Source organism: Heterocephalus glaber, unplaced genomic scaffold (genome assembly GCF_053883595.1).
Source record: "Heterocephalus glaber isolate CG9 unplaced genomic scaffold, H.glaber_assembly_v1.0 deba00001452, whole genome shotgun sequence".
NCBI classification, from domain to species: Eukaryota; Metazoa; Chordata; class Mammalia; order Rodentia; family Bathyergidae; genus Heterocephalus; species Heterocephalus glaber.
This window is the reverse complement of record NW_028258302.1, coordinates 23,387,294-23,511,380: the sequence shown is the minus strand read 5'-3', so window position 1 is coordinate 23,511,380 and position 124,087 is coordinate 23,387,294. Positions and strand designations below refer to the sequence as shown.

General features: G+C 51.6%; 2 protein-coding genes across 4 annotated transcripts; both read left to right on the top strand.

The window, feature by feature from the left end:
* The first annotated feature begins 49,428 nt into the window (after window positions 1-49,428).
* Padi1 (peptidyl arginine deiminase 1) lies at window positions 49,429-79,755 on the top strand. 2 transcript variants are annotated; one of them, XM_004850388.3, is made up of 16 exons: window positions 49,429-49,612; window positions 61,372-61,552; window positions 62,119-62,191; window positions 62,654-62,715; window positions 63,365-63,482; window positions 63,565-63,696; window positions 65,193-65,365; window positions 65,491-65,594; window positions 66,345-66,468; window positions 66,684-66,791; window positions 67,908-68,059; window positions 73,356-73,500; window positions 74,251-74,344; window positions 74,990-75,069; window positions 75,718-75,843; window positions 77,895-79,755. In XM_004850388.3, exons 1-16 carry the CDS (start codon window positions 49,521-49,523, stop codon window positions 78,126-78,128), a joined length of 1,998 nt encoding a protein of 665 aa, XP_004850445.2. In that variant the 5' UTR covers window positions 49,429-49,520; the 3' UTR covers window positions 78,129-79,755. The 2 variants fall into 2 exon arrangements, with proteins under 2 accessions (XP_004850445.2, XP_021118566.2); XM_021262907.2 differs by having other exon boundaries at window positions 65,193-65,386.
* Window positions 79,756-81,881: 2,126 nt separating this feature from the next.
* Window positions 81,882-107,513, top strand: Padi3 (peptidyl arginine deiminase 3). Of its 2 annotated transcripts, XM_004850389.3 has the most exons (16): window positions 81,882-82,011; window positions 90,035-90,218; window positions 91,891-91,963; window positions 95,038-95,099; window positions 96,055-96,172; window positions 96,994-97,119; window positions 97,456-97,634; window positions 97,810-97,913; window positions 98,006-98,117; window positions 99,202-99,309; window positions 100,647-100,798; window positions 102,111-102,255; window positions 102,343-102,445; window positions 103,635-103,714; window positions 104,666-104,791; window positions 106,358-107,513. In XM_004850389.3, the coding sequence occupies exons 1-16, from the start codon at window positions 81,920-81,922 to the stop codon at window positions 106,589-106,591; spliced, it is 1,998 nt and encodes a 665-aa protein (XP_004850446.1). In that variant the 5' UTR covers window positions 81,882-81,919; the 3' UTR covers window positions 106,592-107,513. The 2 variants fall into 2 exon arrangements, with proteins under 2 accessions (XP_004850446.1, XP_087071830.1); XM_087215704.1 differs by lacking the exon at window positions 81,882-82,011 and having other exon boundaries at window positions 89,667-90,218; window positions 106,358-107,501.
* The last annotated feature ends 16,574 nt before the right edge of the window (window positions 107,514-124,087 follow it).

Genomic DNA, 124,087 nt, shown 5'->3' with positions numbered 1-124,087 from the left:
TCGTGTGACCCTCTTCCTGGAGCCCCATCACAGGGGAACCTGACAGGACAGGAGATCGAAGTGGCCCTGGCCTCACCCTCACTCTGAGACTGATCCAGCCCACCACCTTTTCTTTGGAGAACTGAGAGACTTTATCTGCAAAACAAAACAACCTTTCTTTGCCAGCATTTCTTTCCTCACCTCCAGTATAATGTGTCTCCACCTCCCCTGGATGCTCCCATTCCTTTTGGTGGCTCAGGACGATTTGTGCTGCCTGGTGAGTGCAGAGGTCACGTGACAAATGTGTGGTGCGTTCCTCTTGGAAATCCGCCTATGGCCAGCTTGTTTCCTAGATCCACACATCAAGCCTCCACCCTGTGAGGGTCCACCTTCTTTGGGGAGTGCTTGGTGATCTCTGCAGGAATCAGAGTGAGTCTCCCCTCCGAGTTTTCTTGGTGCCACCTGGGCCCAGGCTGGGTTTTGCCCCATCAGGTACAAGCTGGACAGATTTCAGGGTCTTGTGATACCTGGCCGGGGCAGTGGGGAACCCTGGCTCAGAAGGCTCTGAGGACCTTGGAGCCCTGATGGCCATTCTGTCTCACCATCCTGAGGTCAGGAGGTGGCTGCTGGAGCAAAGCAAAGTGAGTCCCCAAACCCGGTGGAGGTCCCACTGGTTCCTCCCCAGTGCTCTCTGTGGGTGTGACCCTGGGGCCCCAGAGAGAGCACGGGTGATGTCCATGTGTTCTCAGGGGTGTGTGCTGTTCTGGGGCCAGGAGGGTGACTTCCTGTCCTCATAGGCGGTTGTGGGCTCTGAAGAGGGTCCTGGAGTCCCTGAGGGGGCTGTGCTGCATGGAGCCACCCAAGTTCTCCAGCAGGGTGTGGGGTGGACACCTGGTCTGGGCTGAGACGTGGCACCGGGGTGTGGGCTCTTGGGGACCCTGTGTGGGGTCAAAGCCTCAGTTTTTGCCCTGTTGAGCAGACTGTGCACTCAGATGTGCTAACCTTCACATCCCAGACACACACACGTACACGCACACACATGCATGCACACACATACACACACACTCACCCCTACCCACCCAGCAACCACATGAGGGTGTGACTCAGCCTTGAGTGCCCTCCCTGTGTGTACAAGTCCACCCCCTACTGCCTCTCAGCCCCAGCTGTGGGACTCCTGGAGCCCACCTGCCTCCCAACAACCCTGTCTGCAGGACCAGGTCCCTTCAGGATGACACCCCCCGCTGAGTGACAGTGTGCTGGGGGCGGGTATGGACTTCTTCCTCGGCAGTCTCAGGCTTCCTGGCTGGGCCCTGTGAATGAGGCCAGCCACAGGCAGAGTCAGGAGAGAACAAACAGGTGTGAGGGGGACCTCGGGGCTCCAGGGAGGGGCAGCTCCGAGGGGCTGTGAGGCCTGGGGTTTAGGTGTCTGCAGAGGTAAGGGTTTGGCCTCTCTGCAGGGGCAGGGTTTGGGCGAGGGGAGGAGCCGTCTGTTAGACAGTGCTGTTAGGGGTGAGGTGGAGCAGCGCTCTTCCAGGGCGAGGCCTCTGTACAAAAGGACATGACCTTTCTCAATGTAAGCTTCCCTTATAGGAGGGGATGTTTATACTCTGTTTTCAGACATTTAGAGGGTGGTAAGGAATTTTTCCTGCCTTTTTTTTTTTAAAGGGCTTTTCTGCTGGTTCTCAGTGACTTTTACCTCAAAATAATCCATGTGCCAAACAAGCATATTTTGGGATAGCATCTTCTGGTACCCTTCACTGGTAAGTGAGGCAGACAGCGGCCCTCATGAGGACACAAGACAGAGGAATCTCAAGTCTCAGTTCTCTAGTAAAGGGGAAGATCTGATTCCCCTCTTCCTTTGCTAACAATGTGTGGGACGGCCCCTCCCCTAAGCCCCCACTCTTTGGCCAGGACCAGAGCTCCGTGACACCAGGTGGGTGCTAGAGGTCTCCAAGGAGGAGTGTAGCAGCTGATCCAGGTCTCATACAAAGAAGAAGCCTTAGGACAGGAGGAAGAGGTTTCCCCCGTGGAAACTGAGCAGACCCTGCCCACCTGAGGGCCCTCCCACAGCTGGCCCTAGTCCTTTGTCACTGGGCCACACGGGTCTTCTGCACCAGAGCTGAGCCCCCTTCAAGCCGATAGCCTTTCCTCATTTTCCTTTCCTTCCCAGTGAAAGCTTTTGCCTGTAAGTTCCTGCTTTCTCCTCTGTTTTAATTTCGATGTCCCAAGCAGCACTCCGAGCTGGAGTTCAGACCCAGGCCTTGGGTTGCAGACCTTGTGCCGAAGGTGTGCACTGAACTGCGGGTTGTCATCCCACACTGTGCCCCGCAGCTACCCAAAAAACCACATGGGAGTGCGAGGAAGGCACAGGCGCACATGTGCTCATGGCCTCACCCCCTGAAGCAACACCCCACACCCACGCATGTCCATGCACACACCTGGACAGGAGGCTGAGTCTGTGGAGAGCTCACGGCTGGCTCTGAGTGGGACTCCTGGTCCACTCTGTCTGCCTCTGCAGCGGGGATCTCCTGACCCTCTGCCAGGTTTTCCCAGGCACCCCTGCTGGGCTGCCATTGTCATGTGCCTCAGCGAACTGGGAACCCTGACGGTGGCTTTGTCCTGTCCCCTCTGCCTGGTGGCATTGGGCAAATTACCTAACCTATCTGAGCCTCAGTTTTCCTTTTTAAAATCTGTAACATGGGAATAAGGACTACAAATAAAATAGCCATTGTCTATGGAACACCTACTCTGCCAGGCACAGGAATTAAGACAGATTCATTGATTTCAACCTTGCAGAAACCTGTCAGGGTAGACTTTTCAGCTGAAACTTATGAAATTGCCAATTTTATAGGTCGAAAGTCAAATGATGACATCTTTATTTGGTTTAGCCTAATATTACTGTTGATGGGGTTCAGAACACAAGGCTAGCAGTGTATGGTGGTACATGCCTGCAATCCCAGCACTCGGGAGGCTGAGGCAGGAGGATCCTTGAGAGTTAGAGGCTGGCCTGCGCTACATAGTGAGACCCTATTCAAAAAACCAAACAAAACCCAAATAAACAAACAGAATATGAGGCTACCCAGAAACATTGACTATTTTAAGTTGAAGGGATCTGGGAAGTGCCAGGTGCCAGAAGCATTCTCTGACCTTCCTCTGAAGCAGGTCATAAAGAGCCTCATGCAGAGGTACTCCCACACCTGGCAGACTGGAGAGTCCTCACCTCTGAGGCTCAGAGAGGGGAAGTCACCTACTGAAGGGCACACAGCTAGTGAGTAGCAGAGCTGGGATTCAGACCCAGGTCCACCTGGCTCTTCTGTGACACTTTCATCCTCAATGCCAGGCCCAGATGTGGACTAAGCCAGCCTGTGTCAAATGCTTGGCACAGTACCAGGAAAACAGGAAGTGCTCAATAAATGCTTTTCCTTGCATGCTTTCCCTCCAGGCAAAGATCTTTATCTGGGCAGCCTGATGATTGACAGCCCCATTCCTTCCCTGACTCCTCCCCTCTGCATCACCCCAGTGCTGGGGCAGGAATCAGGCCAACCTCACCTATACCTGACCCTCATCCTCCACCCCAGTCTGAGTGGCTCCTGGCAGAACAGCTTCCTCTTTCTGGGAGTCACCCTGCATGGCCCCTGCCTGCCAGCTGCACCTCCCCTCCCTTCCTCCTGGGTACAGGTTTGGTATCTGCTTTGCCTGGTTCTGCATTTCCCCATGGAGGTTGAGTGCCTGTGATGGCAGCCGGTTTGCACTGAGCCCCCTTCTTTGCCAGGCTCTGGGTAAAGGGTCTCTGTGTTACTTCTCCTTTCATTCCCATGGTGACCCTTAGAGGGGGACTTTTGTTCTCTCTACTTGGCAGGTGTTGGGACTGCAACAGTAGAGATTTGTGGCCTTGAGATGGAGCTGTGGAGAGACAGGGTGTGGGCACTGCACAGAGGAAAGGAAGGGGCACCCTGGGGGAGGTGACAAGTGGCTACCAAGTCAATAGGTCAGGGAGGGAGCTGCAGATAGGGGAGGGGCCAAGGAGACTGAACAGGCGTGGGAGTGCAGAGGCTCTGAGAGGGACCCTGAGTGCAGGAATGGGAGGCCGGCCAGGCTGTGGGCAACTCGGGCATCCACCAGGGACCAAGAGCAAAGTCTCGGGCTCCAGGAAGCTTGAGGGGCCTGGGACCCTCCAATAGGATTCAGGCAGGAGAGAGGAGTGGGAGATGGGTGGGGGATCCATGTGCCAGGTCAGAAGTTTGGTGGTCCCTTCCCCGGAACCCTCTGATTCCCAAGGTCTGAGACGCTACTGTGCCCGGGTGAAACAGTTCTACCACTGTAATGTTTGGATGATTTTATTTTTAACCATTTAGCACCCTAAAATTCCCTCATCCTAATGTTATAAGGGTCCAAGGTCCTGCATTTCTTTCATTCTAAGCTTCTCCTAAAAAGCTGAGTGTATACACTCACAGATTCTATAGTCCACACAAGCTGAGGAGCCTTTGGTCTCAGATCCCATAACTGGAAGATTCTATGATTAATTTCAGGAAGGTGTGGGTGGGGAGGGCAGGGGCAGGTCTGGGTGCATAATCATGAACCCCTACCCCCACCCGAGTCAGCCTCCTGGGGCTGGGTACACAGAGCTATCAGGAAATAGTTGCGGAATGACTGATTCCACGGGCAAGAAAGGACAGGACCGGGTGTTCTGAGCCTAGAGCAGGGCCAGAACTGGCCTAGAGTTAAGAGGAAGTGGTCAAGTGCATTTGTAGGGCAGGGCACAGGGGCTTGCAGATGAAAGGCCAAGCATTTGCATTTGTATTTGAAATGAGATCCCCATGGCCTGTATAAGTCAGGATAGAGCAAAAGCAGGGCCAGCCAACTTTTTCTATAAACAGACAGAGATGAAGTGTTTTAAAATGTGTTGCTGTCTTTGAGTGAAGGTACAAAGTCATTGCATAATAAGCACAATTCTTCACTAGATTCAATGACAAAGTGTCACACACTCTACTACGTATTAAGATAGTGACGTTCAACCACCAATGGGTGGAAGGCTAAACCTGTGGTCTGTGTACATGAAAAGTGCACACCTGTAATCCCAGCCGCACAGGTGAGACTAAAGCAGGAGGAACACCATGAGTTCAAAGTCAGCCTGAACTACATAATAAGACCCCGTCTCAAAATAAAAAACAACAGCTAAATGGGCATAGTGGCACACACTTGAAATTCTAGCAGGCCTGAGAGAAGAAGATTGCCAGTCTGGGCCTAGGCAGAGCAACTTAGTGACTTAGTGAGACCCTGGGTCAAAATAAAAAACAAAAAAGATCTGGGTATGTAGCTCAATCATCAGCCTTTCCAAGAGGAGCATTCTGTTTTGTTTTGTTTTGGTACCAGGGATGGAACTTGGGTCTTTGCGCTTGCGCAGCAGGCAGCGAAACCACTGAGCTAAATCCCTGGCCCCAGCGGAGCATTCTGACTCATGCTGGCATGGGGTGAACCCGGAGGACATTAGGCTAAGAGAAATCAGCCAGTTACAGCAGGGCAAATACTGTGTGATTCTGCTCATATTGTCACTGGCTTGCACCAGTCTTTGCTTCAGTGATCAAGCACCTGGCTGTTTGGCCAGGTGGCCTTGGCCCCTTTACCCTGAGTAAGATGTTCTGCTCCTGTGCCTGGGGAAGACTTCTGGCCGCCTGGCAGCCCACTGTGCCTGACATCCTCCTATAGGGGCAGGAGCTCCTGGTGGTTGAGCTCTGGGGCTGAGTCAGCCCTCTCCCCCAGAGAGGAACTTGGGTGTTCAGGGGTGGGACAGGGCTCTGGGTGCATCCCCAGGAGCAGCCCAAACCCCAGCTGCACTAGGATACTGGGGACAAAAGCCCACAGCCCAACAGTGGCTGTCACTGGGGTAGTAGCTTTGGGTTCTCAGTTCCTGTCCTGATGCCCCAGCTGCAAAATGGGTCAGAGGATTTGTGCACCATGGGTGGCCCTGTGCTGGGAGGTCAGGAGGGGCACACAGCAGTACCAGGAGGGCACACAGCAGTACCAGGAGTATAGGTACCAGACCAGCAGTACCAGGTGGAAGTTCAAGGCAGCTCTCTCTGGGCACCTTCCACTGCTCCTCCTTGTCCTCATCTCTCTGGGGATGTGGCTGGTGACTCGGTTCCAAACGCACTTGTGCTTTCCTAACACTTGCTGAGTGTCTTCTGTCTGCTGGGCTGAACCCTGCCTTGCTGCATTGGGAGGACCCTGTGAAGGCCGGGCATCCCCCATCTGACAGCCAGATGTGTCTTCTCTTATGCCCCCCCCAGCACAGGGATGGCACCACGGCACCCAGGCAAGGAGGGCAGGAGCACGGGAAAGAGCTGAATAACAAATTATAAATGAAATTATGAGGAGTGCTTAGGAGGAAATAAGCAGGACGCTGTCAGAGGGAAAAAGAGATCTACTTTACACAGGTGGCCAGTGAAGGCTCTCTGGGAAGTGACATTCCAAGGGAGAGGAGGGAACAGCCCGAGAAGCTGTAGGCAGGGGGGAGAGAGATGAAAGTATGTCCCCTAATGAATCTCACCTGTGTCGAGTCACAAAGCCAAATTCTGGGACAGCCCATGAAATCATGGGGTGGGACTCTGGGAAAACTGTTAGGGTCATACAATATGAGATGAAGGAATTGTTCCAGATCAAAAGAAACTAAAGCAATGCCATGACGCCACACAGGGTCTGAGATTTTTCTTTTGCTAAAACTGATGCTATGTTGACAGTTGGTAAAATCCCTAAAAGATATGTGGGTTAGAAAATAGTATTGTATCATTGTTAATTTCCTGATTTTGATAGTTGCGCTGTGGTTGTGTATGGGAATCCCGTAAATTTTAGCATATGCATACTCAATACTTAAGGTAGAAAATGTCATGACTGCAACTGACTAGTCAGTGGTTTGGATGTATGTAAAATATATAAAATATAGTTAATATATACAGAAAATATAGACTAAAAGTACATAAAATATATAGAGAGAGGAAGAGAAGAAGAGGGAAAGAGGGGGAGAAGGAGAGAAAGGGAAGAGAGGGAGAAAAGGAAAAAGAGAGAAAGAAAAGAGGCAGGGAGAGAGAAAAGGAAGGGGAGAGAGGAGGAATGCAGATGTAGCAAGATGTTCCTCTTTAGGGGATCTAGGTGAGGTGGATGAGGGTAACTGGAAATTCCTTGTACTGTTCTTACGATTTTTCTGTACATCTGAAGTTATCTCAATAAAAAGCATCTGACAAAGTGTAGGATTGCTCCTCCTGGCTGCCTGTCAGTTGTGAGTGAGAAGCTGCCTTCCATGAATTTGCCCCCACTTGCCCTCCTGCCCAGGGGAGAGGAGAGCCTAGCCCCTCATTTGCAGGGACACAGAGCAGCATGATTGCTGCCTCTGTGACAGATTAAAAATAGGTCTTCATCTGCCGCCTGGCTTGCAAGTGCAAGGTCCTGAGTTCAATCCCTGGTACCAAAAAAAAAAAAACAGGTCTTCATCAGGCAATCCTTTTACTACTGCTGAGGCCCCGTGTGTGTTTGTCTGAGTGCTGCCATCTGGACTTTTGCTTTGGTATCAACAGGGAAGTGGAGGGCATGGGAGGGTGGGGGTGGGGGTGGGTTGGGGAGTGGTGGTGGTGTTGAGGACAAGGTGCCTAAGGGGGAGGGGGCTGCCAAATTGCTGAGCAGGCCAAGATGAGGACAGAGCAAGAACCGCTGGGTTTGGTGGCATGGCGGTCACAGCCTTAATAGGGTGTTGGAATGGAAGCCTAATTGAAGGGGTGGAGGGGACAATGGGAGGTGACATTTTGAGGACACAGATCATACTAAATCCTCTGGGAAGTCTGCTATGAAGGCAGCAGAAAAATGGGGCAGGAGCAGGCAGGGGTGGCGCTCCTGGTGTTTGCGTATGGGGAGGAGTCAGATGAGGCCTCGGAGCAGGGACAGCAGGGGGGATGAGTCCTTTGAAGGGCGTGGGCCCAGCTTGTGTGCTTGGTACTGGCGTCTGGTAAGTCGAGGGTGACCATGCTGCCATACCCAGCATGGCCTCATGTGAGGGCTCAGTTGATCACCGCACGGCCGGCCCCTTGCTGGCATTCAGACATCTGCACCTCTGGGAGAGTCCTTTCCTGGTAGCCGTGCCACCTCCCTCAGCTTGCCTGATTTTATTTTGTGAAAACACCTGCCATTCACTTGTTGGTTACTGCCTGTCCCCTCAACAGGTCACCCCACAACAGTGGGGACCCTGCCTGTTCACCAGGTCCCTCCAGTGTCTAGAACAGTGCCTGGTTGTTGGCTTGGTTGGTTTTCAACTATGTAGCTTGCCTTATATTTCTCCTGAGTCATTACTCTTATTCATCTGTGAAGACTCCATGTTTATTAAAGATATTTGGATGTCTTTGGGGGAAATGTGTGAACTTTCACTATGACAGCACAAGTGCCGGGCCCCAGTCACCTGGACATGCTGCTCCAGTGTAGGAATATAAACAGCAAAGGTCCATTAATGGACACCGAGGGCCAGCCAGGGCCAGACACGGCCTTAGAGGGAGGGGCTCTTTCCCCTCCTGGGGCTGCCAAGGAGCTCGGATGCCCAGGTCCTTGCCCTGACTTAGCCATGGCATGAGCAGGTGGCTTCTCGGAATGTCTTTGCCTGGGCTGAGTCACTTGTAAATTGGGGATAATGGTGCTTGTCTTTGGATCATCAGCTTAGGGTGGTTTTAAGCTTTTCAGCTGGTGGAGTTTGGGGTGGGATCAGTAGGTACATAAATATTTAGTAAGTTCTGTTTCTGCACCAGGGCTGCGAGGATCCTGGGGGAATAACACGTGAGTCTGTCCTTGGGAAGCTGAGTCCAGAGAGGGAGAGACAAGTCCACAAGTTGCCACTGTGGCCAGGAAAGGATAAAGAGGTACACAGATGTTGTGCCAGAGTTGAATGCCTGCCTTGAAGGAGGGCAAAGTCGACTTCCCAGAGGAGATGCCATCTAAATAGGGTTTGAAGACATGAATAGGAGTTTGTCAGACAGACAGGGGCACAGGCAAGTCGCAGATGAGGGAACTGCCTATGCAGAGGCTTGGGGACCATTACTTCTTCCTTTCTCAACTTTGGCCTGAGCCAATGAGGTCTTGTTGGGGAGGTGGCTGATGTGTGAGTGACTGTGGGAATGCCGAGCCACTTTGGGGAGGCAGCAAGGAGGGCAACACATTTCCTCTTCCCAGCTACTTGGTGGCTGCTGGGAGTTAAGCAGCTGAAGCCCAAAGAGTGCTGTGATCAATTAGCAATGTCTGCCGTGAGTGCTGGAAAGGAGAGAAGGGGCCTGTGTGCACTCTGCCAGATGGGAAGCTGGAGGGGCGGAGAAGTGTCTTATTCATCATTCTGTCCCCAGTCTTGGCACAATACCTGTCAGAGTGTCACAGTGTCACAGTGTCAGGGAAGTCTATGAAACCCATTTTTGTGTAAGACAACGGTGATTGCTGGGTTTCTCTATTAAAATCAGACAACTGGCTGCTTGGTGCACTCTTGTCTGTTGCCTCAGAGGTTTTCTGCAAAGCCAAAGCACCAGAGGAGGCTGGGAAATCAGGTTGGCAGTGTTGGGATGACCTGGGCCACAGAGGCTAGGAACAGATAGAGGCATCAAAAGGGTCAATTCAAAACCACTGAACACTAAATGTAAGAGCAGAGCCACAGAACCTCCTGTGTTAAGGCCCTTGACTGACATTTAGCTCAATTCAGCCGGAACCAAGCACTGATCAGGGTTCGAATCTTAGTTAGGTCTTTCTGGCCCCTACGCTGGGCAAATGAAGGAGTGTCTCTCGCTCTATGTTGTTTTCTTGTTTATAAAATAAGGATAATGTAATCTCTAGTTCATAGGATTAAATGAAATATGTAAGCAAAATACCAGCCCCATGTTTGACATGGAAAATGAGTTTTATTTCACAAAGGGAAAGCAAGGAATAAAGAAAAACGGTTTTAAGGACATAAAGATAGCAAGGGTTGCAAATCTAGGAGGTGTCTGTGTGACTCGGGTACACTCTTCTGTCTATCCTACACCTCTAGAAGATCTCACCCTTCACTTCTCCTTAAGTCTTCAGGCCACAGTGTTATCTTTTCCACCGGTTCAAGGTGGGGCTCTGCGCTGCCCCAAAGCCATGCATTCCCCTGCCACTCAGCACCCACTATACGCCAGGCCCAAGGGGTAGGACAGGGGTCTGGATAGCACAACCCTCCTTAGGTCGAGACCAGAGAGCGAGGACAGTCGATTGGTCCTCAGGGCCTCACAAAAGTCCAGCTCTGCTTGCCCTGCGCAAGCTCCTTCCTGCGGGGCCTCAGTTTCTCATCTGTGACATGGGAATGTCAGCCTGGATCTCCCCGCGTGGGGTGGCGCAGCCGCGTGGCCTGAGCGGGCCGAGAGAGGCTCACCTGGCCGGGCCAGGACCCGGGACCGAGGGGAGCCAGCGGGCGGCGTGGGTTTAGCGCGCGACTGGGCGGGATTAGCGCGGGGGTGGAGAGCTCAGCCCGGACTCAGGCTCGGGTTCCGGTCCCAGGCCCCCCCCCCCCGCCCCAGGCTCTGAGGACGGCGGCCTCCGCCAATCACAGGCCAGCTCCCATCCCGCCGCGCGGCGCTGAAGCCTATTGGCTGGTGGACAGCGCTAGGTGAGCAATTCGGGGACCCCCACCCCCACCCCACCCCGTCTCCTCCGCACCCGCTGGAGGACGGGCAGGTGCGCGGCCTAAGTCCTCGCAGGATCTAGGCTCAAAGCGACTCTGAGGTCTCAGGAGCCCCTCTTGGTGCCAGGTGGTGCTAGGCATCCTTCACGTTGCTCTGGAGCCCAGCGTAAAGGTGCGATTGTAGGTCCTGGATTCAAATCCCACGGTGTCCCTTGCATGTTGCATGACCTCTGCATATTGAGCTAAATTCCCAGTTTCCGTGCAGGACCGTGGTGAAACTTATCACTACCAATAGCGAGCAGTTAGAATCCATCAAGGAGGAGCCCGGGGACCCCAGGCCAGTGTGGTCCTCCCCTCGCAGCCGGTTAGAAATGCAGCGGCTGTAGCCCCCGCCGGACCTGCCTAGCCGGGCTGCACCTTAGGGTGCCCAGGGACGGCGTGCGGGGACTCCAGGGGCTGCGGGGCGCTGCCGTCCCAGGACCTGCCTTTGGAGTCCTCTCCGCGTCCTGCCAGCTGCTCACTTTGGGCAGGGGACTCTGGGTTGCAGGCTCCTCCTTTGTGAAGTGAAGGCAATCACAGCACACTTCAGAGAGCTGGGCGGAGGACGAAACAACTTAAAAATGGAAGAACCGAGCAGAGCTGGCCCACAGTAGAGACTCCATCAACAACAGCCCAGACTGAGCGGCTCCGTCCTGCCTTCCGCCTGCCCACCTCCACCTCCTGTCCTTCCTGGGAGCAGCTCTCCGCTATCCCCGTCCCTCGGGGCTGTGACTCCCCTACCCCTTCCTCTCCCTGGTGGCTTGCTCAAGGGCAGAGCCCTCAGCAGGGAAAGGAGTGAGCCTGCCGGTCCGCCCCGGCTCTCCTGGCCTCACACAGAGGGGGCCAGTGATGTGCCTTTGTCCCCCGGCAGGGATGACCCACCCTTCTGGCCTGCTCTGTGTGGTTGGGGCCTAAAGGGAGTTTAACGATAACCTTAAGGACTTACTGCGTTTCTAATCCTCGTTAAGTGCTTTACATGATTATTCATTTAGTGTTCAATAAACAGCTCTGGGGAGGGAGGCACTCTCATTATCCCCAATTTTGGGATGAGGAAATGGAGGCTGAGGTGATGAGGTCATTGGTCCAGGTTCCCATGGCTGGTGGTGGCCCGCCCAGAACTTGGCTTTACCTTTTGGACCCACTATGTGATACCGACGGCTCTTTATTAGACAGACAGCATGAAAGGACTGGGGAGGAGTCTAATGTGGATCTGGATGGAGTTGGGGGTCCGAGGGCCTCCTTTTCTCCCTGAAGAAAGTCTTAACCATGGATAAGCTGGAAAGGGAGGAAGGGAAGGAGAGGGGAGGGGTAGGAAGAGAAAAAGGCTGCTTGTGAGTCGGGCGGTACAACACTGAGTTCTGAAATTCTTCTCCCCATTTTCCAGCCTGGATAACTGAGGCCCACAGCCAGAAGTACGAAGTTGTACATCTCGGAGTCCTCATTTCTCTCCCCCAGCACTACGGCTGCGCCTGGCATCTTGCCAACATCGGCTCCCCTCTCCTTTCTTCCTGTCCCTCCCAAGGCTCTCTTAATCTTTACTGTTTTGTCCTGGTTCAAGATCGAAGGTCCAAAAGAAGGACGGAGGTGATGCCAGTCCAAGGCCTCCCTCTGGCTGCCTTGCTCAGGTCAGGGTGGCTGCCTTGGGGACAGGCAGGGAGTTGAGTCCCTATGACACGTGGCAGGAGAAGTCCAAGGGCCTGTTGTAAGCCTGGCTTTGAACTTGGACTTGGTGATTTCAGGGCTGAGCCCACAAACTCTCGATCTTGGAGACTGGTACCATGCCACCTCTTTCTGAAACGGGGAAGATGAGGCCCACGACTGACATGAGGTGTCAGTTTCCTATGGCTGCTGTAACAGATGATCACCAACCTGGTGACTTAACAATACACATTTATTATCTTACGGTTCTGGAGGCTGGGTCTCCAATTTGGGTCTCCCTGGGCTAAAGTCAGTGTCAGCAGGGTCACTTCCCTTCAGGAGCTTTGGAGGTGAATCTATTCCCAGCCTTTTCCAGTTCCTAGAGCCCCCAGCCTCCTTCTTGGTGAGTAGACCCTTCTTCTAGTCTCAGAGTCAGCGATATTGGATGTCTCTGACCCTCTTCCACAGTCGTATCTTTCTCCGACCCCAGCCATGAAAGAGTCTTTGCTTTTGAGAATTCATTTGATTAGACTGGGCCTATTGGATAATCCAGGATTATCTCTCAAGATCCTTACCCTTAATGACAAATTCCTTTTGCTATGTTCACAGGTTCCAGGGACTAAGACAGGGACATCTTTAGGTTCCGGGGATTAAGACAGGGACATCTTTAATGGGCCATTATTTGGCCTAGGACAGAGAGGTTAAGCAATCTGCCCCGAATCTGCTCAGAAGTAGCAGAGCCAGCCAGCACTCAATCCCAGGCCCTAAATCCCAGGGACCCCATCCACATGCTCCTCTGTCATTCTGCCTCAGAGTCCTATTGACCAAGAAAGGGCTTACTGGAAGGGTGCAAGAACCTTTCAAATTAATAATTCATTTTACAAACTAAGATATCTCAATAGATATGAATCAGAGGACTGAGATCCCAAAAATGAGGTGGAGGAGTGAGACCACCCAAGAGTTATTGCTGCCTGGACAGTCTGTCTTCGTCCCAGGGCTGGCCAAAGAGGGATGGAGCTCCTTCCTGGTGGAGGATGGCCTTGCTCCCTGAGCCATTGTCCTCCCTGAGGTGCTCTGCCTTCACACTTACCTACCAGTGTCTTGGGCTTCCTCCAGGATTTACATTTAGGGGTATGACTTTGAGGTCATTAGTTACCAAAAAGTCACCATCTTTTTCAGGGGCATGTGGTTGAAACTGTGTATGTTTGTTACATTACCTTTCAGCAGCTGCAAGTTGTAGAAAACTGAACTCAATTAATAAAGGGAATCTATTGGCTCATGCTACTGAAAAGTCAGAGGTAGGCTGATCTTCAGGAACAGCTTGAGCCTGCAGCTATCCATGTTTAGTTTGGTAGCCTTAGTATTAGCTCCAATCTCAGACTGATTCTCCCCTTGTGCTCCTAAGGTGGCTACAAGAAGACTCTGGGACTCTTTGTTTCTGGATTCAAATACAGGAAAGGAGCAAAAGGTTACCTCTTTGGTGGCTCAAAAAAGTTCAGGAATGGGGTCTTGTTGGCCCAGATTGGCTGGCCTCCTGCCTGGTCATCTGTCCATTTCCTAGTCAGTAACTGGCCAGAAGAATGGGTCATGGTGATTTGATTGGTTTATGCCAATTGGCACCTGTCTCAGAGCTGGATGCTTCCTTCCAAACAACCAGGTTGGCAACTTCAAGGTCCTCTTAGGAAGAGGGAACAGATACTGAGGAGTCTGTATTATGGCTTTTCCTGCCATCATCTTGATGTCCCCTTTGTTCTATCTGAGCAATGGGGATATTTTTACCAGCGACAGACTGGATCTTGAATCTCCCCAAAAGCCTATGTTTTAAAGGCTCAATTCTCAGGAAGGTGCTTGGGCTGGGGATATAGCTCAGTGGTGCTGTGCCTGCCTTGCAAGTGCAGGGTCATGAGTTTGATCCCTGGCACTGGGGATGGGGTGGGGAGCGGACAGACCAGGAAGGTGCTGTATGGAAGGCGGGGCCCAGCAGGAGGCCCTTAAGTCACTGGGGTATGGCCTCTGGGCCCCTGGCCCCTTCTTCCCTTGCTCATTGGCCATGAGGTGTATGGTTTGCTCTGCCATGTGTTCCCCACCTTTTCCAACTGGCACTCTGCCCACCGGAGGCTTGAGCAATGAGTCCACCAGCCTTGGACTGGACCTGCTAAAACTGTGAGCCAAGATAAACCCTTTCCTTTCATTCTGTCAGGTATTTGTTATGGTAACAGAAAGCTGCCATGTGTGTGTTCAGATGACAAAGAAACTAGGGAGAAGAGAAATTGAAGGTCAGCTGCGTGGCACATGCCTGTAATCCCAGCACTCAGGAGGGTGGGGCAGGAGGATCACCGAGAGTTTAAGGCCAGCCTGGGCTACCAGTGAGTTCAAGGCCAGCTGGAACTATATGGCGAGACCCTGTCTCAAAACAAAACAAAACAAAAAAAGAAAATGAAGGTCAAATAGGGTAAGTGAGAGAAATTAGCACATAGAATTTAATATCACAGCTTGTACCTTGTCCCAGCCTCCCTGTGGCTTGGTTTCTCACCTATAAAAAGAAAATACTGATCCCGGCAGCATGAAATTAAATGTAAAATTTTTGTGTAAATGCAAAGGAGTGGCCACTTAGTCATTCAACAACCATTTCTTGAGTGCCCACTGTGTTCTAGGCCCCAGATTGGGGCTCTAATGATGGACAAGAGAGACATGATCCCTATTTTTTTGTTTGTTTTTCTGTAGTGCTGGGGGTGGAAGATAGGGCTTTGCACATGGTAAGCAAGCGCTCTACCACTGAGCTCCATCTCCAGTGCATGATCTCAAAGGGAACATTGGATTCCACACAGAAAAAGGGATTGCTAATGTTATTAAAGATGCTCATGCTGGAGGGGCCTCCCCCATGTTACGAGTGAGCAGTGACCTTCCCAAGGCTGCACAGTGGGGATTGAGCCAGGTCTCCCTGCTCTCTCAGCTACGTCCCACAGCCTCTCCATCCCACCCAATAGCTCCCTTTGCCAGACTTCTCTCTTGCACTTGGGAAAGATGCTCAGCCCTTCCCAGGTCACTGCTGTGCCTGGACTGAAGGCTGAATCACAGCTTTTTGGTTCTACTTTCCCCACCAGCAGCCCTACCTGCTGCCGAGAGAGGGAGGCAGAGTGCAGGTGTCAGGTCATGATTTTCCAGGAGGAGGCGGTTGGGCCAGCCCTGCTGTGCTGTTTTGAGTGTGTGTGCACGCGCATAACTGGGGGTGTGAGTGTGTTAGGGGCGGGTGTTTGTGACTGTTGAAAGTATTGCTGGACAGGGTCAGGACCTTCCCCAATGGAGAACTGGCTCTAGACCTTGTTCTTTCATTCTATAGTGAGGTCACTAAAGCTAAATCATTCTATGTGCCTCGTTCCTCGTCTTTCTAATGAGTTGTCTGTATGGATTCAGCTTGACATGACTGCAGCCACCTTGAGTTGTAACTACCTGATTGTCCCAAGTAACCCTGGCTGGTTTTCCCTGCAGAGTTTTCCAGCAAGCTATAAATAGGCAAAACTATGAGAGTGGTCTGTGGAGCTTTACAGTTGGACCCTGGCTCCAGGAATGTGTCTGACTTTGGCATTAGCTTCGGATAAACCAGGTATGTTCCATCTAGGGTGAAGTGTCTTCTGTCTTAACCTATAAATTCATTCCTCTTTCTAATCGAAACTGGGGAGACTCAATGCTCCTGGCAGTACGTACCCAGGAATTGTAGTCTGCAATCTTGGATCTGTCTGCCTCTTTCCTCAGTCTCATGGCAGCCTGGGCCCTGTCCTCCTACACTGGGCTTGAATTGTTCCTGAACAATGTCCATGAACATCAGATAGGACTGTGAGGATAAAACTGGGAAAAGCAGGACACTCCATAAGGCAGAATGGCGAGGGTGTAGATTGTCTCTCTTCAAGTCCCAGCTCCCCCATTTACTAAACACATTTCCCCGGGCCTTAGTGTCCTTATCTGTGAAATGGGAAGGATAGTCAAAGCTACCACAGCTTCTCAAATGGAAGATTCAATCAGTTGTCAGACACAAAATAAATAAAGAAGACAGAGTGTCAGTTGGTGGATGCCAGCCAGCCCAAACAGGACGCCAAGCAACAGAAACTTGCAGGGAAGGTATGCAGTGGTGCTGTGGGATCATGATAAGAGGAAACTGAGGTGAGGTAGCTGAGACCCCTCTGCTGGGAGCCAGGCAGTGTACAGCATCCTCAGATGCCATGGGCCTCCATGCAGGAGGCCCCGAGTCTGCCCAGTTGCCAGCTGACCCCTGCTCAGTCAGCCAGACCGTGATGCCACTAACTGGAACTAGATGCTCCTGGGAAAGGGGGAAGGGCTGGGGACAGGAAGGAAAACTCCTGAACTGATTACCTCGATTGGCTCAAAGTCAAACAAATCCTAATGGACTGAGATAAGGGGGCTGCTAGCTGGCTAGTGTAGGTGTGTACCACCAGGGAACCAGAAACTTGAGATATAACTGTTTGCAGAAAAATAAAATCATGTTTCTTGTGCACTTAAGTTTGTGTCCTGGGAAATCCACACCTGCTGTGTATTCAGATACAGCCACGTGGGTCATCGACAATGTTTCAGTCGGTGGCAGACTGCTGTGTGACTGCTGCCCGCCGGGATTATTCTGCCTGGTGGTGTCAGAGCTGGCTTCATTTTGTGTTACGTACACTCTATTCTGCTCACACAATGATGAAGCCAGCTAACAGTTTTTCAGAACATAACCCCATCACTAAGTGACACACGTGACATGTACCCCATAAGTAGATTCATGCATACAGTTGTCTCTTGCATCCATGGGGGACTGGTTTCAGACACCCATGGATACCAAACCCCCAAGATACACAAATCCTTTACATAAAATGGCATAATATTTGCATATAACCCACACAATCCTCCATTATACTTTAAATCATCTCTAGATTACTTGTAATAATGAATGCAATGTAAATGCTATGTAACTAGTGTGTTTTTTAGGAAATAATGGCAAGAAAAAGGATCTGTATTTGTTCAGTGAAGACAGAATTAAAAAAAATTTCTTTTGGTGTATGGTTGGTTGAACCCATAGATTCAGAAGGCTGCTGTATATTAATGTAGAGTACAGACCATACCTAGATGGAAGGAAATAGAGGGCAGACAGCAAATGTAGCAAGTTCCCTTCAATGGGGCTGCCCTGGTTTGCGTAGCTGGCACATGGGTTTGGCTGCTCTCACAAGACAGGAGAGGGTGGGGACAGAATTCAGCCATGCATGATGGCTGAGGGGGCTGACTGACATTTTGGGGACCCACATTCCTTCTGTCTCATGTTCCTCTCTCCTATGTGTGGCTTCCATCTCATGATTCAACGTGGCTGCTACACATCTGCCTTCTGGCTAGTGGGAAAGGAGAAGGAGAGAAAGAGGGCAGGCCTCTTTATTAGTTTGTCTTAAGGACACAATTGAAAATTGACACTCATCACTTCTGCTCACATGACTTGGACACATGCTGGTCGCATGCTCACACCAGCTGCCAGGAATGCTGGGAAGTGGAGCTATTAGCTGGGTGGTCACATATGAGCTCCATGCAAGATACCTCTGAGGGACAGGGCAGCCCAGGAGCTTCCATGGGCTTGGTGAAGTCCTCTGCTGGGGCCCAAGGCAGTGTAACGTGGCTTCCTGGAGCCCACCACAGTGCAGCATAGCTTTCTCCTTCGCCAGGCCAGTTCCCTCACCTTTGCTTCCTGGAGTACTAGTGCCGAGCTCCTATCTATTACCCCCTGTGTAAACCCCCTTCTCAGAGCAGCTTCCCAGGGAACTCAGCCTAAATCACCAGCTCCCTCAATTGGTGACAGTATCATCGTGCAGGTTAAATGTGATGTTTTCAGTAAAACACCCACACAGAGCAGGTGCTCAATAAATAACATCAGCAGCACTTTCACAGAGAACCTTGGCTCTGCTCTTACACAGGTATCATGATCTGCTCTTCCCAAGCAGCCTGAGAGGGGTGCTGTCATCCCCATTTTACAGACAAGGAAACTGAGGCTCCACGAGGTTGAATGATGTGGTCCAAGCACTCAGCTTGTAACTACTCAGGTACAGCAGATGGTTGCCTCCTGAGTGACAATTATGAGGACAGTGATAACAGGAAAGGAGCCTCTATCTCTGAAGACTCTGGCGAGAACTTCTGTCCCCTCCCGGGCCCCTTCAAGCCTCCCTCGAAGCACAGATGGAAGTGCTCTGAACAGTGCAGTGTGCCAGGCACCTCTGAGGTGTGGCCATCTCCCGTGATTCCTTTTGTAATGATGATAATAGGGCCCATTTGTGGGCCACTCACCAGGAGCCAGCCTGTGTTAAACACTTGACAAACACTGTGTCATTACTTCTGGCAGGTGGCTGCCGTTGTCTGTGCTCTGTATGTGAGGCAACAGAGGTTCCAGGGGTTAAGTAAATTGCCTCAAGTGCCAGGCCTGGAGGCTGTGACATGGGCCACCCACTCTAAGGCTGTCTCACATCTTTGGCTAGAGGAGGCCCTGAAGCAGCTGCCCTTAGGCACCTGCTTCTCAGGATCTGTTTGCCCCCAGATAGACAGGGTTAAGCTTTCCAGGGCTGGCTAGGGTCCAAGGGAGGGGTCCAGGGGTCCTCTGGAGAAGCCCCAAGTTGGATGGGGCCTCCCTGCAGGGAAGCTCAGTATCTACTAGGCGGAGGCAGAGCCTGGCGTGTCCCCATGTGGAGGGAGATGACGGGCCGCAGGAAAGGGCTGGTGATGGGACCAAGGAAAAGCTGGAGGAGGAAGCTGAAGGAGGCTGAGGCCAGGCTCCTCTGCCTCGCCCACCCCCCATGTGCACTGGCCTCTGTAACAGCCTGTGAGTAATCACGGGTCATGAGGATGCGATGGGACCGCACGAGGAAGCCATGCAGGCCCCAGTGTGGGGGACCCAGTGACTCAGCAGCTACCCAGCAGGGCTGTGCCCTGGGCTGGTTTCACTGTCTGCCCAGGTGCCCCCACTCCCTTGCTGTGTGGCCCCGGGCACAGTTAAGGGGAGGCAGCAGGTATCTGGAGGGTAACAAAAATGAGAGGGAACACTGCCCACAGTCTTTGGGGGCCCAGGGAAGGCTGCTGAGCAGCCTGGTCTAAGGAAAATTTATGTCTTCAGCAGCTGGCAGGGTTGAGGCTCCATTTCAGCAGTTCAGGAGAGAGGCGAGGGGCTCCAGACCCCCACTGTCTTAGGATCAAGCCCATTCTTCTTGGCCTGGTACCCAGAGCCCTGGGCACTGCCCTTCCCACCTCTCCAGCCATGCTGAACCATGCTCAGTTCTGTAACCATGGTTCCATTCCACAGAAATCCTGCCTGCTGTGCCCTCTCCTTACTGCCCACCTGGACAACCCCTGCTGCTCCCTGAGTCTAAGCTTAAAGTCACCTCCTCCATGATGTCTTCCTGTCTGTCCTGGACAATGGACTCCTTTCTCATCCACGTCTCACAGCACCTGCTATCTGCATCCCACAGAGCACCCACATTTGCATAATTGGCTGCAAGAGCTTGGGCAGGTTATTAAACTCTGTGTCTCAGTTTCCTTATCTGTAAAGTAGCAACAATAATAGTACCAGCCTTGAATGGGTTAACACTTGTAGGGCATTTACAAGAACATCTGGTATGCAGTAAGTAGTAAATGTTACCCATTATTAAAATAATCACCCTTACCTCATAGGGCTGTTAAGAGGATTAGATGTCAAGTGCTTAAGTACCATCCCTGCCAGGATCAGAGTGAGTCCGTGAGAAAGGGAAGCTCTCATCCTCCTCCTCGTCTCCATCAACCCCACCATCTCTATTCCCACCAGCACCATCCCCACAACCCCTATTCCACATCATCACTTTGCCCATCTGCCTCCCCAGAGTGTGAGTTCCCAAGGCAGAACTGTGCCTTAGCCATCTTTGATGTTAAAAGCAAGCTTGGAACCAGGTGCATAATAGGTCATCAGTAGGTGTTTCTAGGGGGAATGAAGGAAGAAATGCTCCAGCCTGGGGTATTGAGGAGCAGAAAGATGAGCAAGGTTTAGAGCTGTCAGGCACAGGGCTGGGAAGAGAAAGCTCTGAGCAGGCACTGCCCTGGGGACAGCCAGGACTAAGGAAGCTCCATCCTTTGCAGAGCAACTCCAAAGCCTTTTGGTTTCAAAAGCAGACGTGTTTCCTGGGGTGAGAGGACACTGACAAGGATCTGGGGAAAAACAGGACCCCTCTGATGTCAGCTCACCCTAAGCTTGTGGTCTGAGACCCACCCTCAGCAGTCGCTCTGGATCTCAGAGTCATGAGGGTGGCTCTGAGTGACAAGGATGCGAAAGGCTCAGGAGTCTACTTGGCAAGGAGGGTGTGACAGAATTAGGACGATTCCTGGAAGAGGTGTTTGGAGCTAAGAAATAAATCCAGAGGAAGGACGGTGGCACCAGTGGCCAGAAGAATTAGAGAGGAAGGAGCTCAGCCTGCCTACCTCCTGCCCTCGCTTCCCCGATCTGATCTCAGCTCCCATCAGCCCTGCTGGATCCTTGTGGATTCCTCCTTCTGGTCCTGCTTCCTGCACCCACTCCCTGCACAGCGCCCTCTGCTGAGAACTTCGTGTTGATCCCACCTTGGAGTCAAAGCCAAAGATAGGGCTGGGTTGGCAGCCCAGGCTCTGTGTGGCCACCTCTGCCCGTGGCGTCCATCTTCTCCCCTCCCCACCTTCCTGACCCCAAGGTTTCTCTGTGGTTCCCCGAGCCTGAGATGGTCTTGCTCCCCAGGACCTTTGCATAGGGTCCACTCCCTACCTGGAACATGCTTCTCCTGCCAATGTCTGGGCCTCTCATCCTTGGGGTTTAGCTTCTATGATGCCTTATCTGTAAGGCTTTCTCAGACTCCCTCATTTGCCTCCTTCTTAGACCTCAGCACAGTTCACAACTGAGTTGACCCCCCACCCCCATCTTGGTACCAGGGATTGAACCCAAGGCTTCACACTGAGCTACATCCCCAGCCTTTTAAAAAATTTTAAATTTTGAGACAGAGTCTTACTAATTTGCTAAGTTGCCCAAGCTGGCCTCAAATTTGTGATCCTCCTGCCTCAGTTTCCTGAGTAGCTGGAATTACAGGTATGCACCACTGCACATGGCAACTTTACTGTTTTAAATCTTGTTTACTGTCCCTCCTCTCCATAGAACATCAACTTCATGAGGACAGGCCTTTGCCTTCTTTACTGCCATATTCCCCAGAGCCTCGGCAGTGTGTGGCATCCAGAAGGCCCTCAACATGTGAAACAACAATCTCCTGTGCTTCAAGATGAGGCAGGTGGGGGAGTCCCAGAAGGCTTCCTGGAGGTGTTCAGACCTGGGAAACAAAGGCAAAGAAGGGGCTCTGTGGTTAACAGTGAGAACAGGACTAGACAGAAGGGGTACAGGAGAGCTACTTTGCCTCCTTGGAATACTTTTAGTCCCACCTGAGGCCTGGAAACTTCTGCCTAGGTGTGACCTTGCTCTGGGCAGGCCATTACATGTGCCCTGAGAGCCAGGCATACCCAATTCTGCAACCTGGTAGCTGTGTGACTGTGGACAAGTTCCTTAGTCTGGGCCTCTGTTACCTCACCTGCTAAATGGGGTGGTGGTAATAAGGGCCCACATTTAGTGAGTGAAAGGCAGGGTGCTGAGTGCTTCACACATAGTAGTTAACTGAACCCTTCCTGCCATCCAAGGAGACAGGTGGGCTGGGGAGAATCCCTGTGTTTGGTCCCGCTTGGTCCCATGCCTGGAACGGGTGAGTGCTCAGCACTGAGTTGCCAGTGAGATCCGTGCGGCTGGGCTTTATTTCCTGTGTGGAGGCTGTACAGGCCCTGAGCCCCTCTGATGTGGACTAGGCCTGAGTAAGGCCCGTTCTCGAAGTCCTGGCCCAGGCCAGGGGAAGTCTGCAACTTTGCGGGTCCCTCCTGGGGGCCCCTCTGGGCTGGCCCTGCTGCTCCCCAGCAGAGCGGTGAGTCATGATGGTTGCCTCCCTGGCCTTGAGCCCAGCCAGCTGTCTTCTGTGTGTCACATTTTTACGCTAGTTAATTACAGCCATTACTGCCATGATGAAAAAGTTATGTGATCTCAGGCAGGTTCAGGAAGCCTCGGAGCCTGGGGACCTGCTCTGCTTGGAGGTTTGGGGGTGTCCTCCCTATAAGTCCCATCTCACTTCCCCCACTGCCTGGCAACCTCTGAGGTCTAAGATGGTGTTTATTTCAGCAGTCTGGCACTCTGCACAAAGGCTCCGAAGAATCTTTCAAAGTGCATGACTGAGCTGGCCAGAAAGCAGAGAAAGCACACAAATACACACACACACACACACACACACACACCAAGGAACATGTGCCCAAATCCAGAGGTAAATTATGGCTGGGCTGAGAGTCACACCATGAGCCCAGCTGAAAATTTCTTGCTTAAAAATTATGGCCACATTTGTTTTTTTTTTTTTTTTTTTGGTCCGGGGATCAAACTCCGTTCCTTGTGCTTGAGTAGCAGGCAGCAAAACCACTGATCTAAATCCCCGGCCCGACCACATTTACATAGAGTAAATTCACCGTTTTTGCTATAAAATTCTCTGATTTTTAATGAATTCAGGGAATTGCGTCCCCATTCCCACAATCAAGGTCTGGAACCCTTTCATCTCCCACAATTTCCCTGCCCTCTGTGCAGTCATCTCCTTTTCCCATCTCTGGCCACTGGCAAATCCTGGTAAGTTTTCTACCCTATATTTTTGCCTCTTCCAGGACGGAGTATGAGTGGAGTCACACAGGACTCTTTGGAGCCTGACCTTCACTGTATACACTGCTTCGGGACACACCTGTGTCCTATAGATCAGTATGTTCAGGGGTCCCATTGTGTTTGTTTGTGGATTCACTTGTTGAAGGATGTCTGGGGTGTTTTCAGTTTTTGGTTATTATGAATAAAATTGCTACAAACACTTGTGTACAGATTATTGTGTAAATGTAGATTTTTCATTTCACTAGGAGTTAGATTGCTGGGTTGCGTACAGGTGAAGGGCTTTCTTTACTACAAAATGTGATAAAAATATGATAAATATTTAAATTTAGAAATTTTATCACAACTGGGCATGGTGGCACACGCCTGTAATCCCAGCACTTGGGAGGCTGGGGCAGGAGGATCACTGAGTTCGAGGCCAGCCTGAACTACATAGTGAGACCTTGTCTCAAAAAACAAACAAGAAACTTTTTTTATCACAGTAAAAGACATATTGCCATTAACCTCCCTCGAAATATTCCCCCTTACTTGAAACACACTTATCCCATTGTTCTTGCCTCTCTCTGAAGCAGTTCTGGAAGTGCTCTTTCACAAGTGTCTTTTTAGTGGTGCTGTTGTGGCTGCTTTGATGTCTGGAATTGATTCAAAGCTTATCTTTCATAGTCATTTGACTTTGAGGAAGAGATAGAAGTTCTATGGTGCCAGATCTGGTGAAAAAGGTGAATGAGGACACACTGTAATGTTTGTATTAGACAGAAACTGCTGTAAACATAAACTGTAAACTGTTTCAGAAAGTGGCAAGAAGGATGGGATGTATCTAAAGCATAAATGTAAATGGAAATTTAGTGTCCATTAAAAACACACTAAACCCAGATTCACAAAGGCAAGTATAATATGTGGCATCTAAAACAGATGGCATGAAAGGAGAACAGAGACTATTCTTAGACCAGACGAAGGAAAGAAGTGGGAGGTGGTGGAAGGGAGGGTAATGGGAGATGGAAAAAGTCATTATTTGTATCATTAAGCAATCATGATGTTGACATGAATTTATTGAGTTGAAAACATGTCAAGGGGCCGGGGCTTTAGCTCAGTGGTTTCACTGCCTGTTGTGCAAGTGCAAGGACCCGAGTTCAATCCCCGGTACCAAAAAAATAAAAAGAAAAGAAAATGTGTCCATTACATTCTAGTAAGTGAACCAGTAGGTTACAAAACAGTATAGATGGCACTGCCTATTTTTTAACTTTAAAAAATGCATTAATGTATATAGATATCAAGAAATCATCTAGAATGATGTTCACTTAACCTTTTTAATGTCTCTGGGAGTGAGATGCTGAGCACAGGTTTTTTGGGGTTTTTTTGTACTGGAGATCGAACTCAGGACCTTGCACTTTCGAGGCGGACGCAGCCCCACTGAGCTAAATCCCTGGCCCCAGTTTTATTTTTGAGTATTTTTTTGACTTATGCTATTACAACATGTTTTCAATGGAGGAAATTAAGAATTGCTATAAGTATGTGAGATGGTGGATATATTAACTAGCTTGATTGTAGTAATCAAAATGTATCTCAAAATGTCTTAGTACTTTCTCATTGCTGGGACAAAATACCTGACACCCACAAGTCAAAGGAGGAAAGGTTTATTTTAGTTCACATTTTGTAGAGGGTTCAAGGCAGGGTGGCATGCAGAGGGGCATGGCAGAGGAGAAACAGAAAGGGCAGGTAGAAAGCAGGAAGCAGCAGTAGCAAGCCTCCCTTTCCTTTTTTTTTGGTATGGGGGATCGAACTCAGGTCCTTGTGCTTGTGCAGCAGGCAGCAAAACCACTGAGCCAAATCCCCTTTCCCTTTTATCCATTCAGGCTATAAGCCTATTGGTTGGTGCCAGGGTGGGCCTTCCCATTATCCACAAATATGCAAAACCAATCAGTGTACTAATCCAGTTATCACACTTAATCTATATTCACACACTCTAGATCCAGCCACCTCTGAAAAGTCCCACCTGTGAGAGAAAGAGGCTTTGAGGGGGGATCTAGATACAAGCCATTATACAAAACATGATGTTTTGTACCTTAAATGCACATGATTTTATTTGCCACTTATACTAAAAATGAAAACATGTCCATGAAAAAATTTGCATAGGAATGTTCATTAAAGTATATAATAACCTCAAACTGGAAATAACACAGATGTTCATCAGTGTGGAACAGAGAAACAAATTCTAGTATATAGTGGAATGCTACACTCCTTCACTTATTGCTATAAGCAGTAAAAACAAATGGACTGTGTGGATACTTCCAACCTCATAGATTAATTGCATAAATAGTATGTGAAGAGAAAGAAGCAGCTCAATTTAGAAGAGAACCAAGCTTATGGTTTCATTTATATTATCTCCTGCAATAGACACAGGCTGTCTATGGGACAGAATGCAGATTGGCGACTGCCTGGGGCTGAGGGCTGACAAGGGGATTCACTGCAAAGGACAAGGGAAATTTGAGGGGAATGGAAATGTTCTGTTCTGGTCACGGTGGTTATTACGTGACTGTATACATTTGTCAAAACTCATCAAACTATGTATAAAATGGATGTTTTTACTCTATGCAAATCACATATACTATGTAAATTAAAAGGACTGGGGATGTAGCTCAGTGGTAGAGGGCTTGCCCAGCATATGTGAGGCCCTGAGTTCAATTCCTAGTATAATAATATGTAAATGAAACCTTAGAGAAGTTATTTTTTCAATCTGAAAAGAGAGGCTGGCTGGGGTGAATTGTCAGGCCGTTGTCACCCAGTTGATCATGAGCCCTGTGGGACACTTTTTCTCTCTTGGCTTTCTCCCCCACCTTGGCTCCTTGTCAGACTCCTTGCTTGTCTCCATCCTCTGAAGTGGAGGTCCTGGGGCTCGGTCCTTGGGCCATATCTCTCCCCCATCTCCTCTCCCTCCCTGCGGGATCTCATCCAGTTGCCCGGCTTTGGAGTCGCCTGCCCACTCCCACATCCATCCTCCAGCCCAGGTGCCCCTGGAGCTCCAGAGGAGTTAGCCATTCCCTTACCAGATGTGGCTCTTGGTGGGCTAATGGGCACCTCATGACACTTCCTGACTTCTAGCCTTGCACACCTGGCCCTCCCTGAGATCCCCCTCCCTCCATCATGGCAGGACCTTGCTTCCGGTTGCTTTCCACCCTATCCTGGGGTATTCTCTGACACCTTTTCTTCTTTCTCACCCACATTTAATCCAGGAATGAACTTTGCTGGATTTGCCTCCAAAAAAATAGTCTCTATGTGACCCCTTGTTGGTTACTTCATGATTCATCCTTGGGTCCAGCCACCACTGTTTCTTACCAGGGTTATCATGGTCACCTCTGACTGGCCTCTCTGCTCCACCCTGACCTCCCTGTAGTCTGTGGTCAGCAAAGCACAGAGGGCCTCTGACAAAACACAAGCCACACCATGTCTCTGCTCTGCTCATACCCCTCCCAAGACTCCCCGTCTCACTCTGAGCAAGTGTGATCTTCCTTTGGCCTTCAAGGCCAACTTGATTTCCACCTTTCACCTTTCTGACTTTCTGTCCTAGTGCCTGTCCCAGTGCTCCCTGCCTGCCTCCAGGCCACACTGTACCTCCTTGAATGTATCAACCAAAGTCCCGTGTCTGGGCTTTGCACTTCTGCTCACTCTCCTAGTAATCAGCTCCACCAAGGTCTCCAACAGCATTCTCTTGCTTTCTCAGGTGTTTCCCAAGTGTCACTCTGCTGGAGAGGCTTCCTGACCCTGTATAAGACAGCGACCCTGTCCTACTCTGTGGGGCTAATCACTGAGACTTATTAGCTTTGATTAACCTTGGTCACAGGCTGAGCTAGTGCTTATCACTTTTTCCTCTTCTTACACATTGAATTGTATCCTCACTAAGATTCACAGGCTGGAATCCTAAATCCCAGAACCTCAGAATGTGACTCACCTGGAGACAGAGTCCTGACACATGGAATCAAGCTCAAATGAGATCAGCACGATGGCCTTAGTCTATATAACTGGTGCCCTGACAAAGGGGTGACTCGGAGACAGACAGACAGATGGAGGACCATGTGAAGAGGAAGATGGCCATTGACAAGCTGAGGAGGGAGGCCGTCCCCTCACGGCCCACAGAAGGAACCAACCATTGATTCCGAATTTCCATGTTCTCAGAAATAGGAAAACAAATTTCAGTTGTTAAGCCACCACTTGGTGGTACTTATGATCCCCTCATGATTTCTCTTGAAAACTCACATTCAATCTGCACCCTGTTCTTCTCCTTAGAAGGAAGTCATAGGTAAGTTCTAGATCCATGAGGGAAGAGTATCATCTATCTTCAGTACTGGGACTCTTCACCGCAGACAATATATATCTCATTCATTTGTTTATCATTTGTTTTCTCCCCAGCTTGACTCTAACTCCTAAGAGCATAGATTCTTGGCTATATGGTTCACTCCATAGTTTTGCACCCAGAATGGTGCCTGAGACACAGTACAATGTTTTTTGTATGATGTTGAAGATTGAACCCAGAGTTCAGGATAGAGTTAGACAAGTTCTCTACCTCTGAGCTATACCACCAGCCCCTATTTGTTTGAAACTTGATCTTGCTATGTTGTCTAGGCTGGCCTTGAACTTCTGGGTTCAAGGGATCTTCTGCTCAGTCTCCTGAGTACTGCAACTACAGATGAATGCCACTGTGCATGGCTGCCACTCAAGTATTTAAATGAACGAATGAACCAGCAACAACATTAATTGGAGGTGGAACAAATTATCTAGTTGAAAGACATTTATTGACAGAATGCTGAAGAAAGCAAAACTTTCTGCTTCAGATAGTCCTATGATATAAAAATCACAGGAAGTTTGAGAAGTAAAAGAATAGAAAAAGACATACCAAAAGAAAGGTTGAGCCGAAGGACATTGGTTTGGCTTTGATGAACATGGACAAAACAGAGCAAAAACATTATGAGGAAACAAGAGAGTTACCACACCATGTGCAAAGATTCAATTCACTGGCACGCTGGAACAACTTGAACTTGTACGACCTAATAACCTAAGTTTGGAGAATTTAAAGTTGTGTTTCCTGGGTCCTCTTTTTACCTCTCATATTCCATGCTGGGTGCTGGAGAAGTGGTATCCCCAAAACATCAACAGGCATAAAAAGAAGACCCCCAAAACCAGCTCTTTCTAGACAAAGGGCCAGGAAAAGGGTACCTGACCAACATAGAAGCTTCCAGAGAACAACTGCTCTCCTCTAGCATTGCAGAAAAAAACCATGGCCTCAGCCTCACCCTCCCTGTGAAGGCTGAGGGGGAATTTAACCCCCATCTTGGCCAGGTTGTAACAAGCTGCTGCAGCTCTGCAGTTGTCAGAGAGGGCTGGGGCAGGGACCTGCATCCCCACTGGGTGGTAATGAGGTGCCTTTCTGCCCCGGGGTGTGAGTGGAGACCACCCGTGTGTGCACGCGTACATGTGTGTGTGTGCGTGTGTGTGTGTGTGTGTGTGTGTGTGTGTTGGGGGCAGGGGGCAGGTCTCCCATCACTACCTTGAAGCAAGAAGGGGCTCTCTTGGGGTGGTGTGAGGTGGATCAGGACTTTTGCTCTCATCAGGTGCTCATGAGACCAACCCCCAGTCCTGTGGTATCACAGAGGATATGTGGGGAGTAGTGATAAAGTACTTCTGTCCCTCGCAGGCCACTGGGGGCCTGTGCCCCCATTGCCCCTCAGTGTGATCAGAAAGCCCTCTCCCTCAGGTGCCAACAGAAGCTGAATGGAGAACTTGAACTACTTCTGCCTGGCAGCAAAGAAGTGGCCACTTCTTTTCCCACTGGAGCAGCACTGGGAGGCCTGACATGACACAGGAATTAAATGAGATCCAGATTCTATAACATAGACCTAAGGCCCTAGGTTTCAGTGGAAAAATCACTTGTCACACCATGAAGTAAGAAAATGACAACTTGAAGGCTGGGGGTGTAGCTCAGTGGTAAAGTGCTTGGCTAGCAGGCATGTGGCTCTGGTCGAATGCCAGCACCACAAAAACAACATAAAAAAACAACTCAACTTAAATGAGAAAAGACAATACTGATGTCAAATTATCTAAAAAAGATTTTAAAGAAACTGTCATAAAAATAGCTATTGCAAACACTCTTGAAATAAATAAAAAGGGAGAAAAACTTACTAAAGAAATAGAAGATAGAAAGACAAACCGAATGGAAATTTTAGCACTTGAGATACAATCACTGAAATGGGCTCAAAAGCAGAAGTGAAGAAGACACAGGAAAACCAATGAACTTGAAGAAAGAACAATATAATAACCCAGTTTGAACAATACAGCAAAAATAGACTGACTAGAAGTAAACAGAATTTCAAGGTCTTGTAGTTAAAAGTGGAATCTCAGAAGGAGAGGGGAAAGCATGAAGCTGGGAAAAAAAAACCCTCAAAGAAATAACTTTTGAAATCTCCCAAATTTGGCAAAAACCATCAACCTAGATTTGAGAGGAGTCCAGATGGGATAAACCCAAAGAAATCTATTGGATGATGTGTGACAGCCAAACTTTTGAAAAATGACAGAAAAAAATTTTGACAGTCGTGATAGAGAAGTGATGTCTTACTAATGGAGAAAATAAGTTACATGATAGTAATTTGTCATCAGAAACCGTGGCTGTCAGAAGGACATGGCACAACATTTTTCAAGTGCTGCCAGGGCTGTTAATCTGGAATTCTATGTCCAGAAAATATGGTAAGATATGTAATGCAATACAGTGGTATCTCGGTTCACAAACATAAATCCTTTCCAAAATTTTTGTTGCAAACCGAATCGGACAAGAACTGAGACAAATTCAATGGTTAGGCTCAAGGTTGACCTTATGGGGAAATTTGATTCAATTCTCATCCAATTTGGTTTGTGACCAGAATTGTGGAAAGAATTAAGTTAGTGAACAGAGGTATCATTGTGCTTAGAGTAACCACTAAAAATTTAAACAAGGAGATATAGCCCCTCAAATTATAGAAAAATCAACACAGAATTCTAAAAAATATTCAAGTAACCTACAGGAAGGCAAGAAAAAAGTAAAATCACAGACCAAAGTCTTAATATATCAATAATTGCATTAAATGTAAACAAATTAAAAGACAGAAATTGGCAGAGTGGGAAAAAAAAGACCCAACTACCTATTGTCTATAAGAAACATACTTCAAATAATAATGTAAATAAAATGAAAATAAAAGGATGAAGAAAGATATACCATGCCTACATTAGTAAAAAAAAAAAAAGAAAGTGGCTATATTAATATTAGATAACATAGACTTCAGAGAAAATAAATGACCAGAGACAAAGACAGAAATTACATAATGTCAAAACAATGAGTTCACCAAGAAGATATAGAGATCCTAAATGTGTATGCACCAAACAGCAGAGCCTCAAAAAATATAAAGCAAAAACTGACAGGATTGAAAATAGAAGTAGGCAAATTCACAATTATAGTTGGAGGTATTAATGCTCTCACAACAATTTATAGAACAACTAGACAGAAATCAGTAAAGTTGTAGAAAAAGTCAACACTATCAACAACCAACAGCATCTAATCAACATTTAACGTTTCACCCAGTAACAGCAGAACAGTCTTTTTCAAGGACCTGTGGGATATATATCAAGGTAGATCATATCCTGGAGCATAAAACAAATCTCAAAAATCTTAACGGAATTGAGATTATACAGAATGTGCTCTCTGTCCATAATGAAATTAAAATAAAAATCAATAACAGAAAGATAACAGGAAAATCTCTAGATGCTGGAAAATTTAACTACACACTTTTTTTTTTTTTTTGGAGACAGGTTCTTACTATGTACTTCAAACTGGCCTGGGACTCACTAAGTAGCTCAGGCTGGCTTTGAACTTGTGGCAATCCTCCTGCCTCAGTCTCTTGAGTGCTGGGATTACAGGCGTGTGCCACCATACCCGGCTGAACTACACACTTCTAAATAATACATGAGTTGAAGAGGAAGTCTCAAGGAAAATTTTTAAAAATACACTGAACCAAAAGAAAATTTAAACACAACATATCAAAATGTGTAGGACATAGCAAAAACAGTGCTGAGGGGGAGTCTGTAGCACTAACTGCTTACACTAGAAAGGACAAGTTTCAAGTTCATCTAAGCTTCCACTTTATGAAATTAGAAAAAGAAGAGCAAAAATAGCTGAAAGCAATCAGACAGAAGGCAATAGTAAGTATAAGAACATAAATAAAAAAAATTGAAAACAAACAATAGAGAAAATCAATGAAGGGCCAGGGATTTAGCTCAGTGGTTCCGGCGCCTGCCTTGCAAGCACAAGGACCTGAGTTCGATCCCTGGTACCAAAAAAAAAAGAGAAAGTCAACGAAACAAAAACTGATTCTTTGAAAAGATCTATGGTTGAAAAATATCTAACAAGAAAAAAGAAAAAGGAGACAAGATGCAAATTCCCAATATAGGAATAAAAGTAAGCACATCAATATAGACCCTGCGGACATCAGAATAATGACGGAATACTGCAAACAACTTTACAAGTGCACCTTTGACAATTTAGGTGAAATAAACTTTCTTGAAAAACACAAATAGTTAAAAGTTACCCAGTATGAAATTAATAATTTTAATAACCTTGCAATTATTAAAGAAATTGAATTCATAATTTAAAAACTCCTGAAAAAGAAATTTCCTGACCTGGATGGTTTCACTGGAGAATTCGATCGAATTTTTTTTTTTTTTGGTACCAGGGATCAAACTCAGGACCTTGCGCTTGCAAGGCAGGCGCCGGAACCACTGAGCTAAATCCCCGGCCCTCTATCAAATGTTTAAAGAATTAACACTGATTCCACACAATTCCTCCCAGAAAACAGGAGTATTTTATGATGCCAGTGTTACCTCAATATCAAAGTATGTGAAGCTAGAATTGATTGAATCTTGAGAGTTGGGCAAATCAAGTATAGAAGATTTTAACATGTCTCAATAGTTGAAAAACAAAGCAGAACAGAAAAACCTTAGTGATCAATAGAAGATTTGATGAACCCAAGTGACAAGCTCAATGTGTAGGTCACCCACAGGCAGTGCCCACTTTTCTTGAGCACCTGGAACACTTGTGAAAGCTTACCTGGGTACTGGGTAAAGCAAGTCTCAACAAAATTGAGGTAAACTGTATCATTTGGACCACATCCTCTGAGTCTAGTGCAATTAACTCGGAACTCAGCAAGAATAACAAAAAAACCCCATACGTTTGGAAATTTAAAAATTGGTCTTTTAAATAACCCATTGATCAAAGAAGACATTGGGGATGGGAATGATGAACTCAGTAATAGTGAAGACAACCTACAGAAACTCACGGACTCAGCTAAAATAGTTCTTAGTATGACACGCAAAATGAATGTTGATGGCAGACAGGAAGAAGTGCAGGAGATTAATGAATCATGCATCCAATCTGAGAAGCTAGAAAAATAATAAAATTAACCCAAAGAAGGTAAAGAAAGATGTTAAAGTAGAAATTGGTGAGAAAAGAACCAGGATTTCAAAACAGTACAAAAGATCTTAGGAGAGTTTTAATTGTTGAATATCTGGCAAGATTCACTGGGGAAAGAGAGAAGGCCCAGATAAAGGACCAGAGCAGGAGAAAGGCAGGGGGGAAATACAAAGATACACACTAGGAAGACTAGGGAGGCCTTTGGTGCCTGGTGCAGGCTATAGCAGATCGGTTGGCTTTGAGGGATCCCAAGAAAGGGGACACATACCCCTTGAAATCTTTTTGGGGAAACAACTTGGTGCCTGTGTGTGTTTCAAGCTCTCACTTGCAAACACAATCCAGGCATGGCCAGAGAAGTAGGTGCAGCCTCCTGGAAGGAGGCCTCCAGGGCAATGGCTCCCCCTCTTCCCATTGTCCCCTGGTGAGAGCAGAGGCTGTCCAGCTACACAGCTGCCTCACCTGAAAGTGGCCGCACCATGTGGCATCTCCACCTGTGAGGCAGGTCCTAGCTTCTCTACACCCTCGTTAACACCTGTCAGCTCCTGTCCCTTGATGGTGGCTGTCCTAGTGGGCGTGAGGTCGCATCTCATTGTGGTTTGATATTCATTTCCCCACTGACTAATGATGTTTTTATTTTCTTTTATTTATTTATTTTTGGTACTAGGGATCGAACTTGGGACCTTGCACTTGCAAGGCAGGCATCGGAACCACTGAGCTAAATCCTTGGCCTTATATTTTTAGAAACCTTATTGGCTGTTCATATATCTTCTTTGGAGAACTGTCTCCTCAAGTCCTCTGTCCATTTTGTAATTCAATTTATTTTATTGTTGAGTTGTAAGAGCTCTTTACATATTCTGAATATTAGACCCGTTTCAGATACTCAATTCACAGGGAGAAAATATTATTTTTTGCACTTTCTTGATATGGTCCTTTGAAGCCCAAACATTTGGATGAGGTCCAGTTTAAATATTTTACTTTGATTGCTAAAATCAAATTAAGAGAAAATATGAGCCAACAAATGTGAAAACTTAACTAAAATAGACATATTTTTAGAAAAATATCCACATAAGCACAAAATTCTGATAAACATTTAGCAATGAGCTTTGCAAACCAACCAACCACACAGAAATAAACCCTTAGGTGCAGCGCTGATCGGGTCCCACAGTGGAATATCCCCACCATGGCCAGTTTAAAGTTACCAAGGCATCTTCATGGGGCAGAGTTGGGAAGAGATGGGCACAGTGGATACCACAGGAAGTGATGCCACAGGAACGGAGACTCCAAATATTTCTGCAACCATAAAGTAAGCTCAGTCCATGACCAGCCCTTTAGTTCTGCACCACACAAACTTCTGAACCTGCCATGTCTTTGTGCAAAATAGGCCCTGCTAACCCTCCTACCTTGGCAGAGGTTCGGAAGCTGTAGCTATAGAGGATGCCAGAGGCAGAGTCCCAGAGGTCAGACCGGCTCCTGGCCCAGCTCGCTTCCCCTCCTCTTCCTTCCTTGCCAAGCAAAGGCTCTGTCTGAAGCTTTGGACCTAACCCTGCATATGTAGATTCAGTGACCAGCTCCTGGCAACAGAGGTGCAGAGAGGGCCAGGAACACACAAAGGGCACACAGCAGGACCTGGCAGAAGTGTACTGGGCTCAAGCTATGCACTCCCATCACAGCCCTGGGTCTGTGCCAACTTCATGCCAGCTTGTGAGTGCTCTTCAGCTAAGCCCAACCCTCCTACAGCCCTGAGCCAGCCTGGGAATCTCTGTGGGCTCTGGTGGACCCCAAGGCCTTGAGTGCCTGTGCTTGCTCCACTCTCCCCAGAGTGCTTGGGGCCCATGGCTGGGGCTGCAGCCAGGGCAAGGCTGGCTCTGGGCCATGGGCAGAGCCCTGGCCTGTAGCACCAGGCCAGTGGGCAGAGAGGGCCAGAGGTTCTGGCACTCCCCAGAGAAGGCAGGAAGCTCTGGGCCCTTCCAGAGGGAAGGTGCAGGTATAGTGGGGAAATCAAGCATGGGCTGGTGTTTGGGCTTCCGTGGAGGTGCTGTGCCACCTCGGGCAAAGTGTCTTAACATTTCTGAATTGCCATTTCCTCTCATAAAGGTGTCTGGCCTCCCAGTGCCTGGGAGACTCCCAAGAGGTAATGAATGGTAGTTCCTTTGCTCAGCCCAAGGCTGCATGCAGGAGGTGCTCCGTAAACACTAAGTCCCTCTCCTTGCCCAGCCTGAGAGCATGGCTAACTAAGGAATGCTGGTGCAGGGGGAGGTGGGGATGGGATGGTGGCTGTGTGACCTTTTGTGCTCCCTGAGCCCCACCCTGGCCAGGTATTGGGCCAGGTCTTGGGTTGCCAGATTGTAGTGGAGCCAGGCACACAACCCCAGAAAAGGCAGACCTCAAGTACTGTACCCCCTAATGCAGATGGTTCTGATACCCTGAGCTGTCCCTAAGAAGGCTGCTTCAGGTGAGGAGTGACAGCCCTGGCCAGGACCCAGGGCAGCAGTGTCAGCTCTGCTGGTATGCTCTGTGACCTTGGGCAGGTCACTTCCTGTCTCTGGTCCTCAGCATTCCCATCTAACAAAGGCGAGGGTTAGGCCAGCTTCTCCAGAGGGTCCCTCTTGAGGTGTGGCCTCCAGACTTACACAGGAGCTGTGGCCTGAGCTGAAGCTGTCTCTCTGCAGGTATTTTTGTTGGCACACACAGAAACTTCGCCCCAGGCTCCCTGGGCCAGACCCATAAACCAGGCCCATAAAGACCAGTGGCCAGACTCCCTCAAATAAAAAGCAGGTTCCAAGTGGGACTGAGAAAGGCCGGCTCTGGTGGCTCTGAGACAAACCACCTCCGGGGCACTGGGGCAGAGGGTGCCCGACAGCCAGGACTTCCTGGGCCAAGGGTGTGGGGAGCTGGCTCCCTTAGTCACGGTTGCTCCATGCCGCCTCCAGAGATTCTGGGCCTGCCTCAGTGTGGCCTTGGCCCTGTCTCCCTCCTTTGGGCCTCTCCAGTTCCTGGCTGGCCGCCCTGGACAGTGACGAGGGTGTGGGCAATGGCCTTTGAGGGCACTTTCGCAGGAGGGAGGCAGGGTGCTGTCCCCAGGTGACCCCTGGCCCCATCTTGCCTCCTGCTTCATCTCCAGTCTCCCACCCTGGCCATGCCTGACACCCATGGGCTGACTGCACCCTGCTAAATGGGCTGCTGTTCCCCTTGGACAGGCAGGAGCTGTGTCCCCAGAACCAGGCAGGAGGCTTCCTGAGCACCAGACCTGTGTCTCTCAGTTAGACCAGGAGACCAAGGGCAGAGGGAGCTCTGTCTCGGCCATCAGAAAGGAGGCTCCTGAGGGTCAGTGTGGCCTCAGATCACAGCCTCCAGCCTGATAAATGAAGACAATGGATTGGCTTAATTTGTAAATTAAAACCTGAGCTTTTTAAATCTCTTGCAGTGAGTTGCTGCCTCTAGAAGCTTTGACTTAAGCCTTATTAGACAGACACACGGTTACCTGATCTTTTCTGGTTCCTACTCTGGCTTAGGGTATATATTCACTATAGGGAAAAGTACAGTTGCTTAATAAATATCACATACGCACAGTAAAATGCACACATTTTAAGTGACTAGCTTAGCGCGTCTTTACATAGAATTACAGCAGTGTAGCCACCACCCAAGTCAACATACAGGACCTTCCCAATGCCCCAGAAAGCTCTTTCATCCTGCTCCTCAGCAATGCCCTCCCCTGAAGGCGGCTATGTTTGCAACCTTCATCACCATACATTAGTTGTGCTTTTTCTTGAGCTTTGTATAAATGGAATCACAGTATTTAGTCTTTTGTGTCTGGATTCTTATCATTATGTCTGAGATTTATTGCTGATATTGCAGGGAGCCCTAGTAGGCTCTTTGTCTTTGCTGTATAGTATTTTAATATATGAGTATTCTACAATTCATGTATCTATTTCTCTACTGATAGACATTTGTCGCTCTCATAAGTCAAGCTGTCACAAACATTCTCATACATATCTTTTGGTGGAAAAAGCTCCCATTCTTCTGGGGCATGTAGGAGTGGCACTGATAGGTGATATGGGAAACCTGCAGTTTTGCTATAATAGATACTGCCAAACAGTTTGCCATCACCATGCCTCCAATTTACATGCTCATGAGCAGCTTCAGGGAGTTCTAATTGCTTCACATCCTTGTCAGACTTGGTATTATCACACTTTTAATTTTAGCCATTCTGATTGGAGTGTGGTGGAATCTCCTTTGGGTTTTACTATGCATTTTTCTGGTGATTAAGGAAGTAGCTGCCCACCTTTTCATATGCTTATTGGCCATCTGGAATAAAAACACATCTTTCAAATTAAAAATTATTTTGCTCATTTAAAAACTCAGAAAGGGATTGGGGATGTGGCTCAGTGGTAGAGTGTGTGCTCAGCATGTCCAAGGCACTGGGTTCAAACCCTATCTGGGCCTGGGATTTAGCTCAGTGGTTCCATCGCTTGCCTTGCAAGCACAAGGACCCGAATTTGATCCCTGGTACCAAAAAAAAAAAATTTAAATTTAAAAAATTTAAAAATTTTCAAATCCTGTCACCAAAATAAAGGAATAAATGAAAGGATGGGTGAGGAGTTCTACCTGCACTCCACTTTGGTCTTTTCATGTTGATTTGCAGGTGTTGATTTATAAATTCTGGATGTGGTTCTCTTTTTAGATATGTGGCTCATGAGTATCTTCCCTCCACCATGGAAGTGGGACTCATTCATTTATTCCTGTTTCCAGAAGTACCCACAATAACTAGGTCAGGCCCTACCTTTCTTGCTAAGATTTGGCCCCTATGTTCCTGGAGGGCTCAACTCTAGCCAAGGCGACAGAACTGGGGAAGAGCAAGAAACCATGGTGGTGGTGAAGAGGCAGTCAAACCCCTCCCCAAGCTCCGTGATGTCCTTTGCAAGTTTCTAAAGGATGTAACTGGGCTCAGGAGAGGTAGAAGGCAGAGTTTCCAGCTTTTCGGGGCTGGATCTTTAAATCTCTGTGGTAAGCACTGCTTCTAGACATTTCCTTGACGCCTGAATGTGTACTAACCTGCTGGTCTCTCCCTTGGTTTCCGTCCAGGTGTGGGGGATGTAGGCTGAACCACCAGCACCTGGTGGAACTCTTGCCACAGAAGCTGGTTCCCGGAGCTCAGTGAGGGGAGTTGGATGGATCCTGTGAGGACAGAGGGTGGGTGGTGAGACTCAGCCTGGTGAGGGCTCTGCAAAGCTGGGTGCAGGCAGAAGTTCTCACCTATGCCAGGCAAATGTGGCACATCAGGCAAAGCCAAACACTCCTCAGGCTGCCACCCTGATGGGGGCTCAGGAGGCTGTGACAGGATGGGGGAGAGGGGCCAGCTGGAGCAAAGGGGCCATGCTGAGGCCAGATGGGGCGGTGTGCATGAAAGAGGAAGCTAGACCCTGGCCATGGGGCATGTCCAGGCCAGTGGGTACACAATGGTGGGCACCTGGGTATGCTCCGGGTCTGATAGCAGGGAAGAAAGGGAGATGCAGAGGTGGTGGCCAGCGGGGTGCCAGTGCCTGAGTTCCAGCCTGGGCCTGTTCCTTGCTCTCCATGTGCCACTGACTCTCGAAGTAGCTTTGTTCTCCCATCTCACGGCCCACATGCCATTCAGGGCCCTGCCAGCTCTGACACTCTGAGACTTGTCTCTGGAGCAGGGCAGGGTGAATACCTCAGAGCAGGGCTGGGTCCCCAGTCCTCTGCCTTTAGGGTCAGCAGGCTGGGCAGAAGGCCAGGCAGACCATATCACCCATGCCAGATGTGCTGTCTCCCTTGGAAGTCTGGGATCTGCCTTGCCACCCCCTCCAGCTGTGTCAAGCAGGAAACCTGTGGCCCGGGAGGGGCCCTGCTGTGTCTGAAGCCCCATAGCCAGTGAATATCCCCTCCCTTGCCAGCCCAGTGCCCCAGCTGTGTGTGGAGGGGGAGGAGCTGCAGTACTGGGGGAGCCCCACTTTGGATCAGGACGGAGTTGGGAGCACAGCACAGCTGGAGAACCTGGGGAGAGGCAGGAGCACCGGTTGGAGGTAGGGTGGCTGTGCCAGGTCACCTGTGAGACCCCAGAAGGCACCCTGAGAGGGCCGCCTCTTGGAACCATGCTTTGTTAGCCTGTACCTACCGGGGGTGCATGGGGCATGGTGAGCCAAGGGCTGCTATTTGATCTGGATTGACATTTCGGTCCTGGGAGGATGGGCTTTGGGGGAAAGTTGAGGTCACAGTTGGGGGTGCACAAATGGTGCCTCTCTCAGTTCTCCATGGAGTCCAGGTGGGTGGGCCGGGTGGAGAAGCACAGATGCCGCTACCTGGGGCCTGGCTCCAGGGGAGAGTGGACGGGTTCGGGCAGTCCCAGAGCTACCCCTTTCAGCAGAGAGAGCAAGAGGCGGCAGGTGGGTGACGAGGACGTGGCAGGACGTCTTGACAGCTTTTAGAGTGTTGGCCACAGACAGGAACCTTTTCGACATCTGATAAGACCTGAGCGCCCGGGCTCTGGGCGCGGGCGGCGGCCCACGCGCGGCGAGGCGTCACGGCGCCATGGCGGCGTCCGAGTTCTACACAAAGGCTTAAATCACTTACTATCTAGAACTGCTTTAGTTGGAAAGAAGAGAAAACCAGCTCAAAGCCAGGAAGGATTTTATTTGTTTCTGTGAAAACTGATGGAGAAATAAGATACTTTGATGATAAAGAGCACCTCAGGAACTTCATGAATACCAAACCGGCACTCCAAAAAATTTTAGACAATACCCTAGGAAAAGACAATGAGGATCACAACCCCAGGAAACCCAGAAGAATGAATCCATTGGGCGTGACAAATTAAACCCAAAGGGGGAGAATCCAACAAAAAGAAAAAGTCATGACAAGGCTTTTAAAACTTTTGACTTCATCTCCCTAATGAGTGTATAATTCAATCTTATTATTGTACTGATTAGTATTTTTCTGATTCTAGAGTTGCACACCATTCCTTGTGCTATACTGGCTATTTATCATCTTCTTATGTCTACATTTTAATTGGGTTGTCTATTAATGAGCTGTAAGAATTCTTTATATATTCTGCTCATAGGTTATATGCATTGTAAATATGGTCTGTCTAAGGACTACTTTTCATTTTAACGATGTCATTTAAAGTTCTAAATTTTGATGGAATCTCATTTATCAATTTTTTTCTTTTATACATCATGTTTTTTGTATCCTAGGTAGTTCTTGCCTACCCTGAATTCATAAATATTTTCTCTTATAATTTCTTCTTAAAGTTTTATACTTTTAGGCTTTCTTATTTAGGTTCTTAGATCCCTTCAAGTTATTTTCATGTATGGAAAAAAAGGGTTGAGGTTAATTTTTTATATACGGATACCAGGTGTTCTAGTGCCGTTTGCTGAAGACACTATCTCTTCCTCGGCTCTTGACTCGAATTTATATTCTATAAGATGCTAATGTTAAATAATCTTTCAAAACTCAGTGGACCATATATGTGTGGTTCTATTTCTAGATTCTCTGTTTTATTCAAATGATCTATATGTCTTTCCTTACACCAACACTGCCTTGATTACTGTAGCTTTAGAAGAAGTCTTAAAATTGGGTGCTAAACGTCTTCCAACATTGTTTTTGTTTTTGGCTTTTCTGGGTCCTTTGTACTCCAACATAACTTTTAAATTTCAATATCCAGTTCTTCATTTATAGCAAGTATACACAGACCTGAGTTTTTATATATACCTTGTGTTTTCTAATCCTGCTAAATTCAAGTATAAGTTCTCAGGGCTCCTAGAGATTTCTTAGTATTTTCTCTGTAGATGATCATTTCATCTACATATAAAGATTTTGCTTCTGCCATGCCAATCCTATCCTAGTTTTGTCATTTTATTGCCAGACTATTTTGGTGGGGACTAGGTTTCAAAGTTTAATGAACTGATAAAGAGTAAGCATATCTGGCCTTGTTCCCCACCTTAAGGAGAAAGCATTGTATCTTCTCCATTCATCCAAGGCATTCTTGCTGGAAGTATTTAAATTTGTTAAGAAGTTTCTGTTTTACTTCTAGTCTCCTGATAGCTTTTACCATGTAAAGCTATAGAATTTAGTCCAATACTTTTTCTCCAACTAGTGACAGGATCCTATGGCTTTTTCCTTTCCTCTGTTAAAATGATGACTTTTGGAGGTGGATCTTCCAATGCTGAACCAACACTGCCATCCCTATGACAAAACCACTTTCTACATCCTGCCAGATCTGACTTCTAATAGTTTGTTTTGTTAAACAAATTTCTATCTATGTTCATACTTTTTTCTTCTATTATCTTTATCCAATTTTAGGATTAGCACAATGTTGAGTTCCTAAAATGAGGGGAGAAGTGTTCCTTCTTTTTTCTGCTTTAATTGTTTGATATAATTTATCAGTTAAAATGTTTATGAGCCTGCTGTTGTCATATAGGTAGGTTTTCAAGCTAGGAATATACTTTCTTTAATAGGTGCTATTCAAATTTTATATTTCCTCCAGAGTTAGTTTCATTAATTTCTCTTCTAAGTTATTTCTTAGAAGTTGTCAAATTTATTTCAAAAAAGATTTTTGTAATATGCTTTCTATATCCTTTTAAATTCTGTAAAATCTGTGGTAATGTCTCCTAGATCTTAATATTGTAATTTTAAAAATGTATAACTGATATTGTGTAACAAGAAGAAAAGGTCTAAAAGAGCAGGAAAATTGGGAGGGGTAGGGGAAGGGAAAAAAGGGAAAGGAAAAAATATGAGAAGAGGGAAAAAATGGAAACAAGGTCTTTGCAAATAGGGAAGGGTGGAGGGGGTGAAGGGAGGGCAAGGGAAGGGGAAAAAAATAAGAACCAAGAGACTCATGTAAAGGTACAAGATCCCAATGATGAATGTAACTGTATTTTATACCTAAAATGTACCAATAAAGTTAAGGGGGGGGGGGAGACCTGAGCCTCCTTGCCAAAGAGTAAATGAGATTTACTTTGTTTTCTTTGATGCCAGGCAAGGCGCTAGGGGAGCTGTTTTCCAGTCCTGGCTCTGCAGCTGCCTCCTGTGTGACCCAGAGCCAATCTCACCCCTCTCTGGGCTTCAATCTCTCTAGCCATGACTTTCTTGTCTGTCCCCTAAATAAAATAAATACGCCAGACCTGACAGCTCCCGGCCTCCATTTCTTCATCTGTACTGTGGGGATAAGCACAGCCACCCACGTGAGTGTCAAAGTCAGGTGAAAGTCTGTGACCAGGACCGGTTCGCCGTGTTGCCTCTGCCTGGTGTGGGGAGGACGGGGGCCTTTGGGGTGAGGACTCTGGGCAGTGGGGAGCTGAGGGCAGACAGTGTCATCGTCCTGCAGTGCTCCTGGGTCCTGCCCTGCCTTGTCATTGGGCCGTCCCTCCCCCTGCACCCGTCCCTCTCTCTGGCTCACAGCTTGACTTTGCCGAGGTCTCTGCACCTTGCTGTCTCGCTGGCTCTGCTTCCCTCTGTATCTCTCTTCTTTCTTCACTCTCACTTTACTCTGTTGTGTGTCTCCTTCATCCCTATTTCTTTCTGTTTGTCTGTTTCTCTCTCCCCTCTTCTCCCTCATTACCCTGGTGACTCCTTCAGCTTCATTGAGCTTGGGGCCAGGCCAGGGTAGGAATAAGGCAGGGGCTCTGCTTGAAGGTGACCCTGGCACCCCTAGGCTGCCAGCCAAGTGCTGGAGCTGGGGAGTCAGAGGCCAGACAGCCTGAGCTCTCTGATGGGGGTGGGCAGCAGGGACTGGAAGATTCATGTCCTGGAGGTTCCAGGGCCCCTGGGTCCAGCCAATTCCTGCTCCATGCTCCTCAGGGTGACATAGCTCCAGCATGACCTTCTCTAGCCTGGGACCAGGGGGTTTTTCAGGGAGGGAGAGAGTAGGGCCTTCCCAGCTGGCTCTGGGATACAGTTTAATCAAGAAGAAGGAAAGCAAATCTAAGTCTCAGGGAAAGTTTCCTTTAATCCCTTAGGTGGCCTGAGTGTCACTGGATACAGGACAGCTGTCTCTTTCCCTGGCTGAAGCCAGGGTGCGTGATGGTGCAAGGAGAGGCTGAGCCTGTGGCCCTGCAGCTTGTGTGTGCCACCAACATAGGGTACGCTGCCAGAGCTCCAGGGCTGGTCCTCCTCAGAGATGTTTGATGCAGTAACTAAAACAGCTCTGGGGGCACCTGGGCTGGGGCTCTACTTCCTTGTTTATTAGGGGGGCCCTGGGTATGAAGGGATCTGAGGCTAGACTTTGGGCTTCATGGCAGTGCCACAGGGCACTCCTGAGTGTGTTGCCAGGACTGAAGATGCCTATGAAGTATCGGGTACACTGTTGAGTGCTAAGTGAACACTGGCTCCTATTATGCTCCCTTCTTCCCTTCATTCATGAACCTAGCACATTTTTTATTATAGCTTTTCCAAAACTTCCCGGAGACAACATCGCCATACTCCCTGGTCCCTGTAGACTGTGCTCCTCTATGAGGTAGGCTGCAGCCAGCTCTTGTTCATCAGTGTTGGCCCCAGGCGGGCTGGAATAAGCTGAGAGCGGATCTCTGCTCCCACAGCTGCAAGGAAAAACCAACACTGAGGGAAAACTGCAAATTCTCTGCCACTCTCTACTGAACCAAAGACTCACAGGGAGTTCTTGTGGAGCAGAGGTGTTGGATACAAAGCATGTTCTATGGATATCCCACCCCAAAGAGGCAGAGGACCCAGCCAGACCCCCTGTAAGGGTGCTATAGACTGCAGAGCTCAAGGTCCCATGCTTGCCCCCTTTATTAAACTCCACCCAGCAACAAAACAGGGGGCGGGAGTTCCCTCGGTTTTCAGGGCTTAGAAGAGCAAGGCTTCTCTTCTTCAACTGGCCTAGTTTCACCTGGTGTATTTTAGGATTCATGAAATCAGTTGTAGTTCCTTTTGTTCCTGGGCCACTAGGAAACTCATAGCTGAATGTAACAACCAGATAGGGTCTCTATGCCTGTTCCTTTCTTCCCCTTCCCTTCCCTTCCCCTCCTTCTTCCCTTCCTTCTGTAGGCCATCTCAGACCCTTTTTGTTAGGTCGCAGGATTCAAAGCCGTAAAGAAGTAGAGGTGCTGACTATTCCTGTGGGCAGGGGCTGGGGGATGGGAGAAGGGGGAGGAGAAGGTGGCAGGAGCAAGGCTTGCCATGAGCAGGGATTCAGAGACCCCCGGGTCAGGCAGTGAGCCCCAGTGGGGGAAGCAGGGGTGCCCAGAGGAACATCAATGGGGGGGCTTGTTCTTGGGGGCCTTGAATGCCAGGCTCAGCTTCCATTTCTTGAGCATTAGCTGTATACCAGATACTTTTTACCTGTTATTCTTTAGAATTTCTACAGTATTCTAGATTGTGTACATTAGTAACCTGTGGGGTTTAGAAGATTAGGATTGCTGCAGAAGCTCCATTGTATGCTCAGGGTCCTGTCTTAAGCCTGAGGGTGGCCCAGCCAGGTGAGCACTGGGGCTGGCCCAGAAGCCTCTGCTTCCCCACTTGGCCCCCATCCTTACCCTGGGTGCACGGGGTCTGAGGAAGCTTTGCAGTGGGGAATGGCTTGGCCGGAGCACGGTTCAGATGGACATTTCTGCCTGTGGTGTGGACTGTGGCAGGCCCGGGGCTGTGAGGTCTCTGCTGAGGGTGGGAGCTGGGGAGGGTGGAGGTGGCGAGGGTGGGGTGCAGGGGAAGAGACAGGGCCAAGAAGCGCTTGGGGGATGGAGCTGATAGTCCAGGAGGGAGGCTGCTTCCATCCTGGGGGGTGCAGTAAGGGGGAACCAAAATGGTGGCCTGGGTTTCTGGTTGGTGGAGGGAGTGCCGGGTGAGGACAGGGCAGGGCTGCTGTGTAGGAGGCCACTGGGGTGGCCACTGTGGGTGACTCACCTGATCCCAAGCCCTCGAGGCAGAGCCATGTGCCTGCTCAGCCAGGGCTTGCACCATGCCAGCCTTGCCCTGCCAACGGTGTCATTAGCCCTGCTGATGCCACCACGTGGAGCCTCGGATGCCCCCAGACCTGAGAGGGAGCTCATGATTCCACAGTGCTCAGCAGAGACCTGGGCTTGGGTTTCAGGTCAGAGGGGACCATGCAGATTGAGTCAGATGACTCATGGTCCTCATCCTTTCCTGCCATGAGGGCCACTGCCCCAGGCCCCCCACCTTGTGGGAATCAGGGATACATTGTTTTCTCATGACTGCCGAGTCAGAACCCCGAGGGACCCCTCCCCCCAATCTGCCAAGAGGCCCAGGATCCAGTCTTGGGTGCCAGGGGCAACAGAAAGGGTTTGGGGTTACCTGGGGGATCCCACTGAAGGGTGTCAATATGAAAAGCAGAGACCACTCAGCGTCTGTCTCAAATTCTGACCTCTAGAACAGCACCTATATACAACAAGTGCCCAATAGGTATTTGATGAATGAATGAATAAATGAAAACTTTGGGTCCAGCCTTGGCTTTTTGTGACTTCACTGTTTCACCTTGGGCAAGTCATTGTCCCTCCTCTGAGCCTTGGGGGTCCTTCCAGCCCAAAGTTGGAGGATTCTGGGGAGCAGGTAGAAATGCCCTGATGGTATCCAGAGGTGCTGAGGGCGGAAAATGACCACACGACTGGGGGTCCGGACACCTGGGCTCTGACCCCTTACCTTCTTCCACGCTGTCTTAGGTAAGTTGAGGCATGGGCCATGTGTGTGTGGGGAGGGCCCACAGCTGGAGTTGGCAGTCATGGGAGCAGCCAGAACCACTCTGACTGGTCACAGCAGGTGACTTCCATGAGCATGTGGGTGGGAAGCTCAGCTGTGCCTAGGTTGCTTACCCTCTTGGGGACCCAATGACCTCCACAGACAGAGCCCCTCCCTCCACGGCCCTGTTCACCTGGCTGTCTATGCCAGTCAATGCTGAGGTCCCAAATTAATGGCTTAAGGGCCAGGTCGGACCAAGAGTACCCACAGTTTGTTTTTTAAGGAATGCTGGCTTTTGGTTAGACAAAGCATGCTGTGTCTGATGGCCACAGTTGTCACCCCCTGTTGTCTCACACCTAGCAGCTCCACACGTGTACACTGTCTCCTGCCCCCTGAGGGCATCTAGTTTAGAAATTGATCTAGCTCAATACCCGTTTATGAGCAGAAAACTGAGGGCTGGGAGTAGCCAGTGAACCCTGGGTACCTAGACTCCCCAGGATTGGAAGGGTCTCATTGTCAGATCCTTTGAGTCCTTCCTTCAGTGAGGCCTTCTCTTGTCAACCTGCCCAAAACAGCACCCATGCTCCTGTCCCCTCCTCCTTCCTACTGGGCCATTGAGGCTCCGCCTCCTGGAGTACTCCCTGGTGCCTTGTTGCTCTGCATGCTCTGTGAAGACAGGCGCTTGGTTATCTTGTCACAGTTGTGTCCCTAGGCTGGCGTCTAATGGTAGGTGTTCCCAAAGCTGCTGAGGAAGAGAGAAAATGAGGCCAGGAACAGACACCCTACCTGCTGTCATTTCCCTAGGTTGTTCAGGGACATGCTAGAGTCAACTGAGAGTCCCACAATTCTCGGGCAGCTGGCTGCTCCTGCACCTGCACGGGCTGCCTGTCCCGCTGACAGGGACAGGCCCTCCCAGCTGGCTGTACCACCTGCCGGAGCATAGGGGGCAGTGGTGTCATATCCCCCCACCCCCACTTCCTCCAGGTTGGACCTGCCAGGCCCAGAGTCCCAAGTTCAAAGAGACCACAGAGGGGTGTACAGGATGTGCCTGTAGACAGGGCAGGGGCCCGGGCAGGGCACCTTTTCTCCAAGGAAATATTCTCAGGAGAGAAAGAAAAAGGAAGAGAGGCAGGGAGGGGCACAGGGGGTGCAGAGTGAGGCCAAGAGGAGGAAATTCTTCCTATTTTTCTCAAAGGGAGATCATGAAGTTGCTTGTAATTTCCCCTGAGACTACAAATACTGTTTGTTCATGGCAACTGTTCAAACAATGCACAAAGGCATGAGGAAGAAGGTCAAGAGTACAAGGTATTCTACCTCTTAGGGATCTTGCTGACAACTGTGAGCCCACTTAGGGTCAACATGACCTGGATACCAACAGTGTCTGAAACAACTTCCAGCCACAAACCTTGGGAGGGCCATTTAATTTCTCTGTGGCTTAGTTCCTTCATCTGTGAAGGCGAAATACACGAATCCTTCTCCTGGCCTCCCTACTGCCCCTCTGCAGCCTGCCTGGCCTCCTTTCCTTTTCCCTCCAGCCCTGAAAATACATCCTGGGAGACATCAAGACCGGGTCCCTGCCCTTTCTGCACAGCAAGGGGCACGATCCATCCCCCCATGGGGTGGTCTCTTTGAACTTGGGATTCTTGGCTCCATCAGCACTTGTCACTCAGTACCACTGTGAAGATTGGATGGATGAATATGAATACACAGAAGGGGCTTCCACATTCTGGCCCTCGGCTGTATCTGTGCCTGCTTGATCATGGCCCTGAGTGATATCATGGGGTCAGCAGCATCACCACTAGCACCATCAGCATCATCTTCGAAGATAGCTGTTTATGTACCAACCTGCCTGAGTCCCTTTCCCATCTGTCCATCCATCTACCCATCCATCCACCCACCCATCCACCCACCCACCCATCCATCCAGTCTTCTCTAATGGGAACATGGCCTTGTGTTCTTTAGGGATCTACTCTTTATGCTCCTCATTACACGCCATGTGAAGTGGACAGGTTTACTCAATAAATGCTATTAAATCAAGTGCCTCAGGTCCTGGCTAATTGGGTTCGGGGTAAGGGTGATGGAAGAGCCATCCTGAAGTGCTGTTTTGCCCTCTTGTGTGTCCATAGCCTAAATCTAGACTTAGCCCTGTGCCTTCAGATATGATGGACTTGGCAGATTAGCAACATTTGCCAATCAGGTCATTCCAGAAAGATCTTCAAAGTAAAAAATAATCAAAATAATGTTTCTGCCACTTCCTAAGTAGGCGAGAGGTTCCTGGAGGCAGGGACTGTGGGCCTCCAGTTCCCCCTCAGGGGGTGGTCCCCTTTTCTCTGACTCTGCCTTTGCTGCCTCCCGGACCTGAATGCAGAGTTCTGGTTTATCGGTCCCTTTTTCCGTCTACACAGTGGCCACCTGATGTGAGGTGGCATGGCTGAGGAGGCATGTTCTGTGACTCTGTCACCCTGATGCTCAACTTGAAGGGAACGTGTCACCTGCAACTACTTGTCTCCATGCCAGTCTCACAGACCCCTGGTGGTTGGCAAACCCAGTACAGAATAGCCAAGCTCCTGCCCAGTGCCCAATTTCTCCATCTCTCTGATGCCATTCTTGTTGCTTGGGCCCAGAATGCTTCAGTTATCTGTGGTTCCCTCCCCACTACCTCGTGCATCCAATCCATCAGCAAATGTCTTCAAAGTCTGTGTAGAATCCAACCACCTCTCACTGCTTCACTGCTACCCTTGGGATCAAGGCACCATCATCCCCACCTAGAAGACTGAAGAACCTCTTGGCACTGACTAATGGTATGCACACTTTACTCCCTGAGCTTTGCTTATTTGCTTATTTGTCTAGGCAACCCCCCTAGAATGTCAAGGGCATTAGAGCAGGGATCATGGTTTGTTGGGTTTACCTAGAGTGCCCAGCACATAGGAGATGCCCAACAAACACTAGAGAAATGAGTGAATGAAATCCCAAAAACTACAGCACGGGCTCAGAACCTGTGCCCCTGAGAGGGGAAACAGTGCTCCTCAGTCCCACACTCCGAGCTCCTGGCCACATTCCCTCCTCTCTGGCTGGTCAAGGGTGCCCATGAAGACTGGTCTCTGACACTTGTGGTCATTCAGTGCAGTGAGTCAGGTGGACCAAGTTAAGGCCCTGCCACTTACTAGCAGTGTGACCTGAATGTGGCCATTCTCTCACCTGTCAAGTGAGGACATGAGTAATGGGGACCAGCACTTCTCATAGGCTTTGTGCTAAGCCTCTTACATGAACCTCATGTCTTCTCCACACCTACCCAATGCAGAAGGTCCTATGTTTACACGTACCATCTTACACATGGGGAAACTGAGTCACAGAGAGCCTAAATAAATTGAGGGCCATTGGTTGTTGTAAGAAGTAGAGTCAGGATTTGAACCCAGACACTCCTGTCATCATCTTTATGCACCAACCTGCCGTCCTCCCTCCTTTCCTTCCTCCCTCTTTCCCATCAGCCCATCCATCCATCCATCCATCCAGTCAGCCTTCTCTAATGGAAACACCTCTTGTGCTCTCTAGGAACCTACTTTTTTATACTCCATACTATAGTCCATGTGAAAGGGATGGGTTTATGTCAAGAAATGCTATTAAATAAAATAACTCAGGTCCTGGTTAATTGGGGAAGGGGTGATGGAGGAGCCATCTGAAGTGTCATCTTGCTGTATTCACAGGATAAACCTAGTACCTTTGGGTGCAGTGAGCTTTACAGCAATCAAAGGTGTTGGCAGTAAGAAAGATCACTCCAGAACAAACCTCAAAATCAGAAGTAACCAAATAAATGTTTATGTCATTTTTATATTTCCCACCTGTCTCCACTGTGCTTTAGATGTCACCTGACCTCAGTTTAGGAGATATGACCTGCCAACTGCTTAGCTGGCATGGGGCACACAGTCAGCCCTCAGAAACGTTGACAGCGTTGGTGTGGGTTCAGGCACCGAGTCTGTGGACAGAGGCAAAGCTACAGGTGGGGGCAGGGGCAGCTGGGGAGCCAGGCTCCACCCGGGGTCCCCAGGGAAGCCCACTTCTCCATTTGCCAGAGTCTAGAGCCCCTCCTCCCCAGGCCTCCAGGATTGACAGCCCAGGAGTAAAGAGGACCGGGCGTGGAGCCAGGAGGTGGGGACAAGGCTCAGGCAGGCTAACCAGGTTGCAGGGGGAAATTAAAAGGGAGGAGAGGAGCACCAGCCCATCAGAATTCACACTCCTTCCTGGTGCCCAGGTGCCCGGGAGAAGCCGGGAGTCAGGCGTGCAGCCACCGGGTGCCAGAGCTGTCCTTGGAGGTGGGAGTGGCGGACAGGATGGCCCCGAGAAGAGCTGTGCAACTGTCCCTGAAGAAACCCACCTACGCTGTGTGTGTGGTGGGAGCTGAGATGCTGGTGAACGTCCACAGGTGAGAGCCACGGGGAGGCACCTGCCTGGCTGCACAGGGCTGTGCTTGAACTGGGGACCCAAGGCAATGGGCAGCCGTGCCGGGAACCAGCTGGGCTTGTCAAGGGTGAGGATGCAGTAGGAGGCTGTTTGACAGCAGAGAAGGTGGAGTTGGCTGTGGAGGTGGGAGAGAGGGATGAGGGTCTGGTCAGGTGCACCTGGGCTCTGGCTCCTGGGCACTGGGGTTAGGACTTTGGCCTCCGGCCCCTGAACAAGGAAGGGTCCAGCCTCAGGATTCCAATTCTGTGCCCTGGAGCCAGGCTCTGGATTCTGGATTGTGTTCTGACATCCGAGCAGAGCTTGTGTGGGCCATCAGAGTGAATGGTTCGGGATGGGTTGGGGACCGAGCCTCCCCTTCCATCCCCCATCTCTCGCCAACTCCTCATCTCTCTGCAGTGAGAGGTGTGCACACCAGCTTGATCCTGGAGCCCAGACAGGGAACTGGCATGACCGGGATCAGGGGAGAGGCTAAGGAAACTCAACGACAATCTAAGAAGTGAGCCTGGGGCACGGCATGAGACCGTGATGATGATGATGATGATGACCATGGTGGTGACGATGGTAACTGCGATAGTGGCTGTGATGACGTGGGAGCGAGGCAGCCATAATATTAGCTTCTCCTGTGGGCTCAAATCATCCTGGACCTGTCTAGGTGGGGACTCAGGGACCTGGATCGGCCTCAGTTTCCTCACTTGCCACTGAGGAGTTAGGCTTGACAGGCTGGATTCCACTGGGGGCCTGTGACCAGTGGAGCTGAGCTCCCATCACCTTCTTGGGTCTGAACCCCTGTGCTTGCCCAGACCAGTGAAGGGGTGCTAGGCCCAGCTTCCCACCTGGCCTCAGATTGAGCCTATGCCCTGGAGCTTTCCCTGTTCCTCTCCTGGGCACTGGCCTGGGACCAAGCGATCAGATAGGGAGAAAAGTTAGGAACCCTGAGGGCTGGACCTCGACCCATAAGGAGATCCTGTTTTCTCCTACCCTTTTAACACAGGGCCACCAGATTTAGTGAGTGAAAATGCAGAATGCCTAGTGAAGCTTAAATTTCAGATCAAATAGAGTTTATATGTGTGTGTATGCATGTGTGGTGCTAGAGATTTTGCTTGTTCGCTTTTTGAGACAGGGTCTTGCTATTATTTCAGGCTGGCCTTTAACTTACTGTGTAGCCAAGGCTGGCCTCAAACTCACAGCAATTCTCCTGCCTCAGCCTCCCAAGTGCTGGGATCTGTACAACATGCGTGACCAAATCTGGCTGGTGTGGAGATTGAACCTAGGGTCTTATGGGTGCTAGACAAGTGCTCCACCATTTGTACCTCCAGCCCTCAGAAAATATTTTAAATGAATTGCATGGGACCTACTTACATCACAAAAATCTGCTGCTTAGCTGAGGCTACGCTGTAAGCAGGCATCTACCCTGCCTCGCAACTGGAAATCCTACTTTAATACACAGGGTGGGGAAGGTGTCCTTGGGGGCCCTACCTGTCTGATTCCCTGCTGTCATCCAAGGCTGGGGTTGTTTCAGGAATGCACTTTTAGAACCTCAGGGCTTTTGCTGTGCTGCTAATTAAGGCCAGAAGCATTTGACAGGGAGCCAGAAAATCTCAGTTCTGGTTCTAGTATTGTTACCGACTCACTGCCAAGTCACTGGCCCCCTCTGGGCTTCATTTCTGAACCTGAGGAGACGAGCTGGGTCCCCTCTGCAGTTCAACATGGGGGCAAAACCCCAGACTCTGGAGGTGGGCAGATTCATCTTTTCATCCTGGCACTGTTCATGCGTGGCTGTGTGACCTTGGGCAAGCTGCTGCCCTTCTCTGAGCCCATTTCTGCATCTGGCAAATGGGGAAGCAATAGTGCAGACCTTAATGGATCTGGGAAAGAAGTGAGACTATGCACATATAGGGCCCATTGTTTGGTGGGTGCCCTGGCAGGGGGAAGTGCTCCCAGCTCTGGGGGCCCTGGGCCGGGGTTTGGGGGCTCCCTCCCACATGTCTGCTCTTCCCATTGCTCCTCAGAGGTGGCAGGGGACGAGGACAGTGCAGGGTGTGTGTGGCAGGAGCACGGGGCATGCTGTCTGCAAAGCTCTCTAGTGGACACCAAAGGCCTCGGGACCTTGCAGAGCATCTTGCCAGGTGAGGACACAGGAAGTGGCTTGGGGGTGGCAGCGACCATCCCCTGCCTGATGCTGGGAGGGAGGCAGCCCATGGAGATGGCCACCTTAGGTGTGGGGCACTTGGGTCAGATGCTGAGAGCCCAAACCAGAGCCGAGAGTTTACACTGCAGCGCTCAGAAGCCTCCTGCTGGTGGGGTGTATGATGGTTGGAGTGGGAACCTGGGGGATCTCAAGGAGCCTGAATCTTGCTCCAGGGGTGGTGGGCCAGGCAGATGGGCTGTGCTTGATGATGGCTGATGAGCTCGGGGCACCCCACCCCCTTGCCAGGTTCTGGGCTCTAGCTGAAGCCAAGCAGGGAGTTTATAATCCACCTTGCTGGTAGGAGCAGGAAAGCTGCCCAGAGAGGTGTGCAGGTCCTCGGAACTGCCCGGAGCCTGGGCCCTCTGGGAGATGGGTGTGCAAGGTGACATCACAGGAAGTGACTCACTCCCTGGGGGCTGCATGGACTGGTTATTTGGAGATATATTTGTGTTTGGGATAATTGTGTGGCCGGGGGTAACCCAGCCTGAGGAAGCCTTTTAGGGCTCTCCTGATTCAGCACCTGCTACAGATTCCACCCGCTTGCTCCACTCTGCCGAGCTAGCTCATCACTCTGACTCTATACCCCAGTGGGCTAGCTCACCACCCTGAGTCCTTCCCCCAAGGGGGCTAGCTCTCTACCTGAACCCCACACCCCAGCAAGCTAGCTCTCCATCCGGAACCTTTCTCTCATGTGGGCTAGCTCTCCATCCTGAGTCCTCCCCTCAATGGGCTGCCTCACTACCCTGAGTCCTTTCCCCAGTGGGCTAGCTCTCCATTTGGGCTCCCTGGATCTTGTTGGATTGTCCTGGATGACCCTGTTCTTGCCTGGGGACTTCAGGTGGCTCCCAGAGGCTCAGGTCAATAAAGTGGTGCTGGGCATCATGGGGAATCCATTGCTGGTCTGAATGGTCCCCCTTGCTTGTTCTGAGGCCCAAATTAGGATTTGAAGCTGGAGGCCACAGTGAACATTTGTCTTTTGGGATGGAGAAGCCTGGCTGGGCAGGAGCTGGGGCCTTTCTTCTGCACTTCTCCCAAGTCTTCCTCAGCCTGCAAAAAAACCGCTAAGGCAAAACAGACTGCAGCTGGGAAAGCGGCAGGACTGTCGAGTTCAGGGAGAGAGGCTGCTGGGGGCCCTCACACAAGCTGCAGAGGGCTGGGCAAAGGCATTTTCTGGGGTTCCCTGTGTTTCACAAACCAAGGATGGCACAGCAGAGCTGTACAGTATAGTGGGGATGCTTTCCTATTGTTTACACAGAGTAAATGAATGCTTTGAATGCAGAGCTACAATGAAGCTTAATTGGGCTCCTCTGGTGGTAATTACAAGACTGGTGCCGACTCTAATTCCTAATTCCCAGTGAACACCAGGCTGTGACACCCTCTCCTCTTGCTCCATCCTGTCCACAAGGACACCCTTATTTGGCAGTCAGGTTCCTAGCTGAAGTTTGAGGGTTCCTGGACCACAGGAAGCAGAGGAGAACACCTCCATGGGACCCCAGGGGTGTCAAATCTGGGTGTTCTTGGGATGTAAGGTCCTGGCACCAGGAAGGCTCTGAGAGGCCAGGTCCCCCCACCCCACAGTTCTACAGATGTCCCTGCTTCCCTGGACCCCCTCACCACCCACCATTTCGGACAGGTTGGGAGCCCCACCTCTCCCTTACCCTTACCCTTTCCTGTGGCTTCTTGGTTGCCAGTCTTTGGATGCCCCTCATTCTGCCCATCTCCTCTTCCTATCCCAGGCCCAGTTGCACAGCTCTCCCCACCCTTCCTGGACAAGAGGCCCAGGATCAGCCAGGCAGCTCTCACTTTGGACCCCAGGAGGAGTTTGGAGGCGTTATGAGTGGAGGGAAGCAGCCTCCCCCGACCCTGTCCTCTCCACTCTGTAAAGAGAAGTCTCTTTGTCTTCTCTGTGGTTGCTCAGCTCTGCCAAGTTGTCCTTCCCAGAGAGGCAGCTGGAATGAGCTGCAAATCCACACACCCGGGAGGGAGCCCCAGCTGTGAGCAGAAAAGCCAGTGTCCCAAAGGCTGCCATTCCTGGCACCCGGGCCCTTGGGCTGGTGCTGAGGAAGCTGTGCTTCCAAACTCACCCTGGCTCCTGAGCAGAGAACCTGGTCCTTCCGAATAGGAGTCAGGGCCACCCGAAGCCCTGCTAATAAGCACGTTCCTGGCCACATTCTCGACCCTGCTGTGTCCCCCATCCTTGTCCAGGTATCAGGCCTGTGCCAGCTGAAATGGGCGCACAGGGCAGCTGTGGGCCAAGCCTGCCTGGCACCAAGCTTGCTGGGCACAGGACAGCATGGGCTGGGGCATGTGGACCCCTGGAAGGAGGAAAGTGGCTGTCCCCGAGAGGTGCCCCCGACATGGGAGAGCCAGTGAGATGGCTGCAGAGAACAGGATGGCCTGTAGTCATAACTCTGGGCTGGGGCCAGGCTGGTCCTCACAGGTTGTGTGAACTTGGCCAATCACTTAGTCTCTCTGAGCCTGTTTTCTCCCACGCTAGGTGGGGATGACATCACCTGTTGTTTATACCTGTGAGGTTGGCACCTTTATTTCCCCCACTTTACAGATGAGGAATTTTATAATCCACAGAGCATAGGTGTGCTCAGGGGAGGGGAGAAGTGACTCAGGAGGCCGGCTTTAAACTTGGGGTCCTTTCTCTCAGCATGCACTGGTTCCCAGTCCCTTTCTGCCTCTGCTGGGAATGCCAGTGAGTGACAGCTGTGCCCTTCTGCAGGGCATGGTTCCCTTGAGGGAAAGCCTGGCCAGCTGGGCCCTCCTTCTGGCTTCCCTGGGTGTGACCTCCTTGAGGAGTGGCAGGGCACAGAGCGCCCATGATCAATTGATTGATATCTGCAGGGAGAGGACTCAGCCATGCCCTCTGTGATGCCAGACTTCTGAGAAAAGGTCAGCCAGGGACAACTATGAGCCCCACTTTGCAGGCAAAGAGACAGAGACTTAGAGAGGTTGAAAGGCTTTTCTGAAGTCACACAGCACACAAATGCTAGAGCTGGGATTTGAACCCAGGTTTGCCTGATTCCAGGTTCTGCGAGCCTGATGCTGAGAGAGCCCATCATCTGGGAATTTGCTGGGTCAGTGTGAGGGGTGCAGTGGGAATGGGGCAGTGTGTGATCTTTGGGTCAAACCCCAGCTCTGCCACTGTGGCCCTTTGTGACCACTGTCTACATTTTAGTTCTGCTGTGTAAAGTGGGGGGAAAATAACTCACTTGCTCGGGTGGAAGAGAGATGCAGTAAGGACTCTGCGGCCTGCTGGGGGCCTCCCAGAGGCTGGGCTGGTGGCCCTTCCTCTCTGCGGTCCCTGAGCCCAGGACAGGACGGGGGATTGGACGACCTTGCTGTGGAGCTGCCAGCCTTGTTTTCAGCTCCTGCCCAGCCACTTGTGGAGCTGGCTGCACCGGAGGGACTTGCCAGGTCCCGCTGGGAGGGGCTTCGACCTCTCTTCCTGCTTCAGCCCATGAAACCTGAAGCGTGGAACACCTGGATGTTGGCATATCAGGGGCTCCTGCTGAGCAGGAGAAGCAAAGGCCTGGGGCCTGGTGTGCTCCTTAGCCCTGCCCTCTGGTTCTGCATTGTTCTGCCCCTCTTGCCCCAACCCTGGCACCGTGCTCTGACGACCCCCAAGGACACATAGGTCCCCAGTCCCCACACGTACACCCAGCTCCTGTCCCCAGGGACTGGCGATGTCCAAACTGCAGGTTCGGGTGCAAGGCATGCCATGTCTCTCCTCTCCCTGGAGACCAGCTGGTGAATGTCCTAGCCCGAGATGGGGTGTGGCCTGCCAAGCCACTGAGGGTGGAAGCTTTGGAGAGGAAGGTTGCAGCCAGGCAAAAGGGAGGACTTTCTAATTGCCAGAGCTGTCAAAGCAGGGAGGGGTATGAGTAGTGAGCTGCCTGTCACACCGTGTTCAAGCTCAGAAGCCAGGATGACTCCCAAGGTCCTGTGACCCAGCATATATGCATATCTTGTCATCCTAGAGCAGGCAGCGACCGGAAGGTCATAGGTGCCACCCCACTGACTGCACTCACCTTGCTACTGCAAGGTCTGAGTGCATGAGTAAGGACCAGAAAAGTGGCTTCCTACCGACCAGAAAAGTCCCCACCCTGAGTCAGGTGTCCCCAGCACCTTCCAAGGAACTCCCGAGGAGCTGTGTTGCACAGTTCAGACATTTTCCTGCTTCCTCCCTACATCCCCAGCACCTCCAGCCTGATGGGGCATTTTCAGGGCACTCAGAATATTGGTCAGGCAAGCCCATGAGAGAAGACAAAGCTGCTGCTCCCCGTTCCCTCTACCAGCCATGTGACCAGAGGAAAGTTACTCATCCACTCTGAGAAGATGTCTTCATCTGCCAAATGGGGACAGTAACACCTCCCTTGGAGGCTGTAGTGAAGGACAGATGGGATCATGGGTGTCGAAAACCAAGTGTGTGCCTGGAGCAGAGTAGATGGTACCTGTGGCCCATGCCACCCTATGCCACAACCAGAGGTGGTCACACACCTTGGCGAAGCAGTCAGGGTTGGGATTACGTTGATTTTACCATCCCACTCTGCCCTCGGCCGCCTCTGGGAGATTCTTTAAAATTGACTTTTGAAGCTCTGTAAGGGCGGTGAATCAGGCTGGATTTGGGCCTGGGTGCCACAGATGACCAGGAAGGGTCGGAGGGAAGTCTGCCCAGGCTGTGGGGAAGAAACAGGGGTCCGGTAGGAGTGCGAGAGCCTCTGGGGGCTCTGGGAAGAGTCTCAGTAATGGTGGTGATACTGCCTGACCCCAGTGAGGGCTGCACTTGAACTGCATCCCCTACTGGACCCTCCTCCACCCCTAAAAGTGGGCATTTGTATTATACCCACTTCTCAGCGGAGACCGGGGAGGCCACACTCCACACAGAGCCCATAGGAGGCTCTAGAGGGGGTGGCATTTGGAGGGGTGGGCGGATCCTCAGCAGAACAATGGGAATGGTGACAAAGGTGACACAGGGATGGGGACCCCTCCATGGTCAGAATTATGGTCCTTTTCATTTCAAGGGGAACTTTCAAACCTGCCACTGCACTTGACCCTGAGTTTAGGGACAGCCAGGACTGCACCCCAGGCCTGGGGAGGGGGCTAGAGCAGGCCCATCCCAGGGGCTGGGAGGAGCCTAAGTGGCCCCAGTCTCTGCCCCCTCCTCTGCCACTGCAGAAGCCACCCCTGCCTGTACTTCACCTGGCACCTGTAGGTATCGGGGTGAGGTTGTGAAGCATGTGGGTACAGGAGCCCAGCAGCCCAAAGAGGCAGGAGGCACTGAGCAAGTTTGGGGAGGAGGGAGCAAATCCACCCTGCAGAAGGCTAGGGAATTGTGGCCTGTCTTTACTTTCCTCCTCTTTCATTATTATTATTATTATTTCGATCAAGACTCCAAATGGATTGTACCATCAGGGCTGTGACTTGGAGGTGTCAACTTTTGTCCAGAGCTGGGGACAGCTCCCCACAGCCCTGCCATGTCTGGCAGAGGCAGCCCCTGGGAGGAGTGAAGCAGGGTCTCCCACAAGCTGGAAACCCTTCTGCTGCTCCCTGGGTGTGCTGGGCTCGTGTCTACTTTCTCTCGGAATGTGTTGGGTGGGCTGTGGAGCCAGGCAGGCTGGGTCCAACCCCACTCAGCACTCTGGAGCTCCAGGGCAGTCCTGACAAAGCCACAGTCCTCATCTGTAGTGTGTTTATTGTGCTCTGAGCTGGACACTGAGATGCAGCAGTGTCTCAGAGAGAACAGCAGAAATTGCTGCATTCTAGAGGGGCAGATGGACGACGGGCAGGTGAGAAGTGTGGAGGAAGAGCAGGAAAGTGAGCTGGGGAGTAGAAGGGGGCTCGAGGGGACATAGGATGGAGCGGCTCCTGAGGCAGAGAGTTAGGGGTTAGGTCCCAACAAACCCATCAAAGTATATTAAGTCAATGCATTGAATACACTTCACCTATGGAGCACTGCACCGCCTGGCTTACACATGTTCAGAACCCCTCCTCTAGCTACCATCAGCTAATACAAGGCCTGTCTTATTATGGAGTCAAGTGTCACACGTCATGTATTGACTACTGCTCTGAAAGTGAAAAACAGAACGCTGGGTGGATGCATTCCCAACCATGGTAAAGTCGGAAGTCTTAAGCTGAACCATCCATCATAATTAAGTAGGGAATTGTCTGGATTTTAAAAACAAAGGTACTAAGTATGGAAGACACTTCCTAATTATTTTACTGCATTCTATATTATTTATACATGATGGAAATACTTAAGTAATAGGCTGCTATTTTACCACACCCTGTCTGAGTTCAAGGGTAGTTCAATGGTGTGGGGCTGGGAACTTAAAACCAGGCAGCAGTGGAGTCATTTTGTTTTGCTTTTTTTTTTTTGTACCAGGGATCAAACTTGGATCCTTCTGCTTGTGAAACAGGCGCCAGAGCCACTGAGCTAAATCCCCGGCTTAGTAGTGGAGTCATTTGTGCCACAAAAGTTGGCAAAGCCTACACAGCAGGCTGTTATTGTTGATTTTCTTCTTGATTGTCTGGCCTTGAGAAAATGATTGAGAAACATTAATGCAAATGAACCATAAATGTGTATTGGTCTGCAGCCATTACACTGGGCTTAGCACAAAAACTGATGCTTTCTTCCCCAGTTATATGATTCAGCAAAGAAGGTCCTGAGGGAGTGGTGTTGGACACAGTTTTTTCATTTCACTTGTGAATAGCAGCAGAAATATGGATCCACATTCATGTCACACACCAGAGTTAGTGACATTAAGTGGATTGGGAGAATTAGCAGATTGGGATGCAATGAATCTTTTAAATAATTATCCAACTCCAGTACAACCACAGGTTGGCTATGGTTACAGTGAATGGACTCTGTGGAATCTGAGATGCATTTTACAATAAAGAGCAATATTAATATTACCTGTACATTGTGTGATGCACATCACTTATATCAACAAAATTTATAATAGATATATATCCATATTCCCCTTTCACTGAGACCCAGTTATCAAACATCACCAGCTCACCTCTGCCTGGAGGTCAGGGGGTAGAGCAGTGAGAGGGGACAAGCAGAGGCTTGGGTCCCTGATGCCAGGTGGGGATGTGTTTCGAGGAGGACAGATGATCAGCTGGACCAAAGGTCTCTGCCAATCAACAAGCAAGAGTCAGAGTACTCCTGGCTTTGGTACAGAGCAGTTTTGTTTTGTTGTGTTTTGTTTTTTGTAGTATGGGGGATTGAACTCAGGACCTTGCGCTTGCGAGGCAGGCAGCAGCACCACTGAGCTAAATCCCCAGCCCTCAGAGCAGTTTTGATGGCAAGGAAGGAAGCCTGATTGGAGGCAGGTTTCAGAAGCCAAAGGGCCTGCAGGGTCACACCCCCACACAGTGTTCCGGTAGAGGGCGCCAAAGAGATGCGGGGGTTGTTGAAGGGAACCCTGGGTTTAGGAGTGGGGACATTTGTAGCACATCTGCCTGCTGGGTGGAGGAAATGGAGAAAGGCTGCCCTAGGCGGAGGCTTGCAGTAGGGCAGGTAGGATGTAGGCTCGAGGTTAGTGTGCTGGGAGGCAGGTGGTGGCAAGAGGAGGTGACCAGCTTCGGTGAGGAGGGGAGAGGGGGTTATGGAGAGGAGTGTGGAATGGTTTCCTGGGACAGCCAGGCAGTATCAGGGGGTCACTGGAGGTCAGAGGTCATGAACCCAGGGAGCTATAGTCATGTCTCAGGTGCAGGGTGACAGAACACTGGCTGTGACTGTCGTGGGAGCTGAGCTTGGGCTTGTGGCAGAGGGAAAGATGAGCCAGGTGAGATTGGAACAAGGGAGTGATGGCCCTACGGGCTATGGAATGGAAATGGTGGATGAAGGGGACAGTGAGGAGCAGGTGAAACAGGTTCAGTCCCAGGGCCACAGGCTTCCATGGCACTGGAGCTTAGCGGCCTTGGCGGAATGGGTGTAAGCTGATGTCCAAGTGGGTGGCAGAGGGGAGTCTGCTGTGGGTCCAGTTCCTGGTAATGGCCCAATGTGGGGCCACAGCCACTGTGAGCAGCAGGTTTCTGGGAGAGTACAAAGGTCTAGAGGACTCAGTATGGTGTGTGAGATGGAACAGGAGGTCAGACAAGACTCGGGGTTTCTATGGAAATGGGAGTAAACCATGATGCAGGGCAGGAAGGTGACAGGATTCCTGCAGGGTATCCTGGCCTTTGGTGATGCAGAGGGCGTGATTGTGGGTGTGGGGAGGGGGCATCACCAGCCAGCAGCCTTCGAGGCTCAGGGTAGCCCTCTCCCTTCCTACCCGGCCTTTGGAATGGGGATAATAACAGTTGCTTGGCAGGCTGTGGGGAGCTAGGGAGTGTTGAGTAGACCAGTGTTAGCATCATTGCTGTTTGAAGGAACAGAGTGACCACGGCAGCGGTTGGCAGGGGGTCGGTATGGCTTCTCCAGAAGCCTATTTGTGTAGGTTCTTGGACGGTCAGGAAAGGATCAAGGGAAGGATATAAAAGGACCCCTCCAGTGGCATCTTTGTAGTCAGGCAGACGTCTGTAAGTGGACCTGAGCTTGGTGATGTCCTTGAGGCCGACACTCTAGGGGGACATGACAGTGATGGTGGAGTCCTGACATGTAGCATGGACTCCCCTCCAGGTGTGAGCTCCCCATGGATCCCTAAGACCAGCTGGAGCCTGGCACAGAAGGCTCATGTGTATTCGGGGCTGGAGGACAAGATGTCACCCCAAGGCCTTGTTGGCTTGGCTTTGCTGCCCTATAGCCCAAGTCTGCAGGGTGCCCTTCTCTGCACTTGTGGTCCAGAAAGGCTGCTCCTGTGCTGGGAGCAGCTAGTGTCAAGAGGAAGGGGTGGAGGCCTAGCAGCAGGGGCCCAGGCTGACAGGAGCTTCTCAGCCCCTCCAGAGCCCAGAGCTCTGGGATGTCTGGTGGACATGGGGTATGAGGGCAGGGAGAGGTTGCACCAGGCACTGCCAGTCCAGGGCTGTACCCCATCTAGGGCAGACAGGCTTGAGACCCCTGCAAGGCAGCTGGAATTAAGAACCCTGTCATTTGTTAACAAATGCAAACTGAGCACTTACTATTTGCCAGGCACTGCACAAGTACTGAAGAGACAGCAGTGAGCAAAACAGACAAAACTCCCTGCTCTGGCGGAGCTGAGCTAGTGAGAGACAGACCACAAACAGGGCAAGGGAAAAGGGCTGAAGGGGAAAGGGGGAGAACTGGGGGGTGCTGAATGAAGTGTCAGGGCTTCATTGAGAAGGTGATGTTTAAGCAGAGCTCTGTAGTTTGAGGTAGTGAGCCCTGGGGAAACCGAGGAAAAGCCTTCTATGTAAAGAGAATGGCCATGCAAGGGCCCTGAGGCAGGACAGCTTGCATCTTTTTGGGCCAGCAGGAAGGCCAGTGTGGCTGAAGCACAGTGAGGCTTGGTGGTGGGGGTCCCTGGGGCAGTTGTTAAGAGGCAGCCCCTGCTCACCACCCCACTGTGGCCACTCTCCTGAGCCCTGGCTCTCTTCCTCTCTTGCTTCTCTGCCAGAGATGTGCCCAGGGATGCCAAGACCTTCAGGGTCTCTGCAAGCTCTAAGGTGGAGGTCTTAATGGCCTACGATCCCAGACGGGTGACAGAACCCACAGGCAAGGCCCACTGGCCACTGGACGCCAACGTAGACGTGGTCATATCCGTGGACACTGCCAGTAAGGATTTAAACGACCTCAAGGTGAGAGCCACTTCCTCAGAGTGAGAAGCTGGGTCTCCCTCGTGCTTTCCCGACCCAAGGTACGAGCCCTCATGGCTACGCATGCGCACATCACCCCCACAGCCACAAAGCACAGCATCTCCACAGCCACCAAACCCGCAGACCCTCCAGCCCCCAGCCCCACGCAGGGGCACACAGCACCCCACAGAGACAAGAGGAGCCTGGTTGCCCTTCCAACTCAGCACTACCCTGCTTACTCCTGCAGTCAGTCTGCACACAGGGCTCACAAGAGGCCCCTAGGCCCCGGCATGTGCAGGCCGCACAGCACCGCAACCGCGCACACCTCTCTGTGCACCTGCGCATGCGCCTCTCATCCCCGGCCTGCGTGCGGATGACGCCTCCAAGGCCCCACCTCTCCCATCTCCCACCTGGCCAGCCCTCCTGGCTCCCCAGCTCAGGGCCAGGGCGGCACCAGCTTCCATCTGGGGCCGTGGACTGAGGGCTCCCCTTCCCTGCCCTTTCCGGGGAGGCGCCTTGCCCCGGGCTCAGGGCTCAGGGCTCAGGGCTCAGGGCTGACTGTTCCACAGGTGAAGGTGTCATATTTCAAGCACCAGGAAGACGATCCCCTGGGCCACAGCATGCTGTACCTGACTGCAGTGGGTATGTCCTGTCCCGGGACTGTGCCCAGGGCCTGTTAGAGGGGCTTGGCAAAGTGGAGGCCCCCGGAATCCAATGGCTGGGGCCACAAGAATCTAGAAACTTCCCTGCCATTGGCGAGGGCCCAGTAGGCCTCTAGCACTCAGAGTCTCTGTGGGCCGGCCAGGACCTGCAGGACCCAGCACGAAACTGTGGAAGCCAAGTGGCTGGGTAACCACAGTCCAGAGCAGTCCACTCTGAGAATGGCAGGACCCAGCCGAGGGACCTGGGCCAGGCCCCAGCTGCCAGTCAGGGGCCCCGGCTGAAGGCCTGGGTGCCTCTACAGCAGAATCACAGATGCCACCCAGGTTGGGGACGGTCCCCAGGCCTGGGCTCCTGAGCCTCATGGGACAAGGAGGAGCCTGAGCTTGCCAGCCCCGGACATGAGGGCTCTGAAGACAGTGGCTGCTCCCCATCCCTTTCCAGATGTTTCCCTTGATGTCGACAGCAGCCGCACAGGCAAGGTGAAGAGACACCGAGGGGACAAGGTGAGGCCTCCAACAGCACAGGGAGCTCATCCTGAAACGGCCACCATGGCCCAAGTCCATGTTAACTCACACCTGTGTGACTGTCGGGAAACAGCTCACCCCCTGGGGTCTCTGTGGTGACTTGGAATTGGGATCTGTCCTTCATGCTGTTTTTTCTATTTTGGGAACTGTATTTGGACCTCTTCAACATGGTGAGTGCTTCATGAAATGTTGTTGAGTGACTGAATGAGCTCTTGCTGGTTGGGGGGACGAGGGTAGTCAGCCCCAATTAGAACATGAAGAGGGAAGAGGAGAATGGGGTGGGCTCAGGGCTTTATCCCACAAGAAGTACCTGGAAGATGTCCTGGGAGGGGTAGAAGGAAAAGACCCCAGAGAGGCAGCCTGGATCACAAGGCTTTGTGGATGAGCTGGGGCAGAGCTGCCATGGATGGCTACACAGGCTGTTCACTGCACAAGGGTGGGGTGGCTGTGGGTCTAGCACCTTCCTGAGAGCTCCAGTCCCTAGGTGTGTGACCCAGCTTTAAATCTTTAAGCAAACCCAGAATATGGAAGTCTCCAAGCCAACTTAGCAACCGGCCCAGGCTGTACCCAGAGCCGCTTTCTGTAAGCCCTTGGTCCCACTGACCTTGAGCTTCTTGATTTGCTGCAGAAGACCTGGCGCTGGGGTCCTGAGGGCCACGGGGCCATTCTGCTGGTAAACTGTGACAAGGACAGCCGTGGGTCCCTGGAGCCTGATCTCAACAGCAGCCAGCTGGTGTCGCTGGACGGTAGTGACAGAGGTGCTGGGCAGGAAGGGGGGTCCTGCTGGAGGGATGTGGGAAGGGTTGCCTCAAGGGGGCTGCTCCCCAGACCTACAGGACATGTCCCCCATCGTGCTGACATGTGATGGCCCAGATGAGCTCTTCGACAGACACAAGCTGGTCCTGAGTGTGTCCTTGTCCGACTCCAGGAGGGTGCGGGTCTTCCGTGCTCGCGCTCCGGGTGAGTGGCTGCAGGACCTCTTTGCTCCCATCCTCTGTCCTCCCTCCCTCCCCTGCACCTCTCACCTTCCCATGGCCCCTCCTGACTCTCACAGAAACCTGCAAACAGCTACTCTATCCCGCATGGCAGGGTTCCTATGGCCGGCTCACCCTCTGGTCCTTTTTAAAATTTGGTTTTTGATACAGGGTCTCGCTTTGTAGTTCAGCCTGGCTTTGAACTCAGAGCAATCCTCCTGCCTCAGCCTCCTGCCTCAGCCTCCAGGAGATTACAGGCATGCACCACTATACCTGGCCTTTGGTCCCTTTTTACAAGGAGGGAAACTGAGGCTCAGGTGCACAAACTCTCTGGCACACAACCAATTGGGGGGAGCAGGTTTGCCAACCAGGTGTCTGGGGACCACACCCTTCCTCTTTCCACTGCCCTCTGGGCAGCCTGCATGAACAGCTCTCTCACTGACTGCTGCTTACTGTCCAGGCAGCTGGGGGGGATGAGAACCAGTGATCCCAATGCCCAGCCGTGCCCCCAGCACCCCCTGTCCCACTGGGGTTTGTATTAATCAAGATCTGTAGCTGAGGGGTTGGGGCTTAGCTCAGTGGCAGGACTTGGTGCTTGCCTGGCACCGGGAGGCCCTGGGTCCCATTCCCAGCACCAAGGGAAAAAAATCTGTAGCTTTAAAAAATACACCAGTCCTTAACCTTGAGGTGCCCGCTGCTGTTTTTATAAACAGCAAGAAGCCTCTGCTGCTCCTGGGCAGAGCCACTTTGGCTCAACTTTTTTGTTAAATTGAGGTGAAATTAATATAACATAAGATTGCTTTATTCTGCCTTTCGGTTTTGGTGCTGGGGATGGAGCCCAGGGGCTAGAACATACTGGCAAGCGCTCTGCCACTGACCTGGCTTGGCCCGAAATCAAGCATTAGAAAGTAAGTAGCTGATGGCTTTTAGAGAGCTCTCTGCAGTGTGCAGCCCCACCTCTGAGCATTTCACCACCCCATTCACTAAGTCGCCCAGGCTGGGCTCCAACTTGTGATCCTCCTGCCTCAGCCTCCCAGAGTACAGATGTAATCCCTCCCAGATGTGCACTACCATGCCCAGCTACTCCCTGTCTTTTGGGGATGGATAGTATTCCACCTCAGGGGTGGACCACATTTTGTACATTTTGTTTATCTTCGTCCATGGAGAGACATTTGGGTGTTTTCAACTTTGGCACCAGGTGCTCTTTATCCAGTTTAAAGTTTACCTTAGCCCATTCTACGTAGAAGGAATGGAGGCACAGAGAGGTTGAGTCACTGAGCCAAAGCCACACAGCTCTACATGACAAAACTTGGAGAGGAACCCAAATGGACCTGACCAAAAAGGCAGCTCTACTCCTATATTCCCAACCGTGGGCATGATGTCTGTGGGCGTGTCCTCCGTCCTGGCAGCACTCCACCCCTGCCACACACACCCCACTCCAACCCGGGTCCCAGCACGGGTCCTGACTCTGGTTCTCCCTAGGTGGGACGTCTATCTTCGACTACAAGGGGGTCCTGGGGCCCCAGCACCTGTCCTACCGAGTGGAGCGGCAGCTGGGGGAGCGGGAGATCGGGTTCTGTGCTGAGGGGCTCACCTTTCCCGATGCAGACTTCTCGGGGCTGGTCTCCCTCAGTGTCCACCTGGTGGACACAGTGGTAGGCATGCCCTGGCACAGGGTGCGGGTGCCGAGGAGCTGGGTGGGGGCTGTCCGGCTGGGTGGGCTGGACACCTGGGCTGCCTGGGGTCCCCACGAGGCTGCTGAGTCCCCCTCTCCCTCCAGGCCCTGCCCGAGGTGCCTCTCTTCACAGACACCGTGGCCTTCCGTGTGGCGCCCTGGATCATGACCCCCAACACCCAGCTGCCCCTGGAGCTCTATGTGTGCAGGTGTGCCCCTTCCCCACCACTGTCCCCTGTCACCAGCTTGGAGAGGCGGCCCTGGGATGGCTGCAGAGCAGAGCTGGGGACAGGGCAACAGCAGGTGGTCCAGGGTCCCTGCCCTGAGCAGCCGGGGTCTGGCTGAGGTCACAGGCTCAAGCTTCCCCATCTTCTCCCCCTTGGTCCTCTTGCAGAGGCCATGGCACCCCAGATTTGGTCCAGCCAGGGCCCCAGCCCTGCTCAGGCTGCTGGGGGCCACAGGAGGCCTGGCTCCCTCTGTTGAGGCTATACCTGTGCCTGCTGGGGACAGGGACCCAGCCTCCAGGCTCCACCAGGGCCTTGGGCTTTGCCATCTCTCAGAATCCTGCCCTGGCCCCTGGCAGCAGGGAGGCCTCAGCGTCACAGGTCAGAACCAAGGAGAGGGCCAAGGCTGAGCAGGTAGTGAAGGTGAGCTCTGCCCACCTAGCCCAGGTGCTTGCCCGTGTTGATGAGGGAGCCCCTGCTCCTGTAGGCACCCTGACCCTTTGCTGAGGCCCCCTCTTCCTCTATTCTCCCAGGAAGATGCAGGCTCAGGTCACTTCCACGGCCACCTCCCGACCACCTGTCCTTAGTGCTCACATTGCAGGGGTCACAGTGGGGGACCTTACCCCCACCCCATTACCCTGTGAGCCTCTCTCAGGACAGGGACCCTCTGCCCCAGGGGCTGGCTCAAGGTTGTAGCCAGAGGTCATCATCGAACTCCCTCTGCATCTTTTACAGTGTCACAGATGCTCACGGCTCCAATGAGAAGTTTCTGGACGACATGGCTAACCTGGCACTGAAAGCCAACTGCAAGCTAGTCATCTGCCCTCGGGTGGAGAATCGCAACGACCGCTGGATCCAGGTGGGTGGGTGTGGAGTGACTCCAGAGAGGACCCTGTCCTCTGGGGACGGGGACCTGCACAGGGCCTCACTGCCTTGGCCTCCCTAGAGGAGCCAGGGACCCAGCCCTCTCCTGGTGGGGTCCTGGGGCCTCACCTCCACCCACCCCACCCCACTCCCAGGTGTTGGGCTCACCTGTGCTAAAAACCATCCTGCGGCTCTTTCTTCTCCCCCCAGGACGAGATGGAGTTCGGCTATATTGAGGCCCCTCACAAATCCTTCCCAGTGGTTTTCGACTCCCCCAGAGACAGAGGCCTGAGGGATTTTCCCTATAAGAAGATCCTGGTGTGTGGCACAGGGCAGAGAATGGGAGGAGGGGGCAGAAGGGCACAGAACAGGGGTGCCAGCAATGGGAAGCCAATGGGAGCCATGGTGGGGTTGCAAATGAGATGCAAATCTTATGCAAATAAGTGACTGCCACAGCCCCTCCCCTATTCTGGGGCGAGCAGAATAGCAGAGTTCTCCTAGGTGAGGGGCTTGTTCCCAACGGGAAACAGCACAAGGTCAAGCTGCTTTGTAGGGGGGAATGCACACTTGCTGACCCCTCACGGCTTTGAAGGGCTGGAGTCTGTCTTCAGACAGCAGATGTTTTCTAAACACGTACTTTGTGCCAGGCACTATGCTGCCTCTTGTGCACAGGATTGGGGTGGCAGCAGCTGCCATCAGACACTGAGTTCCAGGCGCTGTCCCCTAGATTTCCCTGGGGCACTCTGTTGTTACTAATACGTACGGTTATGTCCTATCTTTGTGGGCGAGAAAACTGAGGCTCAGGGATGTTGAGTAACTTGGCCAAGGCCAGGTGCCAGTGAACCCTGCAGGGTAAGTGCTTCGACTAGGGGCAGCATGGAGCAGCGCGGTGGGAACCCTGGCTGGCCAACCCCAGGAGCGTCGGGCAGGTGCCGGCAGATTTTTCACTGATTCCTGCTCTCACTGCTGCTGCTTGTCATCTTCTTTGTGTTTAGCTTGTTGTTCTTTCCTTAGCTTGAAACAGAGGCTGCGACTTTGGATCCTTTCTTCTTCCTAATGTGTGTGTTGGGGCCTTGGTGGCACACCATCCTTGCTCCATGCTCCCCGCCAGGCCCCTCCAGTTTTCCTGTGCTGTATTTTTATTATGTTTCCCATCAGTGTGTGGCCTAACTTCCGCTTAGACTTCCTCTTTGGCCACGGGATCTGCAGACTCGTGCTGCTTAATTTCCAGACACCTGGGGACCTTCTGGTTGCTTCTCGGTTTGGGGCTTGAACTTAAACGGCAAGGTGCCCAGAGAGCAGGGGGATGTGGGAGAGGGCCTCGTGGCTTTCCAGGTGTGATAGCCAGGGAGCAGAGTCCTCTTCTGGAGCTGCCCCTCCCTGTCCTAACTGACCCCTCCTCCTTGGGCTGGCGTCTTGCTGGTCCCTCCCTAGAGTCCTGACTTTGGCTACGTGACCCGGGAGCTCCTCTTCTCTGGCGCCTCCAGCTTAGATTCCTTCGGCAACCTGGACGTCAGCCCACCCGTGACAGTGGGCGACACGGAGTACCCCCTGGGCCGGATCCTCATCGGAGGCAGCTTCCCCAAGTGAGAGGCCAGCGGGGAAGGGACAGGGGCACATGGGATGATGGCAGTACCCACCCTTGAGGTTCCCTCATCATCACCAGCACACTTCCCCAGTCTGAGAGGTGGTCTTACCTTCCTGCCTGATTCGAATCCTCCAATCAGACTCAGAGTCCTAGAATCTCAGATTTAAAAGGTCACAGAATCGTAGGAGGAAACTAGTGGCCTTGGGTCTTTTGGCCACCTAATTTTATGAGCTTAATTAGTCACTGGGATTAAACATGTACTTTGGGATGCCCCAGACACGCCAGATTCCCAGCTTCTCTGTGATTTTGGCAGAGCTGCAGAGGTGACATGTGCCTGGCACAGGGACAGGGGAAGGGCTTGTTGGTGTCTCCCACCAGGAGGCCAGAATAGCTGCTGTCCTGGCAACAGCTGAAAAGGCCCAGAGGTCACCAGAGCCCAGGGCAGCTGGCTGCAGGTGAGTGAGTGGTTGGCCACGATGCCAGGTGACTTGGTGGGTCCCATTTCAGGCAGGGCACAAGGCATTTAGGGCTCAGACAGGTGGCGATGTCTACTACCCCAGGCCGATGGGTTGTACACCCTGCCTAAAGGTAACTGATGAGGGAATGTTTCTCAGGATCCTACTGCAAGCCTCAGAGGCTACCTGTCTGTTTGTGAGAGGCTGGCATGGAGCCTCGGTGTGTCCTGACCTGCACCCTGGCCCTGGCTGGCCTTGGGTCCAGGGCCCAGAAGACTCACCCAGTGCGGGTGTTACGAGTCTTGTCAGTTCTTGGTATTGCTGGCTCTCAGCTCTCAGTGTGACCAGCTCAGCCTTGGGTTCTTTTGCTCAGTTTGAGGTAGAAATCATGAAAAGGAAGCAATGTCATCCGAATAAGTCTTCACTGGATCTTGTGCTCAAGCACAAAGCACAGTGCACTGGATAGGGCGACTGGGCTGTCTCTCGAGGACCCAAGGAGTAAGATTTACGTAGACAGAAAGGGTGGCTCATGAAGACTCACCGTCAGCTGTTTCACACAGTCCCAGGATTTCTGCACACAGCAGTTCTCTCAGCACCAGGGTTTGCTGTTGACTTGATGATCTACACCTGCATGTTGGGCTCACCTATACCTGTCTTACAAAGATGGAGTAGATGCTCACTACGGCCACCCCAGGAAGTCCAGCTGTCAGGCAAGCTCAGGCATAGGGAGCAAGGAGAGGGTGTCAGGAAGCTCTGGGGAAGAGCCAGCTGCTCCTGAGCTGGTCATTAGTGGAAACATTGCTTTAGAGAGCAGCTTTCATTCTGTAGGAAACTTGTGGTGACCCCTATGGTATGCCGCACATGATGCTTTACCCAGGGGACACCATTTACTCCTGGGCTGGCCCTATCACGTGGGACGATTCTGGTCTTCATGTTGCAGCTGGGAGGCAGAGGCTCCAAAAAGCAAAGCTATAAGCGTGTGTTTGTATGCTTGCTTCCCAGCTCAGCTCAGGGCCTTTCCTGCCTGTCTCCCTGGGAAAGTGCTGTGGCCACGTGGTGATCAGCAGCTTCGGGCTCTGGATCAGTTCAGGGGCAGTTTCCTGGGTAACCAGGGTGCTGAACTGGGTGCCCAGGCCAGGAGATGCCCACCTGCTCATGATTACTCTGGGTCTGGGTCCTGCCCGCACCCAGGGGCTGAAAGGCCTAGAGGCCTCCAGAGTATGAATCAGACTTTGTCTGAATCAGGGTTGAGTCCTGGCTTTGCTATTTACCAATCAAGTGATTTGGGTACTTATCACAGTTCCCAACACATAGTAGGTGCTCAATTAATTCATTAAAAAATATCCTGTGCCAGGCATGGTTGACAGTGCTAGGGAGATAGCCGTAAACAATGTAGATACATTTTAAATAAGAAATGTATTTTATAATCCATGCCTCAGTTTCCTCCTCTGTAAAATGGGCCTAATAAAAATCTCTGTGGCAGCTATATAATCAGCATGACGTGATAAAAAACTCATTAAACCACCTTTCCAGTGCTTATGGAAGGTTCAGCTGGCCCCCAGCCATGGGCCTCCTTGAAGCAGGTTGGATACTACTGCTGTGCGCCTGGCACATGAAGTGTTACCCAGTTCCCTCATTTATCCTACAGCCGTGTCGGGTCCAGACTGTTCCTAGCTTTGTGTTATAGGCAAGGAGCTTAGGCTCAGACACGTGCGTTCGTTCCTGTATTGATCTACCAGTTCAATGCTCATTTATTGGGACTTCCTGTTAGCAGGCCTGGGGCCCATCTGGGGTGCAGAGATGATGAGGAAACCCATCCTGGGGTTTGTAGTGTGACGAAGGAGACAGGCTTGCAGTTTCTCCCCCTGGGGTCTGGGGCCTGGGTGCCGGTGGAAAGGAGCTCTGCACGGGCAAAGACAGACAGATCAGTGCCAGGCTGGGCCCTGCAGGTCCAGGCTGGTCAGTGCTCTGCCGCGTGCAGCCATTGCTCAGGCCCTCAAGGTCATCCCCACCCCTAGCAGCCTGAGGACCCCAGAGAGCAGGCAGGGGCAGGTGGTGGGGAGGCCTCTCTGGGTCCCCCCAGACTTTGCTGGCAGCTTCGTGTCTAGGACCACACAACATGTTAGTGGTATAAGCAGAACCCGGTTCTCCTGTCCCGGGGGCCCCAAACTAAAATTTAGTACCTCGGGCTGCTGTCCTGAGCCCCTGCTGCCACTTCTGAGCTCAACAGTGAACAGAAACCTGCACACGTTCTGGCAGGAGAGGTAAGCAGTTTGCAAACACAATCAACAAGTAAGCTGCATGGAACCTCTGATGAGCAGATGAAGTATGGATGCGTGAATGAATGCATGCACTTTCTCTCTGCTGAACCTCAGTGTCCTCATCTGGAGAATGGGGATAGTAATAGTCAGAACCTCACAGGGCTGGAGTCAGGATTAAATGAGGTAACCTGGCCAAAGGACTATGTGCCTGGCACTTAGTAAGTGATCGATGCATTTTTTGCACACCTGGGTGGAAATGTGACATTTAACAAAGCCTTGAAGGAAGTAAGGGAGTTAAAGATGGGGCTGTCTGGGAGGAGAATGTTCCAGGGAGAGGAAGCCACTTGTGCAAAGGTCCTGAGGCAAGAGCATGCCAGACACATTTGAAGATGGACCTGAGTGTGCAGGGAGGGGTGCCATGAGGACTGGTCTCAGAGCTCGGCAGAGCACCCGTCACATGACCTGAGCTGATATTTGCACTATGTCCTAGGGCTACCAGAGGATCGTATGAGAGGTACTTAGTGTGAGGGAAGTAAGGTGAGCAACAAACAGGGGGTCCCTTCTCTGCTGATTCGCCACCCTTGTGGCACACCTTGGGCTCTTATCTGAGCATTTCCACCCGTAGTGGCAGCTTTGATGATCACTCAGAGACAGGGCTGCTGTCCCAGGCCGGGGGTCATTGGGTCCAATCCTCCGGACCCCACCCGGTGCTGGCATGGAGAGCACCGCAGAGAGACCCCACCCTTTCCCCACGCCCCCTTCTCGTTCCTGCTGCTGTCTCCTCATGAATACTCCTGAAGCCCAGCTCTTCTCCGCACCCTCTCACTGCTTTCAGAGCAATCCCTTCAGCCGGGTGCGATGGCACACGCCTGTCATCCCAGCATTGGGGGGTCTGAGGCAGGGGTATCGCTGGGAATTAGTTCGAGGGCAGCCTGAGCTACAAAGTGAGTTCAAGGCCAGTCTGGACTACATAGTGAGATCTTGTCTCCAAAAAATATCCTTTAAAATTTTATTTCATACTAAAACAACAAAACACAAGAAAAATTTCCCACAAATCCCATCCCAAAAATTCCAATCAGGGCCGTCATCTGTCGTACACAAAACATAGACCCCGGACTGCTCATACCTAGTGGCTGAACAAAGCCTTTTTACCACATGTGACAGTTTTGAAGTGGGTGTCATGCGTGAGGTGCTGGGGGCAAAGCTGTGGACAACTTGGACAAAAGCCCTGTCCTTGGGGAGCTTCCATTCTCTGGAAATTCAGGACAACAAATAAGATGGCAGTCTGCCGGGCCTTGCCCAGTGCGGCAGAGAGAAATAAAGATGGATGGATGTTGCTGCTTTGAAAGGCCTCATAGAGTGAATTTGAGTTAAGCCTGAAGGAGGTGAGGACAGAAGCCATTGGACTGTGGGGACTGGGTGCCTGGGAAGATGACAGCTGGCCGGGTGGAGGCAGAGGAAGGATCACTTCTTTCCCTTGGTAAGGGTAGAGCTGCCAGAGTGGACACAGGTCCAGGAGCTGGTCCATCTGTCCCTAGGCCAGACAAGTGAGGGCAAGAAGCGTGACCCTAGTTTATAAGACAGACTGAGAAGCATGTATTACAGAGCACGTGTTAGTGTCTTCCTGCACAGCTGGGGAAGGCTGGACAGTGTCATCTTACGGCATCTGGATGGTAACACTACCTCCTTCAGTTCAGCCTCAACTGCCCGATCTGTGAAATGGGACACTGAGGGTCCCTCCCTGCTTGGTGATGCCTTCTTCCCCTGTCCTGTGGACAGTCCCCATGCACAGGGCCTGTGTCCTGCTCTGCTACCCCTTCCTCTAAGCAGCCCCCATCTGTCCATGTCAGCTCCCCCACAAAGGGTGGTATGACAATGCCCAGAAGTGGTTTTGTGAACTCAGGGATCAGACATCATGGAGAACAAATGCCCAGGGCAGGCGCTCAAATTGCAATGCACAAGAATCTGACAGCCACCCAAATGCAGATTCCTGGGCCACATCCTCCATGCCTGTGAGGTGGAGCCATACCAGGGCCCAGGAATCTCACTGAAACCCTCCAACAGAATCAGACTCTGTGCTCAAGAAGGGGCTCGCTGGGTCCTGGTCCTATTTTGAGCAAAAGCTGCATGTCCCTTGAGAAAGAGGCAGTTCTCTCTGAATCTCAGGCTGTGGAGGGTCTCTGGTTCTGCCTGGCAGGTGGAGTCTGTCATATGACTCAGGGGTGTCAGGTGCAACAGGGCACCTCCTCTGGAGATGAGCGACTAAAGACCAGCTTCCAGGCTGTGACAGGCCCGGGTTGGGCAGTGCTGAACTGGTGCCATGCTGAGCAGTTGTGGAGTCCTATGAAGGCCGCTTCCTGCCTTCCCTGCTGGCTCCCATGCTTCCAGCCCCAGCTCGGGCTTGGAACCAGGGGGTCTGGCCCTGTCACTTCCCAGCTGTGCGGCCCAGGCTTGGTCACGTTGGCCCCTGGGCCTCAGTTTCCGCATCTGGGAAAGAGGACTCATTCTTACTATGCAGCTTGGGGGTCTGCACACACCATTGCAGGAGGATACCAGGTGACAGCCGCTGTCTCCGCAGGTCTAGCGGGCGGCGGATGGCCAAGGTGGTGCGAGACTTCCTGGCAGCCCAGCAGGTGCAGGCACCTGTGGAGCTCTACTCGGACTGGCTGTCTGTGGGCCATGTGGACGAGTTCCTGAGCTTTGTGCCCACCTCTGACCCGAAGGTGTGTCCCCCCCGACACCATGGCCTCTGCCTGAGCTGCTTCAGCCCCTGCCTGGCTTGATGGTCCCACCTAGGTCTGGCTCCACCCTGTGTCCAGGGGGACCGGGACTGGGCTGTGTCAACCTGGGGTGGGGGCTGCCTGGAGGAGGTGAGTATATACTCAGACCCGACTTCCTCTGCCAAGAGCCAGGAACATTGATAATAATGGGCAAATTTACTGAACGCCTACTATGTGCCTACTATGTGCTTCATGCATGCAGTCCTCCACCCAGGCCAAGAGGTGGTGCTGTTATTATTGGTCCCCTTACAGGTAAGGACACTGAGGCTCAAAGGGCCATTAACTTACCCAAACTCATGCTTGCAGGCAGCAGAGTAGGATTCAAATCTGGTCTCTATGCTAACTACTGGGCTCCACTACCTCGCAGAGGGCACTGGGGAGGGCATGGCCCTCAGGGAGCAAGCAGGCTGCTGGTTCCAAGCCAGCAAGGAGGAGCTCTGATGGGCAGTGACAGGGTGCAGCTGGAGTGTGTGCCAAGCTCTGCCTGTGCCCGTGAAGGGGACTGCTGCATTGGCTTGAAGGCAGAAATAAGAGCTCCTCAGGGGGCAAAGTGGGAAGGGCCCCAGGTGGGTTGGGACATTGCAGACAGTCTTGTGGCTGATGGTGACATCAAGGCCAGAAGGGAGCCCCATGTGTGATCTAGCTCCTCAACTCAGACCCTGCCCGGGCTTGGGCTGCCCTCCCTCTGTGCAGGGCTTCCGGGTGCTCCTGGCCAGCCCCAGCGCCTGCCTCAGGCTGTTCCAGAAAAAGAAAGAGGAGGGCTATGGGGAGGCAGCCCAGTTTGCTGGTGAGTGCCATGGCCCAGTCCCTCGGCCACCCCGGGGAGCTCCTGCCCTTTCATCACCAGCCCAAGCACTGGTGATGCCCTTCAAGGCTCTACCCAGGCTGGTTTGGAGCCTGAATGGCACCCTTGGGTGCTTGGGGATGTGGGATGAGAATGCTTCGGCCTTTCCTGGGTCAGGGGTGGGAAGCTGAGGGCCCTAGGTCCTTGGATAGGCATAGGGGAGGATGTGGCCTTTCCGATGGACAGGCCTGGGTTCGAATCCTGGTCTTAGCATGTGCTGGCTGTGGCCTCAACCACAGGGAGTTCTGAACCTCTCCGGCCTCAGTTTCCTTTTCTCATGAGTGGAGGGATAATTAACTGCTCCCAGAACTGTTTTAAAGATCAATGATCAATTAATGAGGCTTCCCAGAGCACTGTGAGTGTTCAGTAATGGTAGCTGTGCTGTAATTATTGGCCCTCAAGTCTCAGATTCCCTTCCCAGGGTCTCTGACCTGCCACTGGGTCGTACCTGCAGCCTCTGGCTTTCGCCATGCTGGTTTCTGACCCTGGCACGGGCAAGAGGAACATCCTGCCCTGGGTTTTGTCACCTCAGGGTGAGGTGGCCCCAGGGAAGGATTCCCTGGGCCCTGTACCCTCTTTCTCTTGCAGGGTTAGGACACAAGGTGAAGAGAAGCATTAATGAGATGCTGGCAGACAGACACCTCAGGAATGACAGCTTCCATGTCCAGGTGAGGGATGTGGAGCCTGGGCACTGCCCAGGGGTGGGTACTGGTCTGGGCCTGGGCTTGTCCTAGAGCTGTGGGGAGCCTGTCGCACCAGGGGCTCCACGACAAAGGAAAAGGACTGGGAGCCCAGTCCTGTGAGGGAGCCCGGGCCCTGCCAGGTGGTGAGGGAGATGAGTCGTTCCCAGGGCAGCAGGTCCAGGCTCTCCTCCGGAAGTGTGGTGAGTGAGAGATACGGGGAGAAAGGGTCTGGTGGGCAGCAGTGCCAAGAACGGGGGCCCAGGGCCTCCAGCCAGGGTGGGGTTCCCCCGTGATACCTGCTGTGTGCCTGGCACAGGGTGCAGCGCAACAGCAGCCAACACTTCCTCTGAGTGCTGAAATGGGCAGCGGCACAAGGCATGCTGTGGCTGGGACTGGGACAGTGTGGCAAAGCAACAGGGACTTGGAACTGCAAACTGCCCAGATCCAGCCCCAGCCCTGCCCCTTCTCTGTGTGGTGTGCCTCATTACTGCGGCTGCCCGTGCCTCGGTTTCCCCACCTTGGGACCACAGTGGCCCCTGTCTCACAGAGCTGTGTGAGGCCCTAAGGAGCCTACAGGCGCTCAGGGCCACTTAGGTGCTGCTGACCCGAGACTGTCGCCACCTTCCTCCCCAGAGCTGCATCGACTGGAACCGCGATGTGCTGAAGCGTGAGCTGGGCCTGGCAGAGGATGACATCATCGATATCCCGCAGCTCTTCTCCCTGAAGGGCGCCTACGCTGAAGCCTTCTTCCCAGACATGGTGAGGGAGAGCCCCGGCTCAGGTCCTGCAGGGTCGGAGGTAGGGGGACAGCTGTCAGTGTCCCCAGCTGGGGCCAACTTCTTGCCCCAGGTGCCTTTGAGTGCACAGTGAGGGGTGCTGTCGGGACCTGGTGGGCGAGACCCAGGTGCTCTGCACACCTGCAGGGCACAGTGCGGTCCCCACCACAAAGGGCTTTGTCTCAGTCCCGCTCCAAATGGAAGAAGAAAAAGTGGTTTGATCCCACGTGTTTTGGGCTTCTGTTTTTCCCCCGGTGGCCCCGCAGGTGACAGGAGACTGCCTGAATCGGCAGGCAGGGCCGGTGGTGGCCCTGCTGACTCTCATTACCAAGGCAGCTGATGGGCGGGTGAGCAGAGGTGACCTCACCTGGGTGGCACCTGGGAGGGGCCAGAACGATGTGATTGGTGCACCCTGACCCCGGTGCCCACTGCTCTGAGGAAGGGTGTTGGGCCCTCCCTGTGCTGTCAGATGCTGAGCGCATCTCTGGCCTCTGCCCACTAGATACCAGTCAGCACTCATCTAGTTGGTTTTTAAATTTAATTAATTAATTAATTTTTTTAAGCAGGGTCTTGCTGTAGTGTGCGGTCCAGGCTGGCCTTGAACTCATGGCCATCCTCCTGCTTCAGCCTCCCAGAGTGCTAGGATTACAAGCATGTGCCACCACACCTGGCTTAATGTGGTTTAATTTTGATTTAAGCAGCCACATGGCTAGTGGCTGCCGTGTGGGGCAGCAAAGCTCTAAGGGACCACTGGGTCCTGGCTCTGCTGAGGGTGGGGAAGGCTGAGGCAGGGATCCATGACCTTCGCCCTCCCTGGGCTGTGGCTGTGGGGACCCCTCCCCGGCAGACACTGTCCAGGCTCCCCATGGGGTACCCGTCTGTCCTCACTGGAAAGGTGTTCGGGGCACACTCAGTAACCTCCACCTTTGTCAGGTGGGGAGACCGAGGATCGGAAGGAAAGTGGGTGACTTGCCTGAGTTGTGCCCCTCACCAGGAGGAACAGAGCCTGCTGCCGATGGCTGTCAGCCTGGCTCCTTACTCCTCTCCCTGCCCTTGGGCCCCAGCCTGCCCCACCCCCACCCGGCCTCTTCCGGCCAATCATGGGTAGCAAGGGAGTTCGAGCCGAGGCCAGGGGCTGACCATGGGCCCCTGACTTCACCTTGGTCTTGGCTATGGGTGGCATGGCAGGGCAAGGCGCAGGGCATGGAGAGTGCCAGGGCCCATGTCCTAGACACCCCCATACTGAGGCACCTGGGACTACCCCCCAGATGGTGGCCCTGTGTCCCCTTTGGACACCTCGGGCAGTCCCCTTGCACTTTATGCCGTCACTCTCGGGCTGAGAGTTTCCCTGAGAAGCTGTCACAATACCTGTCCAGGGGACTGTCCTTCCCCAGAATAGGGCCCAAGCCACCAAGGAAAGCAGAGAGGTGCCACCACCAATAAACTCAGTGTCTCCCAGTCCCCAATTCCTCAGCCCCACAGGTGGCCTGGTTCCAGCAAGGGCCAAGAGCATAGACTTTGGCCTGAGTCAGATCCAAGTGCAAGTTTTAATCTCATTGCTCTCTGGCTGCGTGGTCTTGATCATGTTACTTAACAGTATGAGCCATAACTGCAGAGGGAGGCTGTGAGCTTTAGTGCTGATATAGCTGACACATAGAAGACGCTCAATAAATGGTAACATGATCAGGGCTGCCAAAGATAGTTGAGCAGCCTGGGCACTGCAGAATCATCCCTGCCCCATTCACCCCATGGTAGCTCTGTATATTTGTTGTACAAATTGCTGGCAGATGGCAGTAAAACAATTGACAATTTTCTGATAGATGGAAGAAAGTGTTAGAAGAAAGGGTGACTTTGATTGGTACAAATATCAGTCCTGCCTTCCAACCATGCATGTGTTCCTCCTCTGCTTTCACAGCCCTAGTTCTTGAGTGGCTGTGCGTCCTGGCGGCCCAGGAGTCCCGGCAAAGATGTCAGGCCCCGGGGATGGGTGGCCATGGCCAGCCCAGCCTCCCTCTTGCCTTCTGCCTTCTGCAGGTGAACATGGTGGTGCTGGGCAAGTACCTAGGTATCCCGAAGCCCTATGGGCCGATCATCAACGGCCGCTGCTGCCTGGAGGAGAAGGTGCGCTTGCTGCTGGAGCCGCTGGGCCTCCACTGCATCTTCATCGATGACTACTTGTCCTACCACCGGCTGCAGGGAGAGATTCACTGCGGCACCAACGTGCGCCGGAAGCCCTTTGCCTTCAAGTGGTGGCACATGGTGCCCTGAGTTCACTCCTGCCTGCCGTTCTCTCTGCCATCCTGCTGGGTTACCCTGCCTGGCAAGGGCAAGACATATACCAGCCTCCTTCCTCTTGGGGGCCCTCGGTACCTCCCCCCGTGCCTGCAAGTGTGCTGGCCACTGTAGGCACTGGGCTCTGGGGAGGATGCCACCCTGCCTGGCCCAAGGATGACTGACCCCGACTTCCCCTCTCCTTCAGCCATGGCCCCCAGAGGTCCGAGGCCAGTAGCCTTTGCATGAGCAAGCTGACTGAGAATGGCTCCCCTCTATCTGGACGCCTTCTGGGGCCTAAGAAGAGTGTGTTTGGGTCTGCGCCAGGAGTGGAAGCTGAGCCCTCAGGGTCTGCTGTGAGGACCCCAGTTCCAGGCAGCCTATGGCTCTCATCACGCCAGGAAGAGAGATCTGGGCACACTCTCCTAAGGGGACCCAGCTAGTGACCCCCAGCACCCTTCAGCTGTAGGAAGCAAACAGGGACAGGAACCCCTGGTGTCTGAGGGCTTGTTATGAAAAGAAAGGAGGCAACGAAACCCCTTGAATATCTGCCTCGGCCCTCAAAGGGTGCTCGTTACCTGTCTGGAAGCCTCTAATTAGGAGAGCTGGCCACTTCCTGCCTAAAAGTGCTGAGTGGTAGAGAGGGACTTAGGGAGCTTGAGTAAGGAGCCTGGGCAGGTGGGGATAAGGCCAGAGTGGCAGAGGAGGCTGGGCAGGGACCTCCGGGCCTGGAGGCTTCTGGGCTCTGGGACCTCCAGGGCTTTGGAGTTTGAACCCTGCATCTGCAGGCAGCTGGCTGTTCCAGATGTGGTGGGGGTGGGGCCAGATGTTAGAAGAGGGTGGGGGACCATTAGGTTATCTCTGAAGGTGGGGCTTAATTTCCTTTAATAGTCTGTCATTATCCCCTTCCTTCTGCAGGCAGGGGGAGGGGAAGGCTGGTCCGCTGTCCCTCAGCAACCTGGGGCCCCACAGGCGTGCGCACTCACGCACACACACGCACATGTGGATGCAGTTTTTGCCTGTGAGCAACTCCCCCATGGCAGGCCAGGTCCCTGCCACAGAAGGACAGACAGCTGCTCGCCAGGTTAATAGCCCCGTGAAGCCACCGGGGCCTGTGGGGGCAGGCAGGCTGGGTGGCTTCAGGGCCGGCAGGAGAAGACAGCCTGCTTCCTCCTTACTGGCTAGGGACCATGGCTGCTCTTAGTCCCTGGACGTCTGCCTGTCTGCATTTGTGGGGGCCCCTGGAGAGTCTTCAGACCAAACCAGTTACTGTCACGTTTTTAGGCCCAGAACAAAGGCTTCGGTGGAACTGCTGTGGGTTACACGGGTGGGAACCTGGATCCTCCCCTTCCTGAAAGTTCCCAGGCCCCTTTGTAAACTCTTGCTCTGACCTTGGCACCTTCGTCTTAGGATCAGGACCCAGCCAAGGCTGAGCCGTGAAGAAGGGGCTGAGGATGTGGGTTGGGATCAGAACCTCCTAGGGGAAGGGCCCTGGGTGGGAGGGGAGCAGGCTCGCAGAGAGACAGGGAGTTGTGAGGCTCTGGAATTGCTGCTGGGGCCGTTGGGTCCTGCTAGGAGTGTTCTGGTGACCAGTCACCTCCTTTCTGATCAATAAAAACATCGGCATGCATTTCCTTTGCTTGTGTGATGGGCTGCGGGAGAGGGACACACAGGTTGGGGCTCTGCCCACCCCACCAGCAGCTCGGCCTGGCTCAGGGGCTCAGCTCCTTCCCGGCCCAGCCAGCCAGGAGCACCGGTGTGCCTGTGCAAAGTGAGCGAGTGCCAGGTGGGCTGCTGAGTCAGCTGAGCCCTGGTTCAGCACATGCCCAGTGCCCTGGGGCCGACTGCCCAGCTGAGATGTGTATCGGGGAGGATTGTGGCCTACCTCTTCCTCCCTCGCCTCCCCTGGGCCATCTTGGGGTGCAGAAGGGAGGTGGGGAGGGCTGGGCCCTGTTGGCCACGACTCAGCAGTTCTGGCCACCGCAGTTCCGCTCAGCCCTGCTGTGGAACCTTCGCGTGACCTGATTTTAGGGGCCTCCAAACATTACCCCCTCCTCTTCTCCACTGCTGCTTCAGATGATGCCCTTTGATACCAAATCACCGCTAGCTTTATTTTAGCTTTTGGCGTGGACTAAGAGGCCAGAAGTTGCTGCTCATTGGTCCCTGGCACTTTAGTCAGAACAAACCATGGACCTGTTTCTAAAAGCTGGTACTAACTGGGGGAGTGGAGGCACAGATCCACTTCCAGGGAGACATGGGGTCTGAGCAGGAGGCCAGCCTGTCTCCAGTGCAGTGACCCCCAGAAAACCTCCACATGTTCCGAGCCAGGATGGGGAGACATGGCATCCTCCTGAGGTCTACCTCTTGTCTTGAGCTGAGCCAGCCACTAGCCCATTTTACAGCTGAAAAAAAAAAAGTTGTTTCTAGACCCAGAGGCCCCACAGCTTTCAGTGAAAAGAATGTTCTTCCCAGAAATTAGGGTAGAGGAGCCCTGTGCCCATAGGAACCCTGTCCCCATAAGAGCCTTGTCCCCATTGGATCCCTATTCCCATAGGAGCCCTGTCCCCATAGGAGCCCTGTCCCCACCCCTGTCCCCATAAGAGCCCATCTCAGGGTCCTGCTGAGACCCTTGGGCAGCGCAAATGCCCCAGCTGAGGGCTCTAAGGAGCGGGTCCTTGTCCCTGCCTGCTCAGATAAGCAGCACCACCTGAGAGAAGGAAGGAAACCTCTATTCAGCACCTCCTAGAGCCTCTGATGGACAGGGTGTGCCCTTGCCATTATCTCTGCCAGAGCTGGCCATTAGTCATGTTTTCTATAGATAAGGAAACTGAGGCCCCAAGAAAGGAGATGCAGCCCCCCAGTGCCACTTCACCAGTGCATGGTGAAGCCTGGATCTGAACCCAAGATTCCTCTCCCCAGAGCCCTTGCTCTTGCTGTTCCGGAGCCCAAATGCCCCTTCTTGCCTCAGTTTCTCCACCTGACAAGTGAGCTTCCTATGCTGCTATTCTGAATTCCTGTAGCCTGGAGATGATTTCCTTATCTCAGAGGTAAATCATCATCATTTACCCTTTTCAGAGGTTTTGGCATCCAATACTAATAGCAAGGGCTATGGGGCAAGGCCCAGTTCCGTGCTAGAGCTCACCCAACGCTAGCCCATCTTAGCCTCACAGCAGCTATTTCTCAGATGGGAACAGTGAGGCCCAGAGCAAATAAGTGACCCAAACAGGAAGAGGCTAGGCAGGACTGGCACCCAGTACTGCCTTAAAGCCCGTGCTCTAAAGAAAAAGGCTGAGTTTCTCAAGGTCATCAGAATGCTCTGAAGATCCAGATGCTGGCTGCCCCTCTAACCTGCTGCGTCAGGTAGGAGCAGGCCTGGGAATCTACTTTCCTACCCAACTCCCCACTAAACCATATTGCTTCAGAAAATGCAGGAAAGGAGGAGGAAGGAAGGGTCAAGATCAATTCTACACATCTCTAACCCTCTTCCTCCCCTGCCCCCAATAATCCCCAATGCCCTGGGCAGGTACCTGTGGGGACTTGCTCTCCTTAGAGCAAGAAATTAACTCCTTGGGTGCCAGAGTGGGAGCAATGGGTTCATATGCAAATATTGGGTCCCTTCCAGCCAATCCTGAGTTCTTGACTTTGGAAAGGGGCTGGGCTTCCAGGACTGGAGCCAATAAGCTTGCACCCTGTGCTGGAGGGGAGGGGCTATGGACTTTTAAACCACATCTCAAGGGGCCTCCTGGGCAGTGTTGGGTTTGGTGGCCAAAGCCCAGTCCAAGGCCAGCATGTCACTGCAGAGGATTGTACGTGTGTCCCTGGAGCATCCCACCAGTGCTGTGTGCGTGGCTGGCGTGGAGACTGTCGTGGACATATATGGGTAAGAGTCAGAAGTCCCTACGTTTGCGGGTCCTTGGTACTGAGCCCTGCCTGTCTTTCTCCCTGGGAGCTGTGCAGTGCCTCCTTGGGCCTTAGGCCTGGCCCAGCTGCCCGCTCCTTAGCCTTGGCGTGGGCACAGCAGCCAATCAAGGATGCTTGGATCTTGGCATTTGATAGCTGCATTTCCAGCAGAGCACTTGAACTGGGGGAGGCTAAGCGTGTAAAACAACTTGCAGCGTCTGAATGCTGCCCAGGGGCTTGGAGGGCATTGTGCCCTGCAAGCTGTTCCAGGGGGGCTGTTCAAGGCACACAAGTATAGAGAGAGATGTATACCCACCCCTGGCACCTTGTGAGCCTGAAAACAGAAGGTAAATGATTTTTAAAGATCCTATCTACTTATATAGTTCTTGCCAGGTGCCCAGCGCTGTTCTCGGGGTTGGCAGCCTCTGGAATTTAACTCTTGAACACAAATTTTGGAATCTCACCCTGATAGCAGCTCTTGGCCTAGGCTCACAGTTAGCATCTTCCGATCTAACAGAGGGGAGAGACAGGGTGTAGAGAGGGAAGCCATTTGCTCAGTGTCAGGGCCAGGACTTGAACCCACACGCAATCCTACTTGGAATTTAGCCTCTCAGATACTGTACCCGGCCCTTGAGGAGGAGGGATTTCAGATCTGGTCTCCTCCAGCCATTCAGTGCCCTGCATTATGCCCGAGCTGTGTGCCAGGCTATGCCCTCCTGGCCTGTGGTGGTAGGAGGTGAGGCCACACCTCCTTTCTCCTAGGAAGCCAAGGAGAATTTGGGTCAGGGCTTAAGGTGGTTCTGGGAGCCACCGGGGAGCTAGCTTCTTTGGCTTTAGAGGAGTCCCAGTATGAGACTGTGCTGGGGACAGGTGACCAAGATGCTAGGAAGCTAGGGTACAGGCCCTATAAGTGTTGCACCTCCCAGGCCCCCAGCCCTGTCCCTGACCAGGTTCTCAACCTGAGCACTATGGGGATGTCTGAGCTGTGTCGGGGGCCGAGCAGCATCAGCCTCTATTTACTCCCACCCCTATTTGTGACACCCCCAAATGTCCCCAGCTACTGCCGAGTATGTCCTGGGGGTAAAATCCCTCACTCTTAGAGAGCAAGTACCCGACTAAGATCTAAGCATTGGCATGAACTTAGTTGGAAGCAGGATGGTCCCTGGGCACCGGATGAGAGGGATGAGGAGCTGGTCAGGGGAAGGAACCAAGTCTGGAGCAGTGCAGCCCAGCAAGGCACCAGGACCAAAAGGCTGGTTGTGGTGGGTGGGCCTGGAGGGGTAGGAAGGGACTCGGGCACTCTGAAGCGGCAGGCAGGAGGGGAGAGGAGGAAAGAGTGGTACCTGCTGCCTGGCGCCACTGCCCGCTCTGGGGCTGTGTGCTTCGGGGGTGATTCAGTGCCCCAGCTGTCTCTTGGCCCCGGGCAGAAGTGTCTCCAGTTTGACCTGTCCTGGGAAGGCCGGGGCCGCTCCTCCCCCACAGAGCTTCCTTGAGGGTGGAGGACAGGTTGGGGCAACGAAGCCATAGCAGGGTAGCCACACTGGTGGGTGCAGAGGAGGCTGGGAGTGGGGTGGCCATGGGGCCAGAGGCTCAAGCATCTTCAAACCAGGGCTTCCCAGGCCCCAGGGACCGGAGCACCTGGGGTGGTGGAGCCCCTGGTCCACCTATTCATCAAGCGTTGCTTTAGGGGTCTGGGGGTGTTAGCATGGGAGACACAGGCAGGGTCTGTCCCTGCCCCCTGAGAGCTCTGGCTGAGGCCCGGCCACCTTCCTGCCAGGGCTGCAGAAGGGACTCCTGTCCTAAAAAGGGACCAGGTCCAGGCTAGTGCCGGGGTCCCTTCTGGCCCAGAGAGGCCCCGATGTGACAGTCCAGGGTCCCAGCCAGAGAAAGGGCAGCAGGTATGGTGGCTCAATCATGGCTCTGTGGCTGCACGGCTCTCTGGCCTTGGGAAAATCCTTTGTCCCACCTGGGTTTCTGATTCTTCATCTACAGGGTATAGATGATGCCAAAATCAGCAATGGACTTAGCACTGCTGCCCAGAACTCACCATCCTAAGCACTTTACATACATTAATGGATTCTCACAGCCATCTCTGATGAGGAAACTAAGGCACAGAGAGATTAAGAGACCTGCCTATGGTCACACAGCCAGTGAGTGGCATAGCCAGGATGTGACTTGAACAGCTTGACTTTTTCTCCCAAGGGCCACTGGGAGTGCACAACGACTGCTGGGCCTGTGGTGAACACTTAATCATGATAACTGTTATCATTGTTGTCGTCATTTTAAGGCTCTGTCCTGAACCTGTGAACAGCCTCAAGTGTCCCCAAGTCTGCTGTGCAGCTTGGGAGCAGCCACCATGGTGGAAGGAGGAGTGGAAAAACAGGAAGTAGCATGGGCTGAACAGTCAGGGAAGGCTTCCTGGAAGAAGGGCCCAAACAGAGCCTTGAAGGGTGAGCACAGGCAAGAGCCCTGGGCCCCTTGTCTGTGGCAACAGGTTCCACCCTTTCCTCTCGCCTTTCTGTGACTTGGAGATGGTCAGCTCTGTTCCTGAGCAGTGAGTCTCAGGAGGGGAAGGGAAGGAATGGCGGAACGCGGTGCCTGAGCCATGTACTGAGCTGTAGGGGCTCATTTGCTCCCCCCAGTGCCTGGAGGTCGATACTAGAGACTCCACTGGACATACGCAAGAAGGGGCTCAGGGGACAGTGGCCCGAGATGTCCTCTCCTGCAGGGCCCAGCTGGGGTGCAGCCTGGTGCTCAGCAGGTGCTGAAGCCCAGGTCACGGCCTCCTCTCCATGCTGAAAACCAGCGTTGGGACATGGAGCTCAGACTCAAGTCTTGGGGTAGCAGGAAAGCTGGCTTGGTTCCTACTTGGCAAAGTCAAAGTCCCAGGATGACTCTAGGGTGGGTCACCCAGGGCCACAGCGTCATCTGAGTAGGAATGGGAGACGGACCGGAAGCTGGGCCCCAACCCCGCATTCCGTAGCACTGGGAGAGGCATCTTGGAGCTGTGGGGCAGCAGCTGTTCATGTGGCTGTGAACCCCTCTGGGGTCTGTCACATGATGGACTTGGACAGCAGTCCTCAGATTGGCCCAAGAGAGCCATCTGAGGTCCACCTATCTCTCCATTTTCTAGATGGAGAAACTGAGGCTCAGAGTGTAAAATGACCTCCCCACAGTCACAAAACCAGTTAGAGGCAGAGCTGAAACTCGAGGTCTCCCAATCAAAGAGGAATCCAAGTCACAGAGGTGCAGACAGTGCCTAGATGGGGGTCCTGGTGGGGCTGCAGGACCTCAGTGTTGGCTGACTCAGCTCTGAAGGCCCAGAGCTCCCCGTGTGCCCCCACACACAGCTGCACGCACCCCACGTTCAAGAGGCCCAGAAGTGTTAGGTCCGATCTTGGCTGCAGAGGAACTGGGACACAGCAGCTTGAAGGGCACTGAGTCTTTCTGAGTCCCTGTCTGAAGGCAGCCCAGTCGCCTCCCAGGGGCAGCAACCTTGACCTTGAGGGTACACAGCTCATGCACCTTGACCCCAAGAAGCAGACTTGGAAACTCTAGAAGGCAGAGTCCACCCTTAAGGTACACAGGAGGCTGGCCCCTGGCTTCCTTTGACAAAGATCACCCTTCCGTTAGCAGGTGACTCCTGAGGGCCACGCCTGGCGATGAGCTGTCAGCCTCCTCTTTTCACCAGCAGAGATTCTGCACCCTGGCTCACATTTGAGTCACCTGGGGACTTTAAAAAAGTGTGGCTGGGCTGGGCTGGCCTGGGCTGGGCTGGCCTGGGGTGTAACTGAGTGGTACAACATCTGAATCACATGTGCAATGCACTGGGTTCCATTCCCAGCACAGCAACAAAACAAAACAGAAACTTTAAATTGCTGCCTGGACCCCTTTGGCAAACCTAGCTGGCTGGATCTGTGGGGGTCCAGTACTGTGGCTTAAAAGGGATGAAAGGACACCCAGGATTGAGAACACTGCACTGTCTGGGAAGGACAAATGGCTCATGCCACCCAGAAGGCACCTAATGGAGCCAAGAGCTCTGAGTTTGGACCCTACTTCTGTGGCCAGGGCTGTGTCATATTGAGCTACTTTCTGTTCCTGCCTGGGCCTCAGTTTCTTGGTTGGTCCCCTGAGGGGGTTGGGATAGAACAGTGGGTTTTGCACTCTGCTCATGGAGGCCTCAGAGTCCCCTCCTGGGTGTGACAAAGCAACTCCCCTTCTGTCCACCCTGGATGTTTTGTTTGATGCAGAGCTCTGATCTGTGCTGCAGGGAGCGGGATGGTGTAGCTTCGACACTAGCAATTGTCTGGGCTCTGGAGAAAGGGTTGCGTGGCTGCCATTTTCCTGAGAGTGGTTGGGGGGCATTGGAAGGGGCCTTGCTTTCCTGAACCTGCTTCTCTTGGGGAGGCTGGCAGAGTTGGGGGCTCTGGGCACCTTGCTGATTGGGAAGGGGCAGCTGGCACCGCCACCCAGAGCTGAGCTGTCTGGGCCTTGGTCTCCTCCACCCCATGGGCCCGCCCAGAGGGGCCCTTGCTGATCCCTTGGTCCATCTTCCTATTTCCAGGCATGAGGACCTTGCCCATCAGAGGCCCAGCACCTGAATTGTTTGGTTTTGTTTTAGAAGCCAGGCCTCTGAGCCCATTTAGGGAGAGGATGACTTTGGGCTGGCACAGGAGTGAAGTCAGGGCTTCCTGTGAGACCTGGCTCCATCCTGTCAACTTCGTGACTTTGGGCGAGTCACCTGCCATCTCTGAACCTTGCAAAGTGGGGATGATAGTTTATACGTCTTATAGCTGTGGAGACCATGTCCATCATCACTGCCACTGTTTTCATGCTTAGCAACGAAAAGGGGACACGAGAGAACAGAGGGTTGTGGTTCCCCCACACTGGGGGTCCTTACATCTCTGGGGACCTCTAGCCTTTCTGAGGCAGCCCCATCTTAGCCATGATCCTTGGACATCAGAGCAGTTGAAGTGCAGACCCTGGGCCTCCTGCAGGCTGGCGGCCCCTGGGAATCTGCATTTGCGGTGGGGTGGCTCTGAGATCAGTCCCTTTTGGGGCACTTGCTGTCCTGGTTTTAATACCGAGTGTTCTGCACCCCGGGACACAAACGCCTGGGTTCCAGCGACAGTGACCGGGCTGTTGTCACCCTGCCGCCCGTCATGCCCACTCACTCCCGGGGCAGGCTGGGAGGGTGTGGACAGCCTGTCCTCTGGGAAATGGGGACTCTGGATCCTCCTGGACCTGACGCACGCTCTGCTCCCGGCAGCCACTCATGTGATCATCCCAGCACACCGCTCCCATGATGGCGTGTGAGCACTGGACAAGGAGTCTGGACCCCTACCTCCTGGTCGCCTCTCTTCTGGGCCTCAGTTTCCCTGGAGTGCACATGGGTTCCTCCTTTTTCCCACCAGATAGATGTATGTGCTGAGGCTGGGGGAGGCTGAGTCACCCCTCAAGGCCTCACACCTGGTGAGCCATGGGGCTGGGATTTGAACCCAGGCTGCCTGGCCCTGAGGTCCACAGGCTTAACCACCTTGTCACAGCTCCACTGTGGAGAGCCTCCTGATCAAGAACCATCACTGGCTCCTCATTACCTGGGAAATAAATGAAAACCCTGCTGCAGCCTGAGCTACACTTGACCTCCTGAGGCTCCAGGTGAAAACCCTGTCCTCTAAGACCTGTATCCTCTGGGAAGCTGCCCTGAATACCTGGCCCACCTGCCACTGCCTCCTCCCACTGTTGCCCGCACCCTAATTTACACTAATAACACCCTCCCCGTCCTGGCCGGCACTCCAGGCCTTTCCTATCTATCACACCACTCCAGCCTCATGACTACCGGTGAGGTCAGACACAGGTGTCATTATTCACCTCACAGGGGCCCAGAGAGGCCAAGTGATTCCATTGAGGTTGCCTGGCCGATGCTGTGTCCCCTCTAGTCTCCAGCTGGGGACGCAGCTCTCTGTGAAGCCCTACTGGGGCCATGCCCCGGGCCCCCTCCTGGCCAGGGCTGCTCCCTGCTTCCTGGGGGTTGATCCCCAGAGTCTCAAAGGGTTGACCCAGGGAGCCAGGCTGAAATGTCCCTGTCCAGCGTTGGGGGCCAGGCACTGAGTTTTCATACCAGAAGGGCCATCGAGGGCAGCCCAAGGGACAATGTGGGGCTGAGGACTTCCATAAAACCTTACTGGCTGCCCTGGTGCTAGAGTTCAGTGGCCTAGGGGTATGGGACATGAGGGGGCCTTGCTGCCTGGGTAGATCTTGGTGTCTCTCTCTGGCTCTGGCTCTGACTCTCACACCTCTCTGTGTCTCCGTGCCTCTCTGTCTGGCCCCTCTGTGTCCGCTGAAGGGGACCACCCACACACCCAGGGCAGGGCAGCGGGAGGGCACCAAGCAGCCCTGGAAAGTCCAGGCTTTGGGAGCAGTGATGTTGGATAAAATCCAGAATGTTTAGTTAAATTTGAATTCCAAATCATTACTTTTTTAGTATATTACTTCTTTAGCCCAGAGAGTACATGGGATATGCTTATACTAAACAATTTGTTGTTTACCTGAAATTCAAGCCCAGCTGATCCTTCTGTATTTTTATTTGCTGAATCTGGTAGCCCTGGTTGGAGGGAGAAACAGGCCTGTTGCCCCCAAACTGGGGAAGCCTGCAAACTCAGGCTTGGTGGATTCCTTTTTTCATAAAAAGCTGCTTTGAGAAGTCTCATAATCCCGTTGGGAAAGCAAAGAGGGGTCTCAGGGGGCTCTGCCGGCCTCCAAGGGGACAGCTGTGAGCTTGCAGGACTCACTTGCCCATCCCGAGACTTAGTTTCCCCAGGGGTGAGTGGCAGTCATAGCCCCCGTTCTCAGGCTGAGGATCAGAGGAGCTGGTACACAGAGGCTGAGCAGGGGCTGCATGGCAAGCGTGCAGGGAGGGGCAGAGCTGGGGAGAGTGGCTGTAAGAGCCATAAGGCCTGCTGCTTCCCAGCAACATGGCCTGGGGCAGGCTGTTCACCTCCAGTTTCCCCAACTGTAGAATGGAGAGAATACTCATAACTCCCCCACAAGATTATGGAGAGAATTTCATGGGATAACGAACACAACAAAGCTCAAACAGGGCTGGCACAGAGCAAGGACTCATCCAAGAAGCCTCCTCAGCCCCTCCAGCTCACAGCTCCTCACTTGTGTGATTTCCCATGGAGCCACATGCGACTGCCCTGGGCAGACTGGGCCTCAGCTCCCTGAAGGATCGAAGACTCCAGGGCAGTAGAGAGAGCAGCAGGCACATGCTTCTGCCTGGCAGTGCTCAGTGCATAGAGGGGACCCTAAGGTGAGGGATAAGCAGACTGGTTTCCAAGCAGGATTCCCAGTTAACGGGAATGGGAGAGACACAATTCCAGGGTTTTAAACCTTCCATTGCCACTTGGTTGTTTGGCCAGACCAGGGCCAGCTTTCCCAGGTGCCCCTTCAGCGTTCTGCAGCAGCCTGGGCTTGGAGTCAGGGGCCCATGTACAAACCTGGCTCTGCCATTTCATGCTGTGTGACCCCAGTTTTTTACCAGACCTCTCTGAACCTGTTTCCCACTTGTCAAGTGGGGATGATACTGTGTACCCTGCAGACTTGTGAAAGGAAGTGGGAAGTCTAAGCTGTACTACTCACTGGAAGGTCTCCAAGGACACCTCATGCCCTGCCAAGGAGGTGGTTGGGGACTTGGGGTGCAAGCTAAGGTCACAGAGCATCTAGGGCGTCTACTCATTGGTGCTGACTCTGGTTCTGGGCACCATGGGGTAGGGATGGATGGCACAAAGCATGCAGCTGGCTTCTGAGGGTCTGCTATCCTCGTGGGAGGTCAGGAAATACACAGGGGAGGCGTTTCTGGCTGAGGAGCCTGGAATGTGGAACTGTGCACAGGTGTGTGTGGGGTTCCTCGAGCCCGGCCTGGCCTGGGTAACTGGAGGTGCTTCCAGGAGGAGCCATGGCAGTGTCCTTCGGTGTGCCCCATGGCTCCCTGTCCTTCCCAGATCGGTTCCCGAGGGCACAGACATGTTCGAGGTCTACGGGACCCCTGGGGTGGACATCTACATCTCCCCCGGCACGGAGAGGAGCCGGGACCAGCGTGCAGACACCAGGCGGTGGGACTTTGATGAGGGCTTGGAGATCATCGTGGTCATGAACTCCCCCAGCAACGACCTCAATGACAGTCATGTGAGCTGCTCCCCGGGTTGGGTGGGGAAGCCAGTGATCAGGGTCCAGGAGGTCCCACAACCCCCTTTATAGGGTGCAAGCTCACCGTGGGTGAGTGTCTGGCACTACAACTTACAAACCCAGGCCATGAGTCCCCAGCACCTGGTACTCCTGTGCCCTCTGTGAAGGGGTGGGGGTCCTCATAACCCTCCCTTCTGGTGCTGGCGTGGGTGGACGGCAGCTGGCGCGTGCTTCTTCTCTAGTTTCCCACGGCTGCTAAAGACAGGAGTTGCCCAGTTCTGTTGTGCTGGGCCTCAGTTTCCCCATCTGTAGTCTGGGAGTGTGTTAGGTGATCTCTGCCTCTTTGAGGGACAGAGAGAAAGCAGGTATGGGGGAGGGGCACTGCTTCTTCTCAGGGAGATGCCCCATCCGGTGACGTTTCCCAAGGTCCCTCACCTTCTCCTGTCCACTCTCCCTGACCCCATTTGCAGCGTTTCAGGACATTTAAGACAGGGAATAAGTGTTGGCCTCAAAGGGACCAGGAATTGGTAGTGAGAAGTGGTTTCCCATCCCATGTCCAGAGCAGTGTTCTAGAGATCAGTCCTTTAAGGTCCACTGACCGTGGTCACTGGGCAGCTGTCACCTCATCCAGCCGTTGCTGCAGCCCTGAGAAGCAGGGGCTGGCCCCCCTCTCCCAGTGGGGCAACCAAGGTTCACAGTCCCTGTCTGGGGTTCCAGAGCCAGGACTCGGCACAACTGGGGCAGGCTCCCCATCACCTCACCTCTGTGCCCATCGAGTATCTGAATTGAGGCTCTCCCCAAGCTCTGTGAGGTGTATGGGACAGGACTGAATTGACCCATTCTCCAGATGAAGAAACTGAGACCAAGGAGGGGTGTGGCTTAGCTGGCCATATGTACTAGCGAGTGGCAGAGTGAGTGGGGACAGGATAAAGTGCCCGGAGCAGCACGGGAGTACTGGCTGGCCTGTAAGGTCTCCTCCAGGTGGCCTGCAGAACTAGAGGCTGAGTAGAGCCCTCCCCACCCTGAGTTCCTGAACACATTGGCTGTGAGGACTGAGGAAGGTCAGAGACCCCCTGCCCTGCTCTGCCTTTGGGTTCCAAGCAGCTATAGGTTGGGGGAGTAGGCCATGGTGGGCCCTTGGCACATGAGGTGAGTGAGTGCCGGATTTAGGGGCTCCTAGAACTGAGGGCTAAGTGGCCTCTGCAAGATCCTGAGGTCCCAGCTGAGAGCAGCACCTCAGAGCCTAAGTGTGGAGGGACCCACATCTGAAGGGAACATCCCAGGGAAACAAAGGTCGGAGGGGACTTTGATGTGTCTGCCTCCAATCTCGTATCATCATCCCTGTCTTCATCTTTGCTCTAAACAGTTATGGGGGAGGGACACTGTGTTCAGGAACCATGATGAGAATGTAGCCACATCCCCAGGCCTTTTTTGTTTTGATTTTTTTTGAGACATAATCTCACTCATTTGCTAAGTTGCCTGGGCTGGGCTAGAACTTTCCATCCTCCCACCTCAGCCTGGCAGAGTGCTGGGATTACAAGTGTGTGTACCATGCTCGGCTTACGTCCCTGTTTTGCAGATAAGAAAACCGAGGCACTCAGAGAGGTGGAGGCCTGTCTTGGGGTGGGGGCTCTTGGCTCCCCCCAGTGTCACTCGGGCCATCTCTCCTCAGGTGCAGATTTCCTACCACTCCAGCCGAGAGTCTCTGCCCCTGGCCTACGCCGTGCTCTACCTAACCTGTGTGGGTAAGTCGAGGCTGAGCTGAGGCTGTGGCCCAGGGCCTGGCCAAGGGCAGAGAGCTGGTGCTTGGCAATGACACTGACCAGGGTCTTTATGAAAAAGTCAATTTGTTTTGTTTTTTAAAATTAAAGATGTGCACATTAGAAAATTTCAGTAGTACAAAAGAGTTCACACTGAAAAATGAACCCAAACTTTCAGTTCCCCATGGCCAGCATCCTTTTGAGATGAGCTGAGCTTGTGCCAGTAAACACACCCTTGTTAGTACAGCCTCCCTTTCTGTGACCAAACAGAAGCACTCGATAGACCAGGAACTGGACCTTGCTTTTTTCAACTGAAATGTTTTCTGCAAATTCTCCACAAATTGATATCCTATGTAGACTCTGTGCAGGAGGACTCAGATGCTGAACTATTAAACAGGAAATGTAAAGTAACCCTGATGCCCGTGTTAAAGGATTTCATAGAAAAGATGGACAACATGCATGAACAGACAGGAATTGCAACAGAGAGATGAACAGTGTTAGAATGGTCAAATGGAAATGCAGGAATGAAAAATCAGAGTGACAGAGTGGAGAAAAACAGTAGCTGAAGAAAGAATTGGTGGACTTGAAGACAGGTCAAGAGAAGTTACTCAAACCAAAACACAAACAAAACAAGACAGAGATGTAAGAGCTCTGAATAGTATCAGATGGTAGGAACTCAATGTAATTTCTATCAAAATCCCAAGTGACTTTTTAATAGAATTTTATAAAGCTGATTCTAAAACTCACAGGGAAGCACAAAAGGCAAGAATTGCCAGACAGTTTTGAGAAAGAACAAGGTAGAAGGATTCACAGTACCAGATATGAAGACTTTTTCAAGCTGTAGCACTTAGAGCAACATGAAATTTGTGCAGGGTTAAGTACATAGACCAATGGCACAAGTAGGCTGGAGATAGATTCAGGCTTCTGTAGTTTATCACATAAGAATAAAAAAACTTGGAGCCCTACCTCACACCATACTCAAAAACAAATTTCATGTGAGTTAAAGATCTCAAGATAAAAATCAAAATGGTACAGGAGGTTGAGGCAGGAGAATTGCTGTGAGTTCGGGGCCAGCCTGGGCTATATAGTGAAACTCTGTTTCCAAAAGAAAATCAAAATTGAAGAAGTTTTTTAAAAGAAGATCTTTGTGGGCCAGGGAGTTAGCTCAGTGGTACCGATGCCTGCCTGGCAAGTGCAAGGTCCTGAGTTCGGTCCCTGGTACCAGAAAAAAAAAAGAAAATCTAAAAGATCTTTGTAATCTTTAGGTTGAAAGGGTTTTCTTTAATAAGGCAAAATGAAAGCACAAACCATAGAAGACATGTTGGTAAATTAGATGATTTTAAAATTTAAAACTACGTTACAGCAGGTGCAAGTAAAATGTCAAACTATGGGCTGGGAGAAGATATTTACAATGGATCTGTTGGGGCTGGGGACTTAGCTCAGTGGCGCCACACCTGCCTCAAAAGTGCAAGGTCCTGAGTTCAATCCTTGGTACCAAAATAAAAGAGAGAGAGAAATAATTCCCTTATACAATGCATATGTTGACTCAGTGCATATAGACTATGGAAAAGTCCAATAAAAACAAACGAACGAACAAATAGAAATAGGCTAAAATGTGAATGAGCATTTCACAGAGGAGAAATCCCTTTGGTCAAAACCCACATGTGAAGCTGTTCAAGTAATTCAGAGTTGCCATGGTTGTGGGGCTGGGAAACTCCTTCTAGGGGCACAGGTGGGGGGGTCTGGATTCGTACAAGCACCTGGAAAGCAATTAGCCAGTAAGTTGCAAATGCTTTCTCTATTGGTGGCTTTTGCAGAAGTAGAGCTCGTGGGTTGAAGGAGAAGCATATTTTAAATGTTGATAGCAGTCTGGGGATTTAGCTCAGTGGTTCCGCTGCCTGCTTTGCAAGCCCAAGGTCCTGAGTTCAATCCCCGGCACCAAAAAAAAAAAAAAAAAAACCAAAAATGTTGATAGATATTCTCAAAATGACTGTGCCACATGATACATCTGTCCATAGGGCACGGGGGCAGGTTGCTTCCTGCACAATATCAGCCTTTTCTGGTGTTTCCTATCTTGTAGGGTACCATCTCCTCATTGCCTGAATTTGTTTTTCTTTGGTTAGGAGTGAGGTTGGGCATCCGCCTCCAGTCCTAAACACAGGCCTCTCTGAGCCTGTTCCTTTCTTCCTCTAGAGACAACCACTGCTTTGTGATACACATTCCTTGATATTCTTTATGGTCTGCTCACCTGAACATGCACACCAAGTGGTAGAGTCTGGTGTTACTGTCTGAATTTTTCATGGGGGAATCATGTTGCCTGCATCCTTTTCTACTGGGCTTCAGGGCCCATATCCACCCATCACTGCACAGTGTTGGGTATCTTTTCACATATTAAATAATTTATTAAAATCTATTTCTTTCCCTTTCTTCTTCAAGAGCTCAGAAGGCTTTTGTAGAAGGTTTTTGCAGGAAGACTTGTTCTCACGCCTTGAATATTTCGCTTGTATAGTAAGATCTCCCCCAGTTTCCAGGGAGAAGTGTTAAGAGGGTTGGGGATAAGGAAGATGGGCTGGGAGTTGGGGAATGAGAATAGCTGCCGAAGCAGAGGTTCAGAAAGGCCACACAGCCAGCAGGTGGCAGGGCCCAGATTCACATCAGGGTCAGTCTAACATCAAAATTCAGACCCACTGTTCTATTCCAAGATGAGACAGCTGCATGCAGAACAAGAATGTGCCTGGCAACCTAGGCTCAGTGCTGAGTATGCCCCAGCCAGCAAGGGCCCCGGGGATCCAGAAGAGGAGGCCATCGGGAAAGGCTTCCTGGAAAGGACAGGCTTTGGCCCAAGCTTTTGCTCCAAACCCTCGTCCTCTCCAAGGCCTCTTTCCCCAGTCCAGGGAGGGAGGCCTCAGAGTCCTGCCTCTGGGTTGTGTCTGCTGGGAGATGATGTATATCTGCCCAGTCCCGCATGGGTCCTGAGATGAAGACTGAAAACAGAAGCCTTGGGCTTTCTTGGTCCTCTGGGCACCTGGTAGGAACTCACCTGCCACCTCCTCCCACAGACATTGCCCTGGATTGCGACCTGAACTATGAGGGCAGGGAGGACAGGAACTCTGTGGACAAGGTAGGCTTGTTGACCTGGACCTGGACAGGGGAGCGGAGAATGGAGCTGGGGTTTGAGGGGAGAGGCCACTACAGGTAGGCCCTGCCTCTGCCTCCCAGCAGATGCTAAGGTCAGGGGGGGCCAAAGAGGATCAGGCTGGGGTGGGGGGTAGTCTCTGCCCAGGAGAAAAATCACCACCCAAAACTATCAGGCACAGAGGTTCCCAGCACTGGGCTTGGCCTTGGCTGCTCAGAAGAAAATTCTGGAATTATAATCTAGGTCAAGTGCTGGCAAACTTTATTTTAAATAAAAGCCAAAGAGTAAATATGTCAGTCTTTGAGGGGCAGACTGCCTCAGTTCTGCCATTGTAATGTGAAAGCAACCACAGCCAAGATGAACTAGTGACATGGCTGTGTTCTGATAAAACTTTATTTACAAACTCAGGCAGTGAGCAGGGTTTGGTCTCCAGCCATAGCATGTTGACTCTGATTTAGGGGAACAGCATTTCTACCAAGAATGAACTGTTAAATATCCTTGGCCCCAATTATAGTGGTACTAAATGCATTGAGAGTTTAGAGAAGACGGTCGAGGTGAGGGAGGGAGCAGAGAAGCCTTCCTTGGGAGCGCAGGAGGGAGGGCATTCCGGGTGTGGGAACAACGAGGGCAAAGGCATAGAGGAAGGTATGGAGAGATGAGGTGTTGTGAGGCATGTGTCCCTGAACCAGGAGGTTGTCTGTAGAAAAATGCCACATGGCCTGCAGGTACTCATAGACAGCCATGACGGTCAGATATGGCTTGGACTTGATGGTGTGGGCACTAGGGAGCCTTTGATATTTCTTGAGCAGGATGTGCTTTGGTGACAGTGGACCTCTCCTCACAGGGCAAAATGAAGGCTTAGGAGTCTTGTGGGAGATGCCGGGAAGGAGGTGTGGGTCTGGTCTGCGCCCCCTTCACTGGCTGTGTTTTCCCATTGCAGAAGCAGTGGGTCTGGGGGCCTGGTGGGTATGGAGCCATCTTGCTGGTGAATTGTGACAGGGACGATCTGGACTGTGATGTCCCGGACAACCGTGACCAGCATGTGCGATGCCTGCAAGGTGAGGGACTGGGGCTGCCTGGGTCCCTTGGTATCTGGGTCACTGCTGTGACCCCACGGGGGTTCTGCCCCATAGGCCAGGCTCCCAAGGTGGAACTGGAGGCCAGAGGTCCAGCTCCCCACACCTGATGTTCCTTAAACCCATCTCAGGCTGGACGCTGACCGACCTGGTGTCCAAAGTGCCCACGGGTACACCAATGCCGGGCAGAAATGCTGGAAACAAGTATTTCTCCTTCCTCCAGGAAGGAGGTTCTGTGTACCACACCTTTTCCCTACATTCCTCGTTAATCATCCAAGTGCGAGAGTGTCATCACCCCAATTTTTTTTTCTGGTACTGGGGATCGAACTCTGCAAGGCAGGCAGTGGAACCACTGAGCTAAATCCCCAGCCCTCATCACCTCAATTTAGAGATGAGAACACTGAGCCTCAGAGGTCCAGAGAATCCCCACAGTCAGTCTGTTGTCGATCCCAGGGTTCCCTTTCCACCTCAAATCCAGGCTCCTGCCCTAAACCTCTGGCCTGCCCTCTGGTGGTACCCACATTGTGAGTCTGTCCAAGGCAGTGATATCCCGGGGAAGGGCAAGCAGTGTCCACACAATGCTCATGGCTGCATCCTCAGGGCACTTGCCTCCAGAGGGAAGGATTCCTCTAGTATCACAGCCTTGCATGTGTGATGCCAGGTGGAATTTGAATTTAGCCGACTTCTCACCAACACCTCTCTGGTGCCAGGCATGGGGCTGGCTGCTGTCATTCCACACTTCTCTTGTCCCCTCTGAGTCACTTGCCCTCTCTGAGTCACTTGCCCTCTGTTTGGCTTCACAGATCTGGAAGACATGTCCGTCATGGTCCTGCAGACCCAGGGTCCAGCAGCCCTCTTTGATGACCACAAACTCGTGCTCCACACCTCCAGTTTTGATGCCCAGCGGGCACGGGTTTTCCACATGTGTGGTAAGTCCATGCCAGGCACCAGGTGCCAGGCCCAGGAAACCTCTTTTCTTGCATGGGGCAGCTAGGCAGGCTCTGCTTGGGGCCCAGGAGTCTGAAATGTGGCTCTTTATGCAAACTTGAATGTACATTTTCGTAGCAACCATGCCTAGAAGTGGGATTGTGGGTTAGGGGTAAAGTTTCTTTGTTGGATTGTGGAAAGAAATACCACCCTGCTCTGCCTGCCTGGGTACCATGCCTCCTTCTTGACAGGGGAGGGGCTGTCAGACCTCAAGACCTGTGGGTGAGGCTAACATCCCTCATGCTCCCCTCCCACGGCTTTCCACTTACCCCTCCCAGGCCCCAAGGACTCCTGGAAGGCCTACAAGTGCGTGCTGGGCCAGGACAAGGTGTCGTATGAGGTGCCCCGTCTCCACGGGAATGAGGAGCACTTCTTCATAGAGGGCCTCTCCTTCCCTGATGCTGGCTTCCAAGGGCTTGTCTCCTTCCATGTCACCCTGCTGGATGACTCCAACGAGGTAAGGGGTGGCTGGAGTGGAGAGTGAGAAACAGGAATTGCTGGCACTAAGGACCCCAGGCCTCTTTGCCACCCCACTGGCTTGACTTGCAAGGGGCTTTCTTAAGGATCATGGTGGTAGAACAGATTCCTGCTCTGTGGCTGGACTGAGTCCAGTGCCTGGGCTGCCCCTTCAGGACTTCTCTGAGACCCCGATCTTCACCGACACTGTGGTGTTCCGGGTGGCACCCTGGATCATGACACCCAGCACCCTGCCGCCCCTGGAGGTATATGTGTGCCGGTGAGTCTTGGAGGGAACAGGGGCCCTTGCCCCACTGGCCCCTCCGGTCCCCAGGCCCTGGCTCTGAGCCACTCTCTGGGGCTTATTCCCAGTGTGAGGAACAACACGCGTTTCGTGGAAGCTGTGGAGGAGCTGGCGAGTCGGGCAGGCTGCAAACTGACCATCTGCCCACAGACCGAGAACCGCAATGACCGCTGGATCCAGGTAATCATGGCCACCAGGCCACCATCCTGCAGGAAGAGGCTGGGGCTGCTGAGGAATGAACACCCAGGAGGACCTGAGGCTTCAGGATTCTTCCTGCCCTTTCTGGTTCAAGACCTAGAGCCTCACTCCAGAAATCTCTGGAGACCTAGATACACACTGTTACTGGATTTGATACCCACTGCCTACCAGAGCTGGGCCAGGCACTGAGCAGGGCCTGAAGGAATGACCGAAGTGCACATGTTGCCTGCCCTCGACAGCTGAGCTAGGAGGCAATTTTGGTTCCTCAAGTGACATTGGCAGTATCTGGAGGAATTTTTCTTTTGGCAGTACTAGGGACTGAACCTGGGCCTTCACTGAGGTACAGCCCCAGCCCTTCTTTTTTTTATTTTTTTGAGACAGGATCTTGTCAAGGCACTAAATTGCCCAGGCTGGGCCTGAACTTTTGATCCTCCCGCTCACCCTTGCTGACTAGCTGTGTGCTTTGGACAGACAACTGGACCTCTCTGGTCCTCCCTTTCCTCTTCTATCACACGGGTGGGAATAACAGCACCTCCTGACAGGCTTGCCATGAGGGTTAGTAGAGTTAGTGTTTACAGAGGCTTAGGGCAGGGCCAGCTGCAAACTAGGGAGCCTCTTGTTGGATACTTAGCTCATGGTGCAGTCAGGACTGACCCGGACCTCACAGGCCCGAGGAGGCCTATCTGTGCGCACTCCGGTCCCTTGGGCCTGACTAGCTGCCAACCCCTTGTGACAAAGTGTGGAGGCCAGAATAGCTGGCTGGTGCCCAGGGCCACCTCAAGGCCCTCTCTACATCCACCCTGTCTGGACCAGCACAAGGACACCCAAAGGTCACCTCCATGTTCTCATTTGCCATCTTGCTATGTGGCTGCAGGCAAGTGTATCCCCTTCCTGAGCCTCCAGGCCCTTCTCCAGGTAGCAGACATCCTGATCTCTGTCCTCCCCACCTCCAAGGGCAAACAGGCCCAAGATGGAGAACTCGGGGGTGCAGCCTTCCTCAGGGGGTCCGGCACCACACAGGTGGGGAGCTACAGCCATCCACAGTGGGTGTCTCTCCTCATGGCAGGATGAGATGGAGCTGGGCTACGTTGAGGCACCGCACAAAACCTTCCCAGTTGTCTTCGACTCCCCAAGGAACGGGGAGCTGCAGGAGTTCCCTTACAAAAGGATCCTGGTGAGTGGTCGATGTTGCAGCCTAGCCAAGGGAGCCCAGGGGCCATAACCCCGAGGGCCATGCTGGAGAGAGGAGCCCAGGAAACAGAACTGGGAGCCTGTCCTTTAGGGATGCCGAAGCAGGAAACTGTGAGGACCCCGGACAGACCACTCTTAACACAAAGATGGGAACAGAAAGTGGCTTTTAATGCTGGTGGCTCATTGAGTGACTCCTGTTAGTCTTGAGAGCGCCAAATAGAAGTTTGTTCTTCTTTAGATATCTCTTTTTACATCTACGAGACTTACTATCATTGGAGTTTCCCTGGGAATATAGCAAGCAAGATTTACACAAAGCAGAGCAGTGGGTGTGAGGAGAAAGAGCAAAGAGTTCTGGCAGGACTTTCTGAGTCCATTACACTCCTTTGGTGACAGATTACAGAAGTTGTCATGGTCATATCAGGTACATTCTACAAAGAGGACAGTTACCTAGTTAACCCATAGTTGACTAATAACACAGTTAACCCATAGTGGCCCAATTCCATGTGGAAGGGGTGGTCTCTTCTCTCAAAGGGAGTAGGGCTGCCAGGTACAATACAGGGGGTGCCTAGTTCATTTTGAATTTCAAAAAGCAATGAGTAACTTTGCTATAAGTGTGTCCCAAACATTGCATGAGATAGATTTACACTAAACAGATTGCACTTACCTGCAATTCAAATTTCATGGAGAGCTGGGAGTGGTGGTGCAGGCCTTTAATCCCAGCACTCAGGAGGCAGAGCCAGGAGGATTGCCACAAGTTCAAGGCCAGCCTGGGCTACAAAGTGCGTTCAGGGCCAGCCTGAACACAAAGCGAGACCTTGTCTCGAAAAAAAAAAAAAATTTCATGGAGCATCCTGTATTTTTATTTAATACCTCTGGCAGCCCTAGATGGGGGAGGCAGGAGGACATAGGACGGGCATCAGAATAACCCTACTCTGTCCTTGATGGTACCTCACATCCCTCTGAGAGATGGCCCAGGGAAATCTCAGGCTCAGTGGGTTGTCCTCAGCCTCTGGTCCCCAAGACAGCTATTCTAGCGTGACTGATAGGGCTACAGTGCCAGTGAGCCCTTCTTCTGTCTTTATGACAGGAAATGACCCTGGCTGGCAGGGCAGCACAGTCACGGGGCCTGAGTGTCTCCCAACTTCAGCCACAACACATGTATGAATTGCTGCCTAGGTCAGATGCATCTGCGAGTCAGTATCTCCATCTGAAGAATGGGTGGCTTCTCCCATCCCACCTTTTAGGAGCTCAGAGCCCAGAAAGTTGGTTCAAGCTTTTCCTGATGCCCACTGCTCCCTAACTCAGTTACCACCTCTCCAGGGTGTAGATTTTGGCTACGTGACTCGGGAACCACGGGACAAGTCCGTGAGCGGCCTGGACTCCTTTGGGAACCTGGAGGTCAGCCCCCCAGTTGTGGCCAACGGAAAAGAGTACCCTCTGGGGCGGATCCTCATCGGGGGCAACCTGCCTGGGTGAGTGGGCACAGGGAGGATTTCTAGGAGGAGGCAGGGTGGGGTGAGGGACCATCTATCCCTGGAAGGAACCAGAATGAAGCGATGCCATTGTAGTCCTGGATGTGGTGGGGGGTGGGCTGTGCACCAGACAGCCTATACCTGCCTGGGAAGTCTGAGAAAGCTGGAGGGAGCAGGGCCCTACAAGATTCTCCAGTCCAACCCTTTCACTCTACAACTGGGCCCAGAGAGAGTAAGTCACAGAGAAAAGCAAATTGATGACTAGACTCAGGTCTTCTGATTCTGAAATAAATAGATGATGCTGATAACAGAGCCTATCAGTTAATAATCCCTTTTTTTTGGTACTGGGGATCAAACTCAGGACCTTGTGCTTATGAGGCAGGCACAGTGCCACTGAGCTAAATCCCCGGCCCTATCAGTTAATAATAATAGGAGAAAAACTTTTTTCCCAACAGTCCTGCAAAAAAGCATTTAAGTCAAGGCTTATTCATACTATGATATAAAGGACTAATACTGGATCTTTTCTTCAGAGCAGAAGGAAGGTATAAAGGTGAGAAGTAGGTGAGGCTGGAGAGGAGAGGGATGGGAAGAGAGGGAGGAAGAGGAGGAGAGAGAGAGAGAGAGAGAGAGACTGGTTCTGTATGATTTGACATGTCCCACAGGAGTGCCCATAGGAAAGGAACGGAATGATATCATAGTGGTTCTTTGCCACAGAATAGACCAAGACATTCAGCCACAGTTCAGCAAAGTGGTTAGAACAGACCTGGGCTCAAATAATGGACAAGTCCAGAGTCGAGGTTTAGAGGGGACCACCTCAAATACATGATTCCCAGAAAGAGGAAATTGTGGCCATGCTACTAGCTACTTTCTCAGAAGGCAAAAACAGAAGAAGATTTAAATTCACAGACAAATGGCTGAGGCTGAGGCCCCTAAGGTTGCCCCATCCACCTCTCCCCCGTGGACATCCAGGGAACTGAGGCTGCAGCGAGATATCTGAGCCAAACTCAGGGAGGAACCTCCTGGAATATGGGGGGAAGTCAGTGTCATGAGGACAGGGTATGAGTGGTTCTGAGGATTTCCCTGGATGTCAGGACCTTCTGTGTCCTTGCCCCTCTGTGACCAACCTGTCCCCAGTCTGCCTCACCCAGAACTCTCCTGAACAGAATTTAAAACACACATTTCTTGTCTTCTGTGTTTACAAAACCCATGCATTTTTATAAAGTCAGATACCACAGAGATCATGACCTCTTGTCACTCCCAGCCTGCATGGACTTTTTCTTAGTTGAATACCTTTTCCAACCCCACGGGCCAGGTCGAAGGGCCGCAGGGTAACCCAGGTGGTTCGGAAGTTCCTCCATGCCCAGAAGGTGCAGCCACCCGTGGAGCTCTTCGTGGACTGGCTGGCCGTGGGGCATGTGGATGAGTTCCTGAGCTTTGTCCCTGCCCCAGATGGAAAGGTGAGGGCCTGGGGATGTACGTCTGGGGCAGGGGAGCTCAGTGGGCCAGGGAGCCAGGGACTCAGCTGATCTGTTCTTCGCCTGCAGGGCTTCCGGATGCTCCTGGCCAGTCCCTCCGACTGCTTCCGGCTCTTCCAGGAGAAGCAGAAATGGGGTCATGGCAGGGCCCTCCTCTTCCAGGGAGTTATCAGTGGGTAACAGTGCAGTGTCCCAGTGCAGCTTGCCCACCCCTCCCCTAAATGAAGATGCACCATGGGTTTGGAGAGGGGTGGCCCCAGAATCCCACACCTTGCCAGTCAATCACCGCTGCCCTTGGTTGGGCTGAGGCAGGAGCAGGGCGAGACCCTAATCCTGGGTGGGCATGAAGAAAGTGGGGACAGTGCCAGCTGTGGCCAGTGCCATCACACTAGGCCCTCTGTCCAAGTCTCTTGCTCTCTGCTTCCTACTGTCACCTAGCAATGACACAGAAGATTTATTTCCCTGTCCATTGCTCCCAAAGGGATCATCTCACGATTCCTTTGAACCCAAGTTAAATCTTAAAACTCCTCAAATCCAGATTTGATGTGCTGGGGTGTGGGAGACCCCTTGTGCTTTCCCGAGACAGCCAGGCTCACCGTGAGCAAGGCTTGGCATAGGCTGAGCAGAACCTAATTCATGTCCAACCTGGCAGCTGGGACAGCATGGGGTCAAGCCACACGCAGGAACGCTCTCCTTTCCCTCGGTCAAACTGGAGGCCCTTTGTGAACACTGGCTCATAGAGTCCCTCCCATCTGGGCTGTATTCCCTTGGGGGAGTCATCTGACCTCTCTGAACCTCAGCTTACTCATCTGTCAAGTGGGGGTGATGCACAGTGGCAGGGTCAGTGTTAGGTGAGAGGCTGAACGCAGAGCCCATCATGGGCACCACCAGGTGAGCAGGAGACTGGGCCTCTGGGGGCCACTCTGCCATGACTCACCTTGAATAGGGCAGGTCAGAGCCTGCTGGTGTGGGACTCCCAGAACTGGCTGGTCAAGTGCTCAGAGAACCCATGAGGCTGGCCTGGGGGTGAGGGCAGACAGCATGGACCCAGCCTGCCATAGGTGGAAGGAAGACTACCAATCACTCAGAGCCCTGGGGTGGCATTTAACTAATTTCCAGCTAGGGCACTGGCCCTTCCCATAAACTCAAAGTCACTGTGGCCACCAGACCTTCTCGTGCCCAGACCTCAGTCCTGCACTGTGGCCACACCCAGCTCTGCAGGTGCTGCCCACTCCATGTCTGGCAAAGTCAGAGAGCGGCTGGCCCAGCCAGACCAGTGGCTGTGAATTTGGCCTCTGGCCATCCACTTCACCCTAACTTGGACCTGTCCTTTCCCCTCTCTGTCTCTGTGTCCTTCATAGGTGACAGGCGGGTCAGGACCATCTCCATTGACCAGGTCCTTTCCAATGGAAACCTCATCAGCTTTAATAAGTTTGTGCAGGTACAAAGGCTGTGGGTTGGGTGGAAAGTGGGCAGGGCTGGGGACATCTGAGGCTCATGGTCATGAAGGCTTGGGTTGGAATGGGCCCCGTCTCTAGTCCCCTGCTTTGTCTTGAGCCACATGCATCCAAGGAGCAGGTGGCGACGGCTGTGACCAACTGGCAGAGGTGTGGGAGGGATTTGGGGCCCTGGAGTTGGATGTCTGTGAGGGACATTAGCAAGGCCACCCTGTGGGCAAGAGGAGAAGCAGCAAGAGACCAGTAGCGAGCCACTGCTGGAGGGGCAGCCTTCAGAGCAGCTGGGGGCAGCGGAGGTGGTGGGAAGGGGGCAGATCTGGGATAGGTCTTAAAGGCAGTACCCACAGGATGTGCTGTGGGACTGGAGATGGATCGAGAGGGAGGGAGACATGGGGAATGACAGTGAGGCTGGTGGCAGCAGGTAAGCATGGCGACATCCACAGAGCTGAAGACCTTTGTTGGGGAAGCACATTTGAGGCTAGAAATGGAGAGCTCATCTCTCGCTCCACTGTGTGTTTATTAGCTGTCCAGCAGAGACGAAGTGTAGGCAATGATACCTACAAGTCTGAGCTCAGGAAAGAGATGGGGCTTTGCAGAGAAGTGGGGAGATAGAAATCTGGGTGTCATCAGTGTATAGATGGTGTTTTAAACCACAAGACTGAATGAGATCTGTTAAAGAGTGGGGATCTGGAGAAAAGGGTCAAGGTTGGAACATTCTGGAACATTCTCAGTTTTAGCCCAACTAGTGGGATAGGATAGGGCGTATGGGGTAGGAGACAGGCCATGGATATTTTGACCAAAGGGCACATAGGTGAAGTTTTGTGGACAATCTGTGAATACTCAGGCACCCTCTCCCTCCTCAACCACACGTGACCCCTTGGTGTCCTCAACACACACTGGCCAGGTCTCCCCAACTCAGCCTTTCCCTTCCCAAGAGCTGCATTGACTGGAATCGTGAGGTGCTGAAGCGGGAGCTGGGCCTGGCGGACCGTGACATCATCGACATCCCGCAGCTCTTCAAGTCCGAGCAGAGAAAGGCAATGGCCTTCTTCCCTGACTTGGTGAGGCCACTGCCAGGACCTGGGGCTTCCCTAGATGAGGCTCCAAGCCTCTGGTGGTCAGGGGAGAGAGACAGAGGGAGGGGTGAGAAGACTCAGGGGTCCCATGGTATCCAGGCTGACACCATGACTTCCGGTGGCTGATCACCATGGTCCCTGCAGCTGGCTGAGCTCTGGCTTGGGAGCCATCGGGGGAGAGCCCCACTTGACATTCATGGAGTGAATGAATGACAGCATGAGGTCACGTATACAAAGCACGTGGCATCTTGGAGCTCAGGGGCCCTTTTGGCTTGACTTCCATCCTCCCAGGACGGAACATGTATTAGGTGTCCTGTAGGAGGTACAGGGGTGACCCAGGATGGTCCCTGGTCTCCAGGAGCTTCACTCTGATCTTCTCATGGAGCTTCTCTCCTCTCCCCACCTCCCTGAGGACATGTCCTAGCCATCTACTCCATATAATAAAGCGTGTGGCAGTTTGGCTGTGGGACAGACCACTCCCTGACTGAGAGGTAGAGTGGACATTCAAGAAAACTGGGGGAGGGGGGCTTTGATGGACTCTTAGGGCTTTGCTTCTGAGGTCTCTGAATCTTGAGCTTGTATCTGAAAATCGTGGACAGCTGGGGCTCAAGTGTCTTGATTCAGCTGGCCTGGGGGAAGGGTCCCAATGACGCTGCTTCCTCACTAAACAAGTGCCCAGGTGGCACTGCCTTTGGGTCACTCTCTCTTCCTGCCTCCTCCCTTCCTCCCCTCCCTCCACCCTCCAGAGGAGCTCAGGTTACCATCATTGGTGCTGTGGGGAGCCTGTCCACACCACATTGCTTCATTCCCTTTTCCTTCCGCCTTCTGGCTTTGCCCTCCCTTGCCAAACCTCCCATCACCACTTCCTTCCTGCATGTTTCTTCCCTATGGCTCTGTAACTGTGCATTGCTCCCAGAAGCTTGAGCAATGGTTCAGGTTCTTGTGTTAGCAACAAACAGAGGTAACCCAAGCTGGCTTCAACCGGAGGAAGATTTGACATAAGGACCTAAGGGCAGGAACAGGTGCAGCAGGGCCTCCACAGGCCTGGAATGGGCTCCTATTTCTGTGTCTACATGATTCTCTCTCCTTCCTACTCTTCTTCCTTTCCCTCTAGCTTGACTCCTTTGCTGCCCTGCCCTGGGGACAGATGTGAGCAAGGCCATGCACTGTAGTTCGGGCACAGGTTGAGGCTGGGGCTTTCCTGATGTCAACTTCAACGCCCTAGGAGAGGGAATCTTATTGGTCCATCTTAGGCAGACACCTGCCCTGGTCCAATGAGCTATGGCCTAGGAGGTTGGGATTCTGTAGCACAAACATGGTGGCCATCAAGGTGCACCAATCCAATAGGGAAGCAGTTGCAGAGAAAGTCACCAAGGCGAGCTCTGCAGAGCTCACACAGGCACCAGCTAATGGGCTCTTACCAGCCCCATTCCCTCCCACTGCACAGAAGCAGGCCAGTAGCTATCTTCAAGGCTGCCTTCAAGGTCCAGCAGGGTAGGTGTGTGTGGGGGGCACTGATGGTGAAGAGCTGAGCCCCCCACCTCTCTGCAGGTGAACATGCTGGTGCTGGGCAAGTACCTGGGCATCCCCAAGCCCTTTGGGCCCGTCATCAACGGCCGCTGCTGCCTAGAGGAGAAGGTACGCTCACTGCTGGAGCCACTAGGCCTTCACTGCACCTTCATTGATGACTTCACCCCATACCACCTGCTGCACGGGGAGGTGCACTGTGGCACCAATGTGCGCCGGAAGCCCTTTGACTTCAAGTGGTGGAACATGGTGCCCTGAGCCTGCTCCTGCCCACTTCCTCCCTGGGTGGGGAATGGGAGGCTGGCCTCTGAATAGTGAGCATCTAGAGACCCCCAGGTTCCAGACAGAATGCTGAGGATGACTGTCCCCTCAGAAGCCTCTTCCCTACAAGGGTCCATGCCCCACCTGCAACCTGTTTGGCTCCCCAACAGGAATCCTCTTGGCCTCCTGTAAAGGACTTCATTTCTTGTGCCCTCCCATGTGGATTAACATAATCCATGGTAACTCCCCTAATCCCTTTTCTCAACACCCTAAACCTTCTATTTGGCACCAAGTTCACTTTGGGGTCTAGAAACATCCTTCTCATCAGCCCTCTTGTCCTGCACGTGCTCACCGAGGAAGACCCTGGATTTTGCTTTGGCCTGGTTGCCTCCTGCCCTTCAGGGGAGACCCTAGAGTCACACCGCTCTACACAGACAGGGTGGAGCTGCAGGTCCATGTCCAAAGCCCCTCTGTGCCCCCTGCCTGAGCCTTCACATGGTCGATGCCAGTCGATGGGCTTGGATGCAATGACAGTTGTATCTTAACCTTACAAACTCCTCCATCTGACATTCAGAAAGCCGGCTTTGTCCAAAATCCTCCTGGAATTTCTTGGAGGTGAGAGGATCTGGGGATGTTGGAGATTCAGAGGCCTGGGTCCAAGGATGAAAAGTGCCTCTCATATCGCACAGAGTTGACCCTGGTGACCACGTTGTGCAAGAGGGGAGAGCCTGACAGACATGGCCCTCAGCCTTCTGTTGACACCCTGCCACACTACAGAGCCAGGAGACAGCTCTAGAGGGGACAGCATTGGGAATGAACCTGTTCCAAGCGCAGAGGGTGGGCAAGACGTGTGTCAGCTATGTGTGTTCTGTGAGGGTCCAGCTGGGTTTCTTTCACTGGCTAATAAATCAACAGAAACACACATGGTGTGGGCATCATTTTGCCATTCTTTGGGCTTAGAAGAAGATGGCAGTGGTGGGGGAGTTTCTTGCTGTGGACATATTTGCTCGGCTGCCACCTGAGAATGCAGGGCTGATCAACCAAACGTGGGTGACGTGGTGTGGCTGCTTTGGCTCGGCTACAGAAACGAACCAGGGCTGTCACAGACAGCTGTGACAATATAGACGCACAAAAGCAAGCTTGGGGGACAGATCTAGGTTCCGGGATTTCATAAACGAGGGGATTCTTCTGGGTGGGACTTTGCAGGCTTCTGCGGGGGCGGGGGGGGGGGGATACGCTTTCCTGCGCATGCGCAGACCGAGATCCTGCAGCTTCACTTTCCAAGGTTTAAACAAGACAGAGGGGACCACCTTGGAGCAGAGAACTCATTATTATAATGAGGTTATAATGAGCAAAGCTTACTCTAGGGCATGTAGATGAGGGGCTGGGTGGCTTTGGCTGGCTTAAACCAGTTCTCTCTGGAGGGCCTTATCAGAAGCAAAGAAACCACCTGAGGGGAGGTCAGCAGTCATTGGGTGGCAGGGTCTTCCCCAGCAAGGACAGGTACTGGACCCTAAAAGTTCCTGTCCAGCCGCTGACGCCCACTGCAGAGCACCAGGGAACTCTTCTGCTTGCATCCCGTCTAGTCCCTGCTCATCTCTCTGACCTGGAGAACACACCAGCTTCCCCTCCATCTGCAAAGCCAGGGTCCTCCACTCCTCTGGCTCTGGCTCTTCTCCCTCCCTTCTCCACTCGGAAGGGCCCTGATGATCACACTGAGCCACCGCGATGAGCCAGGCTGCTCTTCTTCTGTAGGTCATCCTGTGAGCTGCTGCATCCCACCTGCAGCCTTAGCCCTCACTGCCAGGAAGGTAACCTGCTCACAGCTTCTTGGGGTTGGGATGTGGACATCTCCGGGAGACCTTCATGCCACCTTCCACAGCCATCAGGCCCTCTGGCCTCTGTGAGGTGGACCATATGTGGCTCCTTTGAAATCCATATCCAGAGCAGCACCCCCAAGAGTTTCCCAAAGTCAGCAAGAAGAAAACTGCAATGGGCCTGCTCCCTCGGCGAGGCTGGGCTGAGGCCTGGGCTCCATGGACACAAAGGCCACCTCCACCGCCACTGCCTTCCCGGACAGCTGCTCACACAACACTGCCTTGTCCCTCCTGGGGCCTGATTTTTAGCCTGGAAACCCCAGGGAGACCAGGGTGAGGCCTGAGGTTACACAGGGAAACTTCCTCCCCACCCCAGCCCAACAAGTCTCTTCCCACACAGTGGGCAGCCTTGACCTGGGGAAAGGGGCAGCTACCGAAGAGACCCTCCCCTTTCCACCTGTGGCCTGGACCCCTTTGAAGTTGGACTGTCAGATGCTGGTCCCATTCTTCCCAGCTGTGCCCTGAGCCCCTGTGAGCCTCGGCTTCCTCCTCTGCAAGATGAGCACAGTATTCCTGCTGCCTAGAGCTTACCTGGGATGAAGTAGGGTAACTCAGGAATGTTGGTGGCATGTGCATATAGTAAGTGGTCAATAAATGGTGACTGCTAGCTGAGTGTGGTGGCACACACTTATAATCCCAGCACTCTGGGAGGCTGAGGCAGGAGAATAGCAAAGTCCAAGCCCAGCTTGGGCAACTTAGTGAGAGCCTCTCTCAAAATTTAAAATAATAAATAAATAAAAAAGGCTGGGGATGTAGCTCAGTGCATGGTTTCTGGGTTCAATCCCCAGTATTGCCCCCCCAAAAGGATGTCTGCCACAAGATACCCTCCAGGTATCCTAGGAACCACTGTGTTGATACATCCCTGTGTCCTGCATTCTAGGAGGGATGGATACCCCTCGAGAGCCAGAGGTCAGGCCTGGTGTCTAGGGAGGGGGTTGTTTCCCAGCCACTCCTGGATCTCAACCTGCTGGTCTCAGCTACATGGGGACAGGAGCCAGGGCTGTCCTCATAAAGGGGATTGATATCTCTGCATGGTCGGACTCATGCTCTATTTGGCATAAGTAACTGCAGGGCGTTGGCAGGAAGTTGACCAACCCTGAGGTTCCCAGCAGCCCCTGGCAGGGGGAGAGAGGGTGGAGGCTGGGGATCTAGGGGAGGACGACTGGACAGAGACCATGGGAACTGTCATTTCCTACAAAGTCAGGGTCACCCCAGGTCCCCTGCAGCGTAATGATGCTGAGCACAAATGGTGTGCCAGGTGTGTGCTGAGCACTTTACTCTTTCACATGTTGTCAGGATGACCCTCGCTTTACCAATGGGGAAACTGAGGCATGGTGAAATGAAAGAATTGTCCAGGTCACAGAGCTAGGTGACCTTTTTACCTGAGTGCTTAACTAGCCACAACAGTGGTCCTCAGCCCATCTGCAGGTTAGGATCACCTCGACATCTTTTAAACCTAGCAGAGCCACCCCGTCCCCAGCCCCTGAGATTCTGCCTGGACGCTGTACCATGCAGCCTGGTGCCTTTAATGTGTAGCCAGGGGAGAACAGCAGTGACCTACTTAGTGACCCCTAATGTCCTCCTAAGCATCTGCCCCTCCCCACAACCTTTCACCTAGAGTCAGCAATTTCAGAAACCAGAGTCTCCTTTATCTGGTAGTCACTTGGGCTTTGGTAGCACCTCCAGCAACCAGACAGTTCCATTCAAATCATTCTACTGGGCCAGTGGTTCTTAAACATGGCGCATGAGAGTTCCCCAGAGAGCATTTGTAACTACAGATCCTGGGGCCCCTCCAGCCAGGCTCCCCTGGCTGAATCCCTGGGCCCAAGGATATCTGTACATTGCACAGGTTCCCTGGGGGGTCTGATGCATGTCTTGTTTTAAAATCCCAACTCTTAGCCAGACATGGTGGTGCACATCTGGACCCTAGTACTGAGGGAGACTGAGGCAAAGGGATTGTAAGTTTGAGTCCATCCTGGGTAACTTAACAAGATCCTGTCTTAAAACAAAACATAAAAAGGGCTGGGGATGTAGGTCAGTGGTAGAGAGCCCCTGGGTTCAACCTCTAGTGCCAAAATCAAAACCAAACCAAAACCAAACTTCACCTCTTTCTGAACTATTGCAAAAAATATGGAAAGAGTAGCTGTTGATCAAGGGATCTGGGTGAGGATGCTATGGTACGTTCCACACCTGGGACCATGATAGCATCATTTTATTTATTTACTTATTTTTGGTATGGGGATCGAACTCGGAACCTTATGCTTTCTAGGCAGGTGGTGGAACCACTGAGCTGGATTTACCCCAGTGGTTCCGACGCCTGCCTCGCAAGCGAAAGGTCCTGAGTTTGATCACTGGTACTAAAAAAAAAAAGAAATCCTCAAAAATTCTTGAATCATTTTAAAAGGACAAATACAGCCAGGCATGGTGGCACACACCTTTAATCTCAGCACTTGGGAGGCCAAGGCAGGAGGATTGCTGCAAGTTCTAGGCCAGCCTGGACTACATGGCGGGACCCTCCCTGTTTTAAAAAAAGGATGAATAGGAAAATACCCCACTGACAGGAGAGATTTCCACGAGATATTACTAAGTGACAAAGATAAGACAATGCTGGTGAGGCTTCAAGGAAAAAGGAACCATTCTACATTGTTGGTGGAAATATAAACTGGTACAACCATTATGGAAATCAGTACGGAGAGTCTTCACAAAACTAAAAATATAGGGCCGGGGATTTAGCTCAGCGGTTCCGCTGCCTGCCCCACAAGCGCAAGGACCCAAGTTCAATCCCCAGTACCAAAAAAAAGAAGGCTAAATTTGAGCCATTTGTAGGAAATGGATGTTCCTTGGAACCATAATGTTAAGTGCAATAAATCAGACACACAAGCTTAAATATTGCATGGTTTCTCTTATATGAGAAACTCAAAGTATAAATAAATTATTGAGCAAAATTAAAGATAGATAATAGGAAACAAGGAGATAGATCTTTTGCAAATGGGAAGCAAATGTAAAAAGAAATGGCGGGGGAGGGGCAGGGAAGGGACAGAAACAGAATTCAAATTTGTTATGTACATGCACCAATTGCCCACAATGAATGTAATCATTATGTGCTGATGTACTAATAAAAATAAATTTTTTTTAAAAAAGACAAGATGCATGGGCCTAGAATTTAGCTTAGTTGTTCCGCTGCCTGCCTTGCAAGCGCAAGGTCCCGAGTTTGATCCCTGGTACAAAAAAAAAAGGCAAGATGCAGAATGTGCGTGCAGTGTGATCACAGCAGGGTCACTGTGACCTTGAGGCCACTCACTTCACATCCCTGTCCCTAGGGATCCAGAGCTGTGCTCAGCCCCTGCAGTCCCTCTCTCTCTGCCTGGTACTCCTCTCCCTGCCAGTCATGCTGTGGCTCCAGGCCTCACATGCTCATCCACAGCTGTAGTGAGGGATTGTGGAGAGAGATGAAGAAGTCCAGGGTTTCTTCAGTGTAAGCAGAAAGGAGGGGCCTCATTAAAGGGTGGATGACAGATGAAGCTGTTTGCGGAAGTATCTCTTTCTGCTTTTCCTGCTTCCCTGTTTGTAGGCAGTGAAGCAACTTATGTGCCAACACAGAGGCAGGGTGCATTTTATTTGCCAACCTGTACCTGCCTGCTGCTAATGAGAGACAGCTTTGCAGAAGGGAACTGGAGCCAGGAGCCAAGTCTCCAGGACACTCTTGTCTATTTGTTAGATGTTTATTGAACACATGTCCCAGGCAATAAGTGCTAACAGCCATGGCACAGATCAAAAGTACCATGACATGCTTCCTGGTGTTGCTGTTTGCCAGCTGTGTGACCTTGGATCAGGTACTTGCCCTCTCTGAACTGTACTACCCTCATTGGTAAGATGAAGACGGTAATAGCACCTATCCTGGGGGGTTGCTGTGAGTGGTGGAAGATCATCAGCCAGACGCCTGGCACAGTGCCCAGGACATGGTGAGCTGCTGCTATGTGACAGGGAGGAGATAACGTGAAGCAACTTGCCTAAGAAAGCTAAGAAGACAGGCTCTTAGTGTTTGGCTCCATTTTGTGCACAGCCACCCACGGAGTCTCTCATCCACTTAAAATCACAGCTGGACACATAAGAAGTCTGGCCACAGCAGAGCCTAGGTGAACAAACAGATCTCAGTGTCCCCAGTTGTCCACCACCACAGGCCAGCGGCCCCTGCCCTAGAGCTGGAAGACAAGTTCTCAGAGGCCAGGGCAGGGGAGGCTAGGCTCTCTGCTTCCCTAAGAGCTTCCCTCCAGTTCTGGGCGCCAGGTCTGGGGTCTTCCATCTCATCGACATGGTCCCTGGCAGGGGTCAGGAGAGGCGACCCAAGTCCCTCAGGTGGCCCAGTTGAGCGTGGCTGGTGTGGTCCTGAGCCCCTGGGTGGTGAGAAGCTCCAACAGACCCACCCACCCTCCGGCCCTCTGAGTGCTGTGTTTGAAGTTGCTTCAGCCCAACGTGAAAGCTCCATTTGTCCATCTGTTCTTTTTTGAACCTTCCTTGGGTCTTTAAAGGAGTCCCAGCATCCTGAGAAGTTGCATCTCAGTATTAATTATGTTAATCTGAAACACCTTGATCATGGAAATTATAGCATCCCCAGGCAGTTCCCAGACTCCGGCAGGTAGGGGCCTGAGCAGGCTGGGCAGGGTGTTGTCCAGAAATGAGTGCTCCTGTGAGTAACACGGCTGCGCGGGCACCCGGCAGCTCGGTCATTATGTGGATGGATTTTCTGTTTACTGAATTTTTCACTCCCTTGACACATTCCTCAAGGGAATGGAGACAACTCATAAAGGGTATGTTCAGCAATTTGCTGATTAATAGAAAAAAATAAAGACACCAAACAACATGGAAAAGTCTGGGAAATAAAGACCATGAGAATAGACATATACAAGACCATGAGTTCCATGGTTAAGTGCAGAATTATGGTCTGAGCTTCCCAGAAGCCCATGTAAGAAGGGAACCAGAGCCCACCCTCTGATTCTCATTACCAGAAGGAAAGGAGACACAGTGCCACACACTGACCTGGTAAGAGGTCATGGTACCATCAGTGTCCTCAGCCCCTTGAAGCAACAGTTTCAGTGGCAGATTTCCCAGGGCTGAGGCTCTGTGTAGCCATCTGCAGAATGGGAAAGGTGTTTTCACTCTGGGTTATTGGAGGACTAGACCAGTACCTGTGAGAGTATAAGGGCCCCACAAACACTCTCTTGTTCATTTTCCATCCCCTGTGGGATTAGTGTCTTGTTCATCCTCCTACCAGCAGCCATCTAAATGTCAGACCTCTCTGGGCAAGAAGTCCCGCACCGGCGTCCAGCTCAGTGATGGAGTCTGGGGTTCAGATGCCAGGGATCGATGTGGAACCAGCCTTTGTGGAAGCCACAGATGAGTAGAGAAGCCAAGCACACCAACCCTAGCCCCATGCCACCATGAGTTCATTGCAAGGACACATTGGCAGCTCTAACCAGTGGGTGTGGTGGCGCATGCCTATAGTCCCAGCACTCAGAAGACTGAGACAGGAAGATCACGAGCTTGAGGCCAGTCTGGGTGACATAGCAAGACTTCAAAAGATTCCCTCTAAAAAATGTGAAAAACAAATGCTATATCTTAAAAAATGTACAAAATCTTTACGGAGTATATCATACAACTTTACTGAAAAAAATTAGAGAATATCTAATTGACAGAGAGATATAACACTGTCATTAATCAGAAGGCTCAATATTGAAAAGATGTCAATTCTCCTAATGATATATATTATTGATTACAGAGAGAGTCTCCTGAGTAGTTTCTAAAATTTATGTAAAGGTGCAAAGAGCCAAGAATACCTAAGTTACCCTTCATATGTAAAGGTAGGAAAAATCACTCAACCAGGTGCCAAGACGTATTACAAAGCTCTGATGATTAAGACAATGTAGAATATAGGCAGACATAGACAAATAGTCTGTACAGAACAGGGGGCCAGGCATTCTAGTTTTAAATTACAGGAATTGCCTATAAATCCCATATACTGTTCTGTCATCATTTATGTGTGTTACAAATATATTTTCTCCCAGGTGTGGCTTATAGTGTTACCCTGTGAAACTGTCTTTTCATATATAGCAGTTCTTGATTTTAATGTAGTTAAGTTTACTATTCTTTCCCTTGATCATTTTGCTTTGTGAGCCAGTATTTAGGATATATTAAAAAACTCCTACAGGGCTGGGGATTTAGCTCAGTGGTTTCACCGCCTGCTCCACAAGTGCAAGGACCTGAGTTTGATCCCCAGTACCAAAAAAACCACCAAAAAAACCCCTCCTACAATTCAATAAACATAAGAAAAAGAGAGACAATTCAATAGAAAAATAAAACAAAACTTTGAATAGGCCCCTTCATAAAATAGAAAACAGAGATTTTCAATAAAACAGTGAAAATTGTTCAACCTTATTACTTATCAAAGAAATTCAAATTAAGGCTGATGGAATACTATTGCATGCTCGCCAGATAGGCCAAAATAAATACATACACAAAGTAGGACTGTTAGGAAGAAAGTGGAGAGAGAGCCTCATAATTGATATGATCACCGAAAAACAGTTCAGCGCTACTCAGTAAAGGTGGTAATGCCCATACCCTATGCCAGCAATGAAACTCCTAGATATGTATGAGATGTGATAAAAAAATACTGTGAATGTTTAAATTCAGAATTTTTATCACAGTAAAGACATATTGCTATTAATCCTCCCTCAGGACACTATCCCTCCCTTCAGATGCACTTGTCCTATTGTTCTTTCCACTCTTGGACATGGTTCTAAGGAGTCCTCTTTTGTAAATGTCTTTAGTTGTGTTGTAGTGGCTGCCTTGTTGTTGTGAATTGATTCAAAACATTCACCTTTCATGGTCATTTTGACTTTGGGGAAGAGCCAGAAGTTGCACAGTGCCAGATCCAATGAATAAATGGATGAGGACACACCGTAATGTTTTTATGAGCCTGCCTTTCCTTGGGTTGTACTCGGCAGCAGCAATAACAGTATTTTTTTTTTTATTGCACCTTGTAAAGATATTCACGAAAGAGGACCTCCAGAACTGCTTCAGAAAGTGGCAAGAACAATGGGACAAGTGTGTTTGAAGTGAGGGGGAGGATTTTGAGGGTGATTAATGGCAATGTGTCTTTTGGTATATTTTTTATTTAAACATTCATCTTTTATTTTGATCACAACTTATACCTAGAGAAACTTGCATTGTACCTAGGAGACACAAATATTCATAGCAACATTAGTCATCTCACCCAAAAACTTGACAAAATGTCCATTGCTAGTACCACAGATAATAAATTGTTACATATTCATGGGATGGGATATTAAAGAGTAATGAGAAGCTTACTGCTTACACATCAAGAGAGATGAATTTCATCAATTCAGCACTGAGTGAAAAATCAAGTCACAGATGAATCAAGGCTTCCTCCTTTTACATAAAGACCACAAACACAAAGGCAAAACTAAACAGTAATTTAAAAGCCATAGGACAAAACAAGGGAATGGTGATGGCAAAAGTTTTGTGTAATCATTTGTTCTGGGGGTGGGGCCTGTCATTAGGGAGATGTCTCCAAACATATCCAGAGGTGCTGAAAGTCTTCAAGTGATCTAGCTGGCTGGAATTTATACTGTCTATTTCAGCATTACTCCTTAAAGCACACATATGTTTGCATGCTCCTCTGGATGTATACTAATTCTGCAATTTAAAGGATGCAGACAGAAAGGCATCCACAGGATCGGGTTACTCAGCAAGGCTGGCATTGATGAGACCAGGAAGCTCCAGCCTCCAGAAGGCAGATGGCAGAGGACTGTGCCACTTCAGGGAGGGGTGGGTGGGCAGGGATCCAGCTGCTGGAGGCTCAAAGAAGTGTAGGTGCCCACACACTGGCGACCAGACCATGATGCCACCACAGTCCGGCTCTCTGGAAGAGTTCCTGAGCATGTGTGGGAGGTAACAACTGTGTCAATCCTGGACAGGTGGAAGGTATCTGGGTGGGCAAGTGTGAAGTGGATGGACAGGTCACCGGGAGGAGTCAAGACAGAGGTCTTTCACCCTATTGGCTCCCAGGTTCATGAGCCCATCAACATAGAATGCCCATATGCATGATTCCGGGGGAACTATGTTCTCTCTGTTCTCTGCTTCTTGAAGGGACAGTGATCCTCCATCTGTAGCAGATGTCATGAGTTCCTGCCCTCCACTCCCATCTGCTCCCTCTCCAGTTCCCACCCTCCAGATGCTAGCTCCTGCAGTCTTTGCCTTCTCTGGCCACCTGAGCTGGGAACCAAAGTGCCAGGGAATGAGCTCCCAGGAGCAGCCCTCTCCCAGTGGTTGATGGGTTGGATCCCCCATTCTCCGATCCTCAGCCTCCAGTCCATTCAGTGGGCTGACTCACTACCCACTGGTGCAAACCAGAGCATGTGGGAAATTGGAACATCCCAGAAAATAGAAGCCTGGGTTCCTTGAGACCTAGAAGAGGGTGTGGCCCATGATCTCAGGAGTCTGATTAGGCATGGTGCACAGGGAGGCCTGATCAGTCCCAAGGAGGAGGAGGGCACTGAAGCATGAGGACTTGGCAACCACATGCCTTAGCTTCCTCCAGGAGGCCTCTGGGCCAAGAGCAGTTCCATTCTGAACCCACAGGGCCTCAAGTGACCAAGACAGCCCTGAGAGTGAAGAGGGAGGCTTTGTGAGGTCTGCGGGATGGGAGAAGGAGCACAAGAAAAGCAGCCATCAGCCAAGGAGCCCCAGGCAGCCCTGCCAACACCTGGCAACAGGTGACCCAGCCCTGCCTGGTGGCTTGTGGCTAGGAGTGACTCCACTGAGCAAATACATTAATCTGGGAAGGGAATCACACAGCCTGATGGAGGAGGAGACTGTGAGGTGTCAGTGTTATTGTAAACCAGCCCCAGGTTCAAGTCCAGGTGGTGATATTATTTTAGCATACCTCTACCTGCAGCCTTTGAGTCTGTCTAGTGAGGCAATCACAGTCCTATGCAGAAAAGGCAAAGTCATGAATCTACAAAGTTGCAGGGCCCCAGCTCCTGCCCAGCCCTTTCCCTCCCTAGCATCTCTCCTGAATAATATTGCTGTAAAAAAAATGTCTGCTACCAGGTGATCAACATTAGGAACATCTGTCAATCCTATCAGACACTAAACCAACACAAAATACTAGGAAGGAAATAGTAGAAACAGAAAGAAAACAAATAAATAACAACAACAAAAACCAGCTTCTAGAAAGGAGAGGGTAATGTGAGTGTTTCATGACTTGTATAGGTAAGTGCAATTTAATAGAATCCTTCAGAAAGCACTTTCAGCTATCTGCCTCACCAACCCAGTTTCTGGGTGATCAGACAAAGGAAATAGCTTGTACTTCCATTTACATGGAAGCATGGAATTATTCACAGCTGCCAAGACAACAACCTAAGTGACCACCAACAGGTGACTAGAAAATGTGATACACATACACAGAGGAATATTAGTACCAAAAAACAAAAAATCTAACCCTTCTCATTTGAGACAACATGGGTGAAACCGGAGGAGGTTAGGCTAAGTGAAATATCCAGACACAGAAAGGCAAATACTGCATGATCTCACTTATGATTAGAATCTTTACAAAGCTGAACTCACAAGAACAGAGTGAATGGTGGTCATCAGGTGTTGGGGGCTGGGAGAAAAGGGGAGATGCTGATCAAAGGGTACAGACTTTCACTTAGAAGACAAGGAAGTTCTAGAGACCTGATCTAGGGCATGGTGAATGTAATTAATATTTCATATACTTGAAACTTGCTAAGAAATTCTCAAGTGTTCCCATCACACACACACACACACACACACACACACACACACACCTGTGAGGCAACATATTAGCTTCACTGTGGTAACCATTTTACAACATATATATATGTATGTATATGTATGTATATATATGTCACATTTTGTGTGTGTGCGTGTGTGTGTGTGTGTGTGTGTGTGTGTGTGTGTGTGTATATATATGGGTTAAAGGGGAAGTCTCAAGGGAAATTTTTAAAAATTGAAAAATTAATCTGGGTGAAAATGAAAAATCAACATATCAATTTTAGTATATGTGCTGCCAAAGTGAGCACAAAAACAATGTATCAAAATTTGTGGTGCTCAGCTAAAGTACTGCTGAGAGGGAAATTTACAGCACTAAATGCTTCCTAGAAAAGTTTCAAATCAATAATCTGAGCTGCCTCCTCAACTGGAAAAAGAAGAGCAAAAGAAACCCAAGACAAGCTGAAAGGAGAAAACAATAAAGATAAAACTAGTAATGAATGGTAATGAAGAAAAAAACAATAGGGAAAAATCAATAAAACAGGAACTCTTATGCTTTGAAAAGATCAATAAAAGACTGACAAAGGAAAAAGAGGAAAGACACAAATTATCAATATAAAAAAAGTAACAGGATAGCCATACAGACAGTGCAGACAACAAAAACAAAATAAGAGAATATTACAAATAACCCTAGCCACATAAATTTGCCAACTACTCAAGAAGCACAGGCAAATTCAGCTCACCCTGTATGAAATAGATAATTTGAATATCCTATACCTATTAAGTAAATTGAACTTATCATTTAAAAACTCCCAGAAGAGAAATCTCTAGATCCAGATGGTTTCACTAGAGAATTCTACCAAACATTTAAAGATAAATTAACAACAATTCTATAGTTTCTTCCAGAAAAATAAGAGAAGTGGGAAAACTCTCTAACTCATTTAATGATGCAGCATTATCCTAAGACTAACAGAAAATCATTTGAAAAAACCCAATAGTCAGGCGCAAGATCCTGAGTTTGATCTCCAGTACCAAAACAAAACAAAACAAAACCAATAGTCATTCATAATAAAATATCTTGGCAAATTAACAATAGAGAGGAACTTCCTTACTGTGATAAAGGATATTTACCGAAAAAAAAAAAAACCCTACAATTAACAACATACTTAATGAATGAATGCTTTCCCATAAAAGTGAGAATTAAATACTGTTAACAATAACTCCAGGAAATGAAATACTTAGGTGTTAACTTAACAAAAGATGTATAAGACTTATATGCTGAAAACTACAAAAGACTAATGAAGGAAATCAAAGACAATCTACATAAAATGGAGAGACATACCATGTTCATGGATTAGAAGACAACATAATAAAGATGTCAATCCTCCAGAAATTAATCTCTAGGTTTTATTGTAATAACTGTAAAATCTCAGCAAGATTTTTTTCAGGTATGTGCAAGATTATTCTAAAATTATATGGAATGGCAAAGAAACTATAATAGCTAAAATAACTTTGAACAAGAAGAACAAAGTGAGAGAAATTTCTCTACCCAATTTCAAGATTTATGGCTACAGTAATCAAAACTGTATTATATCAGTAGAATCGAGTAGAGAATCCAGAAAAGGCCCCAACATGTATGGCCTGATTTTTTTAGAAATGCAAAAGTAGAATACATGGAAGAAAGAGTCATTTCATCAAATGGTGCTGGAGCAAGGATTACATCTTAAAATAAGTGATATCATTGGTTCAACAAAATACAGCATTTCTCGTGCACCTACACTGTGCTGGACACCATCCTAAGCATTTTATGGAGAGCAGTGAGCTCCCGGTTTCCTGCTTTCATGGCACTGACATTCTTGTGGTCATGGTCCCTAGATCTTGACCATGGTCCCATGGTCTTGGGTTCTGGAGAAGAAATGTGGGCACCTAGGTGCAAGGATGGGGTAAGAAACAGGTGTAGAAAAGGAATGCAGGGCCACAGGCTTTCCTCTGGCTGGGCCCCTTTCCTCAAAGATGGCATAGTGGAAGGACACAGGCTTTTGGTGTGACACAGCTGTATGCCATCTCCCACCTCTGCCCCTGATGCACTGCTCATGGACAATGACTAACATTCATCAGCTTGTTATATGGTTCACCTTAGTGGAAGACAGAAAAGCAGTATTGCAGGAAAGGACCCAGCATATGTTACAGTCACAGTTGGGGATTTATGGACCTATAAATTTTTTGAGAGCCTAGAAGGATTCTGCAAAGGAGAGCAGAGACAGGAGCAGGAGCACCTGGACCAAGCTGTTGGAGGAGGCTGATTATCCACTTCCAGACAGTTGTGAGGATCTAGTGCTCCCGGTTTTCTGCTTGGAGTGATGGAGTTGAAGAGACTGAGAGGTTGGGGGTCTTTGTGTTGGAAGGGACACTAAAGTTTGTCAGCCAGGGGTCCTCAAGGCCGAGAGAATAGGAGGCTCAGTCAGGCCAAGAAAAGTTAGATCCAAGCATTGCCATTTCCTTCTGCTTGGTCTCGGTTGACTTCCAGCCATCCCAGACTCAGTTTCCTCATCTGGAAAATGGGTGAGTATAATCCAGGTATTGAGGTTACTGTGATTGGAGATGATATGTGTAAAGGGTTTGGCTCAGGTCCAGGCTTCATGAGGACAGAGCATGTTGGACAGAGCTGGGTTTAAAACACACTTGGAGGGCCCGGGGATTTAGCTCAGTGGTTTCGCCACCTGCTGCGCAAGCGCAAGGACCCGAGTTCGATCTCTGGTACCAAAAAAAAATGTGCTTGGAAGCCATGTGACCCAGCACTGTGCTTCTCTGTAGCAGTGAAATTGTAACTGCTGGCTGCTGGGCTACCGTGAGAATTAGAAACAACAGCTCAAGGACCTGGAGACAGTGGGACACAGAGCAGGTGCTAATAGACCAGGGGATCTCTGTTAGTGCCCTGGATGCTTGTGAACCTATTAAAACTGAAGTTCGCCTCCAAGACAGAACCTGGCATTTCTGAAGCATTTAATGAATATTCATCAAATGAACAACTTGGCTGATGAAACTTTTTCCTACATAGGAAAAGCACTGAGAGAATGGCCAGGTCGCCTACTCCAAATACAACTCCATGCAGAGTTTCCTGGCCTGATTCCTGTCCCACAGTGATGTCATCATTATCGCCTGGAGCAGGCGGCCTGGCCATCACTGGACAGCAGCTCAGATGCCTCATACTCTTGATCCCCAAATGTCCAGAGGGATCGGTAAGTCTAAGACATCCTGGTTTTCCCCAGGTGCTGGGCTAGTGAGGTGACTTTTCCACAGGAAGAGAGGCCCTTTCCTCCTGGGTTCCAGCCTGGGTGCAGCAGAGTTGCTTCCCCACTCCAAAGGTCTCCTCTGGCTCTGGAAGAGTTAACACCATCTGCAAAAACAGCAGCCATGCTGGCCTTTCCAGGAGGCAGTCCTCAGGGTTCCCACCCATGGGTTAAGTGCTGGGCTGGGTGCAGGGGACACAGACAATCATGAGTTTAGTAAGTCTGGGCCGTGGGGCTCAAGGGGACAGGCAAGGGTCCTCCCATCATGGTTAGTTTGGGGACAGACATCAAACACAAGCTAAAGAGCAAAATGTCCTATGAGAGACTCACGTGGGCAAAGAGGCACCTGCAGAGCCCTGCACATTGTCACAGACATGAGCCCAGTGCCTGCCTCGCAGTGGGGCTCACATTACTAATACTTTCACACAGCCTCTACGTGCAACTGTATGGGAGCAGCCAGCCTGGCATGGTGCTGACCTGGGTGTACATGGAACCATACCAGCCCAAGGTGTACCTGCCTTTCGTCCATCACTGAGTGTGATCAAGTGTGCATCCACACAGGGTCTCTGCTTCCAAAATGAAGCTCCTTTCCATGTGCGTGTGTGACAAACCTGCATTTTCCGTGCCTGGTGAGAAATAGTAATAAACAACGCTGACTTCTCTTTAGCTCCTCTTCCAGCTGGCCCCATGCTGTAGGTCCCTGGAGGGGCTCAGGGTTCAGGCCTTGGCCATCTGTCTTCTTCACCCACATGCATCCCTTAGGGGCACTGGAGAGGTCTGTGTCTCCCAGATGCATCGTTTCCAGCCTGGACCCAGCTCTCAAACTCCAGAGTCCCATGCCATCTGGCCTACCAGGCATGTGCACACCCACTAGTACTATAATAGCTGTGACCAAAGCCCTGGCAGGCATTCCCACAGCCTCCCTGCTCCACCCTATGGGTGCTCAGACCTCTTTCCCTTACACACCACATCCTGTCCACCTGCAGATCCTGCAGTAACTGTGGCAAAATGTCCAGCATCTGACTGCTTTTTGGCCCTCTACTGCCACCACCCTGGCCTGAGCCCTGTCACTTCTCCCCTGCCCAACCGCAACAGCCTCCGCACTGGCCTGAGCCCTCCACCCTCACCCCTGCAGTCTCTTCTCACAAGGCAGCAGGGGTGGGCTGGGGATTTAGCTCAGTGGTTCCACCGCCTGCCTTGAAAGCTAAGGACCCGAGTTCAATCCCTGGTACCAAAAAAAACCCACAAAAAACAAAAAACAAGGCAGCAGGGGTGATGGTGCCCTAACAAGTCTGAACATGGTCTTCTGCTCAATAGGGCCCTGTGGCTCCCCATGGGTTCTGAAGTGGAAGCCAAAATCCTTCCCATGACTGAAAGGCCCTATGATCTCCCTTCCCCCACATTTTGGCCACACTGGTCTCCTTGCTCTTCCTTAATTGTACCAGGCATGGCCTGCCCCAGGGCCTTTGCACTTGTTGCACTTGACTCTCCTGTTGACCTGGACCTTTATCCTCCAAATAGTCACATCGTCACCACCCTCAAGTCTTTGGTTAGCTGTCACCATCTCTGACCACCCTATTTAAAACTGCAATCAGTCCCTCACCTGCACTTCTAGTGGCCCTTATCCAGGTCTATTTTTTAATTCTTCTATACAGCTAACATAAATACTTTATAATTCACTTATTTATTGCTTATTTATTTCCAGCAGAAAAAAAGGCTCTGTGAAGGCAGATCTCTGTCTATTTTGTGTGCTACGTATTCCCAGTGCCTGGAAAAGTGGCTGCCAGTGAGTAGGCTCAAAAATGTTGAATTAGTAAAACTGCGTTGGTGCCTCTCCTCTTTGTGGCTTATCCACAGAAAATTTAGATCCTCAACTGCCAAAGGAAAAAAAAAGGATGAAGAGAACTTTCCCAGGAGACCTGAGGCTTGTACACTCCATCTCTGGGCCTTAGTCCGCCTGCCTACAGCACAAGGGACTCAGTCTCCCAGCTCAGACTATCAGGGGCGCCCCTGCTTCATTCTATTAGGAGCTCAAACTAGGTCGCATCAGCTGACCAGCCAGGGAGTAGCTGTGTAGATAGACACCGGAGCACCAGGCCTGGCTGCAGCATCTGGGGACAAAATGGGTTTCGAGCCTAGAGAAGGTGGCTTAGAAGGTGGCTTGTGTAAGGTCAGATTGAGGCACAACTGAGACCACCGAGGGAGGCAAAGTCTAAGCAACATGTGATGAGTTTATTGCCCTCTGGGTGCAGATGGGCCAAGGGTGAGAAGGCCGTTGGCACTGAGAGGAGGGTGCTCGTGGTTGATACGGCACAGCTTAGGCAGAGGAGAGGGGCGCTGGTCAAGAGGGTGGAAAATTTTAGAGTCCCCTGGTTGATGGGCCTGGGGCTGGCTGATAAACAGGGCAGTGATGAGAGCAGCAGGGCAGCTGGTGGCTTCTTGTTATCTCTGTGCTCCTGCGGATGTGGTTAGTGGGTCTGCTTGGGTGGGGGTTCGACTTGGGGGGGCCGCTCATC

What these genes read in the sequence shown, in the direction of transcription:
- Padi1 (XM_021262907.2), top strand. Translation starts at nt 49,521, where the DNA reads ATGGCCCCGAGAAGAGCTGTGCAACTGTCCCTGAAGAAACCCACCTAC. An exon ending in ATGCTGGTGAACGTCCACAG is followed by an intron (nt 49,613 to 61,371) that starts GTGAGAGCCACG and finishes CTTCTCTGCCAG; the next exon opens with AGATGTGCCCAGGGATGCCA. An exon ending in CCAGCTGGTGTCGCTGGACG is followed by an intron (nt 63,483 to 63,564) that starts GTAGTGACAGAG and finishes GCTGCTCCCCAG; the next exon opens with ACCTACAGGACATGTCCCCC.
- Padi3 (XM_087215704.1), top strand. Translation starts at nt 89,811, where the DNA reads ATGGCACAAAGCATGCAGCTGGCTTCTGAGGGTCTGCTATCCTCGTGG. An exon ending in ACGGGTTTTCCACATGTGTG is followed by an intron (nt 97,120 to 97,455) that starts GTAAGTCCATGC and finishes TACCCCTCCCAG; the next exon opens with GCCCCAAGGACTCCTGGAAG. An exon ending in GCAATGACCGCTGGATCCAG is followed by an intron (nt 98,118 to 99,201) that starts GTAATCATGGCC and finishes TCCTCATGGCAG; the next exon opens with GATGAGATGGAGCTGGGCTA.